We start from the raw sequence: 119,444 nt of genomic DNA, 5'->3' as shown, positions 1-119,444 counted from the left end.
ATAGTCAAAAACCATTGATTTCATTTTATTTGTAATTTTTTTTTTTTTTTTCTCCCCTAGAAGTTGGAGAAAAAAAACTTGTTTATGTTTTGAGTGCCAGAGAGTTAAAACAAACAAACAAGAGTTTGTGGAAAGTGATGAAGCACTGTGATCTCCTTGAACCTGTTCCATGTTTGTGTGACGGAGGATCAAAGTGCCGTGATTTTTATTTTATTTTATTTTTTCCCCCAGTAGGGCAATCCTTATACGAGGTATTCTGAATCATTTTGAGCCAAGAAAATGGTAAATGATTCATTGTTTACACTCGTTGTTTACAGTTATAAAAGTTAAAAAAAAAAAAATTGAAAATGCTTTGCTTCATTGGTGGAAGAGGAAGTAGACTTGTATTGTTTCCTTTTGTTTTCCTTGAAATAGATTTTCAGGATTTACATTGAAGCAAGCAAAACCAAAAAAGTTGAATGTCGTATGAGTGTGCGTGTGTGTGTGTGTGTGTGTGTGTGTGTGTGTGTGTGTGTGTGTGTGTGTGAGAAAGAGAGAGAGAGAGTGAGTGAGTTGATTGATGTGTGTGTCAGTCAGTGAGTTGATTGATCTGGGGGTGTGTGTGTGTGTGTGTGAGAGAGAGAGAGTGAGTGAGTTGATTGATGTGTGTGTCACAGTCAGCGAGTTGGTTGATCTGGGGTGTGTGTGTGCTTGTGTGTTTAAAGAGTGTGTGCAGTTGATAAGGAGTCATCGTGTTTACATGCAGCCTCGTCCGAACAGCTTTATCTCTGCAGATAAATCCAAAAGGTTCCGTTGATTTGGAGCCAAATTTGTTACTCATGCATGATTTTAAAAGAATCAAACTGACCTGTTTTTGTAGCTCGAGGCTGCGTGTACGCGAGCTTATCATGCAGACTGTTTTGTTGGTCAAGTAGATGTCTTAAGTATCGATGTGGGTGTTTACACTTGTCAGGGATGTGATTTTTTTTTTTTTTTTTTTTTTTTTTTTTTTGGTTCTTTGGGGTTTTTTTTTCATCTCCCGCTTGCTCCAGAAGTTGATGTTTGTGGACACAAAAAATAATTTCTAATGAATTTTCTTTTTGTTTTTTTTCTTTTTTTTTCCTTCAGTGGTTTGTGTTCCTGCTCACCTCCCTGACAGTCAGTCCATAAACTCCTCTGTGACACAGAAAATTAAATATTTAGCTGAACACCCGAGATCTTTGTGAAGTGGTTGGATTTTTACTTTAGGGATGAGATGAAATGAATCTGCCAGCTGTTTCTCAGCTATATATTTGCTGTTTGCGCTGTCAGTTGTAACATTCTTACATTCTAAAGTAACGAGCGCGGCCTCATTTCGACTCAGTGGGATGTTTTGAAATGGGGGAAGGAAAAAAAAGTTGTCGTAACCGATAGAAACTACAGCATTAAGTCCATGTTGTTGCTTTGTCGGGCTAAACCTGTCACAGAGGAAGTTATGCTGAATGTGGTCATGAATGTTGGTTTTTGTTGTTGTCAGAATGTCTTTGTATGTGAGTGTTTGCACTCTTTAAATGGAGTGCTGACAGTGGGCGGGAGGGATATTATCAGAAACGTATTCAAAGTTAAAATCAGAGAAAGGGTGAGGACTTGGATACTATATAATGAATTTTCTTTTTTCCCCTGCTGGTGTAAAACAAAAGTTAACATCTTAATGTGGACTATTAGTGTTAAAGGCTTAAATGCCGCTAATATTTCTACCGTGGATTTGCTGCACTAAAATAGACTCGACCACTGCTGCAGGAGGTTTCTGCAGATTTTAATGACACACTCAGCAGATTTGTTGGAAGCTGAGCAGCAGTCCCCCTGCAGCTTTGATGCAGAACAGCGGCGGTAAAATTAAAAGTAGATGAGGACAAAGTCGCATGAGTAGAAGTGGGTGCTTATGATCTAAATTGGCAGATAAATGTTGGTTTAAATTATCCTTTTGTTGAATTGTTCCCCTTCCTTGTACTTACTGGTACTTTTTTTTTTTTGGCCCTGTTTTCCCAAAACCATCACTGGATTGGACTTGAGTTGGTATAAAACTAGATTCCATGTTTCCTCCCTCTGTCCCATAATTTCCCCCATTTTTGTTTCACTGAAATGATTGGATGACATTTAAAAACATAGCGTTCTTCCATTGTTACTTTTTAAAAATGCTTTTGGGTTTCTTTGCCTTCAAAATGCATTAAAGAGGCACAATGTATATTCCAGCAACTCTGTCCTCAACTGTTGTAACATGGAAACGCATATTCAGGGCCTAATAAGAAATTCAATAAATTGACCTGAACTTTACTGGCTGCTGTTGTTGGCTGTTTATTTCTCCACCTTTTTGATTCCATACAACTTCACACATATTTTAGATGAACATCTGTAGTGACCTGATGGGACCAAGCTAAACATTTTGTGCTCTGAAGACCCCAAAAGAAGCAGAAAGATCTGAAATGTCAGTTTGTTGGATTGTTGGCAGTTCTGATTCCACAAATGTTTCTCCAGGATAATTTTGGGGCCTGTAACAATCTGAAAAGTCAGACACTGAATTTAAAAGTTTAGTTTTTATGATTACTGAGCTATCAAACCCTAGTGATATGCTGTACTTTGGGGAGAGAGGTGGGCAGATCAATACAAATATCGATAGTGTTGATACTAATGCTGGTACTCATATCTGATTCATATTAGCACAATGGGATCAAGACCTTGTTTCTATCCTCTAAGTTCAGTATATAACCCATCTTTATATACATGTGAATTGTGGTAAATAAAATATTTTTTGGAAATGGAAAAGCCACATCTCAAACATGCATTAAGAAAAATGTCTGAACCTTATTGTGTTGACTGTCACATCTATTTTTATTTATTTAGCTTAAGTAATTATTGCGGAAGGTATGAATCGTGATTTAGTGGTCACTCAAGCTACCTTTTATAGGTTAAACTGGTATCAGTCCCCCTCGCGTTATCAGCCCTGTATTTACTTGGTATGGGCGGGATACCAAAGTTTGCAGTATTGCTCTTCACTAGTGGAAGATGATAGTACATTTTTCTCTGTGTACTCTGGGTTTGTATGTGTACATCTTTCTCCACCTTGCTTCCTGTTCATCTACTGTTTTGGGCCTCCAGCTACAAAATATAAAGGTGCTGCTCGTTGTGTAGCCATAATGGGACAGAGGCCTGTTGTTTGAAAATAAAGCTTTTTGTTTGCTTGGAGATCCTCAGGCTGCCTTTTGACCTTGAAAGTATTTCTTCTTCACCTTTTACTACAACCGCCCTTAAAACTCCAACGAACCGCCCGGCTGGTGTCTCTTAATCGGCGTCAGCGCCCCGCCTCCTTACGGCTGACCGTTCCTTTTTTAGCCAATAGTACTTGAGAATGAGCATTACATCAACTCGAAGCCCGGCCTCAGATTCGTCAAGGACGCCTCATATGACCGATAGGTGACTTCGTCAATCATGTCCGCGGATAGATGCTCCTTCATCCAATCATCATTTTGCTTTGACGAAAAAGGCGGGGCTCCCACGTCTTCTTCGTTGGTGCCATTGGTTTCAACTTCCGGCTGTATCGTCCTCTGGAAATCACAACGTGAGTAGCATTTGAAAGCTCTGTATTTTATATAACGTGATGCTTCAGTGGAAACATGTCGGCGGTTTTGTTCGGCAACTTTTGTCTCACAGATCGGCCGCAGGTTTCCTCCATAAACAGCAGCGTTTTATCTCCAGACTGTCAGTTGCGGTTTGTAAAGCTAGCCAGCAAGCTAATCAGGTGCTAAAGGAGCTAGCACGGCTAACGTATTCATGCTTTCTTATACATGAGGCAGTTCCCATTCAGGGTGTTGGCTACAAAAAATTATGAGAGTATATAATAATTGCTGGTTTGTGGACATTTTCATTCATATCGCATCATTGTTATGTTGAATTTAACCGCCCTCTTTTACCTCTTACTGCAAATGAATGAGTGTGAGCTGTGTGGAAGGAAGGTTAAAGGGACACTACACCGATTCTGCACATGTTCATTCAGCAGCAACCTGAGACATCGCTGTTTCAATGCTTAAATAGCTCAAGCAAACGCTTCACAAACTCCGAAAGGATCAGTTTGATCTGTCACCGTGATATGCTTATATTAATTTACATAATTATAAGTTTATGACTTAATGTCAACATCAGAGAGGATCAGGATCCTCCTAGTGGCGCTTGACAGGTGGTGGGACATAGCAGCAGCACCCTATACCACTCTAAAGGTACAGTGATGTGAAAGAGTAATTACCCGTTATTGTTAAGCCAAACTATAAATAATCACATTTTTTGGAAAGTTGAATTGATTTTCAGTAGCCACACCCAAGCCTGATTAATGCAAGAGCTGATGAATTATCAGATCACTTAAATAGAACCTCTGACAAAGTGCAGTAGGTAGGTAGGTTAATAGATCTGCAATCATGCAACGATCTACAGAAAATCAAGAGCAGATGAGAAACTAAGTTGGTGACATCTATCAGTCTGGGAAGGGTTACAAAGCAATTTCTAAGCCTTTGGGACTTCAGTGAACCACAGTGAGAGCTAAGCTTATTATCTAGAAATAGAGAAAACTTGGAACAGTGATGAACCATCACTGCTCAGTTTACCAAACTTACTCCAAAAAAAGTTACAAAAGAGCCAAAAACAACATCTAAAGAACAGCCCTCACTCTAACCCTCACTCATGGTCAGAGTTCATGGTGAAAAAACACAATAAGAAAGACACTGGACAAAAATGGCATCCAAGATGTTTACCAAAACCAAAACTAACACAGCGTTTTATTTAAAGAAAAAACAAACAACATATCAACAGTCAAACATGGTGGTGGTAGTGTGATGGTCCAGGGCTGCTTTGTTGCTTGATTGCAGTTTTTGCTGCCAATGGTGGCACAGCTATATTAGGTATAGAGGGCAGGTTTTTTTTGTTTGTTTTTTTGTAGAGCCAGGTATGTTTGGATAACGTTATTCCTTAATAATTAGGGAAAAAAGAGAATAAACAAAGGGCAGGGGAAAAAATTCACAGCTCTGTAGGTTCATTTTGGAAACTATGCTGGCTTGGGTTTTTAGTGTGAAAACAAAGTGGTGGGCTTCGACACAGGTCTGATATAGCCAGACTGATTTTGTGTTTGCTGGTTCAACAAAACCAGAAACCCCAGTCAAAGATAACAGGTAGTGGTTATCATCTTTCCCAGCCCATGCTTTCTGCTCCAAGCTCTGTGTACTCACATAAAAGGCCGTGTCATTTGACTCCTCTGCACAAATGGATCACTTGAATGCAAGCTACTTCAGTCAGATGTTATCAGAGAATAGGTGATGCATATAAGATAAAGGCTAAAGGCATTCCTGGTGCTGCAGAAAATCATTTATTTTCTGAATTCATTCAAAAACTGCTATTTTCTACATAATTTCAGTGCTTGTGCGGCCTATTTTGTAATGGTTTGTATCACAGATTTGTTTTGGGGTGAGTGGAAATGTCTGGTCAGACATTATCTGATTTATATCACATTTAGAGTAAGTTGTTGGGAGGAGAATCGGTGATGGTTCCTCTCAGTTTTAAACCCAAATCTGAACATAATCTCCTCTGGACCAGCTCATGTCCTCAGCTGAAGTCACCACAGTGATCTTACCAGGTTAAGAGAGTCAGCATCATGACATGAAAACTCTGACTTTAACCCTCCAGTCTTGTTCAACAACATACCCTGCTCAAGTCACTCAGGATTATTTTAAGTGTGGAGTGGACCAATAACTCAGCTCATTAACTTTTTGCCGTCCTGGGAAACTAGAACCAGCTCAGGATGATTGTCTGGTTAGTCTCAATCATAAGACTCCAAGCTTATGAATCCCTTGTATTCATACTGAAGTGTTTTTCTGACAGTTGCTAAACAATAGCATCAGACTCTTTGTGGTGGGGCTCTGTTACTATGCTGGGTTCAGTTTTGATGCTCAAAGTTAGATGATAATATTGTAATTGATGTGGATAAAATATGACTAGTCTCTAGGTTTGCCTGTGTCAATATTGACATATTTATATTATACTAACAGTGCTGATCGTTTAAAAGGAACCTATTCTGCTCATATCAAGCTCCACATGTTTACTACAGAGGCTTTACAATGTTCTAGTTCAAAATAATCCTTATGCCTTTAATTCGGGGCGTTGATATAGTCTCAGTTCCTCCCCCATCTGTGACTTGCTGCTTAAGCTTCTTTTCCTGTAAGCCAACATTGTTCTGATTGGCTGACCCCCACAAACAGAATGTTAAAACAGTAAGTGGGTCACAGACAGAGTTTTTTGCCTGGGGATATTGGCTATTATTGACATTATACAGAGCAAAGAGTAGAAAAACTGCTGGAACCATGACTTAGGTGAGTGTAACAGTATATATACAGGATATGAGAGAAAATAAAGAAAACCATAACAAGTTTCCTTTAATGTTTCCTCAGCTTGTACCGGCAGTCTGTTATTGCGTTATAAATCAGTTACTCACTCAGTCCTTCCCTCTCTGTCTCTGTGTTTCTGTCAGAATGGGCAGTGTTTTGGCTGCCAGCTCCCCCAACCCACCACCACCAGCCTCGGGCGGCACTCCTGCCCCTGGCTTGACGGTGCCACCGGGCTTTGGGATGCCTCCGGTTTCCGCAGTTATACCCCAGACTGGGGAAGCCTCTGCTCAGCAGCAGGAGTCAGAAAATGCTTTGCCCAATCCGGGAGCGTTTGACGAGTGTCATCGGAAATGCAAAGGTAACAGGAGCAGATTTTTTTTTAAAAATGGTTATTGGGGAGGAATGTCTGTTTGACCTCAGTTTGTCTAACCTGTGTGTGTTTTTTCTCCTCAGAGGTTTTTCCTTTGCAGATGGAAGGCGTGAAGCTAGTTGTTAATAAAGGTCTTAGCAATCACTTCCAGGTCAGTTAAGCTCATTTAACCTTTTTATTAGCTTGGCTATTATAAAGCTTTATGCCTAAATGTTAAAGCATGGTGTGATGAACAGCTGAAAGATAGTTTGATTATATACATTTAAGATTTCCTTCTGTCTGTAGAATGAGAGGGGGAATAAATACTGGAAGCAAAATAAGGTTATGTCAAACTTTGGCATTGACGCGGGTTTTTACAGTCATTGCACGACTGCAGCGATTCTCCTTTATGTCGATTCATGAAGTCCAGCAACATATTTAAACCTCAGATTTTACTGTGTCGTTTTAGTCTAAAGTTTTAGTCTCTGGACTGTTTTCAGCGAACTGAAATAAATGTGTATAAAGTGCATTTTTAATCTGCGTGTTTGCAGGTGATTCATACTGTGCTGCTGAGCACCACTGGAGATTCCCTCTACAGGTTCGGTGCTACGTATGTTGGATCAAAGCAGACGGGTCCAGCAGAGGTACGCAGCCGTAACGTCAGCGTGAATCTCATCTTTAAGCTGTGTTTTAAACTGTTATACAAACACTCTCCTTTTGTTCAGTCTTTTCCAGTCATGGTGGGAGACATGGACAACAGCGGCAGCCTTAACGCCCAGATCATCCACCAGATCACCAACAGGATACGATCCAAAGTGGCCTTCCAGGTGAAAACTTACTGCTGTCTGGACTTTTTCCCTTTAATACAACCATCAAAATGTGTGGGTAGAGTGGGACTCCACAGTGACTCTTGTTAACAATTCATTGCGCAGTTTTTAGTAATTTCTTTAAAAATAAACATGTTTTACTCCATAGAAATAAAAGGGAGTAAAAAAAAGTCTAGGCAACTTTGGGTGTCTAGTGTACCGCCATGCTTTTTAATAGAAAGATCATTCAACAGTTTAAACAAGTTAAAGGCTTTGGACTTTATCAGACTGAGTCAGTGTTTTAATATAGTTTAAAGTCCTCACAAAATCACAGTTTACACTTTACGAATAATTGATTTTTGGGGGGGGTTTCCCACTAACTTCAGACTATAGTCGGCTGATGTCTGTAAAATGCTTGTTTAACTCTTTTCCTATATAAAGGCAACATTTGAAGACCTCCCCAGTACCCTAAATGCCCAGTTTTGACACTTAAGTATATATATATCAATTAAAATGTGTTTGATGACCATAAGAATAGTTTTAAGGTTTTTCTGAGGGTAGCTGTTTAGGCAGAGACCACTCTCTGTAACTTCTGGTGCAGACCCATTTAATTTGTTCTATAAGCAGGCCTGAAATATTACAGAAACCTCTCAGTTCAACAAACAGCCTCATGGATTACTCCTAGGCTACGTTCACACTGCAGGCGAAAGCGCATCAAATCCGATTTTTTTGACCCTATGCGACCCGTATCCGATCATGGTATGACAGTGTGAACGGCACGAATCCGATATTTTCAAATCCGATCTGGGTCACTTTAGTATGTGGTCCTGAATCCGATACATATCCGATGTTTTAGAAAGCGACTGCTGTTTGAACGGTCATGTCGCATTAAATCCGTCTTTTACGTCACTGACACAAGACAGACGCCAGTTATCAGCGCCGGAGAAGCGCCCGATAGGACATCGCGAACGATTTCTTGCCATCCGGTGAAACTGTTAGGAAGACCATGTTGGAGAAATGTGAACATTTTATTTTTACTGTATTTTCTGCAGATTCTGACAGAAATCTGCAACTATCCTTTGAAGCACCGCTCCTCTAAAACAGCAATAAGGATCATATTTGCATTATTATGTAAATAACAAAATAACTTAAAGCAAAAATCTGGAAACATAAAGTCCGAAGTCTTTATATTAAGGGCCATCAGTCAAACAATATTGTTTGCTCTGGGTCTAAACAGAGCGAGTTGTGTGTGACATCTTCTTTTGCGCATGCGGTCGCTTTGAGCGTTCACACTAGAGCGCGCTTTGATGTCGCATTTTATGTGTAGTGTGAACAAGCAGACAAAAAAATCGGATTTGATCAAAAAATCGGAATTGAGCATTAAGACCTGCAGTGTGAACGTAGCCCTAGTTGGCTTTCAGGGGGTAAAGAGTTAAAGAATGTGTCATGTTGGCATTTTCTGCCCTTTACATTTACAATTTATACATTTAAATGTGGGCATTTTTGTCCTCTTTCACTAAACATATCTCATGTTGAGTTACGACGTGCAGTTTTGACTTAATTCCTCTCAGAGCACTTTGTGTGCCAGCCACATTTCCACTTAAACCCACTTTCAGCCGATCCCTTATTCACCAGGGGTCACCACAGCAGGTACCTCTGCATGTTTGACAGATTTTTACACCAGACTCCCTGACACGAGCCTCTGGGATCGAACCGGGGATTCTTTTCTAGCCAATCGCATTTCCAGTTATCTTTGATTATTAAACACCAGATGTGCAGAGTGTCTTTCTCGAAAATGTCTTCTGAGATGTTTCTAGTTTGTGTGTTATTGTTCTTGCATGATTCTAACTGTTAAATATGTTGTATCCTCAGACACAGCAACACAAATTTGTGAACTGGCAGGGCGACGCTGAGTTCAGGGGAGAAGATTTTACTGCAACTGTCACACTCGGAAACCCAGACGTCCTTGTTGGCTCTGGTAGGTCATCAGTCACAGATGCTGTGCAGTTCACTGTTACTGTTGTCAATTCTTTTAAATTGGTGAAAAGCAGCAGTGTAGTTGGACAAAACCAAACTTGAGATCTGCACCTGAACACCTGTTGTCATGTTGCTGTCGTGCACCTGTCAGGTATCGTCGTCGCACACTACCTCCAGTCCATAACGCCGGCTCTGGCTCTGGGAGGGGAGCTGGTTTACCACCGCAGGCCTGGAGAGGAGGGCTCAGTAATGTCTTTAGTTGGCAGATACACAGGTGAGACACCGTTTAAAGATTAATACAAAGCTTGAACTATAACATCAGACACGTGTCCTAACTGATAGATTTACTTCTCTGTAGGCAACAACTACATCGCCACCTTAACACTCGGCTCAGCAGGAGCTCATGCATCTTACTACCATAAAGCCAACGATCAGGTAACCACATCCTCATGTATCCCTTTTGTAAGAAAGGACTCAGTATTTTTATAGTCGGCCTTCATGATGATCTGTCTCTTCTACAGTTACAGGTCGGTGTGGAGTTTGAGGCGAGTGCCCGCATGCAAGACACCAGTGTGTCGTTTGGCTACCAGCTAGATGTCCCTAAAGCAAATTTACAATTTAAAGGTAAATATGTGCACTTTGGTAAAATAATTTCAGGGGAGCAGTTTCATCTTCATCCATCGCTGCATTTTATTTGCAGCCAAATTTTTGTGACAGATTATAGAACATAATCAAAGTTATAAAAGGTCCCGGGTCATGAAAATGAGGTTTTATAGCGTTTTTATAAACTTTGTGTCAAATATGAGCTGTGAAGATCTGAAGTTGCTTGCATCAGAAATTTGCCCCCTAGCAGCAAAACTGTGTCTCAGCTTTGTAAGCCCCTCAGAATTTCCAAACTATTCTACATTTAAACATCACATTTAAAGGTTATTTATAGCATTCGAGCTTAAATCTGCCCCAGCGTCCCATCCTTAGATTGTTCACTTCTTCCAGGGTGAGTGTGAAGGGAAGAATGCTGCTAACACTACTACTGTAGGATGTATTTGATGTGCTTTGGCTCTCGAGCTGCTGTCTCACTGCTCTTGGTGATGACGAACTGACGAGGAACTCTCATCAAAGCCTCCAGACTGTGCTGACACCCCCCACACACAGCTGGTTAGGGCACCACTGCTTCATTGGGTTAGTTTTGTTTCAGTGAAGGTGGAGTTCTGGGATAGTGAATATATTGGAGAAAGGATGCTGAATATGGCGCTGCTGGAAAAGAGAAGATTCACGGATGTAGTGTGGCACAAGAGGATGCTGGGATAGGCTGAGCTGATGATCCACCTCCTGAAAGGAACATATGAAAGAAGATGAATTTGGAGTCAAACTAGCATCAGAGTAACCCGACAAACCCTCATGGTTTATGTTCTGTGAGATAAAATTTGTGTTTTTGTCAATGGGGTCTGGTAAGTTTACCGAATGGAAATATGACTGCTGCAGTAACAAAATAAGTCCTCGATAGTTTTTATGTCATCCGACCAAAGGCAGATGAGTTTGTGGTATGGTAAACTTGCACACAATGATGCTATGTTATGTGACCGCTTAAATTGTGCCAAAACTGGAAGCAAAGACATTGCTGGGTGTATTTCTTTTTTCTCAAAAAGTTTCATACCAGTGTAATGTTCCAAAATCATTGAAATAGAGATAAAAACTGACCCGATCATACCCAGCTGTGAAACACACCAGGTTACAAAAATCCAGAGGTGTACTAGAGGCTATAAGAAGCTGAGTAACCCGTCACCATTTTGAGACTTGCTGTGACCCTCTGCAGGCAGGTCTCCCCATCATGATGGTTCTTATGCTCATAAAGTGTTGAATTGTATGGAATAAATAATTGTTGATTGAGCATTTATACACCGAGTATTGTCCTTCCTTCAGCCCAAAGATTAAAGAACTGGGAGATTTTAACAATATACACAAAGGCTTTCTCAGTTTGAGAGTTTTTCTTACTCTAAATCTGCCGTTCTGCCTCTTTCAGGTTCAATTGACAGTAACTGGATAGTTGGGGCAACGTTGGAAAAGAAGTTGCTCCCACTGCCCCTCTCTCTGGCCCTCTCCGGCTTCCTCAACCACCGCAAAAACAAGTTCCAGTGCGGCTTTGGCGTCACCATCGGTTAGGCCGACGTAGAGCCGGCTCGCAGACGGCACACGCCCACCACTGACGTAGAGACTTTTCCACAAAAACTGCCGGTGACCTCTTTGGTAGATTTGACTATTAATTATAGTGCTGGTTTCCTCGAATCATTTTTCGCCATGTGTGGTGAATATAAGCAGCTAAAATAAATCAACATTTGACCCTAATCCTTAAAGATGAATCCCCTCAATGATCAGTAGTGTAATGAATAATGTGACCTGTCAGGAACAAGCAGACCCTCGTCATAAACAGACACATGGACAGCAGGCGGACGTAACATTAGAAGACAGATTTACAGAGCTCTGTGTTTGAGTTCAGTGCCTGTCATGTTTGTTTTTATTTTGCTCCTGATTTAAAAATTTCTCTTCTTTTATTTTTATTTTTTTTACCGTTAAGTCTGTCGTGGTGTGCAGTGAGTGAAATAGGTATCAGATGTTGGTTACAGACAAGTTACCAGCTGTTAGGAAGGAGTGTACTGTACTGTATGTCATGTTCACAATGCATCACTTGTTTTGTTGCCTTTTTTATGTTACATACATACTGAACAGTATATATGAGCTGTATATACCTCTTCAAAGCTGATCAATACAATTTCTTACAAAAACTGCACGTCGTACTCGTTTCTTTCTGTCAACGTCAACTTTTATTTTTTATTTTTTTAAGGAGCCTTTATTTGTAGATGCTGTGTGGCTTTATGTGGAGCTACACCACCTTTTTACCCCTTTCCTCCACGCATTCTGTCTGTGTGTTTGTTTCTTTGAGCGATCAAGCTTTGCACACATCTGCAGCCCCTGAAGGTTCTTATCTATATCAGATATTATGTTGTTGCCATGTTGCCTAGCAACACACTACCAATGGGATAAATGTTTTTTGGCTTTAGCCAGCTACAACACTTTATTAAAGTATTGTATCATTTTTTTATTTCACAACAGTAACATCTCATACCCACTTCTTAAATTATCTGTGATGTGTTGCCTGACATCCACCTAGCAACGGCACTAACATGACCATTTTTTAGCCTTTATACTCCTACAGCATATTAGGAAAGCATCATTCGCTCTTCTCAACAATATATTATTTATTTCACAGAGTTTGAATTACATCTGCCTGGCAACCATCAAGAATGACCCAGTTTTAGCAGATAATCAGCATCTGTTATCAATCTGCTTCAGGGGAGGAGACCTGGAGCCTGGGTGTTATAGGGCGAGAAGCAGGTAACACCTGATCACAGGTGTGTGAGGAGGAACTAAAGACATTCTCATCATCTGTGATGACAAAAAGAACTTCAATTTCACCCCTCAGAGCACGTAACTGGTTACTTCACGGCTATCTTATTAGATTAGTTTTGTTTGAGTGAAGCTAAATGAGTAGATTAAGGCACTAGAATCACCAATTAACCAAAAATGCATGATTTTGAACTGTGGGAGGAACCCACAGACTCAGGGAGAACATGGAAACTCCACACAGACATCCCACGCTGGATTCAAACCCAGGACTTTGTTGTTGTGAGGCAGCAGTGCTGATCACCGTGCCACGTATAAACAGAATCTACCACACCAAGTGTTTTTTTCTTTTGTCAGTGTAACTAAGCTTGCCAATCAGTACTGTATCAGAATCAGAATCAGAAAGACTTTATTTATCCCCAAGGGGCAATTAAGAAGTTTGGGTTTGTAACTGAGTCAGTATCCCACATTTTGTTTGATTCTAATTTCCAGATGTCCACAAATGCATCACAAGAAACATGTGGCTCAAAGAGATGTGCTGATCAATCGATTTATACTGTACAGCTGAAACTGTTTGTGGCTGTGCATTAATAGTTCCAGTAGAAAAAGAGGAATACACAAGTGCAATGAACATATCACAGAAGTTCAGAAAGAAAATTCAGCTTCCATTCATGTTTATAGTAAGTTGAGGAACTGTAATAAATTACAGCTTATTTGTCGTATTCAAATGGCAAATCTATAACATGCAGGTTTAATGTCAAAAGTTCAGGCTCAGCTCTGGTAACATGCCCCTCATTGACCCACACAAACTCTTTGCCTTAGATTTACTGTAGTTTTTGGCATCACGGCTCCTGGTCTGCATCATTAGGATCCAACGACAGCTTAACTTTAACTTTATATCATAAACTATTAGAAACTGAAAGTAAATATATACTACGGTGGAAAATAGATCAGAATGATCCCCTCTTAGTCTGCCTCACAATGTCCTAAAAAAGAAGACAAAACCCACAAATCAATAAGAGGCGGCATTATGGAGTCATTTAATTGGTTTCCAGTGCGGTGTGCTTCATCTGTGATCTTTGGCTATGACAGCAGGCAGACATTTAAATGTTCTGTTACATCTTTTTGGAAAAACTGATCATTAGAGTTAATCACTTGCTAACAAATAGAAAGTAAAACAGAACTTTTGAATTAAATCTTTCACATATATGATTTTGTGCTCGGAGTACAACAGAGTGAGCTGCTTGAATAACTCTGTTTCATTTGCTTCAATCTTTCTATGCGTCATTTGAAATGTTTATCAGTAGTTTGTCCTGAGATGGAGACTTTGCTCCTTTGTCTTATCAGGTTGTTGTGAGGGAACAGCCAAAGGACATTTCTCTGTTAAGATATTTTCTCCCGCATGTTGCATCCATAAACCAGAAGTACATCCCAGAGGCTGTTTGTCACAACAGCAATATTTTTAGATGTACTTAATAAAAGAAGTTGGAGACAGGTAGTAAACTAATGACAAAGTAAATAGAACGAGTGGAAGTATAAATAATAGATATAGATGCTTCCATTCGGGACATGAGAGATGCAGAATGGTTGAATGGGTATGAAAATAGTGGGTATTTTATGATGTGGCCTTCAGGATTATAGAACATCAAACATCATGAGGAAGAGCACTCCTCCAGTGACATTTAAAGCTTAACATGTATACCAGTACATATATGAGTGCCACTGAAGCTTGGTATTCACTTATGATGAATAGTTATTGACCTTGGGGCACCTATTTACTGCTACTACTAATCTGAAGTGGTCTGAAAATTCCAGAGAAGTATTTTTACTATTCACAGTACTCTAAATTTAAAGGTTGGTTGTCCTGTGTAAGATGAATGTGGAAACAAACAAGATCATAAAACTAAAGTGAGTTTGACCCCCCCTCATTCCCACCCTCTGACCGGTAAGATCAATGTTCAGCTTCTATTTACGAGTAAAGCTTTTCAGAAATTAAACACGCTCGTTGAAAAACTGACACACCTATAATGATAATTAAGACACCGAAAATGCAGAAATTCTGGATTTTTATTTCATAAAATAAACAGGAGTGAAGTTGAAATAAATATTTGGTTTGTGATACAGAGAAAGCGCTTAAGGCTTAAGACTGAGACGGAGTCCATTTACTGGGCGATCTTGGTGAAGGTTTTCCACAGGGCGTTCAGCTGAGTCTGCAGGTCCTGAGCGCTGGAGTCCAGCCGTTCCCTCAGCTCGTCTCCATAGGGAGCCAACCTCTGCTGGATCTCCTGGGTTTTCTGAGCCACCTGGGCCTCAAAGCTCTGGGTCAGGGGCATCATGTTCCTCTGAAACTCTTCCAGGCTCTGCTCCATCTTCTGTTTCATGTTCTCGGTGTAGGGAACCATCTGGGCCTGCAGCTGGCTCATGCTCTGCTCCAGCTGCTCCTTCAGCTCCTGGCTCTTCTGCTGCAGGACGGCCTTCATGGGCTCTGGGTCCATGGCCTGAGCGTAGGCTTCAGCTCCACTCTTCAGCTCATCCACCTTGGTCTGGATCTTTGCCACCATCTCCTCTGCGTTGGTGCCCATAGCAGCCAGGTCTTTCTCCAGGCGAGCCTTCAGCTGCTCGGCCTCCTGGGAGAACTGAGTCATGAAGTTCTGGGTCAAAGGAGCCACCTGAGTGTGCAGCGTAGCGACGTATTGATTCACGGTGTCAGCGCTCTGAGAGATCTTGGTGCTAATACAGAGAAACAGGAAGTTATTAAACTGAAAACATACATATGTGTGCATATTTTGTACTTCTTCAGACTCCTCATGCTGACTCTTACTTCACTTCCTGTCCCAGCTGGGACTCTCTGATCTGCTTCAGGGACTCCTCAGCAGTTTGTGTTGCCTTTGCAACATAATCCCAAAAGGCATCTTTCACCACTTCCAGGTTGGATTTGGGAGGCTCCGGCCACAGGATGTTGGCGTTACAAACTGTGGATGAAAGCAGACGGTTAATTTGACCAGCAGTGATTTAAAATGTGTCTAGCTTTTAATTTGAAGGGAAGATTTACTCACCGGAGAAAAGAGCGAGAACGATGAACGCCTTCATGATTGAAGTTGATGCTGTTGGATGAAGAGAACAGATGCTTAGTTGAAAGCCGGATTTAGCTGTTGATTTAAGAATATATAGTTTGAAGTAAGATCTTTTACCTTACAGATGCAGCTTGACTCTTCTTCACTGTCTGATGGTTTGTGCTGTGCAGACGACCGCTCGCGGGCTTTATAGCCACGCTGAAGGTTAAAGTCCTCCTCTGGTTGCCCCGCTGGACAGTTTCTTGTTACTGTTGTCACTCCACGTCACAATCTTAGTGTTTCCATATCTTATGATACAGGCTTACTGCAATCTGGCTCGGTGTTAGTAATTTTTCTTTTGGTTTAAACAACCTGAACAGAATCAGATGCAGCAGAAAACAACTTTTGAAAGATTTTATTTTGTAGGAGAAACACAGGAAAACCAGGTTGCCTCTCCTCTAATTTCCATTTGGGGCTGGCTAGAAATCCTCCATAGACCACCATGTTTAAATCTTTATTTGTACTGATGAAATAAAGACAAGACTGGTACACAAATTGTTTTGTGTCTCTTTGGTTGGTTTACACCTTTATAACAACTGTGTGGTCTTTCTTTTGTCTTTATTTAGTCATCCATTTGGATTTTGTTAAAGGCTTAAAGTTAAGGGGAGTGGCCGCTTTGACTGACAGGTGCGCCAACACAAGCAGCTATTGACCTCACCTCCACTGATATGAGTCACTGAACTGCACCTATTTACTGCTGTTGTTCTGGTCGTGGCTTCTGAGACTATTTTAATGGAAATTTTGGACAAATAACCCAACCTTAGACTTTTAAAGTTACATATGAAATAGAAACAAATTGACCTAAACCAAGTGAAAAGTCGATAAAAAAGGTTGGACGTTAACTGAACCCAAACTTTAACCCCTGATGGATTTTCAGAGGTTAAGAAGTCTTCTGTTGAGTGAAAGCCCAGTCTTTACTTTGCCCTAATTAGTAGCTGCCTACTACTATTTGTGCTGATCGGTGTGTTACAGCTTATAGGGGCTTTTTAACCAAGCTCTCCAAACTCTTCGCCCTTTCCTCCAGATATCTGCCCATCTGATCCCAGAAACCAACAAGGGAACTCTCTGAAACTTTGTTAAGGAATTTAAACCTAACTGAATGAATATAACACCATTATGACCTATTAATGGGGTTTTTCTTCCAGTTATTTTTGTACCATTTTCTGGACCTTTGTACCTGATCTTGTACACTAATGGTTTCTGTCTTTTATATACAGTCTATGGCTTTTAGATGGATCGACAGATACTTTATTGATCCCACAATTATTGTGCTACAGCAGCAGAACAAAGACTAAAACTAGGCACACAGTGAGGGCTTTATACTGTGAGATAAATTAAAGAAATATTTACATACACAGTATGTGAAAAAGATAAAATACAAATAAATAAAAATGAAGTTAGTGAAAGAAAAATGAAAGCAAGACTCATTGCCCACACAGCTATGCAACTACGAAGGTTTCCAGGATTTGTAACGTGACTGGACGGCACGTCTCAGAGAACATCACCCAGCCCTGACCCCGTACACGCTGCCTTCTTTCATAGTTCCACCCCACCCTTCCCGAATACGTAGCCTTACACTTAACATCTGTACAGCTACACAATTTTAATTCTGTAAATTATTAGAAACGGAATGAAAAATCTTTTCAGTCTACCAACTTCCACATGCTTGTTTCAGTTGCTTCAAGGTCTTTTATTTTACATATTTATGCACATTATTTGAAAACAGCGTGGTGTTTATCAGCAGTTTGTCCTGAGAGGAAGACTTTAGCTTCTCTTATCAGTTTGTTGAGAGGGAACAGCCAAAGGACGTTCTTTAGTGAAGATAATTTTCAGATCAGAGGGCACCAAGTCTGACTCACACTTTACTGACCTAAAAAAAACAACCTCTGATAGCCATGAAAGTTCATCTGATTAAAGTTAGAAACGTTTAAGCCAAAAAGAATAATGAATTTTTGTTCTGTGAATCTGAAGTTTCAGTGGCATAAATAATAAAAACAAAAAAAAGCCAACCTGGATGTCACAACAGTTTCAAATAGCGATAATCACATGATCTAATCAGCTGACATTTCTTACTCTGAGTGATGAGATTTCTTTGTGACACACGCTGTTTGCACTGCAGTAAAACAAATTACATCTGCTGTTTCTCACTTTCAAAATTAAAACACTGCTTAAAGTGTTTGTTTTTTTTCTTAAACCTTTATTGAGACTCTGTGATGAAGTGAATCTGTAAAACCAGATTACATATGTACAATCGAGAAATGGTAGAAACTCGACTGTGGAAAACTGATTATAATACTATTATACTGTTTAATGTTTACATGGACAACTTGATTATTAAAGTGTAACTCATGGAAATTATAGTTTTCTCTCACTAGATGGAGCTGCCAAACCTCAGAGAAGGTTTGTGGACGGATAGAGCAGCAAAAAGAAGAAGCAAAACAATTAAAATTAAGTTAAAATAACGATAGCATTAAGGCTTTTACAGTAATAATAATAATAATATGTTTTAAATGAAAATATTTAGGGAAGTATTATCCTGTTCTTTTAATCCACTACTGTAAATAAATTAATTTAAAAAATGAAAACCCTTTTTTTTTCTTAAAGTTGCCAGTACTTAGCTGAACATTTAGATCAGTGGTTCCCAAACTTTTTTTGCTGGGCCCCCCTTTGTTTTACAAGAAAAATGTTCGCCCCCGGGCGCGGGCGCCACCTCCAACCACACACACCCATATTTTGCTACATTGCGGTTTATTTCACACCTCAAACATTTAGTAAACACTTAAGCAAATACAAGTAATCTGCAATAAATTACAGGTAGCAATGAAATAAACTATTAACTCTTTCACGCTACGTCAGCACCTACACGGGTATTTTTGAAAACGCAGCTGTTTCGTCAACACGTAAACGGCGTTGCGATTCACCGAAAACGGAGATTTTTTAAAACTCCTTTTTTGCGTTTACGTGTGGACGAGGAATACAGAGTTCGTCACGCAAAGTCAAAGGTATGTGCCTCTTTTCACGTCACGCTGTGCGCCACGTTATTGTTTACATGAGATGAATTGCAGAATGGCAGATAGAGACAAAATACTGTTACTGTTAATCTGACTATCTTCAGGTTTTACACGCTTACATACACACGCAGTTACTGTCCCTGCATTTAGAAAGGCAGAGGCGTGATTATTACATGTAGTTGTTTTTTCCTGTGTAATAATGTTCAACATTGTTATCAATACATTTTTCAAAAAATGTCTCTCTGTGCAAAATGGGTTCAAAAACATAAACAGCTGTGGGATACTGTTTGTCCGTGATTTAGACAGGGGGAACAAATCGTGGCAGGATCAGCCTGATATTATTTGTATCCCACTGTAACTTTACTGTATAAAGAGCTAACATCTCCAAAATGTCAGGAGTAGTTAGTCATTACAAGAAGTGTATATGAACTAAAAATCAAGAATGTGGGATACTGTTTGCCCGTGATTTGGACAGCCCAGCGCTGCTCCCGACAAAGGGAAAAGCAATTATGCAGGGGAGACCTACCTTGGCACTTGTGCAGGTGAAACCAAAGGGAAGATATGCTTCACCATATTTTCCTGTCTTTGACTTGGAATGAAGTTGGTTTGGAAACATATTCAGCTATGCTTCATCTCCTGATTTGCGTTTGTGTAGGAGCCCCGTGTTAGCAGTGTCCAAGCATTTTGTTTTGTTTTCCCTTTTCATACCGCCCCCCCCCGCAATGGCTCTGCGCCCCCCCTAGGGGGCGGGCCCCACACTTTGGGAAGCTCTGCCTTAACATGACTGTCTTGAGTCAAAGTATGTAAACTGTACTTAGTTGTTTTTTGGGGGGGGGGTTGTTTTTTTTTAAGGAAACGAGTTTGCATAATTTTTTAAAGTAGGGGAAACTTGTTGATTTTTCGGTGCAGTAGAATAGCTGTTGCAGGACTGGAAACCACTGGGAGAAGAAGATGAAGACGATGGTGACGATGCTAGTTTGGCTTATAGAAATATGTTAAAAACCAACACAACATGTGGCTCCAACATCACCTCAGAGGATGAATTGAAAGAAACATTAATTTTAAATTGCCCACCTGTCAGAGTTTTTGTACTTCTGTGTTTTAATGCTTAGTTTTACTTTCTTTACTATCCTTCCTTCTTTGCTCTTATGTTCTGAAATGTTTCCCTTTTTCTTCTTCCCCCACTCTGCATCTCACTGTTGTCTCTGTGAGTTGTCTTTCATAATTTATTTATTATTTATTAATTTTTGAGGGTTTGCTCCTCATGGTCTCATCTATATTTTTACCTTCCTCCTTTGTTGTTTTCCTTTGTTCTAATTCTACCCAGTTACACTATAACACTGTTGTGTTGTATAAAACTGTATTTCTTCTCTCTTCGTTTTGTATGTTTTATTAGTGATTATGTAAGTATTAGTCTTTGTTGTTCACCCCCTGCCTGCCTTTCATTGTCAATTCTGTGTGTTAGGTCTTTTTTCTTTAAATTAAAGAATTGTGTGATGCTTGCTTTTATTGTCTAGTGATGGCCCCAGCAGGCGATCTGCAGCATTGCCTTTTGTAGAAGTGTTGTCCTCTCTCTTTTCAGCACCAGTGTTCCTTTGGTGTCTTCAAAGTTTTGATTTGGAGTTTTGTGTTTTGGTGATAATAGTGTCCCTGCTGTTTTTAGTTTGAGTAAATTAAAGATTTATTAAAAATCCTTTTGTGTACAAGGAAAAATGAGTTTCCATTCTGTGCCAACCCACAAATGTTCGCATGCAGAAAACAGAAAGCCTCACAGAGTTGATCAGATCAAAAAACATGATCTAAAATTAATTAAAGTTCTGAACATTTGTGAATTTGTAATTTAATTTCCAAAATAAACACCAACATGTCAGTCGTGTCAGGCAGTGAGAGACGTCAGACGCTGCTCTGAAAGATGTGTCCAGTGAGACCGTTAGCACTCCTGTGATGTGGAAGCAGCCGTGACAGCACAGCACTCAGCGCTGGACTTTACTCCTGATTCCTCCACATGACCGGCTGCGTATATATACTGAGTCCTGACAGCACACAGAGCATTCAGCAGCTGATAGACTGAACAGAAGGTGCACCAGGTAGGACAGCAGTGAGATGTGTTGCCTTCTGTGACAAAAATCACCACAAACTGTTAATTTTACTGAGTTTCTTTTCAGGTGCTGTGTCAGACATGAAGGTCCTCGTGGTTCTCGTCCTCGCCGTTTTCACTGGTGAGAGACTTCTCATCCATTATCTTTGATCAAGAAGTATTCTTGATATTCACAAACAACAGTGAATAAGAAATGCTTTTGCCTCATTTCTCTTAGCTGGTTGCAATGCCAACGTCACATGGCGCGACCAGCCCAGACAGAAGGCTGAAATGGTGAAAGATGCTTTCTGGGACTACGTTGCAAAGGTAACCGCGACCGCCGAGGAGTCCCTGAAGAAGATCAGAGAGTCCGAGCTGGGACAGGAAATGAAGTAAGAATTTTACAGTGCTTAAAATCTGAATTTTGTGTTTCGGGTTGTTTTAGTTTATATTGACAGAAAAAACTTGAAGATGAAGAAGTTTTAATTCAAAGTTCTGCTTATCTCTGCAGCACCTTCATTGCAACAAGCACTGATGCCATCAACACGGTCACCAACACCCTGCGCACTCAGGTGGCTCCTCTGGCCCAGGACTTCATGTCTAAGTTCTCCCAGGAGGCAGAGAAGCTGAAGACCCAAATGGAGAAGGATCTGGAAGCCGTGAGGGCCCGCCTGCAGCCCTACACTGAGGAGCTGGTGGCCAAGGTGGAGGAGCTGAAGAAAGACACAGCCTCCTACGCTGAGGACCCAGAGGCCCTGAAGGCTGCCCTGCAGCAGAAGAGCCAGGAGCTGAAGATGCAGTTGGAGCAGAAAGTGAACCGGCTGCAGGCTCAGATGGTGCCCTACACCGAGGAGATAAAGGAGAAGATGCAGGAGAGCCTGGAGGAGTTTCAGAGGAGCTTTGAGGCCCAGATGACCCAGATAAGCCAGAAGATCGGCGGACTGATCCACGGGCGTGCTTAAAGCTGACCCATTAAATGGACTAGAATAAAAACTAGGTGTCAGATTATTTTCTGCTGCCTTGTCATCAGTGATTGCTGCTAAGTCAGGGTGGATTTTAATGTCTACATCGAAAACATAATACCTCATGTTCCTGATTTATATCTGTGAAAGAGCCTCTCGGGGCTCTTGGCTTACATGTTACGTTTTACCTCTAAAAGTGTTATCTGACAAACAACAATAAACACATTCAAGGAAGTTTTGGTCTTTTCTTTGTGTTAGAAAGAGAAAATACATGTGATGTTTAAAAAATGTGCAAATAAAGTCAACATGTTTAAGCACGGTGACCTGTACATGTCTAAGAAAATCTCACAAACACAGACTGAGCAATACTGCAGAGAAAAAACAATCAAACGTTTAAATGATGAGCAGAAAAATCATCACCATCAGTTAACCAAATGCACTCAGCTGACTCTTTTTTTTAAATTTACTGCCTTACTTGATCTGGTAGACAGTGTTATCTGACTTTACATAGGTTTTGCTACTAGGTCAGACTGTTATCTCTGTGATAACTTTGATCTTCTGTTTGGCCCTTTCGGTGTGCACTCTGTCCAGGAAAGGTTAAGCAAGATACAGCTGTTAATTCTGCTCATAGCAGTTCAACAGAAACAAGAAAGCTGCCCTGTGTTTGTGGGTGAAGCATCAAAAAGAACAATATTGCAGCAAACATTACACATGTTTTTTTCTTTTTTAAAAATTGCAGATTCTCCATAAACTACCAGGTACTTTTAAGTAGAATCAGTATGCAGGGAACCAAAGGACGCAGGTGGGCAAAGTCAACCACAATGAAGAATGAGACACAAAGACAAAGAAAGACAACACAGTTTCTAAAAAAGCAACAAAGGAACCAAAAACTCAGTAAATACTGAACAAAACCATGGATCCCTCAACCCTCGCCCTGGGGCTGGTGATCATGCCGTTTTTTCAGTAGGATTTAAGAAGAGAGCGACTGTGGGATTTTTCAGTCAATGCATCGAGACGATATCTTTAACAGTACGGGAGCTCAGATTTGGTTGAACTCGTCACCTGGTCACCAGTGATGTCATCATTTACACGTTGTGTTTCTATCTTTGCCCTCATTCTTCTCTTTAACAAAATCCTCTAGTTCTCCACCTTTTTCCCATATCTGAAATATTTGTCCTCACTGTCATGCAAACCAAATACTTGCAGGGCCCAACCTCTGATTGGTAAGTAAACTTCTTTAAAAGTGTTTCCACATGCTGCCAAAATACTGTGGCATTAATTTAATTACAAAGCAGAGAGTTTATTTTATTGGTTTCAGAGATAATTAATTACACTTTGTCAGAATACAGCAGTTTCCGCTTTGGTTTCTTTGCTGTTTCACTAAAAATATATATCAAATAAATAATAAACTTCATAAAAAAATAATATTTAAATTATAAAAATTATTATTTAAACTGATAAATAAATAAATGCATCAGTTTTTATTTATGTTAAGTGCCTTGTAACTAATTAAAATAGAAGATTAAATAACTTTTAGTGTTGCTGTTTTTAATTTACTTTCAGAGGCCAAAATAGAAGAAAAAAAAATAAGACAAGCAAAACTGTTAAATTGATAAATTAAATAAATGAATAAAAACAATTTAGTGTGTAATAAATGCACTACTGAATATTATCTGTTTTAATTACACAATTTCAAACAGTAATGTTAACATGAAGTAATAAATTTAATAGTTTATTTGGCTGTTAAAAATAAATCAAACAAGTACACACAGTGTGCTTGGATTGCAATATTCCTTTATGCTGAAATACATAAATTTTACTGTACAGTGCTTTACAAATGTATTATTGTAAGGTTTATGGCACAGTATTAAACATGCTCGTAATTACCAAAACATTTTTTGCTTCTATATTTGTTTATCCACCAGTATGTGCAACATCTTTAACAAAATGATACATTTTTAATGCTAAAATATAATAATTTTTTTATCCATTATTTTTCACATTTACTATTTTAGAAAACAGCTGAAAAAAACAGTAAAACGTGTTATTATTTTTTGATTAAGATGCTAATTGTTATTTAATGCGATTCTTGAACAGAAAAAATAGTTTTAGTGATTGAAATACATATTTGATTAATTTCTGACTTCTTACAAATAAAAAATATAAAATAAAAATTGAAAGTTTTTTTGGTCTAAATATTTGTAAAGCACTGTATGTTAGTGCAAATGTCTTCATGACTTTTCAGATTTTTTTTGCATGTTTTTTTAAAAAATATTTTTTTAATAAGAAGCAGGCTACATGTAAGTTCCCACATCTGCAGACAATAAAGCGTTTAACTTTGCTCTGTTCTGTGTCAGACTTGCTAACTGGAAAGTTTCCCATCTTATATCAGTCCTAGAAATGAACACAGTGGCAATTAAAGAAGACTTTGCACCAGATCCAATGAACAATGATATCAAAAAACACGACCTTTAACCTTTTCAGTGTTGTGCTGTCAGCTGTCAGTGGTAGAAAAGGTCACGGTAAAAGAAAACCAAAAATCGTGTTTCTCTGATCATGTGATGGTGCTCGAGGCAGAGTGGCTGAAAGAATCACACTTTAGTTAACAAACTAAAACACACAGTTCAGCAGAAGATCCAGAGAGGAAGCCGTGAGTCCAGGTAATTAAAGTATTTACTATTTGTGACCTGTGTCTGCACGTCTCCTTTCTGTGTGCGACGTGGAGCCAAAACAACACGCTCAGCAATAAAGTTACAACAACGCAGTTTGAGTCAGGAACTTCGGCCACAGGTCAGAATTCCTCTTGACATCTATGTGATTACATCAACAGCACCCAAACTGTATAAATACTGGGAGACGAGCTCAGTCGTTCTCACAGACGTCACAGATCAGATCGCTGAGGTAAGATTACGGATCTGAAATCTTTAAAAGTTGGTTTCAGTCGTAGCAATTGAATTTCTTTATGTAGTTCAAATTATTTTAATACTTATTAGATTCATCAATCAAATCAAATGAGGGTTAGATGATTTAGACAACAAAAATATTATGTATTGGTCAACAAAAGGTCTCTTGGATAAGGTTTTTTAGCCTTTTGTAACTAAAATGTATTTGTACATCACATTCCAGGTGTCCTAATCTCTGGTCATCATGAAGGTGTTTGCAGTAATCCTTGCGCTGGCGGTCTTCTCAGGTGAGGTCATTGTCTATTTAGGGGCAAATAATAGAAAGAAAAGTGGATGCATAGTAGAATACAGGGGTGCGAAGAAAATGAGGAAAGATGCCCAAATTTTAAAGCTCCTGTTAAATTTGGGGGCTTTTATTTTGAAAAAATGCAGTTTACACCAACTCAACTTTTACTTACATACTGAATAAAACAAATTATGTATCCTGCAGCTGTTTTAGTCGTCAGAGTTATTCTATCATAGTCAAATGCTGCTATGTATCCCAGATTTGACAAATTAAAACATATTTAAAGCCTTTTACTACAATTTGCAACTTTTGATCAAAGATGGATAACTTCTTCCATTCAAAAGGGACCATTTGACATGTTTTCCTTTGTTCAAACCAGGCTGCCATGCACGAAGCGTGCTTCAGCAGGACTGGCAGAACAGCTGGGAAACCACAGTCGACAAGTTTAGGGATTACATCACGGACCTGAACTCGAAGGCTGATGCGGTGGTGAAGGACATCAAGAGCTCCCAGATCAGCAGAGAACTGGAGTGAGTTCGATCATTCCTATAATCATAGTCAAGCATACTGACTTTCATCAGTGCTGCTTGGCTGTCGGCTGCATTTAAATCACTAAAAATGTGATTAAAAATTGATTCCAGCTCATAGAATTTTATCCTTTATTAATATAAAACAGTAACCTGCATAAATTGTCGCAGTCAATGTCTCAGTTCAGCAGTCAACCATTAATTTCAATATTTTTGTTCAAGTTCAGAGAAATTTTCACTTCATAAATTAAATATAAGTTGCTTCTATCCAGTTACTAAAGTTTAACTCCACGACTTAGAAAAACTGAATCTACAACAGGAACGCTCTTAACAAAAAGGTGCTGGGCCTTTGCTTTGTTATATAACAGCAGAGTGTTAGAGTCTGATCAGCAGGTTGCAGTGAGGTGATACATGTTGAGAGCTGAACTTTGACCTGCACTTTGTGCGTCTACTGAGTTTTGCTTTTTCGTAGTTTACCAGATCTTTCTCAGTGTTTCAATTAAAATCTGCTGATATTTCTATTTATCTTAAATGATTCAGTGCATCCAGAGCTTATGTGATGCTTTCATACATTCTTGATTAGCCCTTACCCCATCTTTACCCCCTTTGGATGACGAATGCATCAAAACCACAGACAAAACCTCTAAACCGATCCATCTCCTCTCCCGTCCATGAACAGCACCCTGATCCAGGACAGCATGGCAGAGCTGGCCATGTACAAGGATGACCTGCAGACCAAGCTGGCTCCCTACACTCAAGAGGCCGCAGATCGTCTGGGCAAAGACCTGCAGCTCATGGCCGACAAACTCCGTGAACACATGACTGAGGCCCGAGAGCAGATGGACAAATACGTCCAGGAGCTTCAGACCATGATGGAGCAGAACACCGACGACGTCAGGAGCCGGATCTCCACCTACACCCGTAAAATGAAGAAGCGCCTCAGCAAGGACACACAGGAGATCAAGAAGTGAGTGGGACAACCTCACCAGAAAAATAACAATGTTTGGGTTATTTTAACAGTGTAGAAAAACAAAGGAAATGATAGTGAGTGGATTATTCAGGTGAAATAACATAAACTCAGCTCATATATTAGGATTTGATGCTTTTTAGCTGGTGAATTTAAAATGTAAAAACGTTTTGGTGTGAAAGGAGGAAAGAATTTGAACTTGGTGGGAACTTTTAGCACTTTTTAGTCTATTTTTCAGTTTGACTTAATGTCTTAATGATATATGAGAGTCGTATCTTAATGAAAAAGTATATTTAAACATATATTTTTTCAGACATGTCGCAGAGTATTTCGAGGAGCTTCAGTCCCGCACCTCTGAGAATGTGGAGGACCTGAAGACTAGACTGGACCCCTACTTTGCTCAGGTGCGAGACAACGCCCAGGCAAAGATCACCACCCTGAAGGACCTGCTGACGTCTCAGATGGAGAACATGAAGCTCAAGATTCAGAATACAGCTGAGGACATCAAAGATCGCCTTGAGGACACCGCTGACAACCTGCGATCCACCCTGAAGGAGAAGATGCAGGATGTGCGCGACTTTTTTCAGTCCTGCGTGTCCTATTTCAGTGGAAGCCAGTAAACCCTACAACTAGCCTGGACTGCTCATTTATCCATCGCTTCATAAGTTAAAACCCTAATTCAACAGTTTAAAGTCATCAAATGTGTTTGTTCGATCACTCCCTGTGACTTTAATAAAAACCAGCTGCTCACATTTGAGTTCTCTGTAATATCTTCAGACAGCTCATTTGCAGTAATTGCTCACATTCAAACACCTGATTTAAAAGAGTTACACTTTGATGAGATGAACATCCTGAAAACAAGACAAAGACTACTTCCTGCAGAGCATATGGAGACTGGAAAATAAACGACTTTGTGTTTGAAAGTTATTTTTGCCTTTGACTGCTACGCTTTGTTAAAAGCGACATATAAATTGCACAGAACATTTTCCTACACATCAAATGGTATGCCATCATAAGCATATTAAAGATTCTACAGTAGAAAATATACCTTTTTAAAAATCGCATTATTATGATAACTAAATCCTGAAATTTAAACTTGAATAATATCTTAGTTAACTGAAGTAAAAATAAAAACTGCACTTCTGAAAGAAAAACAGGATCTTGAATTGTTTTGTGTGCTCATAAAATAAACTAAAAGACAAAAAATATACAAATAATTCGTTTTAATTATCAACACAGCCTCCCTGATGAGCCTTTAGTGTATTTGCTTGCTGAGATTTCTGGACAGTGAGTCAGCTGTCTTCATAAAGTGTTTGTTTTAAATGTGTTCATCTGAAATTTTTGCTCCTGGCCATGTTTTTATAAAAAAAAAAAAAAAGAAACTACATCAAGCAAATTCATTCAGGAAACTCATTGAAACTAAACTTCATTAAAATAAATAAATAAAAAAATAAAACGTAGAAATAAAAACCTGGTTAGGAAATATAAATAACTGATCTGGCCACTGTCACTTTAAGTTCAGGGAGCCTGGATATTTGAATATTTATCTGGAAGGTTCTGCATCAGCTGTACACAAACACAAAGTAAACGTTTCTACAAACTAAAACCCGAAGTCAGAAGTGGCAGAGGAATATCTGAGGCTGGTGCACATATCATATGATTTTTCTAGATCCTCTACTTCTATCCTGTCCATCAAATCACTCTCAAAGCAAACATCACCCATATTTTTTTTTTTTTTTTTTTTTTTTTTTTTGTCTGTCCCATTTGGTTCTTAAGCCGTCAGAATTGTTGTCTGAAGACCAACAAGGATACCAAATGGATTTATTTTGCCAAATGGATCATCATGGCATTGCCGTATTGGTCCATTTGATCAAACTTTGTTGTTATTATTTATTTTATTTTCAGTTGTTACAGATGGGACAGACATGACTGGGGGATAGGAAAGGGAGAAAGAAAGAGAGGAAGGAAAAGAAAACAGAAGGAAAAGGGACAGTGAGAAAGGGCACTTATAAAGACAAAGAGAAAGAAAAAAAATCTCCTGGATCACCTGTTGAGAGAAAAGAAGAAGAAGACAAGCAAAAAAACCAAACAAAAACAAAGCAACATACTAAACACAACACCATCACGTTAATCTAGCTGAGTGTGAACAGCAGTAAATACTAAATATTGAAAGTTGTTGTGCAGCACGCAGGACAGACAGCGCACAATGTGCTTTGAAGTAGCAGCTAAGAAAGGTGTAGTTTATGTCTACGAACAGTGAACACCCGTGTGCACACCTGTGTGGATCAACGCGCTTGTATACAAAAGGTTTCCCCATGTAACGGTCTGCTAGAGGGTGTGGAGGCCCATAGCCCCGTCCCCCAGGGCATGAAGCAGGCATGGAGGAGATCCAGGCTCCAGACATCCAGAGGACCCAGAGTGCGAGAGCCCAAGGAGCACCACCGGAGGGGCATCCGTGCCACCTTCCTGGGAAGGGCTGAGGAGATCCCCAGACGAGGGGGTCACCCAGTAGCCACGGAGCAGAAGCCAGAGGGGGCTGCACTGGCGTGTCCGCCGGCTCTGCCGGCAGCCAGCTGTGCCAGAGTGAACCGAGTTGCAGGCCCCGAGGCCGGAGGCCCGAGGGCCCCCTTTGCCCCGGAAGAGGCCTGACCGAGCGACAGGCATCGGGCCCCGCCAAGTAGCCACCGGGAGTGAGCCGGTGCATACCTGAGCGCCCAGCCCCGGACACCAAGAACCACCAATGCACCAACCCCTGAGGGCATCAGCTACCAGCAGGGAGTGTGGTGAGGGGAGATAGGCCTCCACACTTGGAGGGCCTGGGAGTACCCAGGGAGGTGGAGTCTAAGACCCGACCTGACATATAGACACAGACAAACAGGCACACACAGACATAAACATGCTTTCCCACCCTCATGCACACATATACAAACACTCAGCACTCACCCAACGTAGGGATAGACATATATAGACATGTACACACAATCATACTCCCCAAACATACTCTATGCCCCGGGTCCAGGTACCCTCGCCCCCAGAGGGGGAAACGGCACCCAGACCCAAGAGATGTGACCCTTTCCCCCGGGGTGGAGGCAAGCAGACCGCCCCAGGCTCCGCAGCAGCAGGGAGACCATCACCTAAATTTTTAAACACATTTATTACTCATAACTCATATTATTGTGTTCACTATTGTGTTATTTTTTTAAAAAGCCTCAGATAAGTTTTAATATAAATATTTGTCACATACTCTTTGAGTGAAACCGTCTAATAAACAATCAAACACGCAGTACTGTAGAACTGGATAGTTGGACCACACGTGAATATAAGGCACAGTGAAACCAAACTATCATACTGACGTCGCTGGTCCATCCAATCACATTTCACCTTACTCTCCTGTCAGCCAATGGCCTGAAGCCGTCGCCGCTGCTAGCTCGTCTCCTCTCATTACCGTCACTTCTAAACATGCCCATCATGTTCGCAGTTGTGGACTTTATTTTGTGTCTCGCGTGTTAATTTCCGTTACGATGAGCAGCCTCTGCAGAGAGGTGATCACCCTCCAGCTCGGACATTACTCCAACTTTGCGGGAACTCACTGGTGGAATTTACAGGTGAGGAGTGCGCGTGCAAGGCTAACGCTAGGCTAGCTCGCTAACGTTAGCTGTGCATGTGTTGTCAAACTTGTGAGTTAGCTCTGGTTAGTCTGACGAACGGGGGCATGAAGTATGGTGAAACTGACCAGCATGGCATTGACCATAAACAGAGACATAACCGCCAAGATTTATTTGGCTAAAGCTGCTGAATTAGCAAACTGTTACGAGCTTCACATGAAGACAGGTACAGGAGAAAACGCTCAGAAATGTTACATGAACAGCTAGGTCCATAATTTGTTGGTCCAAGCTTTAAAGCAAACATTATTATATACAGTCTCCCCATTTTTAAAGGCTCTACCTCAATTAAAAACTTTTCGTATTTTAAAACATAAGGCTTCTTTTTAATAAATGGGTAAAGATCCAAAATTGGACCTTATCAAATCTGTTGTTCCTCCCCATCCCCTTCTAGGTGCTCTATATCAGGCTTTCCTGCAGCCACCTTCAGTTGCTGCTTGTTTGGTCATGGAGGAATACTTAATTTTCAGAAACTCTTGGGTTGCTTTTGCAGGATCATTTGGGGTCATTATTCTTTTACACTGTGAAATACTGTCTAATGAATTTTCCAGCTTTTGGCTCAGCTGAGCAGAAAGTAGAGGCCTGTACACATCAGCATCCATCCTGTTACTTTTGTCAAGTCACTTCATTAGCAAACACTCATGACCTGGTTCAACTGTCAGCCCTATGTGCCCATGCAACAACACTGCCTTTCCCATGTTTGACAGATACTGTGGTATTCTTGGGATGATGATCGGTGTCTCTCCTTCTCCTTACTTTTCTCTTCCAGTGTTCTGGTTCAAGTTGATCTAGGTTTCATCTGTGCAAAGATTTCTTTATTTTTTCCCAGATTTGTGCTCTTTTAAATGTTTTCTGGTAAAGTCTAATCTGGTCTTCTTGTTCGTCCATGTAATCAGTGGTTTGCACCTTACTGTCAGTCTGCTGTTTATCCATTCATGAAGGCGACTGTTGATTGTTGACAATGATGTGTTTACCTTGTGAATGTCTGTAAGCATTGTGTGATTGCTTTGACCGTGTTAGCAGATAAACAGAGGGGCTCCTCTCTTTGATTGCAGGATGCATCTTTATCGTACGATCCGGAGACACCGCCAGGTGAGATCCAGAGTGATGTCGTGTTTCGTGAAGGACAGACTCTGGGCGGCCACGTCACCTACACACCACGACTCATTGCCATGGATCTCAAAGGTAACTTGCTTTTAGAAATACTGAAACCTTTGTGTCTTTACTTTGTCCAGTTTACAGACTGACGGAAATATAATATGTTAGCATTAATTTAAAGCACTTGTTATAAAGTTTTTTTGGTTAATTCTGACCGTCTTTCTCTCCTTCTGTAACAGGAAGTCTTCGTACTCTGCGACAGGAGGGAAGTTTGTACGACGCAGGCAAGGACACGTCTGCTGTCACATGGTAAACGAGAGCCTCTCTATTTCTTTCTGCCTGGTATAACAAATTTTACTTGTGTTCATTTCTGGTTCAAAACTGTCACATGTTTTTTTTGTTTTTGTTTTGTTTACATATGGCCTATTTACTACATTTATTTATCTACATTTAAATCTATTTATGTTTAGGAGAAATCAAATCCTATAGCATATCCTTTTTTACCCTGCAGTGATAAAAGGAATGAGGTATTGTAGTCATCCTGCTGGGCAGGTGGTATGGACACTTTGTGAATGCGATGACATGAAAATGAGGCAACGTAGGATTTTGTAATTGATATCATAGGTGTATCTACGGGGTATCTAAGGGGTTGCACTGACAGTCGCCATTATTCTTAACTAATCCATTTATTACATCCATTGGTCCTAATGCTGTTCATAAAAGGCTGTTCATTTATAGTGTATATATTGAAAACTAAAAAATGTTTTTAATTCGTCAGGGATGGAAGTATCATGATGCACGAACAAAGTCCTCCTGCAAAGAACTCCTTCCTCGAAGACCTTGATAAGTTGGATGTGAGTATTTCAAGTAGAAATGAAAACTGACACAAAGAGATTTTCACAACAAACACACACACATTACAGTTATAGTCGGGTCAAAGTGTGTGGTGCCCTGAAAGCTTGAAGATGTAGTTGTGGGTGTTATTCAGCTGGACTCACATGCATGTAGTGCGATCACTGACTGCGACCAGGTTACAGATCACCATTGCTTTCTCTCTTTGTAAAAATCCCTATAAGTAAGTAATAAACAGGACACACTGCTGTGTGTCATAGCTTCCCAAATTAATCCACAGAATGCAATAAGTGATGAAACTGGCTGTGCGAGAGCAAATTTCCAGAAAAACATAGCTCAATAGAGACGTCTCCAAAGAGTTGAGCCCCTCATTCTGTTCTTTGTGTCTAGAAAGGGGAGATGCTCGCAGAGGCATATTTTCCCTCCAGCGCCCAGCCTCAGTGCTCAGGTATGAAAACCTCTGACCCAGACCTGCATGAAATGCAAGTTTCTGTACCAAAATCATCACATGAGCTTAAAAAAAACAATCTCTCCCAGCAGCAGGGTCACTGAGTGTGGATACGGTGAATAGCCACCTGGCTAGAGTACAGAAGAGCTACAGGCTGGAGGGCAGCGTGAAGGTGTGGTCTGACTTCCTCAGGATCCACCTGCACCCTCGGACCATCTCGGTCATCCACCAGTACAACCATGATGGGTAAGGCGGGTGCAACATTACCTGTTAGAGCCATAACTTCAACATAAAAACTGCAGGTGCAGAATTTCCTGTCACATCTGATAGAAACAACTTAAAATGTTTGGGAAATGTTCCCAATATTTTACATACCTCATTATGCAAACTGTTGTATGTTGTCACCAAAGAAGTTTCTCCAGATCGAGATTATTATGACACAGAAAACATTTTAAAAAGGAGTCTGTAACCCAAAACACGGTGCAGGATTTTGAGGAATATGTTAGTTTGTGCTCACATAAAATCATCTTATTTTAAGATGAACAAAACCTGACAAAACGTATGAAACACAAATTAACAGACAGAAACAAGAAATTCAGTTATGACAGCTTAACCATATAACCTCCCATATTAGACCACAAAATAAGAGTGGAAGGCTCTCACCTGCGTTTCACCACTAGATGTCAGCCTTCCCTCACAATCAGGATTAAAACTCACTGTTCTCTGTGGGTCAGTATGGAAGAGACAGCAGAAAATGTATAAACAAGTTTATTATACAACTTCACGTATCCAAGCTGTCATTTTTTTGTTTTATTAAAGTAATTAGACGAAACCTGAATCCTTTAGAATAAAATTAAAGAACAATCAGTTTTCTAAATTAATTTTATTCTTAAGTTAGTTGACAGAATGAAATAAAGCATTAAATTAAATCTAAAACATACCCACACCTGCTTCTCCACCACGCTTAAAAAGGCTTGTCATTGAGTCTTGCTGACTTACATTTATGAGGTATTTAAACTGAGTGCTAACACTGCTTTATATTTGCTTTCATGGGCGTTCAGAGAGGCTCACCGTCTGGAGGCTTTCGGCCAGGGCGAGTCTCTCCTCCAGGGGTCTGTGCTCGAGGAGCTGGAGGACAGGCTGCACTTCTTTGTGGAGGAGTGCGATTACCTTCAGGTAACTCTTCCATTTCACTCTCCTCTACAGTTAAAAATATTTATTTTTACTCTAAGACCTAATCAAAATTTACTTGTACACCATTTCATATATGCCAGCTTCTTGTATATTTCTTTGTGCTTCCTCAATCCTTTTTTCCTTTCAGGGCTTCCAGGTGCTGTGTGACTTGGCTGATGGCTTTGCAGGTCTGGGGTCGAAGGTGACTGAGCTGCTTCACGACTCTTACGGAGGGAGGGGCATCCTAACCTGGGGGATGTTACCTGTCAGTCACCCAGATTCAGTGAGTGTCTCTTTCTATAAAAGCAAATGTTTTGTAATGGGGCTTCTTTATTAATATTTGTTGTCTCTGTTTGAACAGACGCCAGTGAAGGATCTCTACCGCCTGCTAAACTGCACTTTAGGGATGGTACACATGGCGAGTCACAGTTCTTTGTTCTGCCCGTTGACCTTGCGAGGTGGTCTGGGGAGACGACCGTCCTCTCCCACGACGTTCACCCACCTCAATTATGATGTGAGACTGGCTATAGTACTATTATTGTGTCCTTGGTCAACAAGCAATTATTTTAAGACCTTGTACTGACTTATTTTATCTTCTATCCAAATGTAAGCACTCAAACTTTAAACTTTGGCACAGGTCTGATTAAAGAGATAATTAAACTCATAGAGACCCAGTTGACATGTGCATGTATGCAGGATTATATAAGCATGGGGTTTAATTTATATCTGTCTGTCTTCTGTGCCAGCCCTCACTGTGGTACCACTCCAGTTCTGTCCTGGCTTTGGCATTGGACACCCTTACTGCACCTTACAGGCTGAGAAACAACAGCGTCCCCATGTGGCAGTTGGCAGATGACCTGGCTGTATCAGGGAGGAAGGTATTTAACAATTCTTCTTTTTTTTTCTTCTCCCCCCTTCAGCATATATTCTTATTTTTATGTTTTTTAATCAAGTCATGCAAGGAACTAGCTCGAAGCTCTATAGGTATATAAAGGAGATGGAGCCTCACAAGCCCACGTGGACCATCTGGATGCTTCAGCTAGGTTATTTTTATCTGTGGAGATGCCTGAGATTATGGTAAACAATGTTTAAATTACAGGTTGTGGCTGCTTATGGTGCCGTCCCCTTTCCCATGATGCACGGCTCCTCTCTCCCTGACGCCCTGAGCACATACACCGACGTACTGCCGTGGAGGCCTCTGTCTGGGTGCGCTGAAGCAGGAGACGGCCGATGCTACGGCCAGTGGGCGACACTCAAAGGCTTCGAAGGCCAGAAACTCATCAGGTCAGAATGAAGTTATTGATTCAGATATATTCTACTCTGACTCTTTAAGTTTGCTTCTGCCCCAACAAAATTACCACTGACCTTCTTCATCTATGATAGCTGGTTGTTATAGACCCCAGCCTCAGAGCTTGTTCCTGTGCTGCCATGATTAGTGCCTTTGTCCACTTGGGTGGATATCTCCCCCTTGACCGTCGTCCTGGCTCCCCCTTGCCGTAGCATTCATATTTATCTCTCCCCCTCATGTCCAACTCTTCATACTGGAGGCTTATTTAGCATGAGGGGTCTAGCCTAGGACCCTTACTGGAAACAGACGCCTCAGCAGGGTACCTGATAACAGGCGTTGTCCAGCTCTCCATACTGGAAACCCTTTCTTGGGTGTCTGCCACTGTGATGGTTAATGCACCCTTTTCAGGGATGTTGCTGTGGTGTCTTTATGCTAATGACTTTGGGTTAAACTTCAGCTAAGGTGGTGAATGATATAGAAAAAGTCAGTTTGTCAGCATTTTTGAATAAACAGCTTGGAGCAACATGCTTTTTTTTTTCTCCCTTTAACTCTCTTTTTCATCAGCTCGCTGGCTGCAGGAACTAAACTGCCCACTCCTCTGCACAGTCTCCACAGCGGTGAGGACGTCCTGGCTTCCTACATCAGATCCTTCTATCCTTCAGCCCCTCTGTGAGTCTCTGCACTGACACATGACACTTGCTGTATTTTTTTTTTTTCTAACAAATTCTCATCTCTCACTCTTGCTCTCTCCATCATCTTGTCATCACTGTCTCAGGGCTCTGCAGCTGGTTTCTACTCCCAGTAAGCTGGCGCCACCTTTCCCACAGATATTCAGTCAATCCCTCGGTGCTCAGGGCTTCCTGGAGGGCCAGCCGCCCCCGCCTGGCAGTGAGTGTTTTTCTGTTTTTGTCTGTGTGTAACACAGAGCTGTTCTGTTATAGGTTTTGATGAATGATCTTTCTCTGCAGGTCCGCCCCGTGTCGTCTCCTCCGTACCCATCATGACTTCCCTCCAGTCGGGTCCTGCGCTTGATCCCTGGCTATCCGAGCTGCATCGCGGTGCGAGTGCTTTCGACATCCGCCGTGTTGCCCCCAGCTTCCTTTCTCAAGGGCCTGAAGTGACAGACTACCAGGAGGCCCTGGAGCAGCTGCGCCTGCTGGCCCGGTGTTACAGAGACGACAGCAGAGGCGTGATGCGCTCTTCCTCCGAGGAAGAGGACGATGACTGAAGTTGGCTAGCACAACTTGTATCTGCCTGCTTTGTTTGCCAGCCTGCTTGCTGTCAGCCTGATGCAGGGAGACGGAGAGGAGCTGTGCTCTGCTGTGTGAAAGGATGAGGACTGAAGTACTGGGTGACAGAGAAGATGACGTTCTGCCCGTGTAGTTTAGTTTTCAGTGAAGACTTTCGACTGTACTTCAATGACTGTTCATATGTAATTAAAAGTGTTTTATACAAAATGCACATCATAGGACTGTATTTACACAAAGACGTAGCTTTCACCACAGGTTGCACAGATTGTAGCATTCACAGCTCTCAGAGCAAAGAAAGGGATTCTTTGTTTGTTTGTTTTCTGCGGCCTCAAATGAACAGTAAACTGTTGAACATGCTTTGGGGTTTTTGTAATTTGTCCAAAGTGTAATCAACTAATTTAATGGGACATTTAGTATCCTCGGCCAAGTCTGCCTGTTTGTGCTGCAAACCTTTCATAGAACATCATAAAAAATTAAAAATCCCCCCTCAAAGGAAAACATAAGACTAAGGAAATAATGAATGCATTCACACTGGGCGCCTTAATCACATGACAGCAGATGTTAATGTGAGTCTGCTGTGTTAAAACCACAATTTGCTAAAGATGGGACTACAAAAAGCACATCTTAGACACTTGTTTCATGCAGATCATGACAAAAATATAAATTACCATGGTTGTAATAACATTTAAAAATGGAATAAAGAGCCTATAAAGTTAAACAAAAATATCTGTAATGCTTATCATCTGGTTCATGCTGGATCAATAATCCAGTGCAAGTCCTGCGTTTAATAAAGCTTTCTGTGATTTAGGTCAAACTAAAGTATTAAAAAATGTAAACGACTAATACGGACTGAATTGTGGTGAAACTTAAATTATTTAATAAAGTTTAATCTTTATAGAAATATTTTCTTCACACAAGAACTTGATAAGAAAGGTTTATTGTTGCTGTTGTGTGTTCTTGTTTTTTTCTAGGATAAACAGCTCTGGTCCAGTTCAAGTTAGACAGATTTAATGACTCAAGCAGTTCAAAGGATAATTCATGTACATGGATCTTCCTCCGGTTAGAAAACCAGTCAGCAGCAGTCTGCTGTAGCCAACTGCTGGGAGAGAGATGATCCTAACGTAGCGGTGCAGAGATTTATAAAGAGAATGTGCGTCTATCTGATTGGTCAAAACCTATTGAGAAGCGGCCATTGTTTAGACTTAGCCAAGCTCCGCTCTTCCTCTCCTCCCTCAGCTGCAGCTTCACATTGGGATGGACACATACATCTGCCTCCCTCCCTCTAACCTGTTATCTAGTTTCCTGCATCTGAGGCAACATCTATCTACCAGGGCTTTTGTTTCTTGACCTTGCTCTGGTTCACTCACTCACACAGCCTTCTGCCACACATGCACAAACAACTTGATCATGGGAATCTATAACTTTTGTTTAGAGTGCTCAGTAGTGCAAATAACTATTAAACGGATCTAAAATTAATTAGTCCCCATACCATTTGGCAGCACAGGTCTTGTAAACCAAACCTTTCTAGTTCTAACACTGCAACGTTGAGAATCTGCCACTGAATATATTCAAACCTTATGGCATAAAATGGAAAATATTCTCATGATCTGAGTCACCTCTGTTTTTCCTTCTATGAACTCTCATAATTCTCAAACATTGTCTCTTTCCTCTGTGCGAAGAGTATTTAGCCAGCTCTTGTTATGGCTCACATGCAGATACCCATAGGAAACCTAAGGAAAACTGACTTGACCAATTTCACCAGCAGCTATAGTTCAACTCAGCGATGTCAGCCAACGGGTCTGACAGACTGGATGGCTTTGTAAGATGTGAAACACACAAAGTATAAAAGTAAAAATTGGGGACTTTCTACTGCATTTTTTCTTCTTCTCACACTATGGATAAAATCAGAGTCCGAGGACTGAATTGTTGGTCTTCCAGCTATTTTACTGACAAAGAAATTACACAAGTTCTGCCTTCAAAGTCAGTCTTAGATAAACCATTAAATATTAGGTGTATGGTGAACCACGTGATCCAAGGAGTCATGGTAACAGGTTTCTATGATTTATCCCACTTAAATGTCTGTCATGTGGAAAACAGGTGGCTTGAATGAGTTTTATAAATTTAAATGTAATATTAAGCTTGGTGTGAATAAAAATGTGCCCATTAATTGTTTATTAGACAAAAACGTGTAATCAGCTGAGTTTGAGGGGAATTTACCAAGATATGAAACTGAAGCCTGCCAGCACCACTGCAGTCAAACTAGCCTTTTTACAAAACACATCTTTGGCTTTTTTAAAAACAAATAAAAACTACCTTGAGTTTTTCTAAGCCAATTAATCCTATGTTAACCCCTAACAAAACAAAACAAAACAAAACCCAAAAACATTTTCTAAAAATTGTTCAACTTCTTTTCTTCATCATGCAAAAATAAATAAAAATAAGAGCCGACCTGCTTCCCTCACACACCGAATTTATTACCAACACAAACATGACTCTAACAAGTCAAGAACAAGCATTTTTTTTTTTTTTTAAATGTGAAACAAAGATTACAAGGATTTCACAAAAGTGGGGAAGGTGTTCCCAACCAGCATATCGACAAAAACAGTATGCTTCTACATTTGATTAAAAAAGGCTAAGACAAATACCATACCTTCGTTTCAACTTATAAAACTGACATTGCACCCTGTTGTTATTTTTACAAACACCTCTAATGAAAACGTATGTTGGTAAAGGGCAAATGAAATGGAGTAGCATGTGCATAAGAGACATCGAGCATGAGCGCCTGGTATTCTACAGCTACTTATCAAAAAACAGGAGGTGAGGATAGTGTTGTCGGGTACGGGGAATGTAAATAGAGGGCAGGAGGGAGACACTGGGAGGAGGGCTTGTGACAAACAGTCCAAAATCTGAACTAGGAGCGAGAACGGGAACGAGAACGAGACTGGGAGCGGGATTTAGAGCGGGACTCCGATCGGGAGGCGGAGCGGGAACGGGAGCGGGCTTTGGCAGGTGAGGGGGAACGGGATTTGGACTTTGATTTAGACCTGGCTCTGGATTTGGACTCCTCAGGAGACTGAGAACGGGAACGAGAACGAGAGCGTGAGCCTCTCTCAGGCTCGCCGCCCTCGTCATCGCTCTTGGGCTCCTCGCGGCCCTTTGAGACAGATTTCCTTGACTGATCCTTAGCTCCAGATGCAGAACGAGATCTAGAACGAGACCTGGAGCGAGACCGAGAGCGAGACCTGGACCTGGACTCCCCCTTCTTGCCCTTTTTCCCCTCTTTCTTGCTCTTTTTACTCTTGGGGCTGCGGCTCCGGCTCCGGCTGCGATCCTTGTTCTTCTGAGCGCCGTTGCTGCGCTCCTCCTCCTCCTTCTTGCCCTTTCCCTTATTCTTCTTGCTACGAGATCGACTGCGGGAGCGAGAAGCAGCCCTGTGGACAAAAGACAAACCAAGTCTTATTGCAACAAACCATCCACCAAAATTCTTATTAACATAAAGCACTGAAAAGCTGGGTAAAATTACTAGAATTTTAGGTTTTCTAAGGTCTTTTTTCTCTTTTGTGATGTTCAGCAACACAAAAATGAAATGATTGTGAGCAGCTTTAAAAGCATCTGAGAGACATAATTTAAACAAATGTCTACATCCTGTCTAAAGACAATAAAGAGAAAGTACGTAGTCTTCATTCTTTTTAAAGGCCACCAAGAACGATACTCGTGTTTACAAAAAAAGACTTCTTGCCCTATAGAAGTCTACAGTAAGACAGCCCTCAGCGCTAACCTCAGTAAACACTTATGATTAATTTATGCGATCAGTCATATTTGGTAACCAAGTATCACAAAAGGAGGATTATCCAGCATCTGCTCATCCTTTGTTATTATTAATGACAGAGGATTAGCCAATCAGCATGCAGTCCTAATTTCAGTTGCAGTCCTGAAAACGCTCAGTTTGCAGCTTAGCGTCACTTTACAAACCAATGCCTGATGTCATCATTCTATGACAAAGACTGAAGGTTTGACCTGGAGATTTATTCACATTTATGTGCATGTATTATTAAACCCATTATGCATTTCCTTATTTTTACACACACACACACACACACACACACACACACACACACACACACACACACACACAGTAATGGATGGTCATATTTACACAAAGTCTGAATTAATTAGGTCACTATAGAAGTAAACGTAAACCCTTACTTTCAGCTAGCTTTCCTCTACAGTGAGAATGAGAGCTCTATCCTAATATGGCAATCTCAGTCTCACGGCTCTGGCTGTGAGCACAGAATCTATAACGGCTTCTTACAGACAAGATGACGTAATAAGTCACAACAAAGAGGATAAGAAAGATTTACCTTTGAATTGAATCATGCAAAGTAACTCTAATACAGTCTACGAATATGAAAGCTATAAATGAGCGTAACACGTTTCCTGTAACATACTCATAAAAACAAACTGAACTGGATACAAAGTCTCAAGGCAGCTAGTGAGAGGACAAAAACGATCTAACATCTATCAATTTCTGAACAAAACAGCAAAATAAAGTTTTTCTCACCTTGAGCGGGAGCGGCTGCGACTGCTGCTCTCACTGCGGCTGCGGCTCTTACGAGACCTGCGGCTCCTGGAGCGAGACCTGACAAAATATACCGTTTATAGGTCTTGGGTCCAACTGCAGCAGCATGCAACTCCTAATATAATACTACACAACAGTGTCGTTTTTACCTGGAACGGCTGCGGCTACGAGAATACGAGCGGCGGCGCCTGGCACCGGGACGGTCCTCAATGAGCCGGATCTTTCTGCCGTTCACCTCTGTGCCGTCGAGCTTCTCCAGGGCCCTCTTCATATCAGAGTAGAGCCTGAACTCGATCACCCCCTCATTTTTCCGGCCCTTGTGGGTGTCAGCGTAAGTCACCTCACCCGCCTGCCTCATGTAGTCCTACCAAGGAGAGGAAACAGATGAGATAATGAGAATGTGTCCACTGGACGTAAATATTTTACATAAAATCCATGAGAGCGTCTGAATCATGGATTCATATTACATGTTTCCTTATGGACAACCTGATCAGAATGGGTGTGTTGCAGTGATGCTTTATGAATGTTTATATAATTATGTGGCCACAATAAAAACAAAAATCAAATATGATGCAACGTTCTTAAAGTTGGGTAAAATTAGGCAATTTTTTTTTTTAAAAGAAAGAAAGAAAAAGAAGGGGAAAATCTCAGTCTAGCTATGGGGAAATGTTAAAATGCTGAACTAACTGTTCACTTTTTTTTTTTTTTTTTAAGAACTAGAAAGAAAGCATGTCAATTTTTATCAAGACTCTAAGCCTTACGTCCTTCACAATAAGTATTTAATATGAGAGAGGAGGGGGAATTAAGCAAAAACGTACCTTTAAGTCTTGCCAGCTACAGCGACTGGAAAGATTCTCAACAATAAGCCGATAATCTGTCCGTATAGGTGGACCATATCTGTCTCTTCCTCCCCAGCGTCCATATCCACCTTTCAGGGTAACAAGGAAACAGAAGGAACAATGAGGACTGGAAAGCAACCGGGATGGTGCAGTCATACTAAACTTCCAGCTACACACTATTAAAATATATCAATAATCTCTTGGGAAAGGAAACAAAATAGGGAAAAAGCAAAAAGGCTGAAAAAAAGAAAAGAAAAAGCTATTAATGCCTAAAAAGACCCTAATTATATCTTTCTATTAGTCTTTCTTTAAATTTTTAAGCCAACAAGAAAAAAAACCCTATGGATATTAAATTTTGGTTGATGTTCAACAGACCTATTTTAATAAGAAAAAAGAAAAGAAAAAAGGAATAAAATTCAAATTAATAACTGATGGAGGAAGTACTTACGGTGAACTAAATCAAGTGTCTAATCTATCCTATCTAAAAACATTTCACTGATACAAAACATGTTGTTTTTTTCAGGCACCTATAAGAGCTGAACCCACATCTGTTCCTAACCCCATGGCATCCTCACCACCCGGCCTGGGCCTAATGGGAAAAGCGGTCTTCATTCACAATGGCTCCCTTTTTTGGTCTGCCCAGGGGCCCAGAATGGTCAAACCACACTCTTGGAAAGGGGGGACACCATGGCCAGCAATAGGGGCAGGCAGTCAGCAAAGGACTCTTTCAATTAAAACATTGAGGTTCTTTGTTAAATCTTTACCTTTAAATTGACAATCACTTTAAATGAAATAAAAACGGAATAAGACATCAATAGATTACAAGATATTTGACAGTCAAATAGTTACTCTACAATGCTCAATCAATACATTTATACTGGTTTTAATTAGTAAGCCAATTCCCGCATCATCACACATTCACATGTATTGTTAGTTTCAAATCCATCACATGGAAACCCAAGATATTTGAAGAAGTCATTGGTGGCTCTGGTGCACACAGATTTAATCATGTTACGACACCTCCTCCCACACCTGCTGTTCTTTTCTGAGTAGGAGCTGTGAAGTGATGTATAGCAAAGCAATTCAAAACCAAATTACTGCTCTGTCCAGAAACTCAGACGCACTCGCAGGCTAAGAGACCACTAGAAACCTAGAAGGCTCATTGAAGCCAGAACAATAGTGAAATGTGGACGGGTGGGAGTGGCTCAACGACCAAAACAAAGAAAATGAGGTCAGCGGCTTAGCAGGAATAATTCCCCTTTGGTTCTCAAAGAATGATCTAGAGGTATCGGGGATACACCTACCAGACACAAGGATCAGATATTGGTCAAATCTTGATTCGAAAAGCGTAATCAGACTGTGATAACATGCCAAATGGTGGTTAAACTGTTAAATGTTCACTTTAGACGGCAGAGTGGTGGCATTTTCTTTCTTAGGTTCCACCTTGCTTGTTTCCAGCTTTCCATCAGAGAAAGAAAGATGCTGCCATCTGTCAGGGACTGTATCGCAGAAGCAACAGTTAAGTTGTACATGAGTAAGATTTCCCCAATTTAAAAAACACCACTAGAAACCAGGAATGCTCATTGAGATCGCAACAAAGGTGAACCGTGATGAAACTACTGTGGAGGTGTGACCCAGAAACTAAAATTGAATTAAGAGAGAACAAGTCAGCTTCACCTCACTCCACCCCACCCAATTCTAAGAACCAGCTACAGAAAAACCACCTCTGTCAGTTTCCACCATGAAACTATGATATAAACTGAATGCACATTAGCCACCAAGGACCAGTTCTGCCCCCCATGAAATTTAAGAATTCCCTGAAATAAATGAGATTTCTTATAAATTATTATTCACGTGAAATACGGGCAATACACCGCTGGACACTTACTCCGTCCTCCTCCTCCTCCTCCTCCTCCACCACCTCCACCACCACCACCACCACCATAGCCTCCATCACGACGCGGTCCCCTGGTGTGCTCCACAATGACCCTCTCTCCACACAGCTCTTTGCCGTTTAGGTCATATACTGCATCATCAGCATCACGGGGGTCATCGAATTCAACAAACCCATACCTGCAGATAAAAATAAAACATGTTTAAACAATGAAGAAGAAAGGACTTTAGAGCAGAGGTGCAGGAATGTAACAATGTTACTGATGGAAGCAGGTAACTGAGCGGGATAACTTATTATTGTTGTTTAAATTTAACCTTTTATGTGTTTTCCTGTTATCAGTGTTTTATGATATAATACTTTATGCAAATTTTACTTAAGTTTTGCTTCTGTTTAGTTATTTTTTGGCTGACAAGCTGTGTTTGTTTTAACTTGCATAATTTATTTTCTTTTCTTTTTATTTTACTAATATGCATTTTAACCTTTTTCCTATGGCTTTTCTGTATTTTTATTGAATTACTACAATTTATTAAGCTATTCGACTTGAACCAATTTTAATTATAGCTCTCATTTAATATTGTTGGCTGTTGTAATACAGAAATTTCTCAATACACCAGTTCCTCAAATGTGAACAAATACAATTTTATTTGCTTTGCATTTTTGTAAATTAGATATCTCAGCTATCAGTGGGTATTTTTCCATAGCTTTGTGACACACTACAGATCAAATAATCGAACTTTACAGACTATTCATCCATATTATAGAGACAATAAACACCATCCGGTTGGAGCCTTAGATTTTAGCGGCACTACACGTTAATTTGTTCAGATTAGCGCCAGTATGACCGCAGATAGATATTTTACGTAAAGGAAAGCTATGCATACAGTTGAAAATATTCCGACTACCATTTTCATATTGAGTTTAAAATATGACGGTGGGTGAAGTTACAGCTGCAGCAGACCGTTTGCGTGTAATGCACACAGCCGCCTTTGACTTTGCCACGTCCATCATTAGCTCGCTAGCGGTTTGGCGCTAACGCAAACAATAGGCAACAATAAAGACGGAAAAAATTAGCTTGACCTTTACATCGATAAAACAAGCACTCATGCAAAACTGAGACGACCGTGTGGGAAAAACACACACATAATAACGGGAAAACCGAAATTTGGTGTAAAGTAGCTATATTAGCATTAGCAAGTCTGACCCGCTTTGGATTCAACAAGGCCGTACGCGGCCCTGCACGCAGCAATTTCAATATTAAACACGACTAATTCACAGCATCGTTACCCGTTTTTCAAGTCGACTTCGAGTATCTTCCCATAGCCTTTAAAGAACCTCTCTACGTCCTTCTCTCTGGCTCTGTAGCTCAATCTTCCGATATACACCCGCGACATGCTGCTGGCTCCTTCGCGCGTGCTGCCGAAACGAGAAACCCGACAACAACTAAGCGGCTACAGCGCAGGCGTGAAACTGCCGCCATACGTAAAGCCCTCCTTTGATATGATAGGCCGCGACTAAAGGGGGGGTGTCTTAAACTTAATACCGTTCCCGGAAGTATGTCTCCCTCTCAGAATGTGTGTAAGCTAAACATATATATATCTATATATATCTATATATATATATACACATATATATATCTATATATATATCTATATATATAGACATATAGATATATATATAGATATATATAGATATATCTATATATATATATATACATATCTATATCTATCTATCTATCTATCTATCTATCTATCTATCTATCTATATCTATCTATCTATATATATCTATATATCTATATCTATCTATCTATCTATCTATATATCTATATATATCTATATCTATATCTATATATATATATATGTGTGTGTGTGTGTGTGTGTGTGTGTGTGTGTGTGTGTGTGTGTGTGTGTGTGTGTTAGATTAAAAGTCTAATAATATTTCTGGAACATTTCAATTTGCAGATTAGGCATGTTTCTTAAACATTTTAAATTAGTAATTTAGGACATTAACTTCATACAACATGGTTCACCTTTAAAGGTGAACCATGTTGTAACCAGGTTTTGCTTTTTCCCTAAAGTAAATCACCAAGACTTGGATTAAAAATGTATATCTTAATCACCCTAATTCATCACAAATTAATTTTCTGTAATTTAATTAAATGAACTGCTAAGTGACTCATCTTTTCAGCAATCAAAGCCAAAAATATTGTACAGAAGAACAAAAAGAAAACTGCTAGAGGCTGAAGATTGAATTGATATTGAAGATTTAGCTTCACATTGAAATAGGCTGGAACCAACTATTAAATTGACACATATGTTCTCTTTCTGGTGTAAACTAACAATTTATTCACCCAGTTCTTGAAAATGTTTTGTTTATATAATGCCAATGTGATGAAATCCTGAAAATATGAAATAATTAATTTTAATTAAATGTTACTTTTATTAATGAGAAAAAAACCCAAAATCAACAAACAAGTGTATCTGACAAGCATGTTTTTTGAAACTTTATTTATTTTGCTAGTTAGAAAAAATATCGTGCGATTAGGATATTTTAAGAATTAATGAAAATAACTTTGATTGGATCAGGGTTGGAATTTACAGTTAGACCAGAGCCACAGTTGGATAAGAGTTTCCATTCCTAGTTATCACAGAAATTGTGGGGTTATTATTGAACCAAAACTATTTGTGCGAATGTGAATCTCAGTTCTGTGTGCATATTAAAATCTGTGTGTGTCTATTCAAATCAGTGTACGTAATCGGATTTCTAAATATGCAAATAAATCTGTAAGCATCCATAGCTATGAAAAGTCTCAAAGCTTTGTTTAAAACATTGAAAATACAGAGAAACTATCGGGTGCAATTCACGCAAAGGTATAACAGTGGGAGATTGGTCCGTGAAGGATTTGCGACAAGACTCACTCCCTGATGGCACCGGATTACAAACAACAAATAGACGTTAAAAGCGTAGTTAAACAACTACAGAAACTTTGTGTGTGTGTATAAGAAACAACTATTTGTGGTGGCCTAAGAGTACTATAATCACGAGGCCGTTGCTGGAAAGTCTCCGCAACTGCTGGCTTCATGCCTGAAATCAAAATGGCGAATGTCGGAAAGCGGTTCGCGGTGCTGTGACTGTGATGCTTTTAAAACCTGCATGAGCCGCGGTGGGCGGGGCTAAGAATAACACAAACACACCCGCTGTTCTCTTTGGACGTCATCTTTAGTTTTTAACGTAATTTATTTATCTTGGGGCTTAACATTAATTTTCTGGAGCTCAAAATGTCAAAGCCTCGGCAACTTCTCTTCATCGTGGTGAAGAAGACTGTGGAGCCACTTTGGGAGGAAAATAACGGTACACGACGTTAGCTAAATGTTAGCTTCTCAGAAACGGGTACCTCGAGTGGACAGCTAGCTGAGAGAGGGAGGCTCAACCATGGAGCGCGGAACTTTTTCAAAGTACTCCTGGACCGACTTCGTCTTCTCCGTGATCGGAGTGTGCACTTTCCTCGCAGACTGGGGCTCCGATGTTTGGGTGGCCACTGAGTTTTACTGCCGAGGTGACTTCTTCTGGTTCGGAGTGCTGGTTGGCCTCATGGTCCTGTCGTCCGTCGTGGTCCAGATGTTCAGCTGGTTCTGGTTCAAGTACGACCGAGAGCTGCCGGGCTTCAGCGCACAGACCGGGGCGAAAAGCGTGCTCTTCGGGGACCGAGTGAAGTTATCTTGCCTGCTGCATGTCCTGCAACTGGGCTTCCTCTTTAGGTAAACCCGTAGGTGCTTTAACGCAGGGTTCCCAACTCTCAGCTGTCACCCAGCGCCACGTAAGGAGAAGACTAAAAGGCAGGATTTTATGGAAGTGTGGCAGGCTTAAAGCAATTTTATTTTAGCTCTAACACTGGGTTTTTCATGTTTGAACAGCAACAGTGCACAGTCCACAGTCCACAAATTCAAACTGAAATTTTTTTTGCTAAACATCGGGGTAATACAGCTGCTTGATTGTTCGGGTGCGCATCTTCGCCTTTTGAGTTTAAGACTCGTCTTAAAACATATTTATTTGCTGAAGCTTCAGGCACTTTTTGAGAGGTTGGCTCTATTTTTCTATTTTCTCTAATCTCTGTTTTTTAAAACGTTTGATTTTATTTTCTGTTTATGCTATTTTATATGTACAGCACTTTGTGAACCCTGAAGTGCTTTATGAATAAAGGTGTTACGGTATAGTAGTACCTGTTTTAAACATTTTAAAGTTTGGTATTGATAAATAAACTCAATGTGCTAATAATTTAAAACAGTAAAACATCCCAGGTTTTAGTTTAAGGAACTAAGTAAATGTAAAACACAGCTGTTAAATGTTAGTAAGCCCATTTCATGTAATCACTCCCAATTCATCACTGAATCTGTTTCTCAATAAGTGTTTCAACAGCAGCTAAAGTCTCTGAATGTGTGTTGCAAAAGTTTCCTCAGCGTAGCTTTTTCACTTTCTTTATTTTGTAATCAAAAATAAAACCATATATGTTCCGTTAAAACACCTCAAGGCAGATACAAATGTCAGTGTCAGGTGTGGTGAGTTGTAAATCCAGTAAGTCTGAGCACAACTGACTGCATAAAAATGATTTAATGAGGTATGAAAAGCTCAGAGTCACTCTGTTTTTGACCTCTCCTAATGAATCATACCTGATTATTTCCACGAGTTTGTTTTGTTCATTGCTGTGTCATTTTCTCACGCTGCTCTCCCATCCGCACTCAGGCACATCTCCGCCATACGTCAGGGCTTTAGAGTCTGGTGGAGGAAAGAGGAAGGGTCAGAGTATGTAGTTTACCTGATACATGACCTGAGCATGCTCCGTCTTATCGAGACCTTCTGTGAGAGCGCCCCTCAGCTCACCCTGATGATCTACGTCATACTTCGCACCAACAAGGCCAGGACCGTTCAGTGTGAGTTCTCTCTCTGTGAACAGCAAGCAAACATCACAGTTGTGCACTTGTTTACTTCCTCTTGGTTTGACTTCTGTTTTTCAGTTGTAAGTATTGCTGCTTCAGCCACCTCCATAGCCTGGATGGTGGTGGATTACCACCGCTGCCTGCGAGCCTTCCTCGTAGACAAAGCCAAGCAGGGATGGGGGTCCTCCTTAATCTATTTCCTGTGGAATCTGCTGCTAATCGCCCCACGGGTGGCGGCGCTCGCCCTGTTCTCCTCTGTCCTTCCTGGATTCATCGCCGCCCATTTTCTGATGCTGTGGTTCGTCTTCCTGCTGTGGGCGTGGCAACAGAGGACAAACTTCATGGACAGTGTGGGTGGGGAGTGGCTGTACCGGTCCACTGTGGGGCTTATCTGGTACTTCAGTTGGTTTAACGTGGCTGAGGGTCGGACCCGTGGGAGGAGCCTAATCTACCATTCCTTCATGACCATAGATGGGGCGATCCTGCTGGTGACCTGGTGGTGCTACAGAGACCTGGTCCAGACCGATGTGTACGTCCTCCCACTTCTCATCTCTCTACCTCTCACTTACCTCCTGGGGCTGCTTTTTAAAACCCTGTACTACTGCTGTTTCCACCCTAAACTGTGGAGACCCCTGGGGAGGGAGCCTGGACTGCCCAGTGATCTGCCTGATGCAGAAGTGTCCTTTAGAGACTTTTCCATCCAGGACAGCACCCCGTCCTCTACACTTGTCAACAAACGCATGGCCTGCCATGCCAATAATTTTTACACAGATCAAAGAGTCCTCCGAAACCCTCACGGCACAAACGGTACCGAGCCCCCTCATCTGTGATGTCTGAGTTTTTATTGAATGAAGCATCTGTTTCTGTTTCTCAGATTTGTGCTGCAGTTTTATTCTGCAGGCTTAGTGCACTAAAATAGTTTTCCAATGTGCACTAAAACTCTGAAATTTTCCCAGCCAAAGTGCACTTAAGAACATAAATGATTGACAAATTAAGATCAGACATTAGTTGGTCTCCAACTTGTAGCTTCATAGTCCAATGTGCACGTAGGACAATATCACCTCTGCCAATTCTGCCAATGCGAATATTCCCACTAGTGCAAACATGTCTGAAGTGAACCATTCCCTTCTGTGGCTTCAAAGTACAGATTCTAAAATCGTACATGAAACAAGAAACTTGCAATAACAAACTTGTATTTACACTAAGTGTACTTTTACATTCAAGCATAAATATACAGACAGTGTTTATATTGTGATAAAGGGGATTTCTGGATACATTTTTAACTGAAATGTCAAATGAATAACCTGACGAGCACTCGGCTCAGTCCGGCGTTTACACAAAGATGCTCCCACAGTGGCTTCTTACAACCACAAGTACTGTACCGTAACTATACAAACACTAGTCAGCCACAACATTAACACCACCTGCCTAATTATGTGTACGTCCTCTCATGCTGTCAAAGCCTCTCAGACCTGCTGGGTTACCAACACAGGAGCTGTGAGGGCGTTTGGTGGTTGGTAGGTTTATGTGTGTTCTCAGCGAATACATATTCTGCTAAAGGTTTTAGTGTTGTGGCTAATGTATAAATTACATTAGAAAAAAAATTGCATACAGCTTTAATTTTTCATTCTGTTTGAAGCAGGAATAGTTTAATAAGCTAAACCAAATCTGTTTGTGTGCTTTTTAATTGTGTTTTATTACTCCAGCCTGTTAGTAGCCTAAATATTACTGTTAAATGTGAGCAGAAAGACAGTTTTTCTATATAGGTTTTATAGTTCAGTTCACTTTAGGATTTCTAGAAATAGAATGAGAATAGAATTTGAAAAAGCTAAACTTTTCTTTTATATGTAGTTATAAAAACTAAGCTATAAGTGGTTTAATACAGAGACTTGGTTAAAGAGTACAATAAAAACAGCAATCTTACATTTGTACAATGTTTCTAGTGGGTTTTCTTTTTTATTAAAAGTCTGGGAGATCTGGATTTTCCCTCTAAATTGAAATTCATTTTTGAAACACTGCAAAAATTGTTTCTGAGGTTTTAAATTACCTTTGTTGTTGTGTGTGTGTTTTATTTTATCTTGTTAGAGTTGCTGCTGGAACCTTTTTGAATGTAAATTTCACTGTAAGTTCTTCGTTCATAGTTTCTTTTCAAAAGCTGGTCAAGTGTTTTAAATCCATTAGCTTTGTTTCTCCTTTTTTCTTTTGTGTTGTAAAGCGAGTTCAGCTAACCTGCTGATTTGTCACAGACATGAATGTTTTAGATATTTCTCTGCATTTAGCTGCCAAATCTGTTTAGCTTGTTCAAATATGTCATGTGCCAAAATACTTTTACTTTAGTATCCATGCAGAGCTGAAAGCACATCCTTCTCTCAGCTTTTTGAGTAAACCTGCCTCCACATCATCATTTACAATATGTTGAAACTCTGTTCTGTAAACAAAGAGTTGTTAGTGTTTGGAGCCACTTTTTGGCATGCTGTCAGCTGGTATGAAAAGTTAAGGGGATTACTTCCTGTTAAACATTTACCTCATCTGTCCTGTGCAATTATTAAAGTAGTTCCTAAGTTAAGTCACTTCTTTTTGTTTTTGTGTCTTTCTGCAAACCCAGATTGCGAGCATCCGCAGATCTTTTTACTGTAAAAGACCTGAGCTTCCTCTTTAGGTAAGCCAACAGGTGCTTTAATGCAGGGCTCCCACCTCACAGCTGTCAACCTGTGCCAGGTAAGGAGAAGACTAAAGGGCAGGATTTCTGGATGATGCTTAAAATATCCAGAAATGAATTTCAGTTTCAGTCTTTCTGAAAGTCACCCAAAGACAACGTTTACTGTTATCGGGATATTCGTCAGCAGGAGGTGTGTATGTGTGTGAATTAACACAATGTGCCTTTAAGATAAGCTTCAGGACACGGGCTGGTTGGTAGGAGGGGTTTTGAAACTCTCAAATCTTGAGCTTACTTTCGTTATCTGTCAATAAAAGTTGCCTTTCAGCTCATACATCACATGCAGCTGTGTTAGAGGCACGCAGAGAGACGGGTGAACATGTCAGGCACTCAGGCTAACTTTAAATACTCCGGCTGGGACTTCCTCTTCACTTGTGTGGGCCTGCCGCTGTACCTGGTTGACATAGGGCTGGATATATGGACCGCTGTGTCCTTCTATAAGGAAAAGGCCTACGCGTGCCTTGCTGTCCTGCTGGTTTTGCTCCTGGGCTCGTCACTGCTCACTCAGGCTTACAGCTGGCTTTGGTATAGCTATGACAAGTTTGAGAGGAAGTCGAAGGTTGAGCGCTGGCCTACCGAGAGGCTGCTGAAACTGCTGCATGTTTTCCAGCTGGGAATCTACTTCAGGTAGTATTAAATTAATAAAGTGTGTTTAAAGTGCCTGTAGTAATAGTGCAAGAACTCTATCAGGTTCGTGTATTAAACCACAAGAGTACAGATTTCATCATCTGTAGTGCTGTGGTTCTGCCAGTTTCATTTTATTTTTGAACTTTTATGTGAAAATCAGCATTCATAACTTCCCGAATTCCCGAATCATGTTTTAATTTTCTCTGTTTCACAAGATGAGCTACATTTTGTTTTCTTTCCTTCACTGTGTGTCGGGCAAACTGATTTTATTTGCTCACCTGCTTCCATAACAAGAATGCTTTCAGGAAAATTCAACTGGGCGTGTTTGACGTTTGGTTTTGCTTTACCTGGTTGTGACTCATGTTTATTATATTTTGGCTCTCAGGCACGCAGGAGTCCTGGAAAAGGCTGTAGAGAACTTCATGACAAAGCTCCCTGACGCAGAGGGTGTAGCTGTGTTTCTGAGCCATGATCTGAGCATGTTACGAATCGTAGAGACGTTTTCAGAGAGCGCCCCACAGCTCACGCTCATGCTCACCATCATTCTGCAGCAGGGCCATCTGGATCCTGTTACAGGTACAGTTTATTACTCGAGTTAAAGTCATGTGTGTTTTGGGCAGAAATGATAGTGACACCGTAAAATAAATTGTTAATGAAAAACTAAGTGGGGAGGCTCATTGCTACTTTAAAGTAAGATTAAAGTCTTCAGATTATTAAAGATCAGTTCACCCATATTCACTTCAACTAAGCCGAAGTATTTTTATGCTAGCAGTGTACTTTCTTAGACATAGAGTATGCACTTTTTGTACACAGTACTTGCAAAAGTATTGAGCCACAGATCTTTGATCTCAGTGCCACAGGTGTACAAAATAATTAAGGTAGCTAGCCACGCAGTCAAAAACAATTCTAAAAGAATGCTTTGTTCGAAAGAGCTCACTCAGTTCAAGTGTGTTGCTGTAACATGAAGCCATAGTTGAATAACCATTCAGTTTTGAAATGTCTCCCCTCCCAGATATTCCTTTATGAACTGTAAGTGAAACTACTCCAACCTCAAAGTGTTTAGGAACCTCAGCAACCTAGACAGGAAGTGGCAGACCACATAAAGTTACACAGCAGGGTCACCACGCGCTGAAACAGTTGCCGGCGCTTGGCTAAAAGATTTAAAAACAAAGCCATGTTTATTGTACTTACATGTTATTGTTTAAATTATTATTAATGATTAATTTCTGCCACATGCACAAACAACTGATAAGAGTGAGAGACCAAAACATCTGTTTGGCCTAGAATGATTAGCCAAATACAAACAAACAAATACAGAGACATGTTCACTGTAAAAAAAAAAATTGTTGCGAAAACGTAAAAACTCAAGGCAACCCACTGCATTTACGTTTTTAGGTTCTGATGGATAACTTATAATTTCAAGTTTAGGAGAAAAGTTGGTTCAAGTAATGTTTTTGTGTTTACAAGACTAATAACTGTGCTTTTTCTCAACTCATATTTTATTGTTCCACCAATGTAATTCCTAAAGTTTACACAACATATATTTTTTTTTTTGCCAATCAATTTCCTAAAGTCTAGAAAAGTATCCTTTATAGTTTTCATGAGGTGCTCCCTGTTGTATTAATGAATGTTTACACAATGTTGATTTTCAAATAACTTTATTGTGTTCAAACACAACTGCACCACTGACAATGTTTTGAGATCAGCCATTTTTAACATACTGACAACATTCAGCCACAAATAAAGTCCTTTTCCAAAAACAAAATGAAAGTTAAATTTGTGTAATAAATGTTACTCATCCAATTTTAAAGGTGTGGTATTGTCAGACAGAATATCAAACATATCTTGATTGATAGTCACTAACAAATAGATCAAACCATCAGATGGCAGGATGTGAACTCTTCTATCTGGTTTCCATATATGGAAACCAGATCGAAAAGGAAAGGAAAAGGACTTTATTTGTGGCTGAATGTTGTCAGTATGTTAAAAATGGCTGATCTCAAAACATTGTCAGTGGTGCAGTTGTGTTTGAACACAATAAAGTTATTTGAAAATCAACATTGTGTAAACATTCATTAATACAACAGGGAGCACCTCATGAAAACTATAAAGGATACTTTTTCTAGACTTTAGGAAATTGATTGGCAAAACAAAAAAATATATGTTGTGTAAACTTTAGGAATTACATTGGTGGAACAATAAAATATGAGTTGAGAAAAAGCACAGTTATTAGTCTTGTAAACACAAAAACATTACTTGAAGCAACTTTTCTCCTAAACTTGAAATTATAAGTTATCCATCAGAACCTAAAAACATAAATGCAGTGGGTTGCCTTGAGTTTTTACGTTTTCGCAACAATTTTTTTTTTTACAGTGTTCTTCTGTGCCACAAAATGCAGTTTTTTAAAACAAACTTTTAAAAAAAGTAATGTAATTTGTGTCCTTTGTAACTCCAGCTGCCGATCACATGCATATCTAAAAATGTCCTGTGCAGGAAAATCCCTAACCATTAAAAGGAACAATGCTTGAAGAGAAACCCAAGACAGGTCACTGCCTTCCACATGACCCTCACGGAATCAGCTGATTTCCTTGTATAAGAACTCTGGTATATTTGTTGAAGTCATGCAGAACTTGACCTTCATACCATAACAACTACGAATACTTGAGTTACAGGCTGGTGAAGTACATGTGAGTGGTTTTAAATTTGATATTGTTGATCTCTGACAACTCTTTAAATACAGGCGATATCCACATGAATTATTCAGCGCTGAAAAACATGTTTAAGCTCCAATCAATTTTACACCCACTTTAAGTGTCACAAACTGAAAGCAGAGGGTTTTTTTTTATACCCATCAGTCTAATGGCATAAACCAGTGTTTCAATCACAAACCTGGACCAGTTTAATATCTGGGATTCATGGGATCCTTGTTCTTTTTCCTGATCATTCAGTTGGGAAAACTTAACAAAGTGCTTTTTAGGTTATTTTTATGTGAGTGATGGTGCCTGATGCAAACAGTTGTACCATATCAAAGGTCTGATTTTTATCTGCATTTTGAAGCCAACATGTTCAAATGTGTTTTTTCAGGCCTAAAATTTTCATATGTGACTCTGTTGAAAACTGAGGCCTATGCTAGACTTTTGCACTTTTGCACAACATGAACCTAACATTTCTCTAAATATACCAAAGTAATGATACATTAAAAGTCTGCTGAGTCTGGCACCAGGTTTGCTTGTCTTTATGTGGAGTGGCACACTTCACAACATCTCTTTGCTTGTTCTGACGCTGCCTCTCGTTCTCCCTCAGTTCTAAAAGCCGTCGGCTCGGCCTCGGCTATCGCCTTCACTGTGACGACCTACCATCGCTCAATGCGCTCCTTCCTGCCTGCCAAAAAAACCCAGAACATAATCTCATCAGTCATCTGCTTCATCTGGAACTTGGTTCTCATCTCTTCTCGTCTCACTGCCCTCGCTCTTTTTGCCTCCGTGCTGCCCTGCTTCATCTTCGCCCACTTCATCTGCTCTTGGCTGGTTTTATTCTTCTTCGCTTGGAGATCCAAGACGGACTTCATGGAAAGTCCTGGTGGAGAATGGCTTTATCGAGCTACTGTTGGCCTCATTTGGTATTTTAATTGGTTTAATGTGGCTGAGGGGACGACGCGGTACAGGACTGCGCTCTATCACGGGTATATACTGACTGATATTTGCATCCTCTGTGCTGTGTGGTGCTGGAAGATGAGCACAGATCCTCCTGATTTTGTGATAGAGCCCATGCACGCTTTAATCACAGCTGCCTGTGTTATTGCAGTTTACGTCCTCGGTCTAATACTTAAAGTTATTTATTATAAAGTCTTCCATCCAAACCTTGACAAAGATGAGCTGAAAGGTGCCAGCACAGAGCAGCAACCTGAAGATGAGGTGGGATTTCGCGTGTTTGCAGCTGCAGCAAACATGGCAGACCACCCTCCATCCTCCCCATCAGCACACTGCAATAAAAGAATGAGGAAGCTGGCCGAGAACTTCTACTCCTGATGTGCACTTGACATCCACAGGACGACTAGACAGAGACCGAGTCATGCAGAATGTTTTAATCGAGATCACGTGGCTGTGTTTTGTAGCACTCTGACCTTTTGTCTGATTAGCCACAGATATAATGTCTCAAGGCATTACTCGTCTTAATGTGGAGATGAATTTGAATATGCACTTTCTGCTGTGCATTAAATCATTTCACTGTGTATCAAACCATTACAACATATCAGTCATTAAATTAAAGGGGAAATGAGAGGCTTTAATCTTCAAATCTGTATTAAATAATTGTTGTTTACACGTGAAGAGATCCTTTTTCACTGGATCATCTTTTCTAAAGAATGTAACAGGTTAAAATTATTGTCAGCAGTGACTGAGTCTGCCATCCCTCCTACCAGACAAGGTTTCTATGAATGTCCACGTAATCAGTCTCACTGTGCTTAGCACTGGATTAAGTTATTGCTACCATAAACTGAGCATGCGTGTCAACAAAAAATAGACATTTATAGCAATTTTTCCTCTTCACACAGTTAGCTGGTAGATGGCAGGTGTTTGACTGTGGGGTAACCTGCTGTATATGTCTTGTTGCCACATCAACGTGTGGCCATGCAATAAAAACAGTCCTTACCCATATGAGTAAAGGGGCTCTGTAGCTACATGATTAGTTTACCTTTGTTCCGGTTTTTCTTACTTCACTTTGATTTGTGTTTGTGGACATATAACATGTGCAGGGGAGGCTGACTCACTGCTGTGTGTGTGTGTGTGTGTGTGTACACTGAAAAGCTCTGGCCGAGGGTTGGAAGAGACAAAATCTGAATAAAAAGTGTGAACTGTGAGGTCCGTCATTCGTTGTCACCATGTGCAATGTACACTTTCCATGAATCTCACAGTGGAAAATTCCTGGACATTGAAGCCAAATGTTTATCACTTGAAGAATCAGACTCCTTTTAAACATTATATTTATACTAAATGTGTATGTAAATATGGTGTCTGTATATTTATGGCCTATATTTGTGACTGTGTTTCTTTTGTAGTTTATTCCTGTATGAATATTAAAAACTTGACTCAAAGTATTAAAAATGTATTTACATTGCTTTACAGAAACAGGGAAAAATCATAGGACTGTGGGGGAAAGATTGATTACCTCAGTTAAATAACCAGTGTTGATTATATTAGGTTCAGCTTTAAGGACCTCTGCATGTCTCCAAATAGCTTTGAATGTCTTTGAAATGAGAATAATACAAATAGAAAAAAAAAAAGTGGACAAATGCTTTAAAGACGGGGCATTTGAACATTTCCACTAAACTTTACATTTGTGAAAATGACATTGGTTGTATTTATGAGGTTTCTACACAACACTAAAGATTTAAATAATGTGCATTATGTTTTTGTTGTTGTTATTGTTTTGAACCATTTGAATGTAAATCTGACTGTAAACTCTGACATGAATCTTTTCTTCTTTTTACAAAAGATGTTAGTTGTGAGTTCAGCTCACATGTTGATTAAGTTTTAAATAACTTCTTTTTCTTCTATGATGTTTTGTGTCTTTATTTCCACATAAACTGATGAAGCAGTAGTGATGGACTCCCTCATAGATGAGGCCAGCAGGAGTCCCTGTGAACTGTGATGTTTGCAGATGACACTGTGATATGTAGTGAGAGTAGGGAGCAGGTGAGGTGGAGGCGTGCTCTGGAGAGAAGATACAGCTTCTCTCCAACTGTGACAACTTTGACATGAAGTCAGAGGTTCAGGACCAAACCACAGTAACTCCAGCAGTCTCGAGTCTGCTGCAATAAACCATCTACAGATTACATCATCGGTTTCATGTCTCCTTGTTGTAAAATATGCCTGTGTGTAGACTCATTTAAGAACTGGGAAAAAGTTGATGCATGAGTCATATCTCACTGACTTACAATAACAAAAGTTTTCTTTCATTTGTTGTAACTGAATTTATTTGCTTATTCTTGTGTGTAACAGAAATGCTGTTTTCCAGAGAAGCTGGTTATGTTTCGTAATCATTTGAGAGACTGATAACGTTGTAAAGAAAAATCCCTCGCTGAAACACGTTCCATGCAGTTTTCCCACACTTCTTACTACTTTCAGTATTACTTTGTCATTCATGTTTGTATGACAGAGGTCACACACACTGTGTGTAAAACAGCCACACGCCTGATGTTGCAACACAGACTTCAGAGCAGCTGACTGCTGTTTCTTATGGGCTCATCAGGACACACTGGATGTGGTACAGCTGTGACAACTTTGACATGAAGCCGGAGGTGAATTTATAGTGTTCAATAAATTCATTGCCTCCACCTGACACCTCAAAATCAACTTATTTTCTTTTGTAACATTAGCTATCAGGGACCTGTATGTAATGTGTGTCCAGTAGAGAAGTTAAGCCAGTATCACTGAGTCAGATCAAAAATGATCACAAGTGAATTATCCCCCCTGTTTCTGAAACATAGTTTTAATTCAGATGTGTCCCTCTGAGGGTGAACACAATCTCCAGCAGCTCTGAGCTAAGGAAACAACGTACATTAACATAATTATTATGTAACGATGTCATGTTATATTGAGCAGGCAGCTGACCACACTAAACTGTGACTGTCACCAGGTAACCTGGGAGTGTTTCCTCAACAGCAGTAAATGTGAAACAACTGATGGAGTGAACAGGATGTATGCAGGTTAACTCCAGATTGAGCTGAGCTGATCGGAGTCGTGGGGAAAGTGTCGGCTTGTGGCCCATGTTACAGAAAGACAGAGGTGTAAAACCAGGCAGAAGGCTTTTTATTAAAAGTTAAAATAATCAATAGTTGTCTGAAAATAATATTGCTATTAAGGCTATATACATTTCCAGGAGCTTGAGTGGGGAACTTTATTTTTCTTTGCCAAAGTCTTTAATCTTGAAAACTGCTTGACACACTGGAGGGCAGAAAAGACCATTCGGTGAAAATATCAATTCTGGGGATCTGAAATACGGAAAGTAGAATATCTAAACAACACATACAGAAAGACATTACTATGACATCCCCTTCAAATTGGTCTGCAGGGTGATTCTATGATATATTATATTCAGACACACTATTCTAATCTAATATAACATTCTTAGCACATTTATAGCAAATGAAACGAAACACAAAATCAAAGGTTTATTTTATTTTATTTTATTTTATTTTAGATTTTATTTAGTGGTTTGGTGCTGTTTCTTACATTAAAATGTCCTGTTGTAATTGGACATTTTCAGCTAAGAAACAGCACCAAACTCCAACAACACTTCCCTTATGGTGCTTTATATTGTAAGGTCAAGACCCTACAATAATGCACAAAAACTCCAACGCCCTAGAGCAAGCACTTTGGCGACAGTGGGAAGGAAAAACTCACTTTGAAAAGAAAGAAACCTTCGGCAGACCCAGGCTCTGGGATGGGGTGGCCATCTGCCTCGGCCAGTTGGTGATGAGGGAAGGAAGTTGGGAGAACAAGAGGGGTTATTTTGGGCACTCAAAAACAAACCCCTGGGGAGGGAGCCCGGACTGCCCAGTGATCTGCCTGATGCAGAAGTGTCCTTTAGAGACTTTTCCATCCAGGACAGCACCCCGTCCTCTACACTTGTCAACAAACGCATGGCCTGCCACGACACTAATTTTTACAAAGAGTCAATGTACAATGTTTCTAGTGGGTTTTCTTTTCTTTTTTTTTAAAGTCTGGGAGATCTGGATTTTCCCTCTAAATTGAAATTCGTTTTTGAAACGATGCAAAAATTGTTTCTGAGGTTTTAAATTACCTTTGTTGTTGTGTGTGTGTTTTATTTTATCTTGTTAGAGTTGCTGCTGGAACCTTTTTGAATGTAAATTTCACTGTAAGTTCTTCGTTCATAGTTTCTTTTCAAAAGCTGGTCAAGTGTTTTAAATCCATTAGCTTTGTTTCTCCTTTTTTCTTTTGTGTTGTAAAGCGAGTTCAGCTAACCTGCTGATTTGTCACAGACATGAATGTTTTAGATATTTCTCTGCATTTAGCTGCCAAATCTGTTTAGCTTGTTCAAATATGTCATGTGCCAAAATACTTTTACTTTAGCATCCATGCAGAGCTGAAAGCACATCCTTCTCTCAGCTTTTTGAGTAAACCTGCCTCCACATCATTTACATCATTTACAATATGTTGAAACTCTGTTCTGTAAACAAAGAGTTGTTAGTGTTTGGAGCCACTTTTTGGCATGCTGTCAGCTGGTATGAAAAGTTAAGGGGATTACTTCCTGTTAAACATTTACCTCATCTGTCCTGTGCAATTATTAAAGTAGTTCCTAAGTTAAGTCACTACTTTTTGTTTTTGTGTCTTTCTGCAAACCCAGATTGCGAGCATCCGCAGATCTTTTTACTGTAAGTCATTGGCTTACAGTAAAAAGATCTGGGTTTTCTCTTTTGGTAAACCAGTGGGTGCTTTAATGCAGGCTTCCCACCTCACAGCTGTCAACCTGTGCCAGGTAAGGAGAAGACTAAAGGGCAGGATTTCTGGATGATGCTTAAAATATCCAGAAAAGAATTTCAGTTTCAGTCTTTCTGAAAGTCACCCAAAGACAACGTTTACTGTTATCGGGATATTCGCCAGCAGGAGTTGTGTATGTGTGTGAATTAACACAATGTGCCTTTAAGATAAGCTTCAGGACACGGGCTGGTTGGTAGGAAGGGTTTTGAAACTCTCAAATCTTGAGCTTACTTTCGTTATCTGTCAATAAAAGTTGCCTTTCAGCTCATGCATCACATGCAGCTGTGTTAGAGGCACGCAGAGAGACGGGTGAACATGTCAGGCACTCAGGCTAACTTTAAATACTCCGGCTGGGACTTCCTCTTCACTTGTGTGGGCCTGCCGCTGTACCTGGTTGACATAGGGCTGGATATATGGACCGCTGTTTCCTTCTACAAGGAAAAGGCCTACGTGTGCCTTGCTGTCCTGCTGGTTTTGCTCCTGGGCTCGTCACTGCTCACTCAGGCTTACAGCTGGCTTTGGTATAGCTATGAGAAGTTTAGGATGAAGACAAAGGTCGAGGGCTGGCCTACCAAGAGGCTGCTCAAACTGCTGCATGTTTTCCAGCTGGGAATCTACTTCAGGTAGTATTAAATTAATAAAGTGTGTTTAAAGTGCCTGTAGTAATAATGCGAGAACTCTATCAGGTTCATGCATTAAACCACAAGAGTACAGATTTCATCATCTGTAGTGCTGTGGTTCTGCCAGTTTCATTTTATCTTATTTTTGAACTTTTATGTGTAAATCAGCATTTATAACTTCCCGAATTCCCGAGTCATGTTTTAATTTTCTGTTTCACAAGATGAGCTACATTTTGTTTTCTTTCCTTCACTGTGTGTCGGGCAAACTGATTTTATCTGCTCACCTGCTTCCATAACAAGAATGCTTTCAGGAAAATTCAACTGGGCGTGTTTGACATTTGGATTTGCTTTACCTGCTTGTGACTCATTTATTATATTTTGGCTCCCAGGCACGCAGGAGTCCTGGAAAAGGCTGTAGAGAGCTTCCACACAAAGCTCCGTGACCCTGAGGGTGTAGCTGTGTTTCTGAGCCACGATCTGAGCATGCTACGAATCGTAGAGACGTTTTCAGAGAGCGCCCCGCAGCTCACGCTCATGCTCACCATCATTCTGCAGCAGGGCCATCTGGATCCTGTTACAGGTACAGTTTATTACTCGAGTTAAAGTCATGTGTGTTTTGGGCAGAAATGATAGTGACACCGTAAAATAAATTGTTAATGAAAAACTAAGTGGGGAGGCTCATTGCTACTTTAAAGTAAGATTAAAGTCTTCAGATTATTAAAGATCAGTTCACCCATATTCACTTCAACTAAGCTGAAGTATTTTTATGCTAGCAGTGTACTTTCTTAGACATAGAGTATGCACTTTTTGTACACAGTACTTGCAAAAGTATTCAGCCACAGATCTTTGATCTCAGTGCCACAGGTGTACAAAATAATTAAGGTAGCTAGCCACGCAGTCAAAAACATTTTTAAAAGAAGGCTTTGTTCTAAAGAGCTCACTCAGTTAAAGTGTGTTGCTGTAATATGAAGCCATACTTCAGTAACCATTCAGTTTGTGAAATGTCTCCCCTCCTAGATATTCCTTTATCAGCTGTAAGTGAAATTACTCCAACCTCAGTGTTTATGAACCTCAGCAACTTGGCCAGGAAGTGGCAGACCACATAAAGTTACACAGCAGGGTCACCACGCGCTGAAACATTTGCCGGCGCTTGGCTAAAAGATTAAAAGACAAAGCCATGTTTATTGTTTAAAGTATTATTCCTGATTAATTTCTGCCACATGCACAAACAACTGATAAGAGTGAGAGACCAAAACATCTGTTTGGCCTAGAACGATTAGCCAAATACAAACAAATACAGACACATGTTATTCTTTGGCACAGTTAAAAAAAAAAAAAAAACTTTAAAAAAAAATAATGTAATTTGTGTCCTTTAACTCCAGCTACCGATCACATGCATATCAAAAAATTTCTTGTGCAGGAAAATCCCTAACCATTAAAAGGAACAATGCTTGAAGAGGAACCTAAGACAGGTCACTGCCTTCCACATGACCCTCATGGAATCAGCTGATTTCCTTGTATAAGAACTCTGGTATATTTGTTGAAGTCATGCAAAACTTTACCTTCATACTACGAATGCTTTGAGTTACAGGCTGGTGAAGTACATGGGAGTGGTTTTAAATGTGCTGTTGTTGATCTTCGATAACTCCTTGAATACAGGCGATATCCACATGAATTATTCAGCGCTGAAAAACATGTTTGAGCTCAAATCAATTTTACACCCACTTCTAATGTTACAAATTGAAAGCAGATTTTTTTTTTTTTTTTAATAACCACTAGTCTAATGACATAAACCAGTGTTTCAATCACAAACCTGGACCAGTTTAATATCTGGGATTCATGGGATCCTTGTTCTTTTTCCTGATCTTTCAGTTGGGAAAACTTAACAAAGTGCTTTTTAGGTTATTTTTATGTGAGTGATGGTGCCTGATGCAAACAGTTGTACCATATCAAAGGTCTGATTTTTATCTGCATTTTGAAGCCAACATGTTCAAATGTGTTTTTTCAGGCCTAAAATTTTCATATGTGACTCTGTTGAAAACTGAGGCCTATGCTAGACTTTTGCACTTTTGCACAACCTGAACCTAAAATTTCACTAAATATACCAAAGTTATGATACATTAAAAGTCTGCTGAGTCTGGGACCAGATTTGCTTGTCTTTATGTGGAGTGGCACACTTCACAACATCTCTTTGCTTGTTCTGACGCTGCCTCTCGTTCTCCCTCAGTTCTAAAAGCCGTCGGCTCGGCCTCGGCTATCGCCTTCACTGTGACGACCTACCATCGCTCGCTGCGCTCCTTCCTGCCTGCCAAAGAAAACCAGAAGATATCCTCATCAGTCATCTACTTGATCTGGAACTTGGTTCTCATCTCTTCTCGTCTCACTGCCCTCGCTCTTTTTGCCTCCGTGCTGCCCTGCTTCATCTTCACCCACTTCATCTGCTCTTGGCTGGTTTTATTCTTCTTCGCTTGGCGATCCAAGACGGACTTCATGGATAGTTCTTGTGGAGAATGGCTTTATCGAGCCACTGTTGGCCTCATTTGGTATTTTAACTGGTTTAGTGTGGCCAAGGGGACGACGCGGTACAGGACTGCGCTCTATCACGGGTACATACTGACTGATATTTGCATCCTCTGTGCTGTGTGGTGCTGGAAGATGAGCACAGATCCTCCTGATTTTGTGATAGAGCCCATGCACGCTTTAATCACAGCTGCCTGTGTTATTGCAGTTTACGTCCTCGGTCTAATACTTAAAGTTATTTATTATAAAGTCTTCCATCCAAACCCTGACAAAGATGAGCTGAAAGGTGCCAGCACAGAGCAGCAACCTGAAGGTGAAGTGGGACTTTATATGTTTGCAGCCGCAGCAAACATGGCAGCTCATCATCCGCCCGCGCCATCAGCACACTGCAATAAAAGAATGAGGAAGCTGGCCGAGAACTTCTACTCCTGATGTGCACTTGACATCCACAGGACGACTAGAAAGAGACCGAGTCATGCAGAATGTTTTATAGAGATCACGTGGCTGTGTTTTCTAGGACTCTGAGCTTTTGTCTGATTTAGCCACAGATATGTTTGAAGGCATTACTCGTCTTAATGTGGAGATGAATTTGAATATGCACTTTCTGCTGTGCATTAAATCATCTCACTGTGTATCAAACCATTACAACATATCAGTCCTTAAATTAAAGGGGAAATGAGAGGCTTTAATTATCAAATCTGTATTAAATAATTGTTGTTTACATGTGAAGAGATCCTTTTTCAAAGCCTATTTCACTGGATTATCTTTTCTAAAGAATGTAACAGGTTAAAATGATTGTCAGCAGTGACTGAGTCTGCCATCCCTCCTACCAGACAAGGTTTCTATGAATGTCCACGTAATCAGTCTCACTGTGCTTAGCACTGGATTAAGTTGCTGCTACCATAAACTGAGCATGCGTGCCAACAAAAAACAAAACAAAACAGACATTTATAGCAATTTTTCCTCTTCACACAGTTAGCTGGTAGATGGCAGGTGTTTGACTGTGGGGTAACCTGCTGTATATGTCTTGTTGTCACATCAACATGTGGACATGCAATGAAAATATCCCCATATGAGTAAAGGGGCTCTGTAGGTTCATGATTGGTGTGTTTGCTCTGGTTTTTCTTACTTCTTACAGGGGAGGCTGACACAGCGGAGCTCAATCAGTTCATCACGCCTCCACTGCTGTGTGTGTGTGTGTGTGTGTGTACACTGAAAAGCTCTGTCCGAGGGTTGGAACAGACAAAAACTGAATATAAAGTGTAGTAAAGTGTGAACTGTGAGGTCCGTCATTCGTTGTCACCATGTGCAATGTACACTTTCCATGAATCTCACAGTGGAAAATTCCTGGACATTGAAGCCAAATGTTTATCACTTGAAGAATCAGACTCCTTTTAAACATTATGTTTATACTAAATGTGTATGTAAATATGGTGTCTGTATATTTATGGCCTATATTTGTGACTGTGTTTCTTTTGTAGTTTATTCCTGTATGAATATTTAAAAACTTGACTCAAAGTATTAAAAATGTATTTACATTGCTTTACAGAAAAAGAGAAAAATCATAGGACTGTGGGGGAAAGCTTGATTACCTCAGTTAAATAACCAGTGTTGATTATATTAGGTTCAGCTTTAAGGACCTCTGCATGTCTCCAAATAGCTTTGAATGTGTTTGAAATGAGAATAATACAAATAGGGGAAAAAAAGTGGATAAATGCTTTTAAGTCGCAGCATTTGAACATTTCCACTAAACTTTACATTTGTGAAAATGACATTGGTTGTATTTATGAGGTTTCTACACAACACTTAAGCTTTAAATAATGTGCATTATGTTTTTTGTTGTTGTTATTGTTTTGAACCATTCAAATGCAAATCTAAACTCTAACATGAATCTTTTCTCCTTTTTACAAAAGATGTTAGTTGTGAGTTCAGCTCACATGTTGATTAATCACAGAAATGAATATTTTAGACATCAAATCTCTGTTTGTTGAAAACTTTTTCATCTCTTCTGTGTAATTATTGAAGTATTAAATCACTTTTTCTTCTATGATGTTTTGTGTCTTTATTTCCACATAAACTGATGAAGTAGTAGTGATGGACTGCCTCATAGATGAGGCCAGCAGGAGTCCCTGTGAACTGTGATGTTTGCAGATGACACTGTGATATGTAGTGAGAGTAGGGAGCAGGTGAGGTGGAGGCGTGCTCTGGAGAGAAGATACAGCTTCTCTCCAACTATGAAAACTTTGACATGAAGTCAGAGGTTCAGGACCAAACCACAGTAACTCCAGCAGTCTCGAGTCTGCTGCAATAAACCATCTACAGATTACATCATCGGTTTCATGTCTCCTTGTTGTAAAATATGCCTGTGTGTAGACTCATTTAAGAACTGGGAAAATGTTGATGCATGAGTCATATCTCACTGACTTACAATAACAAAGGTTTTCTTTCATTTGTTGTAACTGAATTTATTTGCTTCTTCTTGTGTGTAACAGAAATGCTGTTTTCCAGAGAAGCTGGTTATGTTTCGTAATCGTTTGGCTCTCAGGTGTATCCAGATTCTAGATTCCTGAACCATGATCTCAGCATGTTATGGATGTTTGTGGCTTCTTCAGAGTGCTCCATGGCTTATGCTCATGTGCATGCTCACCATTTTTCCTCAGCTGGATCCTGTGACAAGAGTTTATTACTCAAGCTAGGTCATGCATGTGATGAAATCTTGGATGCAGTACTACTACTACTATGACTCTAATAACAATAATAATAATAATCATAATCATAATAATAACTTGGGTTTAGAGCCCTCATAAATATAAATATAAATACTGAATTAGAGGAGATGAGCATGTGAATTTATACTCCATCAGTATCAGAACAGAGAAACAACCAGAAGATGAGGTGGACTTCTGCATGTCTGAATGTACAATATACGTTGTACACTACATCTGCACTGTCTGCTTTGGAGAAACATGACTGTATGAAATTGATATTTAAGGGCTGTGAGGAAAGCCTTCTTTAAAAAATATTTTAATGGATCTCTACCATGTTAAATGTTAATGAGAATTGGATTAGAAAAAGGCCAGGAGACCAGGAGAAAGCCTCTTCTCTCTATCTCTATGTATTTGCACAGCAGCATGTCTACAACAGAATGGCTGAAAAAGAAAAGAATCATGGTGTTTTAAGGGGTGTAGAAGAGTGGGTCAAAGTTCCTTCACAATGATGTGAGAGACTGATAACATTGTAAAGAAAAATCCATGTAGTTTTCCCACACTTATTACTACTTTCAGTATTGCTTTGTCATTCATGTTTGTGTCACAGAGGTCACACACACTGTGTGTAAAACAGCCACACGCCTGACGTTGCAACACAGACTTCAGAGCAGCTGACTGCTGTTTCTTATGGGCTCATCACGACTCACTCAGGTTAACAGCTGGATGTGGTACAGCTGTGACAACTTTGATATGAAACCGGAGGTGAATTTACAGTGGTTAATAAATTCATTGCCTCCACCTGACACCTCAAAATCAACTTATTTCTTTTTGGAACATTAGCTATGTCTGTATCTTCAAACTATATATATGAGAATTCCCATCTCACCTCTTAGCTGTTCCTAGGACCGTGCTCTTCTAGGCTGAGATCTCTGATGTTGTTCCTGGGATCTGCTGGAGCCACTTATGAAGCTTGGGGGTCACTGCACCCAGCACTCCGATTACCACTGGGACCACTCCTACCTTCACCCTCCAGATCCTCTCCAGCTCTTCTCTGAGCCCTTGGTACTTCTCCAACTTCTGTTCCTTCTTCCTGCTGTTGCTGTCATTCAGTATCGCTACATCTATCACTTTGACCATCTTTCTCTGCTTGTCTGTGACTCCTGTTGGTTAGCCATGACCATTTTGTTGGTACTCCCTGGCCCTTAGCCATACCTCAGCACAGATGTTTCTGTATACTATACCGTATTGCCTGTTGTATTGTGTGCTAGAGGTTAGGGCTGGGCTATTTGAGGAAAATCTCATGTCAGAACATTTTTTTTGTGATTTGCGATTGTTAAATAACCTAAAAAAACCCTCCAAGTGTTATTTTCAACTATATAGTGGCTAAAACCATCGAGTATATTCAACGTATCACCCACCCCTACTAGAAATACTTGAAAATATCTTCAAATACAGGAAGCTATAATATATTCAGAGAGAGAACAACCTGTTAGATCTTACTTGTTGTCTTCTTCATCGCTTACTTGGTGCTCCCTGGCTCTACTTTCTCCTCCTCTTCCTCACACACTGCTGAGTTTATCCTGGTGCGTCAGAGGTGGGAAGCCTGAAGAATGAACAATAAATAGATCTTTGATAAGGATAAAAGGTTTTGTTGTTGTTATTGTTGTTAGGTTATTTGAATTTTGTGGGGTGGTGGTAAAAACAGCTCTGGTCCTTTAATTAAGAAGTGTTAGCAAACATAGGTGTGATGGACGGAGCAGTAAAGCACAGTCAGGCACAGGTCAAAGTCCAAAAACGGGTTTATTTCACCCAAAAAACGAAGTTAAATTATACAAAAATGAAAATCTTTAGCCCATATAAGAGGTCAAAGTAACAGAACTCTACTCAAAACTGGCAACAAAACAACACTAACTGAAACAAAGTGACCAAAATGAGACAAAGGGGAAACATAAAAAGTTGCTGACCAGCCAACAAAGACACAAAAAAGGGCAGAACACACAAAAACTAACATTAACACAGCAAATGATCCAGAGTTATGTTATGACCTAGTTTGCAGGTCTCCATATATTCTCACTCCACCTCTTTTCAACCTCATCAACCAAGGGACTGGAAGAATTGCCACCGAGGTAACTCAGAAAACAAAGAAAGACTAAATGAGGATGGGAAGAACATACACAGAAACCACATCCTCAAGTAGGAACAATAAATTGACCTCCCCATAGGGAGGTCTATTCTATTCTATTCTATTCTATTCTATTCTATTCTATTCTATTCTATTCTATTCTACATCAGGGACCTGTATGTAATGTGTGTCCAGTAGAGAAGTTAAGCCAGTATCACTGAGTCAGATCAAAAATGATCACAAGTGAATTATCCCCCCTGTTCCTGAAACTTAGTTTTAATTCAGATGTGTCCCTCTGAGGGTGAACACAATCTCCAGCAGCTCTGAGCTAAGGAAACAACGTACATTAACATAATTATTATGTAACGATGTCATGTTATATTGAGCAGGCAGCTGACCACACTAAACTGTGACTGTCACCAGGTAACCTGGGAGTGTTTCCTCAACAGCAGTAAATGTGAAACAACTGATGGAGTGAACAGGATGTATGCAGGTTAACTCCAGATTGAGCTGAGCTGATCGGAGTCGTGGGGAAAGTGTCGGCTTGTGGCCCATGTTACAGAAAGACAGAGGTGTAAAACCAGGCAGAAGGCTTTTTATTAAAAGTTAAAATAATCAATAGTTGTCTGAAAATAATATTGCTATTAAGGCTATATACATTTCCAGGAGCTTGAGTGGGGAACTTTTTTTTTCTTTGCCAAGGTGTTTAATCTTGAAAACTGCTTGACACACTGGAGGGCAGAAAAAACCATTCGGTGAAAATATCAATTCTGGGGATCTGAAATACGGAAAGTAGAATATCTAAACAAATGTAACCAGCTAACCTCAAACACCGGTTATACTTTATGTATCTCTGGTGTTTTTCACCACTGGTTTGTACACACATACAGAAAGACATTACTATGACATCCACTTCAAATTGGTCTGCAGTGTGATTCTATGATATATTATATTCAGACACACTATTCTAATCTAATATAACATTGTTAGCACATTTATAGCAAATGAAACGAAACACAAAATCAAAGGTTTATTTTATTTCTGATTTTATTTAGTGCTTTGGTGCTGTTTCTTACATTAAAATGTCCTGTTGTAATTGGACATTTTGATTTAAGAAACAGCACCAAACTCCAACAACACTTCCCTCATGGTGCTTTATATTGTAAGGTCAAGACCCTACAATAATGCACAAAAACTCCAACGCCCTAGAGCAAGCACTTTGGCGACAGTGGGAAGGAAAAACTCTCTTTTAAAAGAGAGAAACCTTCGGCAGACCCAGGCTCTGGGATGGGGTGGCCATCTGCCTCGGCCAGTTGGTGATGAGGGAAGGAAGTTGGGAGAGGGGTTATTTTGGGCACTCAAAAACAAAAAAATTCCCTTTCCAGAAGCCAGAGGGGGCTGCAGTGGCGTGCCCGTGGGCTCTGCCGGCAGCCAGCTGTGCCACAGTGAACCGAGCCGCAGGCCCAGATGCCGGAGGCCTGAGGGCCCCCCACACCCCGGAAGAGGCCCGACCGAGCCGCAGCCCCAGAGGCCGGAGGCACAGACAAACAGTCACACACAGACACAAATGTGCATTACCACCCTCATGCACACTTTTACAAATACACAGCACTCACCCAATGTAAATACAGATAGAAATGGACATTGTACACAAAATCACACTCCCCAAACATACTCTATACCCCAGGTCCAGGTACTCTTGCCCCCAGAGGGGGAAATCGCACCTAGACCCAGGAGATGTTACCCCGGGGTGGAGACAAACAGACCTGACCTGCATCCCAGACCCTAACTGGACGGCCAACACCTCCTCCTGGCCCCTCCGCACCAATCCAGTCCGTCCAGATCGTATGGGAAAGCCTCTGTATAATAAAATCTGATGTTTCTGGATGCCATGTTGTCGTCTCATTTTCTTGGCTCATAGCGTGCATTACCAGATCTTTAGTGACATTTTTCACCACTTCCTTGCACTCTTACCTAAAGTAAAATCAAAAGTAAAATTAAATGGTCTGTATTTGGGGTCCTTAGGGACTAGAAAAGCGCTTTACACAACCAGTCATTCACCCATTCATTCACACACTGGTGATGTCAAGCTACATTGTAGCCACAGCCACCCTGGGGCGCACTGACAGAGGCGAGGCTGCCAGACACTGGCGCCACCGGGCCCTCTGACCACCACCAGTAGGCAACGGGTGAAGTGTCTTGCCCAAGGACTCAACGACCGAGACTGTCCAAGCCGGGGCTCAAACCGGCAACCTTGTGATTACAAGGCGAGCTCCCAACTCTTGAGCCACGATCACCCGACAATTTATCTGTTAAATTATTTTTAACAAAGAGTTTTGTCACACAATTGCACATGCATGTTTCAGTTAAAGCATGCACATGCACATGAGAAAGCCCTATAGATGAAATTTTGTCTCTTCAATTTGGCATGTTTTTTGAAAGTTTTGACAATTATTTCATCAGTCACTGGGCTGCTCAACCTCATTGAGAATATTGGAGAAGGCCACTTTTTGTTAAGTTCGTTGTATACTGTTAGGGCGAGTTGTTCAATGTTCTCTAAGGACATTTTGTAGTTTTTGGACAAAATTTTGTTCCAGATAATATGGGAAAGCCTCTGTATAATAAACTCAGCTGTATCTGGATGCCATGTCGCCGCCTCATTTATTCCAGCCATAGCACGCATTACCACATCTTTAGTGACATTTTTCACCACGTCCTTGTACTCTTCCCTGTTTTTAGAGACACTGAGGACTCTTCTTGGTAATGACAGCAGCTTTTTGGTGAAGGTTGGGACAGTAATATCATCATACTGTTCCCTCAGATTAAAAATCAAATATTTGTCCTTGCAGCTGTGTGCTTTGCATAGATCCTTGAGAATGGCCTTGTCTAGATTTTTCAGCCGTTTTGGGGACAAATCCAAATGTTTCTTCTTAATTTCAGGCCAGATTTTCTCAATCAGGCGATCGCTGATGGAGTCAGGAGTGAGGTACTTTGTGAAGAACTTGTGTTTAGAGGAGACTTTTTCTCTGGCCTGTGAAACCACCAAGTGAACAAATTTTTTGGCACACAACTTTTCCCTAATCAGAAAATGATCCCCAATGACCAGACTGATGTCAGAAGGACTTAAATCTGAGCCAGAGTCTGCTGGCTTCACAGGCATTTCCAGGGGACAAGGTTCTATTTTATCAAAGTCTTGTTTGTCAGCTGTGAAGATTTTCTTCTGTGTTGTCCCAGATGCTTCCTGATGATCCTGTGTAGAAGTTTCTCTGTTTTCACTGTCATCTGTTGGTGGTGTTTTGAGATCGCTCTTCTCTGCGCTCTGATGCACCTCAAGGTTTTCTGATGAGGACAACTCTGGGGTTACCGTCTCCTCTGTCTCTGTCGTAGCATCCACTAATTCTTTTCTCTGCTCGTCCAGTTTTGTTTGCATTTCTGGTAATTGTGTCTCTGTCTGACTTTCTTTGTCCTTCTTAGAGTCCTTACTCATGGCCTCCTCCAGTTCTTTCTGTTCTTTTTTAAATGCTTTGTTTGCTTCCTTAAATTTTGACATGGCCTTTTTAAGTTTTTCTTTTGTGTCGTTCACCACTTTCTGCTCTTCCAGGAGTTTCTTATTTTCTTCTTCCAGGACTTTTTTCTCCCGCTCCAGACTCTCTCTCTGTGTTTGTTCTTTCCACAGAGCATTCCACATAGTTTCTTTCAGATTTGCTTCATGTTTCTGAAGCTGCGTGAGCTCAGCAGACAGACTGTCCTTCTCCTGTTTCAGGATCAGGATTTCACTGTCCCTCTGCTGAAGCTGCTCTTTAAGACGGTTCATCTCAAGGTCAAAGTTTATGGTCTTTTCCTGATCTGAACAAGTCTGATCCCCTTTTTCTTTGGCGGCGCTGCTCATTTGAACTTTGCGTGAAGCTGATTGATCAGTGAGTTTTCCAGCTCGGATCTCATTTTGGTCCGGCTTGGTGCTTATCATTGAAATTTCGGCATTCAGCTGTTTGAGTGTCTCAGACATAGTGTTTTGGAAGTCTTTCCTAGCCTGAATAAGTTTGTCAAGTTTACTCTGTGGGAGAATGTACATAAATTCTGGTTTTCCTTTCTGGTTGTTCATTTGTGATATTTAACTGTGAAACAAATCTACCGTGGTACAATCAATCAGATATTCAGATATGAATCAGAGTTTGAAGTTGTCCGTAGCAGAACTAAAGTTCGCCTAGAGTCTTGCTCGTGACTGGAGGTAAGAAATGTGCTTGCCCAGTGTGCAGGTTCACCTGGCTATTTATGGACTTGTGTTGACTGTGACGTCAGGCCCGATTCTCTTTCCTTTGATGTTTCAGACGGGCCCCGCCCACAACAACGTTCGCTATTGGCTCATTGAAAATAGGCCCCGCCCACACAGACCGCTCTAAAAATTCATACATTAATTAGAAATATGTTTGTTTTAAAATTTATTTTGATTTATCTCTCTTCTACATTTACCCTAAAACCATTTTCACCACTGACACAGAAGCTCTTCTCTGTGGTAGAAAACCTTTATTTTCCACGCTCTCTTCACTTCCATCAGCCTCTCTCACATCTTTTTTCCCACTATTTGCTACACAGACCCTCTGCAGGATCGATGCTCTGCAGGACTTTATCACCTTTTTCAACTTCTGCCCACAGAGAAGAAATTCAGGTCAGTTCAAACACACACTAACAGAATCCAAAGCTGTACACAGACCCTCATTAAACACTCGATCACGCTATACACACAGCTATGGGTCAATATGAACGTATCACGTACACTGTAAAATGTAATATTGTGTTTAATTAAAAATATTAAATAGGCTGAACTCAATTTTTATCAATTTGTTATTAGAACTCAATTTAAATAAGTTACCAGTACTTTTTATGAAAAAACGCTGATAAACTCAATTAATTTGAGTTGTCTTAACTTAGAAAAACTAAGTAAGCTGGAAGGTTTGCTTCTCAGTGCGGAAGGATGAAAGATGTGTTTTGAAAATGCCACGTCACTACCGTCCTCCTCCCTCGCGGATCAGTCCGCATGTTCACGGTACATTTTTTATGGAATATGTTGAGCAAACCTGGAGAAGCGTCAGCTCAAGAGATTATTGTTGTCATTGCTGTGGATTTTTACCTGATAAACTGACTTGGTGAGTAAATGTTTACTCTTATTCAAACTGATTTGTGGCTTCTCTTAGTTTAGCACCAGGTTTAAAATCTTGCTAGCTAGTTAGTGTTAGCCTAGCGTTGCTGCTGCCGCTGGGCTCATTTAACTTAAAAATTAACACCACAGCCTTAAAAACCTAATATAAAACTATGTCTGTGAAATTTTCTGTTGATCGTTTGAAATAAATAAGTGAGATAAGAGCCCAGACAAAATTCTTTGGGAGGTGCAACCGTTAGGGGTGGGGGTGGATAACAGAGCTCTCCGAAAACGTGGAAGCACTTTTGCAAATGTGTGATATTTTGATAAATTAAGTAGATATTTGAGCATTACATAGCTACATTTTCGCCTGAAAATATCTTAAAAGGTTATTTTGTTACCCAGAAAGGGTAGTCTGGGGAAAAGGAGGATCGCATTTGTTGGCCACGGTTGTCGGAGCCTGTGCGTACTTGTAAGCGCGGCAATGGCGGAGGAGCGCCGCTGAAAAACTTATTACTTTTTCTGGGTCACAAAATAAACTTTTAAGATATTTTCAGGCGAGAATGTAGCTGTGTAAATTTCAAATATCTGCTCGATTTATCAAGACATCACATATTTGCAAAAATGCTCCGACGTTTTCGGAGACGTCCATTTTTTTCATGCTTTGTGGCAGCTTTTGAACATCTGTGGCATCTATTTATGTCAAATCTAGCCTTTATTTAACAACATAAGCAAACTCTATGTTACAATGGTTGCACAGCCATTAAGGATCAAATCAGTTTCTGAAAAATGTTCTGTTTTTTCTCCCTCTGCTTGCTTCTTACTGTCTTTGAGGCTCGGGACCAGCACTCCTGTTGTTGGACAGAAAGACATCAACTCAGTGGTAAGTACTTTGGTTTTCCAATATATTAGCAACTGTCAGTGACATTTATATTAATCAGGCTGAACTTTAATCATACTTTAGATCAGCCTGTTTTACTTATTGTTTTATTTGTGCTTTGGTTTGGGGAAGTTGTTTCTTTACTGATCTTTTCCTGTCTTCTGTTATTAGACTTGAGATATGACTGCACTATGCTGTTGCTGGTGACTCCAGTTAATTCTACAAGACTGTGTAAGTAAACAAACAACAACAGTTTGGTCTGCATTTCTTGAAAGATCACATCCCCCAAACGTAGTTTAGAGGGTCTACACTGTATATAGTGAAGTCTGCCAAGTTTTCTAACAGCAAAATTTGTTTTGCTGTTTTGATTTAAATATTTATTTCCCATAATAAGTTCAACAGGGCAGATATACTTAAAGAACATGAGACTTCAGTTTCAGATAAATAAAGGCAAATATTGCAAACTACACAAAAGGCAGCCGCTAAAGCGTTTAAGTTTCAAAATAGAACAAACAAAACAGACCACTAAATTGTCAATTCCACTTAGAAACAAAATATTAATTCTAAAAATAAATCTTAGTTTGTTTTACAGAAGAACAGACAAAATTGACTAACTTTTGTCAATATCAAATAAACTGAGAACTAAAAGGAAATTCTCAATCTCTCCTTGTTGCATAGCTTAGCTATTACCTCAATTAGCTGCTTGAATCCTTCATTTTCGACCGTGTTTATTGGTAGCATGTCTTTAGCAAGACGGTAGGCTATGGCATTCGTTATGTCGCTATGTCTCTTAGCTTTTTTGTCATATGGTAAGACGCTGGAGAAAGCCGACTCAATTGACTGTTGTTGCTTCGCAGGCATTCTCCTGGTTGTTTTCGATGACGAATTAGCGCTTTTAGTCTACGGAACTTCTCTGGCCCTTCCTTTCGACAATCTCTCCAGCATTGGAACCGTCATCTGTGTTCTCTTCGGTAACCTGGTCACCCAAGCTCTCGGTTGATTTTTCTCTAGCGGGCAAACTCATTTTCTCCATTAACCGGCCGGCACGGCGGCTGGCTGCTTCCCAAACAAATACACATGTGCGGCTTGGCACTTGTGCTGTACATAACAAGTCACGTGACGTGACGCTGCGGCTGTGATTGGTTCGGCTATGCGCTACTTAATTTGGATTGGAGGTCTATCGCAATAGTTTCATTTTTCTATCGAGAAAAAGTTATTTCGCAATACATATCGTTATCGTTCTATCGCCCAGCTCTACTTAAAACTAACCACACCCATTTAATAACGTTTAATTACCACTGTATGAGCTCATCTTCTGTTACATCCTTAAGAGAGAGACCTGCTGCTGCCACCTTCATTTGGGTCCTTCGGTGTACGTCTCACGTAAAACGCATGAGAGAGATGCTGGTTCATGACAGCCATAAATAAAAAAAAAAATAAAATAAAATAAAAAAAGATATTTCACTGTGTTCAGGTCATCCATTGTTTGTTTAGCTTGTTCAGATGTTTCAGGTGCCTAAAAAACAATAAAAAAAACTTATTTAATTTAGTCTTAGTTCAAAGTTCAGTACGTGTACTGGACTGCAGTAAACATTCAGCATTATTTGTAATATATGAGGCATTTTAATAGAAAGGCTGTGTTTGGATCCACGTCTTTTCATGTTGTCTGCGAATATGAAAAGTGAGGCTCAGTGTTTGTTGTTAAACTTTAACCTTGCGTATTCCCTGCAATAAAAATACAGAATTGTTAAAGTTCTATTTGTTATTTGTTTGTTTTTACTAGATTTACTGTAGTTTTTACTGTAAGTCATTAATTCCTGTGTGGAGATACCGTCGGTTATTCTTACAGGAGCGGCTGTCAATAACAGGTGCTTACATGTGCGCACAACATGCGCGATCTGATATCCTCGTGTTGGTGTTGTTCCCACGTTGCTCCAGGTTCAACAAGTGACCGGGCGCCTGTTTAGCTCACTAGGATGAGCAGGTAACCGTGTGTCACTCTCTCTCACTCTGCTTTTTTGTCACTCTTCTCTGCTCTGTCCAATACATCTGAAAAAACCAACATTGCAAGTGATCAATCCGATTGTTATGACGTCATAGTTGCGACTTTGAAAATGAGAAAAATCTACTTCAATTGCAAGTTCTCTACCCTTAAAAAGATCGCGCATTTCAGGATACTTTAATAAACGGTAAGCGTTATTCATGTTTTCTTTGGAACATTAAAATGTCATACATAACTTCATCGTTTGGCTTGCTGTTTGTTTGCTAGTGATAGGCTGCTGGACGATAGCATTAGCTAACCAGTGTTCTCTATACAGAGAATTGAATGTCAGTGTACAGTCCCGATCAAAGTCCACCTGAAAAATGGCAAAAAAAAAATCATATTTTGCATGGTTGTATCTTAACAAGGTTCCAAGTAGAGCTTCAACGTGCCATACGTGCCAAAGAAAACCAGAAGATAACCTCATCAGTCATCTACTTCATCTGGAAACTGGTTCTCATCTCACTGCCCTCGCTCTTTTCACGTCCGTGTTGCCCTGCTTTATCTTCATACACTTTATCTGCTCTTGGTTGGTTTTATTCTTCTTCGCTTGGTGAAGAAGAATAAATGATGTTTATGATGTTTTGTGTCTTTATTTTCACATAAACTGATTTAGCAGTAGTGATGGACTGCCTGACAGATGAGGCCAGCAGGAGTCCCTGTGAACTGTGATGTTTGCAGATGACACTGTGATATGTAGTGAGAGTAGGGAGCAGGTGAGGTGGAGGTATGCTCTGGAGAGAAGATACAGCTTCTCTCCAACTGTGGCAACTTTGACATGAAGTCAGAGGTTCAGGACCAAACCACAGTAACTCCAGCAGTCTCGAGTCTGCTGCAATAAACCATCTACAGATTACATCATCGGTTTCATGTCTCCTTGTTGTAAAATATGCCTGTGTGTAGACTCATTTAAGAACTGGGAAAATGTTGATGCATGAGTCATATCTCACTGACTTACAATAACAAAAGTTTTCTTTCATTTGTTGTAACTGAATTTATTTGCTTCTTCTTGTGTGTAACAGAAATGCTGTTTTCCAGAGAAGCTGGTTATGTTTCATAATCATTTGGGTCTCAGTCACAGAGGATTCATGGAAAACAAGAGAAACACACAGAGCTTCTACACAAAGTCTGTAAGAGTGTATCCAGATTCCTGAACCATGATGTCAGCATGTTATGGATGGTCGTGGCTTTTTCAGTGCTCCATGGCTTATGCTCATGTGCATGCTCACCATTTTTCCTTCAGCTGGATCCTGTGACAAGAGTTTATTACTCAAGCTAGGTCATGCACATTTAGGCAAAAATTATGAGTGACCACATGTGATGAAATCTTGGATGCAGTACTACTACTACTACTACTACGACTCTAATAATAATAATCATTATAATAATTTGGGTTTAGAGCCCTCATAAATATAAATACTGAAGTACAGGAGATGACCATGTGAATTTATACTCCGTCAGTATCAGAACAGAGCAACCAGAAGTTAACTTTGACTTCTGCACGTCAGAACATACAACATACGTTATGCACTACAATGAGGAAGCTGGTTTAGAGCTGTTACTCCTGATCTGCATCATCAACAGGAGTCATGCTATACCACAAATTTTAAATTTTGATCACAGGGTTGTGTAGGATTAAGGACTTGGACTTGCGTCCTGATTAACCACAGTTCCAGTCTCATATTACTCAGCCTAATGTGGACATAAAGTCTCATCTGCACTGTCTGCTCTGGAGAAACATGATTGTATGAAATTGATATTTGAGGACTGAGAGGAAAGACTTCTCTGAAAGATATTTTAATGGATCTCTAAATAAAATAACAGTGTGAAATTGGTGTAAAAAGCATGTTGACGAATATATTTAAAAGTGTTATTGTTTAAGATGAAAGACAAAAAGAGGAAAAACCTGTATTATTGGTAAACCTGTTCAAAGAATATTGCACTGTTACTAGGCTGTACTTTATTGAAGTGTAATACATTCACTAAATAAAGGTTAAACGAGCTGAAAGGATACCAAGCTTCCCTTGTTTTTTCAAATGTATGTGAGCTCTGTTCATTATCTCTGTTTGACTTTTGTAAATTTTCCTTAGAAGAGACTAATAGAGAAAACAAATATTCTTTTTACCCCAGGACTGATATACTGATGAAGAGCTGAGCATCAGCGTAGAGCACTCAGGTGTGTGTTAACAGAATCTTACCCCTCTCAGGACAAAATTCATACTAAAGCCAGATTGTGCAATGCTCAGAAAAACTGCAAATCCCCCAATAGCTACACCTCAAACTCCACAGGCATCAGTTAGCATGTTAAATATTAATGACAGTTCAATTAGAAAAGGGCTGAACAATTATTTTTTTCAATGGTTACCAGGAGAACACCATTGTTCTCTTTCTCTATGTATTTGCACAGCAGCAGATCTACAACAGAATGGCTGAAAAACAATTGAACGTTTGAATGGGCCAGCCATGAAGTCCAGATTCGATTTAATTTAAATGCTGTGGCAGAACCGTGAGAGAGCTGTACACAAGAGAAACTTAGGATAACTTGATGAACCAAAGCAACATTGTGTGGTGTAAAAGAGTGGGTCAAAATTCCTTCGCAATGTGAGAGACTGATAACGTCATATAGAAAACTTCTTCACTGAAACACCTTCCGTGCAGTTTTCCCACACTTCTTACTACTTTCAGTATTGTTTTGTCATTCATGTTTGTATGACAGAGGTCACACACACTGTGTGTAAAACAGCCACACGCCTGATGTTGCAACACAGACTTCAGAGCAGCTGACTGCTGTTTCTTATGGGCTCATCATGATTCACTCAGGTTAACAGCTGGATGTGGTACAGCTGTGACAACTGAAGCCATCCACGTGACCCACCTCCCACGTGATCTTATTTCGGTCATTCCTGATCACCTTAGTTGGCGTCACCCATTTTGACATTGGGGCTTTCAAGCCATACATCAGCACAAATGTTTCTTTATACTATAGCGTATTGCCTGTTGTATTGTGTGCAAATAATTAGGGCTGGGCAATGTGAGGAAAATCTCAAATCAGAATATTTCTTTTTTGCCGTTTCACGATATATCTAAATAACCTAAAAAAACCCCCAAGTGTTATTTTCAACCATATAGTGGCTAAAATCATTGAGTATATTCAATGTATCGCCCACCCCTACTAGAAATACTTGTAAATATCTTCAAATACAGGAAGCTATCTGGGCAAAGCGATCTGGAACACGTAAAGTAGAATATCTAAACAAATGTAACCAGCTAACGTCAAACACAGGTTATACTTTATTTATCTTCTGTGTTTTCTCACACCGGTGTGTACGGTTTGTACACACATACAGAAAGACAATACTATGACATCCACTTCAAATTAGGAAATGATGCTATGATACATGATATTGAGACACAATATTCTAATCTAAATTTACAGCAAATAAAACGAAGCACAAATTCAAAGGTTTATTTTATTTTGTTTTATTTTTTTAATTTGTGATTTGGTGCTATTTCTGAACTCAAAATGTCCTGTTGTAATTGGACATTTTGAGCTAAGAAACAGCACCAAACTCCAACAACACTTCCCTCATGGTGCTTTATATTGTAAGGTCAAGACCCTACAATAATGCACAAAAACTCCAACCCCCTAGAGCAAGCACTTTGGCGACAGTGGGAAGGAAAAACTCTCTTTTAAAAGAGAGAAACCTTCGACAGACCCAGGCTCTGGGATGGGGTGGCCATCTGCCTCGGCCAGTTGGTGATATAGGAAGGAAGTTGGGAGAAGAAGAGTGGTTCTCTTTAACCACTCTGGTTTGAAAATTAAATTTAGATGCCAAATTTAAATGAATATTTTAAGCCACTTTAAGAGTTTTGTCACATAATCGCATGCGCGTTTCAGTTAAATTTTAGCGTGCACATGAGAAAGCCCTAAAAATGAAGTTTTGGCTCCTCAGTTTGGCATGTTTTTTGAAGCTGCTGACAATTTCTTTGTCAACCGCTGGGTTGCTCAACTTCATTGAGAATACTGGAGAAGGCCACTTTTTGTTAAGTTCGTTGTATACTGTCAGGGCGAGTTGTTCAATGTTCTCCAAGGACATTGTGTAGTTTTTGGACAAAATTTTGTTCCAGATCTTATGGGAAAGCTTCTGTATAATAAACTCAGATGTTCCTGGATCCGTTGTATCATTTTCTTGGCTCATAGCGTGCATTACCAGATCTTTAGTGACATTTTTCACCACATCCTTGTACTCTTCCCTGTTTTTAGAGACACTGAGGACTCTTCTTGGTAATGACAGCAGCTTTTTGGTGAAGGCTGGGACAGTAATATTATCAAGCTGTTCCCTCAGATTAAAAATCAAATATTTGTCCTTGCAGCTGTGTGCTTTGCATAGATCCTTGAGAATGGCCTTGTCTAGATTTTTCAGCCGTTTTGGGGACAAATCCAAATGTTTCTTCTTAATTTCAGGCCAGATTTTCTGAATCAGGCGATCGCTGATGCAGTCAGGAGTGAGGCGCTCTGTGAAGAACTTGTGTTTAGAGGAGACTTTTTCTATGGCCTGAAAAACCACCAACTGGATCACTCTGTTGACACACAACTTTTCCCCAATCAGACAATAATCCCTAATGACCAGACTGATGTCAGAAGGACTTAAATCTGAGCGAGAGTCTGCTGGCTTCACAGGCATTTCCAGGGGACAAGGTTCTATTTTATCAAAGTCTTGTTTGTCAGCTGTGAAGATTTTCTTCTGTGTTGTCCCAGATGCTTCCTGGTGATCCTGTGTAGAAGTTTCTCTCTTTTCACTCTGTGGGTGCAGAGCTTTCATGGCCTCCTCCAGTTCTTTCTGTTCTTTTTTAAATGCTTTGTTTGCTTCCTTAAATTTTGACATGGCCTTTTTAAGTTTTTCTTTTGTGTCGTTCACCACTTTCTGCTCTTCCAGGAGTTTCTTTTTTTCTTCTTCCAGGACTTTTTTCTCCCGCTCCAGACTCTCTCTCTGTGTTTGTTCTTTCCACAGAGCATTCCACAGAGTTTCTTTCAGATTTCCTTCATGTTTCTGAAGCTGCGTGAGCTCAGCAGACAGACTGTCCTTCTCCTGTTTCAGGATCAGGATTTCACTGTCCCTCTGCTGAAGCTGCTCTTTAAGACGGTTCATCTCAAGGTCAAAGTTTATGGTCTTTTCCTGATCTGAACAAGTCTGATCCCCTTTTTCTTTGGCGGCGCTGCTCATTTGAACTTTGCGTGAAGCTGATTGATCAGTGAGTTTTCCAGCTCGGATCTCATTTTGGTCCGGCTTGGTGCTTAACATTAAAATTTGGGCATTCAGCTGTTTGAGTGTCTCAGACATAGTGTTTTCGAAGGCTTTCCTAGCCCGAATAAAGTTGTCGAGTTTACTCTGTGGGAGAATGTACACAAATTTTGGTTTTCCTTTCTGGTAGCTCATTTGTGATATTTAACTGTGAAACAAATCTACCGTGGTACAATGAGTCAGATATTCAGATATGAATCAGGGTTTGAAGTTGTCTGTAGCAGAACTAAAGTTCGTTTAGAGACTTGCTCGTGACTGGAGGTAAGAAACGTGCTTGTCCTGTGTGCGGTTTCATCTGTCTATATATGGACTTGTGTTGACTGTGACGTCAGGCCTGATTCTCTTTCCTTTTATGTCTTAGACAAGCCCCGCCCACTGGCTCGTTGAAAATAAGTCCCGCCCACAACGAACAGGCTCTCAGAATTTTACAATTAAATTCATACATCAATGAGAAATGTGTTTTTTGTTTTTAATTTTGATTCATCCTTCTTCTACATTTACCCTAAAACCATTTTCACCACTGACACAGAGGCTCTTCTCTGTGGCATTTTCCACGCTCTCTTCACTTGCATCAGCCTCTCTCACATCTTTTTTCCCACTATTTGCTACACAGACCCTCTGCAGGATCGATGCTCTGCAGGACTTTATCACCGTTTTCAACTTCTGCCCACAGAGAGGAAATTCAGGTCAGTTCAAACACACACTAACAGAATCCAAAGCTGTACAGACCCTCATTAAACACTCACGCTTTACACACAGCTGTGGGTCAATATGAACGTGTCACGCAGGTGTACGAGGTCGGACTCCGAGATTTTTGCGACCTTCTGCTGCCACCTTCCTTTGCCTCGGTGGGTGTCTTTATCTGAGCATCCCTTTAGCCCCCACTATGACGCCCCTGGTAGCAACATTTAACTTTCCGGGATGTTTACAATCAGACAAAAAAGCCTCAGTTTTGAGCGTAATCAGCTCTTATTCTGACCTCACCACAGCACCATCTGTTCAACACGACGTCTGTGTGCAGACTCATGACGTCATGTCACACGTATTAAAACACATGAGAGAGATGCTGGTTCATCACAGCCATAAATATGTTAAAAATGAAGATATTTTACTGTGTTCAGGTATCAGATTTAGTGTTAATTTTATTCACTCATCCAGTGTTTGTTTAGCTTTTTCAAATGTTTCAGGTGCCAAAAAAAAAAACAAGCAAACAAACAAAACAAAAATCTTTGTTTACTTTAGTCTTAGTTCAAAGTTCAGTACGTGTACTGGCCTCGTACAGTAAACATTCAGTATTATTTGTAATATATGAGGCATTTTAATAGGAAAGGCTGTGTTTGGATCCACGTGTTTTCATGTTGTCTGCGAATATGAAAAGTGAGGCTCAGTGTTTGTTGTTAAACTTTAACCTTGCGTATTCCCTGCAATAAAACTAGACATTTGTTAAAAACTTCTTTTTGTTATTTGTTTCTTTTTACTCTATTTACTTTAGGTTTTATTGTAAGTCATCAAGTTTTCAGTGGAAATACCGCCAGTTATTGCTAAAGGGGCGGCTGACAACAGCAGGTGTGTACGCGTGTGTAAAATACCACAATGTGCCTTTAAGACAGCCCTCATGGGAGGATCAGACTACGAGGGTTTTTTTTAAACGCTGAACTTTGGCCGTTGGTTTCGTTTGTGTCAGAACTGCTGCTTGATTCATAATCAGCTGTCAGTGTTAACATGTAGCTGTGTCAGAGGCACGCAGAGACACGGGTGAACATGTCAGGTACTCGGACCAAGTTTAAGTACAACTGCTGGGACTTCTTCTTCACTTGTGTGGGCCTGCCGCTGTTCATGCTTGACGTTGTTTTGGATGTACTGGCTGCTGTGTCCTTTTATAAGGAAAGGGCCTACGTGTACCTCGGTGTGCTGGTGCTGTTTCTCCTGGGCTCGTCACTGCTCACTCAGGCTTACAGCTGGCTTTGGTACAGCTATGACGAGTTTGAGAGGAAGACAAAGGTCGAGAAGCTGCCGTCCCCGAGGCAGCTCAAGCTGCTCCACGTATTTCAACTGGGAATCTACTTCAGGTAGTTTTAAAAAAAATAATAATAATAATAACTAAAGTGCAAAGTGTCTGCTTTTGTTTTTGAAGTAGGTGTAAGCAGGGGATATTTAAAAAGTTCAGCTTATCTAAGGGTGCCACCCTGATCGTCTCATGTTAAGTTTACAGGAAATGCAGACTCGCAACCTGCAGTTACTACACTACAGTGGTGCACATGTTATGCACTGTGACTGGAGCACTCATGAGTCTGCTGCAATAAACTATCCACCAGTTACATCATTGGTTTCATTTTGCCCTGCTTTAAAATATGTCTGTGTGTAAACTCATAGTTGAAACCTGGGAAATAACTGAAACATGAGTCATGTCTGTTTCCTGGTTTACATTTGCTGAGCTGATGAGATGATGCAGCTCATTCCTTTCTCCACTCTGAGTGGGTGTGTGCTTTCTTAGAAATTTCATTCAGTGTATCTGATGGGAGGAGTGAGTTTTCAGTTGTGTTTCATATTTTTCTTTTTCGCAGGCATGCTGGAGTCCTGGAAATGGCCACGCAAAGCTTATACAAAAAGATCCCCGACCCTGAGAACGGTGCCAGCACACATTTGGGTTCCGCTGCAGATGAACAGGAGCCTGACTTCGAGAGCATAGCTGTGTCCTTGAACCACGATCTGAGCATGTTACGGATCATAGAGACCTTTTCAGAGAGTGCCCCGCAGCTCACTCTCATGCTCACCATCTTTCTGCAGAGTGGTCATCTGGATCTTGTGACAGGTGTAGTTCTTAATGGACATTGTTTCTTCTTCTTCTTTTTTTTGTTTATATTATTTAATTTATAACTTTATAGTTTGTGTAAACTGAACACAAACTGAAGGCGAAGTCTCCTTTTTGTCAAGTACATTTTTTTTACAACCATGTGTGTATGTGTGTATGTATGTATGTGACAGAGATATCCTGGCCTCAGTAAATACACAAAAATGTTATCTTATATAAAAAATTTGGTGATTCTGAGGCAATCAGGTAGGAATACTTTCCAGATTTGTTTGTTTTCAGACTCAGTTTTACAGAATCACCGGCTTAACAAGATTTCTCAGTCATGTTTGGACTTGTTCTAACACTGCCTCTCGTTTCCCCTCAGTGTTGAAGGCCGTCGGCTCGGCCTCTGCTATCGCCTTCACTGTGACGACCTACCATCGCTCAATGCGCTCCTACCTGCCTGACAAGGAGAAGCAGCAAATAACCTCATCAGTCATCTACTTCATCTGGAACCTGGTTCTCATCTCTTCTCGTCTCACTGCCCTCGCTCTTTTTGCCTCCGTGCTGCCCTGCTTCATCTTTGCCCACTTCATCTGCTCTTGGCTGGTTTTATTCTTCTTCGCTTGGCGATCCAAGACGGACTTCATGGAAAGTCCTTGTGGAGAATGGCTTTATCGAGCCACTGTTGGCCTCATTTGGTATTTCGACTGGTTTAATGTGGCTGAGGGGAAGACACGGTACAGGACTGCGCTCTATCACGGGTACATACTGACTGATATTTGCATCCTCTGTGCTGTGTGGTGCTGGAAGATGAGCACAGATCCTCCTGATTTTCTGATAGAGCCCATGCACGCTTTAATCACAGCTGCCTGTGTTGTTGCAGTTTACATCCTCGGTCTAATACTTAAAGTTATTTATTATAAGTTCTTCCACCCAAACCTTGACAGAGATGAGCTGAGCGGGGTCAGCACAGAGCAGCAATCTGTAGATGAGGTGGACTTCCGCATGATGAGATCTACAACAGAAGTCTCAGCACACTACAATAAAAGAATGAGGAAGCTGGCCAAGAATTTCTACTCATGACCTGCATCATTTGACATTCACAGGATGTGGAGGCTACAAAGAGACTGAGTCGTGCAGATGTCATGAAACCAGCTACTTTTTAAAGCTACATCATAAAGGCTGTGTGACATTGTGGATCACCTGCTTCCTAATCTACCACTGGTACATTCTCACAAGGTATTACTCAACTTAGTTTGGAGACGGATTCTTAAAAGCACTTTCTGCTCTTCATTAAGTGGTGCTACCGTCTAACAAAGCATTTCTAGAAAAGCAGTCATTTGTTTTCCTTTAAAAGGACAGGCTTTCAAGTCAATAACACGCATGTTTGAAACAGTTAAAGAGATCGTTTTGAAATGTTATTGCACTGCATTATCTTTTCTGAAGAAGATAACAGTGTTTAAAAAATTAATTAAAAGAAATCTTAATTATAACAATGCAATATTCTAACAATGTTGCACTATTGTAAACTGTACTTTACTCAAGTCTAAAGTACAAATGTTCTGTTTTACAGAATGAATGAGTTGCCTTAAAATCCCAAGAGAGCCTCTATGGACCTGAAATCTTGATTTCTTGAGCAATAGAGCACCTCTCTCTCCTAATACAGATTTACTCTGGTTTAGGTTTGAAACATGCGATAAGACTGACATTTTTGAGTAATATAGATGGTTCAGTGTCAGAGTGTTTTTCTACAGCGTTTGTCCAAGATCACTTGGACTGATGTGGATATAACACGATGCATCTAAAATACATTAAGGCTGCTATGTGGTGAAAAGATGCCAATACCTCCTGTTTTAATCCCAGTGTTGATGACCTTTAACATCAAAAATGTAATTGTTTTATTTTTTATGTTAAGCAAACTTAGACTTAAAAAGGTGTATGAAGCTACAAAACATATTTATGTCACATAGTGCCTACTTAAGTTTGTGTGATGTGTTTAGTTTAATTTATTCATCTATTGTAACAAAATTCCCAAGTTTGGGATAAAGTATATTTTGTCTTAATGACTCTAACACCGTCTAGGAACAAATATTATTATTATTATCATTATTAGTTTTAATGGAAATAAATCCTTTTATGACATGGCTATTCTGCAGTGGGTTATTTATGAATATGTGGTGAATTATTTATTTTTTTTAAATGGCTGAAAAACATGAAATATTAGGTTTAGGCCTACATGAAACAATAGTTTAAAGCTTTGTCAGCCACTTTCAGTTCTGTGTGCAAATGAGTCCAATCAAAAGGCGACAAATTTTATTATAAATAAAACACTTTCACAGAAAAGAAACAAATTCTATTGTAACTTATTTTACATAATGAATGCATTTTGGTGTATGTTGGAACAAACAACACTTCTTTATCTTAAATTGTAATTTAATTATTTTAGTTGTACAAAATACAATTGAGTTGTACTCTTATCTTACAAAATATAATAACACAAGTTATTGCCCTTCTTTTCTATTTCTTATTTGTACATTTAAAACAATCGGGGCCTTAGAAAGCAAGTGTGTTATTGTAGCACATTAACTGAGCAGGGAGGGGGTGCTGTTAAGTCATCTCAACCGAAGGGGATGATGTGTTGCACTCTGACCTTGACAGTGGTAGTAGCGCACTACACTGACGGACGAGTACAAATGCACCATCACTGACTTTGGCAGGTTGAATTTTTTTCAGCTGGTACAGGAAGTACATCGTCTGTGCCTTCCTGATGAAGTAGCTGATGTTTAGCTCCCACTTTTAGGACCTGGGAGATTATGGTTTCAAGGAAGTGGGAGGACATCACTGTCTCCACTGGGCAGGCCTGCAGGGTCTGTATTATGATCTACTTAAAACTCCAAATATGCAGCTAGAGTCCTTTTGCAAAAACAAAAAGCAAACAAAAGATTAGTAAAAATTTATGTTATGCAAAAAAAGTAAACTTGGTAACAGACTAAAGGAATATTTCATTCAAAAAATGTATGCAACAAGTAACGCATGTTTGAGCAGGATCTTATCAGCTGCTGCTCTTTATCACATGTTGCACACACATGGAAGAGTCTGCTTTAGGTGTGCTCTCAATACCGGTTTAAGTTAAGGAGCTGCATGGACAGAGGGTTTAGTGCAAAGGATGCTCACCTGTCTGCTGACATTCCTTCACCTGTAGAAACATTGTGTTTGCAAGAAAATGAAATGAAAGCACTGATTCGTTTGGCAGCTGCACTGTATGGATGGATGGAAATTGTTTTGTTTAGGCCATAGTGTCTTGTTTTTATGCACGAATACCTGCTGTCATAAGCATGCTTACAGAGAAACTCAACTCAGCATATTTGGCAAGTAGTTAAAGTGGAACTGGTTATGTTTCATATTGTTCTGGTTTTCAAAGATGCAGGAATACAAAATCCTCACCACAGAGTTTCTTGACCTGGGTGCCACACTGACTGTCACTATCATTCTGCAGATAGATGCAGATTTTGTGAGAGGGCCAGTTTCTTTTTCAATTTTAGGCCATTTTCATTTAGAGAAGATTCCTGATTCCAGCTTGTCACAGTGTCTTGGGATGTAGCAGTAAGAATAATAATACTGTTTCATGAGAAAATGTGATTTTATTTGCAATTTTGGTCAACTTCCTTTAAAAAAGGGGCCAATACTTGCAGGCTTTTACAATTAAAGTACAAGTACAGCACTTTCAAATCTAAACATTTATTTTGCATTTAAATGCACTTCTATGAAATGTGAACATAATAATATTTATAATAGATGAGGTGTGTTAAAACTCTCAGACTGTGATCAATTGCAGATCTTTTTTTTTTTTTTTTTTTTTTTTTACACTAAGTTCTACTGATTTTTCAATGGAAATATCACAGCATTGTTAAAGGGAAACCTGTCATTAGGAGGAGTCTACATGCATGGAATGCGCCGATACATCTTTAAGACGCTACTGAAAAAAATGGGTGGATCAGTTTCTAGGAGGTTTTTTTTTAAAACCAAAGTTTGGTTCTCACTGTCAGTCATTCACAGGTTATATGTGAGTTGTAATCAGCTGTCAGATTTTAAGATGCAGCTGTGTTAGAAGCAGGCAGCGAGACAGGGAACATGTCAGACACTCAGGGTGAGTCTAAATACTCCTGCTGGGATTTTCTCATCACTTGTGTGGGCCTGCCCTTGTTTCTGACTGACATAGGGCTGGATATATGGGCCGCTGTTATCTTCTACCAAGAAAAGGCATATGCCTGCCTCGGTGTTCTGCTGCTGCTACTTGTGGGGTCAACACTGCTGGCTCAAGCTTACAGCTGGCTTTGGTACAGCTATGACAATTTTGAGATGAAGACAAAGGTTGAAGGCCTGCCTACCCAGAGGGAGCTCACAGTTCTGCACGTTTGTCAGCTCGGAGTTTACGTCAGGTAGTATTAAAACAATAATAATGTGTATAAAGGCTGAGGCTTGTGTGGGAAGCTTAAATTTATTTGCCTGTTTCTAGACGGGTGCAGTTTTTTGTAGAGTAGTTCATTGGAAACACAAGCTAATTTGTTGTGCAGCTAAACTGTAATTCCACTACAGTGGTGCACGTAGTATACACAGTAACTTCAGCAAGCCTCAGTCTGCTGCATTAAGTAATCTACACATTATATCATCTATTTCATTCCCTATTTTTTTTGCAATATTTCTGTGTTCAAATCAACTGTTGTGAACATGAGAATATTAGAAACACAAGCTGTTTCCTTGGTTTCAGAAGATGAACTGAGGACACATTTTATTTCCTTCATCATTAGTGGGTAAACTGGTTTCATTTGCTCCTTTTCACACAATGAATACCTGCTGGCTCACAAGAATGGTTCCAGAGAAATTCATCTCAGTGTAGCTAGAAGGAGGATTCGGTCTGACTGGTTATGCTTCATATTTTTCTGTTTCTCAGGCATGCAGGAGTCCTGGAAATGGCAGTACGAAGCATGTACAATAGGCTCCCTGACCCTGAAAAAGGTGCCAGTACACCAGAAGAACAGAAACCTAAGACTGAGGACATTACCGTGTCCTTGACCCACGATCTGAGCATGTTACGGATCATAGAGACATTTTCAGAGAGCGCCCCTCAGCTCACGCTCATGCTCACCATCATTCTGCAGACGGGCCACCTGGATCCTGTCACAGGTGCAGTTTTACATTTTTACACAAAAATGTATTTTTGAAATCTGTCAAAAAAAAAAAAAGACATCTAGAATGGACTGAATTCACTGAACTGAACCCATGTTTTTAAACATGGTGGGTGCAGGACATTGTTTTATTCATTTGTAAGTCTGGTATGTTTTAGAAAGCAATGAGAGTCACTGTGTTCTTAATGATTTAAGTGAGTGCTGAAGTCTTGAAGTAGAAACACCTATAGGAATGTCAGTTAAGGTATTTAAGGGTAAATTCTGTGGTGTCTGAGGTGGATAAGGGGAGGAGGTGGATTGCATGAAAGAGAGTCTGAAAGGGAGAGTGACGCAGAGCACAGATTTAAACCGTGCAAAGCGGAAGCTGATTGGCTCAAAGAAGGGGGGCGAGAAAACGATTGGACTAGAGTAATGATGTTAGTGTGTCCCATGTGATGACATGATTATAAAATCAATAGCCAACCTGAGATTTCAGCACATTGTGCTAAGTTGAACAGGTCAATCCTTTCAATAACACTTCTACAGATTTTATTTCATGTCATCGCTTATGTGAACATTCAAGTTCCCCAGTAGGACAAGAGAGTTCCCGGCCAGGGTCCTTTCAGCAACCAGCCCAGAGACTCCAAGATTGTCAGGTACACTGAACTGTTATTTGGCACATGGACGCAGGCAACAGTCAGCACCTCTTCCCTGAACTGAAGGCACAGGGAAGCAACCCTTTCATCCACTTTGGAAAACCGCAATGGAAAGTCACCAAGCCAGAGGAGATACAAATATATCCACCCCTGAGCGCCGGCTGTCACTGTGAGCAACTCCAGATAAGAACATAGTAAAATGGTAAATGGCCTGTATTTGTATAGCGCCTTACTAGTCCCTAAGGACCCCAAAGCGCTTTACGCATCCAGTCATCCACCCATTCACACACATATTCACACACTGGTGATGGCAAGCTACATTGTAGCCACAACCACCCTGGGGCGCACTGACAGTCTATCCCCTCTCCAGACCCCATTATATCATCCACCTGACACCACCCATATCCAAACCTAAACAAAAGTGGTAATGAATATCACAGTTACTGATCAGGAATAAGTATCAAAAAGTATAAATCAATCAAATAATTTTGCCTTCACTCTAAAACACATTCAAGGCTCCTACATTATTCTGACACTGTCTCTTGTTCCCTTCAGTGTTGAAGGCTATCGGTTCAGCTTCAGCTATCGCTTTTAGCGTGACGGCCTACCATCGCTCAGTGCGCTCTTTCCTGCCTGACAAGGAGAAGCAGCAAATAACCTCATCAGTCATCTACTTCATCTGGAACCTGGTTCTCATCTCTTCTCGTCTCACTGCCCTCGCTCTTTTCGCCTCCGTGCTGCCCTGCTTCATCTTCACCCACTTCATCTGCTCTTGGCTGGTTTTATTCTTCTTCGCTTGGCGATCCAAGACGGACTTCATGGATAGTTCTTGTGGAGAATGGCTTTATCGAGCCACTGTTGGCCTCATTTGGTATTTTAACTGGTTTAGTGTGGCCAAGGGGAAGACGCGGAACAGGACTGCGCTCTATCACGGGTACATACTGACTGATATTTGCATCCTCTGTGCTGTGTGGTGCTGGAAGATGAGCACAGATCCTCCTGATTTTGTGATAGAGCCCATGCACGCTTTAATCACAGCTGCCTGTGTTGTTGCAGTTTACATCCTCGGTCTAATACTTAAAGCTATTTATTATAAACTTTTCCATCCAAACCTTGACAAAAATAAGATTAAAGGGACCAGCACAGAGCAGCAACCTGTAAATGTGCCAAAAGTACTAGGTGATGAAGTGGACGCAGCCCCCTCCCCACCACCACAACCATGTTGTAATAAAAGAATGAGGAAGCTGGCTGAGAGCTTCTACTGCTAACCTGTTTCACTTTCACAGGAGGCTGTAAAGAGACCGAGTCATCACAGGGCTGTGTGTGATTAAGGACTCTAACCTTCTGCATGATTAACCACATATACAGTCTACTCCAGTTTATGATTTCTGCTCGCTATTAACTGGTTCTACTGTCTAACAAAGCATTTAAAGATGCCATTCAATATCTGTTTTCCCTAGCTTTAGGCTACGTCCACACGTACCCGGGAATTTTTGAAAACGGAGATTTTTCTATGCGTTTGCACCTTTCGTCCACACGTAAACGGCGTTTTCAGTTACTGAAAACGGAGATTTCTAAAAACGCCTGCCAGGGTGGATATTTTCGAAAACTCCGTTTTTTGCATTTACGTGTGGAGGAGGAAAACGGAGAAAACGCAGCGTCAAAGGTGTGCGCCTTTTTTGACGTCACACTGTGCGCCACGTTATTGTTTCGGTGAAATGAATTTCTACAATACTGTTACTGTTAATTGTACTCTCTGCAGTGTTTAAATGCTTACATATACACACACAGTTACTGTCCCTCCACACATACGACTCGGTTCTGCTTCTATGCCCCATCTTTGTTTACTATTTCCCACCGAGGCGTCTAGACTTCTGATTGGCCAACATTTCCACACGGTTAGCAATATATCGCCACCTGTTGCTTTGGCATGTTCCTAGCAGCGTTTTCCTTCATTTCTGCCTTTACGTGTGGACGGGATTATTTTTTAAAACGAAAACGGAAAATCTCCGTTTTCAAAAATACCTGCGTACGTGTGGACGTAGCCTTAATCTTCAGGTGTGTAATGTGCTTGTATGAAGTAGTTATTCTTTGGCTATGAAGACATGCCCTTTCCATGAGTTTCCAGTGGCTGTTCAGTCTTAAAGAATATAGTGGTGATTTTTAATTAAAATCATTTACGATAATTTAAAATACACAAAACATTTCATAAATAATATTTCAGCTTCCAGAAAAGGAAGCAACGATATTTCCTGTTTTTAAAAAGTATATATGTATATAATTTGTTTTTTCTGTCTGCATGTCATTGTGTAAATTACTAATTTAAATTGAAATATAACTCAATTTTTAAGATGTCTTTAATTCTGAAAAACAGCAGATTTTTTTTTAATTTTTATGGAAATTTTACTCTATTGAGACTTCTTAGTACCAAGATTTGTTTGATATATAACCCTCAAGATGTTTTGTTTACATTGATATGTTTTTGTTAAACTCTGATGTGAGCCTTCCAATTTCACCTGCTTTGGATGTTTTCAGCTCTTTCAATGTGCTCAATCAGCAGTGATCAGCCTCATCTCAGTCTTCTATCAACATGCTATCAGGGTTTAAAGCCACATTTTAATGAATAATTTGTTTAAGGCATAGTCAGAAACACATCATATGAAGGTTCTTTGTTATAAATGTTTATATTTGATATTTTATTTGTAATAGTTGGTTACACTTGCCTCCTGGCTAATTTCATGCTTGTTTAAAATTCAGGTGCTGTTTACATATAATCAGTTTTGTGTTCTTAGTATCAGCCTGAGTGTGTGCAGAGAGGCTGCTGGTGTTAGATGCAGGCTTCTTTCTTTATTAGCATTTTATTCTGGGTTTTCTGTCCTGACACAAACCTCACATGAACTTGTGTCTACTTCTTGTGTCAAAGCAAAATCATTCCTGTTATAACCACAACACAAAATTCTACATAATTTTACATCATCTCATGGTGGGTAAAAGTCCTTTGAAACACTCCTGATGACTCCAAATGTTTATCATTTCTATGTTTGGACCAAGCCCCACTTCTGATAAATTGGTCAGCAAATCTTACCACAAGGTTTTGATGGGAAATGGGCAAACTGAACAAATCAGTGAGGCAACAATCTCCTTTGTGACTATGAAAGTACTTCCCTCTCTTATCACCCTGACACATTTTCACATCGAAAGCTCCCAAGCTTCAAAAATTAGTTAAATCAACCAAGTTTCTTATTTGTTACAAATAAAGAAAGAAAATATATCACACATGAAATTTTATGACAGAAAATAGACTTATTACCTTAAAAACTTTAGGAAATGATCTGTGTGGTTTGTCTGAATACAACTGAGATGTTTTTCATATGGATTAATCTTGCATTAGAAACTAAAACTTGTTCTTTCTATACTGCAACAATTCTTATGAAGAACTCCAATGAGAATCTTTTGAAAGTTGTAAGTTGTATTTATACTAAATATGTTGTGAATATTTTCTGTGGTTTAAATTTGTAATTCAGTTTCTTCTCAAACAGTTTTTCCATATGAAATAAAAAATACAAACTGAGTCTGAAATTTTAAAACATGTATTTACATTAAATAATTAGCAATAATTATTATGATAGTGTTTAATTTTCAGGGTCTCTATTTGACTCCAAATGGCCTCACATGTCTTTGAAAATTAGAGGAAATATATAAAATAAACAGAATTCTTTTGTACATTAGCATGTTTACCATGGAAAAAAGGAACAAATAAATTCCACTAAATATTACATGATCAGTATTAACTATTATGTATTATTTAGAGCTATGGTATATATTTCAATAGACACTGAACATGCTGAATGGACGCAAAGGTCTCTTAGTTTTCTACATTTTTGCTTATTTTTACTTGGATTCACACTTTGTTAAAGCTGCTTTTCATATTCTGATCTACAATAAAAACACCACAAATCAGGGATTGTGATTGTTTAATTGATCCTAACTGTTTTACAGGAAAGGAAAAAAGAAACTCTTCTTCAAAAGCAGAAACACATCAGACTGTTGAGAAGAATATGAACATATGTTCACTCCAAACATTCATCTCGATCCCTCGACAGAAGCAAATTTCTTTAAACTCTGAGCCGCTGTGTATGTAGAGTGTTCATGGAGACCTTACAGATGCAGTGCAGACAGAACAATGAAGTAAAAAAGTTGACCACTCTAAGATAACACTTAATGACAATGCAGATGATTTTCCAGTTAAGCATATGGACAATGGTTAAAAACAGAATATAAATATGCACACAGTGACACGTGACACAAATAAAGCTACACAGAAAAATATTTAAACTACAAGCAGAAAAGTATTGCACTGTCATATTTCTTTGTTTTGTGTGCACAAGTGTGGACTGTCATATGGATTAGTGATGATCACTTAAAGTAACTGCGAAGTTTTAGTGATCTCTTAATTCTCATATATTTCAGTTTTGACTGTAGATTTCTGTAAATGTAACAACTTTCATACATTAAAAAAAAAAAAAAAAAACCCAATATCCTGATCCTGATCCCAACCAAGCATTTATCATTTGATAAATGGTTTGATAAACAATTATTGGTTATTTAATAAACCAAATAATTTATGTAATAATTTAGTTGAAAGAATTGGGAACTTATCTACCACTGTCTTCACAGCACACCACTGGGATTTAGACAACAGTCGGCTTTATTCATCACTTGTGGGGATGTGTTTGGTTTAAGTGAAGGAGCCTAAAGAAGACAGGGCAAAGGGCGCCCCCTGGCTAGCGCCAGTGGAAGGTGCAAGCATAGGACATAAGATATGATTTAACCACATTTTGTCACAATATACAGTACTTTTAAAAAATACTGTATCATGATTTCTTATTTTTCAGCTTATCCCACGGCTGCAGTAATAGGAATACCAATCACAATGGCTGTACAAAGGTCTAGTATTATTGTGGATGGCCATATTGAAAAAATAAGACCATGCGTAAGAGTTAAAAAAAAATAATAAAAAAATGCTCATCATCAAATCACCAACCTGAACTGATCAGTAGGCGACCTGCTCTAAACACATTTCTGTGTGTTTAGATAACAAAAGCTAGTGTTTATCTCACTCACTCATTCCATGTTTGTTTACTTTGTTATCAGAGCTGACACTAAAGTAAAATCTTTGTTTACTTTAGTTTTAATTCAGACTTGACCTGATCTGATATCAGACAATTTAAAGTTAAAACACTTGCACATCAGCAATAGTTGACAGAAAGTGTTCAGATAAACTTTTTTGATGTTTATCAGATATTTGGATCTGTGACAGTGATTTGATGCATTAATTGTGTTGAAAATTTGGAAGTATACAAACATCTACTACTTGATTATTTGAAAAGGTTTTTTTCAAACAGCACAACGAGTTTGTGTTGTATTCTGTTTATTCTGTTTATGGGGCATAAGCTCGAAGGACACGTGTTGGGAGTGAAAAATAGCTTTATTAACTTTATTAACTTAACACTGGTATGAGAAGATCTGAAATATAAATGGTTTAATGCATTCGTAACAATCTCTGCTGATATCAAAAGTCCAGATCGTTGCTTATTTTTCATTTTTCTCTCATCAATCTTAATGTGTTGATGTTGATTTTTTCTTATTCTTTTATTTTTGTTTTTACAGTTTTAAATTGTTTTAAGTTGTATTCATGTCTTGATGGACATACTACAGTTGATTATATGTATGCATGTGTGTAAAATGGTACAATATGTCTTTAAGATGGGTGGATATCAGCTCATATCATGGGTAGATCAGTTTCTAGGAGGTGTTTTTTAAACACTGGCCCTTTCAGTTTCAGTTCATGAGCTGTCTTAAACCTTAACATATAGCTGCTTCAGAAGCAGGCCATCGAGGCAGCATGCCGGGCTCTGAGGATGAGTTTAAATGCTGCACTCGGGACTTTCTCTTCACTTGTGTGAACTTGTTGTCTTTCCTGCTTGATATAGGGTTGGATATATGGGCTGCTGTGTCCCTCTACAAGCAGGAGGCCTACGTGTACTTTAGCCTCCTGCTGCTGTTTCTCTTGGGCTCGTCCATGTTGGTTCAGGTGTACAGCTGGCTGTGGTACCGCTACGATGATTTTAAGATGAAGACAAAGATTGAGAAGAAGCCGAGCCAGTGCCAGCTCAAGCTGCTGCATGTTTTCCAGCTGGGGATCTTCTTCAGGTTGTTTCATGGTGATATTTGTGTGTTTATAGTGCCCCAGGCACCATCCTTACATTTCCTCACCTGTTCCTAGAAATATTTGATTTATAGGAAATAAATTTACATGAACTTGTTTGTTTGGCAGCTGCACTACAGAAGTACACACGTGTAGTAACATTAAATCATCTACAAATTATTCTGTTTAATTTCCTCTTGACTTTAGGTTTCTGTTTATAGACCCATGAATCATACATCCAATTTCTTTTCAGTATATAAGCTAATCACATCAATCGCTGACTTACTTGTTTACTGCTTATGTTCTGTGGATCTTTCTTTTCTTTATTATAATTGGGTAAAGCCTGTTTTGTTCGGACGTTTGTTGCTCCTTTTCTGCTTCGAGATATTTTGAGCTCAGCGTGTCTGGCGGGAGGATTTGATGTAACTGGTTCTTCTGGTTCTCAGGTATGCAGGAGTCATGGAGAAGTCTGTGCAAAGCTTATACAGAAAGCGCGCTGACGCTGAGAGTGTGGCCAAGTTTCTGAGACAGGATCTCCGCATTTTGCGCTTCATAGAGACGTTTTCAGAGAGCGCCCCGCAGCTTGCTCTCATGCTCACCATCATTCTGCACGAAGGTCGGCTGGATCCTGTTACAGGTACAGTTTGTTACTCAGCTTTTGATCACGTGTACTTGGATCACTCAGGTGTAGCTTTTTGTTGAAAGTAGATTTCAGAATAAAACCTCATTCAAAGGTTTCTCATCTATTTATAACCTGAATTCCAAAAGGGTTGGGATGCTGTATAAATTGTAAATAAAAACAAATTCCAATGATCTGCAAATTAATTAACACTTATTTTATTTACAACAGAACATAGGAAATATATCAGTCTATCATCAAGCTTATTTTGAGTTTGATGGCAGCAGAATGTGTCAATAAAGTTGGAACAGGATCAAATTTCCCACTGTGTAGTTTGCCCTCTTCTTTTAACGACAGACTGTAAATGTGTGGGAACTGAGGAGACCAGCTGCTGGACATTTGGGAGAGGAACACTGTCCCATTCTTGCCTGATGTAGGATTCTAGCTGATCAACAGTTCTGAGTCGTATTTTTTGTTTCATGATGCTCCGAATGTTTTCAGTTGGTGAGAGATTGTGACTGAAGGCAGACCAGGTCACCCAGACTCTGTCATGAAGCCTTTATAATACACGGACTATTCAATAGTGGACATTTGTTGCACACAATTGTTTTTCTTTGGCAGAAACTTAAACAACTTAGTTAAATCAACACAACTTATTCATATTCAATAAGCCTGCTCATTTTGTGTTGATAAAATGTGATGAAACATGTTTAGATGAAGTAAGTTGAGCCTTGTAATCTGGAACTATTCAATAACTTTTACCCCAATACTACTTGGTCACTACATATTACATAATGTTCAACAAAGTCTAGAGTCCGGTTTACATAAAAATTAAATGGACTTACAACAACTACCATTCTCCTATCCTTATCCGGGTTCTGGGGGGGCTGGGGCATAACCCCAAAGTGATAGGTTAAGAGGCAGGGTACACCCTGGACAGCTCACCAGTCTATCACAGAGAGACAAACAACCATTTACACTCACATTCAGGAGCAATTTGGAATCACCAATTAACCTAACTCTAATTGTGTTGCTGTTAACTGTGGGAGGAAACCAGAACACCCAGTGGATTGTGGATTTGAACCACAAAGCGATGGCATACACGTGGTGTGTGTGTAGCTGTCTGCCTCTTATAACTCCAGTGGTTTTCCTGCTGTTTTTCAAATCTCATGTGATCTTGTTAATTTTATGAGTCCAGAAACTAACCACTCTTACTAGATTGTAACAGGTCATCTCAACAGGAACAAATTAAGTTGCCTTGTGGGATTTTGAACAGCTGTAGCCGCTTCTTGTTCTTCGATAAGCTACGTTCGAGCCAGCTCGGATCAGCCAGAACTCTGTTATCGTGTTTCCTAATTGGTAGATGTCGTTCAATGTCCTCCATCGAGTGTGTCACCAGACACGGCAGCAAACATCTCCACAGGACAATCGGGCTCTCCCAAGCCCAGGTTGATTGAAATTGCCACCCAGGGTGTCAATTGGCTTCCCGTTAAGTATCGCATTCAATTCAAAATCCTGCTGCTTACCTTCCGAATTATTAACAATATAGCGCCAAGCTACCTCATTGAGCTACTTAGATTATACACCCTTACTAGAGCACTAAGATCATCTTCCCAGTCACTCTTGGTACTGCCGAGATCCCAGCTGAAGACTAGAGGTGACCGCGCGTTTGCCTTGGCTGCACCCGATTTATGGAATAACCTCCCCGTCGCTATCCGCGAGTCTGATTCCATCCATTCCTTCAAATCACGGTTAAAATCCCACTTATTTAGCCTCGCCTTTTCTACCAGTTAACGCTTGCTTGTTAGTTAGCTTAATGCTTATTCTTATCTTCGGCTTATTCTTAATTACTTTTAATCATTTTTAATTTTTTGACTGTTTTATCCTTTACACTTAGATTTCTTTTATGCTCTTATATGCAAATCTTTTGCTTTTGTGTTTTGATGCCATTCAACCTGCTAGCATGGTTTGGTACCTTGCCATAGCCCTCATCCTTCCCTGTTACTTCATCTTACTCTCTTGCATGTTAAGCACTTTGGTACACCACTGGCTTTTAAATGTGCTATATAAATAAAGTTTGTTTGTTGTTGTTGATGTGAAAATGTTAAATGCCAAATGATCGCTGTTTCTGCGAAAACAAACATCATACAGTCTAAATAATAAAATACTGAATGACAAAAAATGTTTGAAAATATTTGGGGTTGCTTTTTGAACTCATAAATTACTTGGATCTTCTAACAAAGAATCAGCGTTTGTTCTGACTCTGCCCCTCGCTCTCTCCTCAGTGTTGAAGGCCATCGGCTCGACTTTGTCCATCGCCTCCTTTTTGACCACCTACGATCACTCAATGCGCGCCTTCCTGCCAGAGAAGGAAAGACACCACATGATCTCATTAGTTTTCTACTTCATCTGGAACCTGGTTCTCATCTCTTCTCGCATCGCTGCTCTCGCTCTTTTTGCCTCCGTGCTGCCCTGCTTCATCTTCGCCCACTTCATCTGCTCTTGGCTGGTTTTATTCTTCTTCGCTTGGCGATCCAAGACCAACTTCATGGATGACCCTCGTGGAGAATGGCTTTACAGAACCACTGTTGGCCTCATTTGGTATTTCAACTGGTTTAGTGTGGCCAAGGGGATGAGGATCAGGTCCATGCTCTATCACGCGTATATCCTTATTGATATTTGCATCCTCTGTGGTTTGTGGTGCTGGAAGATGAGCACAGATCCTCCTGATTTTGTGACACACCCTTTAACCACGGCTGCCTGTGTTGTTGCTGTTTACATCCTTGGTCTGTTATTTAAATTTATTTATTATACGTTCTTCCATCCAAACCTTGATAAAGATAAGCTGAGAGGGGCCACTGTCACAGAGGAGCAACCTGAAGATGAAGAGCGATCTCATTCAGTTCCTACACGTCCCCTTAAGGCCACTGACAATAAAAGAATGAGGAAGCTGGCCGAGAACTTCTTCTGCTGACCTGCATCATTTGACATCCACAGGACATGAGATTAGAAAGAGACTGAGTCATGTAGGTCACAAGGCTGTGTGGGACTGAGGACTGAGCTGCTGCCTGATTACAGATACAATATCGAATTATTTTACTCAGGTTGATGTGGGGATGAATGTACAGAAACTCTTTATGCTCTGTATTAACTGGTGCTTCCCTCTAATGAAGCATTTAAAATGCCTCACTTGTTACATGCTTGTATGAAATAGTGATGGGTTGACAATAAGATGAGTTTGCTAATGCTAATGAATGGGTCTGCCTCCCTAAAATATATGACAGTATTAAACCAGTATAAAAATCATGTTTAAAGGATTTTAATTGGCCATTTTAAAAGAACGTGGAATGGCATTTCTATATTTGTGTGTGTGTGTGTGTGTGTGTGTGTGTGTGTGTGTGTGTGTGTGTGTGTGTGTGTGCGTGCGTGTGTGTGCTTTTTAAATTCCCATTTTAAATTCCCTTGTGTGGATGTGTCCATTTTCTTACACAGTAGCGTTGATGTAGGAGATGTGAAATAGGTATAAAGGTATTAATGAGGTACTGACATAGAAGCAGCAAAAATACAGAAAGTGAAAGAAATAAAATATAGAAAGAATAATAAAACCATTCTGGTTGTAGGTGTTAACATGCAATTTAACACCTACTATGTAATTGAGGGGTGAAGTTGTCCATGTGTGAATGTGTACACGTGCATGTGTGTGCAAATGCATAAATATACAAAGAACTCAGAAAATCTCAGATCTTTGTGTTGCTTAGTGTGGAAAAAGTAAGGAAACAACTAACTTCCATATGCTGGTCTCAGGTGTTCTTTTTTTCTTTTAATTCTCTTACTTCACTTAATTTTCCTCCTTTTTGTGGTCAGTGTGTTTACATATATTAATGTGTCAGTACTGCGTTCCTGTAAAAGAAGCAAAATGTGCACAGGTTTTAGATTGTGGATGTTTGGGATCAGGGCAGAAGTTTCAAAGGGTCAAGATGAGAAGGTCACAGAGGAATCACCGACCTTCCAGTGACCTGCCTCTAGCATATTAAAGGGTCCAGCCTGTGCTGTGCAGGCTGCTCCTGGGATTTGTACACAGTTAAACTGCTTATTCACGTTTCACAATGTGATGTAACAAAGCAAGTACTTTGACATTTTTACTGCAACCATATTTCAATATTTTCCAGCCGGCCATTTGTGCTGTTGCAGCTGTATGATGAGCCAGAGCTGTGCAAGCTCAAAGTGATTTTGAATACATTGTGTTAAGGTTAAACAGTGAGTTTAAAGCACATCTCTCTGGCTTCTAGTTAGAGATCAGATCCTGTGAGACACTCACAGAGGGAGATTTTTAGTTAACTGTTTCAGTTAATGCAGCTCCAATATGAGCTACTTGTGACAACCACTAAAAACCCCCATTAACACAAACTTACAGCAAGCACATGATAAATCCATAGTAGTCTGTAAAAAATAAGCCGGCCTTGTACCAGCACAACCACTGCTACCAATTTCACACTTAAATTGCCGAGTACTACGCCATCTAGTGGTAAGTACTACAGCCTGAGAGAATGCCTGAGTCTGTGAGCCTGAGCTCAGACCTAATGCATTGACTTAACTTATTTACAAACAACTCTGATCCGCCATGGCAGAAGTGTAGCAAAAGTTACACATGAAAAGAAAGTAACTGAAACTTATTTGCAAATTTACAAATCTGATCACACAAACAGCCAGTTGACTTAGTTTAGCAGAGAGCTGTCAGGTTTGTTTCATCTGTTTTTTATCAGTTGTTGATGAATTTGTGGCTGCTCCATGTCAGTGCAATTTATGAAATATAAGGTTAGCAGATTTTGACAATTAGATGGACTATTCTGCATTCAATGTTGTACACAATGAAAAAACAAGCAAGCAATTCAAATGAGATGAAGCATAAACTATTTTATTATTTAAGACATAGAAAGCAAAAAGTTGTTCAAACTGTTGACAGTTGTCTTTTTTCACTTGATTAAATATGCTAAACATTTGCAAATGGTAACAAAGAATAAAAAAATCATTCCAGTGCTGAGACAAAAAAAGAGATGAGATGAAATAAAAGTCGAGTTAAACAAAATTCATTGTGGATATGCTAATTTCATCTAAACCTGTTATAAGACAGTCAAACAGATCTCAAATCATATATCTGTGAGAATAAACTTTAACTTAAACATTGAATCTAAAGCTGAAAATTTCACCACTAAATTACAAAAGACGATGTTTTTGTTGTGGTTTCAGATGCAATGTTTGAAATTAATGATCAAAGAGTGTTAACGATTGTTTGACAGCAGTTTTTAGATTTAGTTTCCTTACATTTTTTGACTATTTGATAAACAAAAAAATCTTTGTTATAAACAGGTAAATGATATGTTAATTAACAAAATTATGTTAAAAATGTATTCATCTGGAAAACACTCTGAAAGCCTAGATGGACGCAACATTGAGAATGTGACCTTTGTATTTCATTTTGTATTTTTTGTGAATTAACTTATAGTCACTCATAACATCATTTTCATGTTAATAATTAATAGAATTTCCTTTTCTCACTCAAACAAAATCAGACCGTCACAGCTGGATTCACGAGTTATTAGTTGAAAACAAGTATCATCATTTTCAGCAGATTTGCAGTTTCTTTGGCTCATTAAAACATTTCATCCAGACTTTTAATGGCTTCATTTTTAGTTATTTTTTTCCATTGATCTGGAATCGCTCCTCTGCCCTCAAACTTTAACCCATAGTGCTCTTCCAGTTGTGTTTGAAATTGACATACAAACCATTTCCAATATGCCAGTTTAGACCCATCAGGAGTGATTCTCCAGGTATCATACGGTGGACGAGCAGTTTTGTACTGTTTGTAGGGAATGTATTTCTCTGAATCACCCTTAAGGCAAAAACTGCGATCACTTGAAACATTTGTTGTGCAGAAGTTGACACTGAACTCTACTGTGTCTCTACGGTGCCATCCCTTTATCCCATCAGGTCAATGAAAAGGAGTGCTGTGGCCATCAGGACTGTGATCTTTCATGGTGTTGGTACAAACAGCTGCACAGAATGGACACTTTACCCAGCAGCAGTTACACAGCTGATCTATGAGGATTTCTTCAGACTTCTGCCTGGATTCATTCAGCTTATCCAGGGAGAGGCTGCTCATCTGCTCAGTGATGGACGTAAATCCTTTCTCTATCTCTTCCTTGAGAAAGTGAAAATCTTTTATGTCACTGAAGTTTTCAGAACAAATCTTGTCAAATGTCAGCTCATCCTTTAGGGCATTAGAAAATTCCTTCAGCCACATGTCTGTGTCTCCTCTCTGATTTTGGACCTTTCGTGTTGCACTAAATAAAGCCTGACTTACAGTTGTTTTGATGTCATCAGCATTTTTCTTGAGTATTTCCACAGCTTCATCTTTCTGATCTCTGAAGATGTACTTCTCAACTTCTGCTTTAATGAAAGCTTCCGTTTGTCTCCTTGGATTTATGATATATGTGATGAAATCATCAAAGTTTTCTTCTTTTTTAGCAAGTGACTTCAACACATGTTTCTCCAAGTCCTGCCTGGTCCCATTGAATGCTGGGAAATTACACCTCATCTTTCCAGCGAGATCAATGGCAGTCTTGTTACAGACAGCCTCAAGAGTGGAAACTTTCAGCCTTTCACAGATCAGTTCTCCAAGCACAACAGCAGATGAATTTTCTTTACAAAAGCTTCTAAAAACTGTGTAAAACTGTGTTTTCTTGCTTTCTAAATAAGTGATTGGATCATTGTTCAGCTTAAATTTTTTGTGTGACTCTTGAATCCAACTTTCTGCCCTGTAGAACACATAGAGCAAGAGATCAACTTTAAACTCCTTGTTTAAAGTGTATTTCCTCTCTGACAGAAATTTCTGCACTTTTTCTGTCACATGATTGGCCATTTCATGCAAATATGTTTGCGTGTAGCCTCTTGCAGCTACATGTTTGTTTTTGATTCCACCACGTGACTCTTTTTCAGTTTGGTCAATGAGCGATCTGATCTGTTCTTGTTCTTCATGGGAAAAAGCACCTCTTGCTTTATATTTGTTGTAACTGTCAACCAACAGATTACCACCTGTCTTCATATAACCTGAATAATCACCAACCTCTGATATTTTCTTGTATCTGCCACTTCTTTTACTTTCATCTATGAGAGCTGGCTCAAAACCAAGTTGTTGAAGGATCGTTAACTGATCTTGTTCCAAGTTGATGTCTTCAACAGGTTTTATATCTGCTGTTAATTCAGTAACCCAGCCGCTCCAAACAGAGTTGAACTGTCTTTGAAGCTCTTTTTCATCTTTGGCCTTATCCTTCAGTTTCTGAGCGAGCTCTTTGCTCTTCTGCAGAAGTTTGTTCTCAAACTCTGATTTATTCTCATCCAGCTTTTTACAAGCTTTCTTCTGCTGGATGACTCTATCCAGTTTTCTTTTGACTCTGTTCACTTGTTCATCATGAAATTCTTTAATTTTGATTTCAAATCGTCCTCTCCACTGAGCCAAGATCTCTCTGTCTTTGTCATTCTCAAAGTACTTTGTCATTTCTTTTCTGACTTCTTCATATTTTTTGCTTGTTTCTCTGAAAAGATAAGATTGTTCAACCTCATCAACTTTTCCATTTTCAATTCTGTTATGAAGTTGATTTTCAATGGTCAACATGTTGCTCCTCAGGCTCCAGGTCCAGATCCCATACTGGACTTCCAGTTTTCTGTACACTGCAATTTCAAGTGTGTTTTTAAAACTGAAAACAAAACTTTCAGTCAGCAGTGCAGTCCACAGGTCCTGGATGTTTGATTTGAACTGTGAGAGAGTGATCCCAGCAGACTTTGAAGCTTTAGAGAGGATGGTGTTCTTCACTTCCTGGATGCTCTCACTGTAACCTGGATTTGGAGGAGCCATGGGTGGACTGCCCTCCCACAGCTGGGCACAGTATTTCACATCTTTCTGAACATCAAAATCAATGACATCACTGAAGCGCTCTGCATTAAAAACTTCCTCTTTGGCTGCTAGTTTGGCCATCTGGTCCAGTTTTTCCTGCAGGCGTCTCTTTCCTTCCATGTTTTTCTCTGATGCTGCAACATCTGTGACATTCTGGTGAACAAACACACAACTGGGAGAAAGTTTCACTTCCTTCATCTTCATGAAAGCCTGAACAACAATCTGCAGAATGTCTTGCATCTCAGACAGATTCTCTCCAAAGATGGTGATCAATGTCAGGTTTCCCAGACCAACAACAAGTGTTGCCAGTTCATTGTCATGATGAAGATTGTTACCTTCTAACTCAAGAGCACGCAGTCCTTCAGTGTCCACCACTAGAACATAGTCAAACTTCAAGTCTTTCTTCATCTCCTCTGATACTTTGAGCAGCTGCATGAAGGCACCTTTGGTGCACCTGCCAGCACTCACTGCAAACTGCAGCCCAAACATGGTGTTCAGCATTGTTGATTTTCCACTGCTTTGTAGGCCCAAAACTGACAACACAAACACTCTCTGGTCCCCCAGTTTCTTGATGACTTCTTCTAAAAGACTGGAGATCCATGTTAAAGGCACATGACCTGCATCACCATCCATCAGCTCCATCGGGTGTCCTGAAATCATCAGCTGTGCAGCCAGCTCAGGGTATTTAGACCAGTCAGTGTGTCTGCTCTCTCTTTGTGTTGTTTTATGGGCTTCATAGATCTGTCCCATTTCTCTGAAGATGTGCTCCAAACCAAAAGTTACAGACTGAAGTTTCTTCGATATGTCTTTAAGTTCAGTTTGTGTTTTTAATAACAGATCTGCTTTGTCCCATTTGTTCTTCAAAGCCAAGACCTCAGACCACTTTTTATCATAACTTTGAAGAACTGAAGAAAGATCATCTGTGGAAAGGACATCTACAAAGATCTGAGTCCATTTTAGGAAATACTCTCTGTCTGTTTGTTTTTGTCTCATTAATGAGAGACTTCCAGTAAACAACTTCATCAGTTCACTGCAGGAAGCAGCACATTGTTTCTGACGTATTTTCATCAGATTTTGTTCCTTTCTGCTTTTCTCCATTTCAATGTTTCCTCTGAGATGAAACAGTTCTCTGTGTATTTTGCTCCACTGATGCCACAGTTTGCCTTGACACGGGAGAAATTCATCTTTGATCTTTGAGACATCCATGTTATCCTTTTTAAGCAGATTGATTATTTCCATAGCAGCAGATTTCCCTCTTTGACAGGCTGGGTCAGTTTCATCCACTCTGATTCCAGAGAGCTCAGCCATGGTTTCAAGCTGGAAGGATGGTTTCAAGATGGGACCATCAAGAGAAGACAAAACTTCTCTGATGATCCTTTTCAGGTCTTCACATACATCTGAGTGGTTTTTGTCTTTGAGGCCCATTATGTAATTTCCATTTTTTATCTTAACAGCATCACGACTGTCATTAACAGTGAGACAAATGAGAGGCTTATCAGACTGAAAAAGAGATGATATAAATGATCGACTTCCTTCATTGCTTTGCAGAGATGCCAAAAGAAAAACATTGATTGAAGATTTTTCAATCAGTATATCACATTGTTTTTTATGTGATAGAGCATCACCATGGAGATTACAAAAGGCAATGCAGTCATTGAAGGCATCATTGGGTTTTCCAGCAGGGCAGTACCAGGTAATCTCTGCCACACCATCCATCAAATAGCGAGACTTGGTGCTTCCTGAGGAGTTTCTGTGGAAGAAGGTGTCGTGACGGTTGTTGATCAAAGTGTTCATCAGCTGAGATTTAGACACTGACAAAGAACCCAGGCGGAAAAATGACACCAAGGGTGTTTCAGCTTTGTAGACTGGAACACTCTTCGTGGTGACGATCTTAGGGTCATCTTTGATTTGAGTTACCTTCCAGGTTTTTGTTATTTCTCTGAAAGTCCACAGAGGACACTCGATCTCCTTTGTAACTGGGTCAGGAACAAGCAAAGGTAAGGCATACTGACACTGAGAGAGCTTTGTAATCATCATCTGTTTCAGGAAGCTGTCTGAGCAGTGAAATACTGCCATCTGAACATCCATTGGATGCACACGAGCCTTCTCTTTCTCATTTGTGTCTGCAGTGGTTTTCAAGAAATCCTCCAGATCACTGTAATCTATCTCAGTGTTGTCAGACTCTGTGGTCACCTCAGGACTGTCTGGTCTTACAGAAATATATCTGGCCCTGTAGTCCAACATTATCAGCCTATGGAGAAAAGTGTGAGCTACATCTTTTTCAGATGTTACATGATCCATCTGTTTCCCAGGTGGACGTATTTGAAGAAAATCTGCAGGAGACAACTTCTGCTGAAATTTATCTTGAAGTTGAAGTTTGTCAAGCAGTATCTCAGTTTCTGTCTGACTTGGCTTCTACAAACAACAAATAAAGAGGTACCATATGTAACTAAATTACATACATCATTTGGCAGAACAGAGTAAATACTCATTTTGATCTTTTGAATAAACATATATATTCTCCTACCTTCTTGTTTCCACTCGTGTAACCATCTGTTGTTTCTGCAGGACAGCATGAACCAGATATGCATTATATTAGTGCGTGTTCCTGCAAATCCTTTCAAAGTTATGAACATAGCTGTTGATATATTTTTTGCTTTTTGTGTTATTGCATAATGAAAAATGTTACCGTTGTCATCAGTTTTGGCTGATTCATAAAATTTATCTCCTGGTTTTCTCTCCTTGTCATCATTGCGTTCACCCACTGGGCCACTCTGCGAAGTAAAAAAATGACCCTGAAATTTAGCTTATCAGGTTAATACCATTGACATATATGACAACAGAATGAAAAGGTCTTGCTTTGTATTTTATTGAGAAGACAGTAAACTATTTTAAAATGGATTTGACTGACATTTATATACTATAATACATTTCTAGTCTTATTGACTGCTCAAAGCAGCTCATGAACTGCATCAAGACCTGTGCTGATTTTCCAATAATAAGCTGATGTAACATATGTGATTGCAAACCTAAAATACTTTTTGCTGTTAAGGGACAGAGGAAACCCTTCGCTTATTTAAGCTGTTATTATAACCTGATCTGAGGCATTACTAAACTTCTGCATTCCTACTCCTTATTGTCAGACTTCATAAAAGTCAGAGTGTGTAACTGAAATCTTTTTTACCCTTACATGCAGTTCATATTTGAACCATAACTGACCTGATCCATCACAGGGTGGTTTTCGTCAATTTTGATCCAGACTAAGAATCCCCTCATCATACATGTGTATACTGAATTTTGAACTACAGACTTATTTAGAGTGCATAAGCAGACAATCTGACATTCATAAATGGATGATTAATCCTTGATAGCATTTCAAGAAGCAACACTTGAGTAATGCTTGTTTTTAGAGAAACAAACATGTTATTAAACAATATCATGTTTTATCTCAGACAAACAGCCATAATAATTTTTATATATTTTCTTGAGGAACATCCTGGAACTGTTACAAACTGTTAAACTCTGTCCTCACTACTATTTTATAAAAAACAAACAAACTTATAATTTACATTTATAGTTATCAATATTGAGTCAACATTAGTTACGCTTCGAAAACACTTAGAACATAAAACACAAAGAATAAATCCTTAAGGCAAAGTAAACAGAGTAAACGGATTTGTTTGTTATTTTATTATTTATTATTATTTATGCATCTGTAACATTGAAGGTGCAAATATAATTGCATTTATGTAGCGCTGTGAACTCATTATTCATGTAATTGCAATTTAGAATAACCTATTAACCTACTATAATGAATGAGTTTGGATTGTGGGAGGAACATGTAGCTTTAGTAATGCAAGGCAAAATAATATTTTAATGTTCTCATAAGGAAAAAAAAAAGCTTGTATTAGAAAAAGAACAAAAAATTATATCATTAGAAGCTTTCTATGCTGCCTCACCACAAGAACATATATTAAAAAATCTGAGAAATCTAAAAGTAGAATTAAATGAAAGGATTAACAAGAGAAAACAATTTCTGATCAAAAGGCTGCATTTGAAGACCTCTGAACACGGTAATAAATCTGGAAAACTCCTTGCTGACCAGTTAAAGGTAAATAAAGAAAAAACAACTCTTCTATGAAGGATTTGACTGGAAACATTACTCATGATCCACAACAAATAATTAAATATTTTAAAGACCTTTATGAAGATTTTTATTCAACATGGATTAATCCATCTGATGCTGCCATTGAAGAATTTCTTAACTATATAAATCTTCCCAAACTAAATGACGAACCGATTGTGGCTTTGGATTCACCTATTTCAGTGTCTGAATTCCATGGAGCCCTACAGCATCTCCAAAACAATAAAGCTTCAGGTCCAGATGGTTTTCCAGCAGAGTTTTATAAACAGTTTTGGTCGAGCGCCCCATTTTTTTCAGAATGGTCACTTAAATTCAGAACGATCAGATTTGATCTCCATTCATCTTGGAGTTTTTGACCAGGATATGTCCTTCAATGCACATATTGAACACATATGTCGGACTGTTTTCTGTCATTTATGCAGTATCTCTAAAATTAGAATCATTTAGTCTCAGAGTGATTATACTAAACTAATTCCTGCATTTATTACTTCTAGGCTGTTAGTTTGTTTCATTGACTATGCAAATATTAAATAAATATGTTGAAAAAGGAAAAGAACTGCTCTCAGACAGTGAAAAAAAGAGCGAAAAGTACTTTGTGAACTGGGTGAATAACTTAGATATTGCACAGTTAACCAGTCTGATGTACATAATGTAGTGATTTTTTGTTATCTTTTTTATATGGGCATTTTTTTCCTATGCTTGTCATTTTCTCTGCATAGGATGTATTTTGTGGGTATAGGGTGCCGTGAGTATAATTGGAGGAGCAGTTTGCCTTTCGGCTTTTGTTAGTTTGTTTCATTGACTATGAAAAAATTTAATAAATATGTTAAAAAAAGAAAGGTGCAATTGCCTCTAGAATATCATCAACTGAAATCCATCATACAGGAAACATTTAATTCCAATCAACTAAATCAACAAAAAAAAAAATCTACTTGGTAACAGAATTTTTACACATCTTTACCCCCAAATAGTTATCAAAAATGTATAATTTATTTTATAGTTAAAATGGATTCCTACCACTGCCCGCTGGACACTCCTGCCCCTCCCTGGGATGCGGGTACTTTTTGGCTCTGAGGTGCATGGCCGGATGTTCTGGTGTGGTCGTTGACCTGCTCTATTGGGGGTGGTGGTCCGGGATGGCTTGGACTTGTTCAATGGGTGGTGTTGGGTGGTTTTTAGGGATCTTGGGCCCGGGGGCCCGGTTCTCAGCTCGTGATAGGCTAACTGACCTCTGGCAGAGATGAGTGCCCGTTGTCTCTGGTTCTCAGCAACTCTCATACTTTGGCTCTGGGTGCGCCGTTTGGGGCCTCCCCACTTCTCCTGCTGTGATTGATGCACAGTTGTATATACTTATACATATACATATGTCAACATTTCATAATGACATAGTTAATAATAACTAATAATAATAACAAAAATCACAGCTAATATTAGGAGAAAATAATATTTGCTGCTCCTGCTTTCAGTTACAACAGTCCAACATCTTTATTTATTAGCACACATTTTACTATAAAAGTAAAAAGCTCACAAACCTCTCTTTTCACACTTTTAGGTGAGTTCTCATTCATATCAAACTACTCCATCAGCTGAAGTAAATCAACAGTTTTGCCTCTGACTTGTAATTTTCAGAACCTCCACCATCCTTTATGGTTGGGCAACATCAGATATCTAGGTATGAATTTTTCTGCAAAGCTCTCAGACCTGGTATGGTTGAGTCATATTCTATTGCTAAAGCCAGTAGAGGATGACCTTGGATTAAACTAAGGTTATTAGACAGACCTTGGCTGGACCTAGAACAAGAACTCTGTGGAAAAGTAAAACTCCCTCATCTGCCTTTCGTAAGGTCCAGTATAAAGCATCATGACTGCTTTAAAAGCCATAGCATAAACACCTCTCTGACAGCCTGATGGGAATTTTGAACAATAACTAAGTCTTTACTGATCCAGTGTAAACTAACAGCCATTTGAAACAATCTGGATATTTGTCAGAAAAAGGAAATACAAAATTTTTAATCATGGCATGAGAAAGGGATAAAGAGCATGTTACGCAAAATGGAAACTTTATTTTGTTTCAAGAACTAGAATCAGCCACAGTAAATTTCTTGGATATCAGAAACTGAAATCCATCATACAAGATCCAATCATCTGAATCTACAGATATCTACTTGGTAACAAACTTTTACATATCTGTACCACCAAATTGTTATCAAAAATGTATAAGTTATAATTTAAAATTGATTCCTACCGCTGCCCGCTTGACACTGCTGCTCCTCCCTGGGATGCGGGTACTTTTTGGCTCTGAGGTGCATGGCTGGATGTTCTGGTGTGGTTGTTGACAAATTCTTGGGGTGGTGGTCCGGGATGGCTTGGACCTGTTCAGGGGGGCCTTTGCCTGGTGCTGGGTGGTTTTTAGGGACCTGGGGCCCGGGGGTCCAGTTCTCAGCTCGTGACAGGCTGACTGGCCTCTGGTGGAGATGAGTGCCCGTTGCCCCTGGTTCTCAGCAAAACTCACACTTTGGCCGTGGGCGCCCTGTGTGGGACCTCCCCAGTTCTCCTGCAGGGATGGAGGCGCAGTTGTTGTCAGGTTTATATTGTTGATTGTCATTTATGCTTAGAAATATATAACCATATATGGTTAGAGGTGTATAATCAATTGTGTAGTAAATGGCCTGCATTTGTGTAGCGCTTTACTAGTCCCTAAGGACCCCAAAGCGCTTTACACAACCAGTCATCCACCCATTCACGCACTGGTGATGGCAAGCTACATTGTAGCCACAGCCACCCTGGGGCGCACTGACAGAGGCGAGGCTGCCGGACACTGGCGCCACCGGGCCCTCTGACCACCACCAGTAGGCAACGGGTGAAGCGTCTTGCCCAAGGACACAACGACCGAGACTGTCCTTAGTAGTCTGCAAAGACTTTGTGTGCATTCCAGAGTGTTCTGGCATACACACTCACATCCTAGGGTCATGAGAAGAGGTCGTATCTTCTCTTGCTGATATATGGTATAGCAAACACATCTATATCTGTTTTAGTCTAAGTGCCTTTTGTTTAGATGAACTGCCGGACTTCCAGACCAGCAGGTTTAGGGAAGTCGTTTATGGGGTCACATTCTGACACCACACACACACGCACACACACACACACACACACACACACACACACACACACAGACAAGGTATTCTTTGTCCACATGTGTACCTATGTTAATGAGCCTATGCATATTCATGTAACCTCAATAAAAGAGCAGTGTTACGAGGGAACAGATGAGAGCAACTTGGGTCAAGCGAAGGAACGGCGCTCGTCCAGTTGGGTCTCCCTCGTGCACGAGAAACACAAAGAGCTCTGCTTGGTTTTCAATGGTTTTTGCTGTTGTAGTTGAATTGTCTTGTTCAAGCGGCGGGTTTGTGCTAGACAGACCCATCATTAATTGGTCCTTCGACGCCGGATCCCTGGAGTCGACATTCACCGAGGGGAGAAGAGACACGCTGAAAGACTGACGTCAGCCAGGACTTATAGAAGTTCCTGCAGTAAAGTCCCGAGACGTGAGAATTTGTCATTTTGCTGCACGCAAAAAGCAAACAAGAAAAAAAAAAACAATAACACCAAGTAAGTTGCAAGTCTTTGCCACTGAGTGCGGCAAAGCAAGCAGCCACTGGATGAGACTGCGTTGAGACAATAGGCCTATTTTGTGTTTGTGTGAATAAGTGCGGAGCAGGCGTGGTCTGTGGCACCAGTTGTGCTATTATCATGGTTTCCCGAGCAAGTAAGACTGCCTCACAGGAAAATGACACATTCATCCAAGAATTCACTGCCGGCAGCGCGAGGTATTTATATTCTCATGAAAACTGTGATTTTGAGGGTAAGCTAGTTATTGGAAAATGTCAAATGTTAGAAGTTTTCAGAAAATACAGCAGCCTTTGAGAGCGTGCGGAGAAGGCCAGCCCACATCAGCAGCAGTTAAGATGTGCTCTGATGAATGGCTTTCACCAACCCATTGCTGTTTTTATTAGGAAAAAAAATGTTAATCATAACTCTGACGGGTCCGCCGAATGCATTAACCGGACCGGAAGAAGTCACAAAGCTCTGCAGTCACCACTTCCTTAGCAGATGAGATCTTTTTCCAGGGACAGGCTGGAATAGGGCAAAATAGGGGCAGGAGTAAAAGAGGCGAAGGCCCGCGGAGACGTGACAGAAGAAATGACAAATGCTATGCATGTAGAGAAAGGGGTCACTATGCTAGAGAGTGCCCTAATTGCAAGCTTGAGTAACCCCAACTGTAATAAATGACTAGTTCCCGTCAACACTGCCAATACAACATCAACAGCAGCCTGTGCTCCAGACCATAGATTTCACTGAGGTGGATAATTGTTAAAAGTAATCTGCATTAAGCTTAGGGTTGCTCAAATTCAGTACAATGACATATGAGATTATGTCAAATATTTAAACTAATGAAGTGCATAGAGGCACTTGACCTGTTTGAAAACCTGTCATCCTATTATGAGCCATTGTTATATATAGAGCACACCTATAAAAACAACTAATATGCTGAACCCTGTATAAAGCAGCTAAAACTACATGATGGAGAAGCTGAATTAAATATGGAAGTCTTTATCACTGTGCAAGTCTTTGCCACTGTGTGCGGCAAAGCACGCACCCACTGTGTGAGGTTGCGTTGCGGTCTCTTCTGAGCTGATGAGCAAGCTACACATTATCAGAGCAGGAGCTGGCTGAGAAAGCATCGGGGGGGGACAGAGCTATGATAACTGGAGCATGCAGCTATCCTGAGTTCAGTTTCTTCCTCAGATGCGCAGCAGTTTTCCTGCATCTTGACTCGTGTGTAAAGTGTTCATAGCATCAGCATCATGTTTTTGCTTGTTTGTTTTGTTGGGTTGAAAAATAACTAAATAAACTTGTGATCATAGTTATGGATCCCCATGGCACATACCATTGGCCATATGATTTATTTATGCAGATGAAAAAAATGAGTGTGAATGTGCCTGACGTCGCAGAGTGTGTGTGCACTGTGTAAAAGTAATTGTCTCCAACTGTGAGAGTGGTGATTCTGGAGGTCACCAGCTATCATAGTGGAAAAAAGAACAAAAAAGAAACAAAATTTACATTGTAGATGAAAAATAATAATAGGAAAAAGGTTTTGTGTTTTTCAGCCAAGAACAACTACAATCTCATTTTCTGCTTTTAAGAAAGGAGAGTTCAAAAAACAGAGAGAGATGTGTGTTGTTTAAGCAGTGATGATAATAATGAAAATGTCTTAGTTGTCACTTTCAGGTGAAAAGCAGACCTGAATAAATTTTCCACATGCAGCAGTCGGAAGAAAGTTATAGTTTAACATCATTGGAATCGTTCTGGCCAAGTTTCTGGCTGAATTATTTACAGCGCCATGTGTCCCTCAACCTCACAAGCGAGCTCTCACTCCTCTCTGAAGACAAGGAATGGAGTTCCAAAGAGCAATAACATGGCAGATAAAGAGACAGCAGCAAAGTCCTGAGCAAAGAGTCCCAGCAAGCAGCAGCAGTGTGCACAAAGGAGCATCAGAGAAGAAGAGCAAACCCATCATCCTGATTGATTGGATGAATGGCATCGTGTTTCCAACAAGCTGCAACTTCACTGTGTCTGTGAAGAGGACTTTTGAGGAGACTGTTGGAGTTTGAAATTTGCCACTTTTGGAGTAAAATGGCAACAAGAGACAGTGAAGAACACAGGACAAAGCTGAAAGAGAACTGACTGCTACTGGACAGTTGAAGTGGGAGAAGACAATGGAGTGAGAGGAGTGGGTGAGAACACAGAGGAATGCTGTTATTTAATGTGGGAAATCATAATTTGGGTTAGCAAACCTGGGAAAAAGAAAACTGACTGCTTAAGTGGGAAAATTGTGAAGGAGTCTGAAACACTGCAAAGAGAAACATAAAAAAAATCACACACACAAACAGAAAATGTATTACCCCTACTATCACTTACAAATACAAGAGGTCTCATGAAGATTAGACAGCATCTTGAGCATGTGATTCTGTTTATCATCTTGTCCAAGTCACTTAGTGAGATGAAAAGTGATGCAAAGACCAGTGGACTAATAGCAAATTAGTTAAAAAATGATCAAATAATAGCAAAGAAATGTAAAGGAAAGGCAGCTTTAAGAACATGCTCTGCTGGAGATGCAGCTCCACAGACATCGATTAAACCTGCCTAATAACACAAACAGACATGCAATGAAGATCAGCTTGTTATCTCTCATCAGTGTTAAAATTGTGTAAATTTAACAGACACTTGTTATCGAATGCTGAATTTATCCAATGCTGAAAATTAACTCTCTAGGTTACAGGACAACAGTTTAACTTTTGTGGGGAAAAAAAGATTCTTGTATGACCAACCAGTGATCAGACAATAAATTTAGTTGTTAATATAGTAAATTGGGAGATGCTTTCTGCTTGATTGATGCGGCACAAGTAATTTACTGTATGAAGGAAATTCTATTGTTGTGATAATATTTTGAACATGCATTTCTGTTGTCCTGTCAACTTGGGTTGTCAACGTGGGTTACGAGCCAATATATAAATTAGTGATCGTTATTAGATTAAGGAAAGGTGATTGAATTCTAACATAAGTGAATGGGATGTGTTGGAGTTTGTTAGAGTGGAGACTCTAAAACACTGAGTTTCCTGGTTTTGATGTGCGGGTGAATCCTGCATCCAGATACACATCTTTGAATACGTCAGAACAAACTTGTTTTGTGAAGTCCATGACAACATGTCACATGTTTTATGATGAAAAAAAGGAAAACCAAATAAAACGGGTCTGTGACCTAACTGAGTGAAAAGCACAGACCTGGGGGTTAAACTCATATCTAATAAGACATTAGGGTTATGTTGTGTGTTGTGTGGCTGATGGATGGATGTTTTGGAATTAATCTAGCTGATGGTTTTTTCTTTTGTTGCAAAGTTGGGCCTACAAATTAGGTTTGGTATGATTTACCCTCCTGAGATGAGGAGCATGTGTCATGACTTAACAAGGCCTTTTTATTTTGATACTTTCACCGTGCACCGAAAGTTTTGTTTGATAATCTCTGTTGTTTGAGCAGATCTGCACGATTAGAACAAAAGCGCTACACAACACGTCGGGAAAACGGTTGCAAAGTGAGTTTCTCCAAAATTAAAATGGGCTCAGGAGAAAGCCACTTTCTGAAAGGATTCAGCGAGGTAATCTAGTCTAAATTCTTCTTTTTCTTTTTGAAATGACGTCATTTTGCTGAGGGTGGAAACGAAATGCGACGATAGGTTCCACTATCAGCAAAGAAAGAATGAATGAATGAATAATGAGTGAAATAAAAGTGGGGAACTGACTGGACTGCTGAAAGCTGACAAGAGTTGACTGACTTGACTGATTTGACACCAGTATGTGAGGTTGCACCTCCACCTGGACGTGACGACAGGGTGGATGTATCTATGTGTGTTTCTGTTTTTACAGGAGTAGACAGCAACATCCTGGGTTGCGTGCTGATTTAAGCTTTTAAATGCCACTTTCTGTGTCTGTGAATTTACCAGCGGTGTGTTGTTCATGGGCTTGTGTTGCTCACAGAGGTCACTGTGAGAAAGTGTGTATACACCTGCGCAGCGCTAACATTTCCATTTTCTTTTCTACAGCAGAGGGCTAATCATGTGTTTGATCATGTGATTTATAACAGGACACAACTGGTTAATGTTTTCCTACCACAGGATTCCTGGGCTTATGTGTGAAGGAAACTGTGTTTACAGGTTATATGTTGGTGATGCTATTACACTATGTTGTTGGGAAAATGTTGAAGATTACCTCGACAATGAGAATAACATGTGAGACATTTACTGTGTTGAAACCAGTGTCACTTCTTTTCACAGCTATGGATGGTTAACTTTATGGTCTTTTTATAGCACCTCTGGAACCTGTCGACTTGCGCCTGACCACCAGGATGGTCCATGTGTTTTTCTAATGTTTGTTTTTTCTAAGAGTGCATGTGGAGGATTCAGCAGAGACAGACAAGTGACACGAGAAAACAAATAAGAGATGCAGTGTTTATGGAATAGTTTAATATGGGGCTCATTAGCTGGCCACTATTGAGCTCATAGTGATAAATGAGTGGAGTGACTTTGCTTAAGGAAAGTCACCGATTACAGTAATGTTGACTAACCACATGGGATGATCCATGTCTGGGGTGAATTATGGCAATAATTATGGTTTACTGATTTGAGAAAACCTGCAAATGATACTTGTCTTTGATGCTGAATACTTTATTACTCTTATGATACAATTGTTTACAAGTGTGAAGTTTGATTTCACTCCCAGATCTTGTTTTCCAGCCTATGATGGTGTGTATGCAGGCTCCTGGCGGAGCCAGGTGTTAAGCAACCTTAATATGCAAAAAACACTAACATCTTTTATTGCAGGGTTATAAGTCCGGAGTGGTGCTTCTCCAGAGGGGGAGACGCCCTGATGTTGCCTGGGAAATGATCTCACTAACCTTTTTCTTTAAGACAGGAATCTAGTTTTGATGAGTTGACTCATGGGAGTGTCCATGCGTCAAGAGGAAGGGTCCAGGAGTAATATGAAACTGTTTTCTATGTCTTATATGATTTTTGTGGGATTTGTGGGATTAGCAGTTTATTTACGGGTATTAAACCTATGCAAGTGGTGCATCCATGTTCAGATGAGGCTCTGATGGCCTATAAGTGAAGTCCACTGAACTAAAGGGAAATGTGGTTTTATGATGGCTTTCCAAATAGAAGTTTTTCCTCCTAGCAAGGAAATACAGGTGCAGCAGCCAGAGTATTACTGGGAGAAATCATCCCAAAGGTTGGAATCTCCTGAGAAACCTTCAGAGGCCCAGTGAGAAACAAGAACCATTCCAGGCATAGCTGACAGCCCAGGCAGTGGTTGAGGTCAAAGGTCGTTTGGGGCTCTACTGGTCATCGTGAGAAGATTCCAGAGCCACAGCAATAACCATGAAGCTGCGTTGGAATGAGAGCTGTGCCATGGGGCTTTCCAGAGACCAACAGAGGAGACTGTGGACAACAGACGGGCATCTGAAGGATGAGGGGAGCGTGCCAAGCTCCAATCGACAGCGCAGAGGGAGTTCAAGGATGGCATCATGATTCTGTGAAAAGCACAGGAACCAGAAGCTACGGTGTTGACGGCAGCAATCTTGTATGAACATCACCTAGTGCTGTGTCACTGTGCTAGGCATACAATGACACTCTGAACAGGGTTTTCCTTTGTGTCATTGTTGTTGTCATTTGCACCATGATCACTTCTACAAGACTGCTGAGGTGACTCAATGGGTGGGATCATAACAGCAGTAAGACAACTGGACCCAGCACCCTTTCCACAGAGGGTTTTTCTGCAGAGAGGAATGGACAATAGAGGAGTCATAAGTATCCCCCACAGGATAAAGACCTGAAGTGAGGTGATGGGGGTTGATAGAGGCCATAAAACAAGAGTGCTGACGAGGCCTGCAGCTTTGAAGATAGCTGAAAGCCATGTTGACAAGCAACAAAACCACCTGGTATGTTTGAATTCCTATTCTACATACATTTGGACTCTTGTCCTATGGACACTGATGGAAACAACTGGAAGAGACATTTATGACGCCCTGCCGAACTCAAACCACTCTGCAGAGAGGATGTGTGATCGCCAGTAAATTTCTTGAATATCAGAAACTGAAATCCATCATACAAGATCCAATCATCTGAATCTACAGATATCTACTTGGTAACAAATTTTTACATATCTGTACCACCAAATTGTTATCAAAAATGTATAAGTTATTATTTAATATTGATTCCTACCGCTGCCCGCTGGACACTGCTGCCCCTCCCTGCGATTTGGGTACTTTTTGGCTCTGAGGTGCATGGCTGGATGTTCTGGTGTGGTCGTTGACCAACTCTATTTGGGGTGGTGGTCCGGGATGGCTTGG

At 40.0% G+C, this 119,444-nt stretch overlaps 13 protein-coding genes across 18 annotated transcripts; 10 read left to right on the top strand and 3 right to left on the bottom strand.

Annotated features, from left to right (window-relative positions):
• The first annotated feature begins 3,482 nt into the window (after positions 1 to 3,482).
• Positions 3,483 to 12,297, top strand: tomm40l (translocase of outer mitochondrial membrane 40 homolog, like). Its single transcript, XM_031738052.2, has 10 exons — positions 3,483 to 3,574; positions 6,524 to 6,738; positions 6,834 to 6,901; positions 7,281 to 7,373; positions 7,455 to 7,556; positions 9,408 to 9,513; positions 9,664 to 9,786; positions 9,871 to 9,947; positions 10,034 to 10,136; positions 11,533 to 12,297. Exons 2-10 carry the CDS (start codon positions 6,525 to 6,527, stop codon positions 11,670 to 11,672), a joined length of 1,026 nt encoding a protein of 341 aa, XP_031593912.1. The 5' UTR covers positions 3,483 to 3,574; position 6,524; the 3' UTR covers positions 11,673 to 12,297.
• A 2,663-nt stretch (positions 12,298 to 14,960) lies between these two features.
• LOC116318890 (apolipoprotein A-IV-like) lies at positions 14,961 to 16,279 on the bottom strand. Its single transcript, XM_031738050.2, has 4 exons — positions 16,103 to 16,279; positions 15,968 to 16,015; positions 15,733 to 15,883; positions 14,961 to 15,641 (listed from the first exon to the last, which is right to left on the bottom strand). Exons 2-4 carry the CDS (start codon positions 15,999 to 16,001, stop codon positions 15,074 to 15,076), a joined length of 753 nt encoding a protein of 250 aa, XP_031593910.1. The 5' UTR covers positions 16,002 to 16,015; positions 16,103 to 16,279; the 3' UTR covers positions 14,961 to 15,073.
• Positions 16,280 to 21,019: 4,740 nt separating this feature from the next.
• On the top strand, positions 21,020 to 22,308 carry LOC116318876 (apolipoprotein A-IV-like). The gene is made up of 4 exons (XM_031738033.2): positions 21,020 to 21,122; positions 21,201 to 21,254; positions 21,351 to 21,504; positions 21,624 to 22,308. Exons 2-4 carry the CDS (start codon positions 21,215 to 21,217, stop codon positions 22,072 to 22,074), a joined length of 645 nt encoding a protein of 214 aa, XP_031593893.2. The 5' UTR covers positions 21,020 to 21,122; positions 21,201 to 21,214; the 3' UTR covers positions 22,075 to 22,308.
• Positions 22,309 to 24,904: 2,596 nt separating this feature from the next.
• Positions 24,905 to 27,684, top strand: apoea (apolipoprotein Ea). The gene is made up of 5 exons (XM_031738041.2): positions 24,905 to 24,975; positions 25,201 to 25,264; positions 25,643 to 25,793; positions 26,470 to 26,757; positions 27,071 to 27,684. The coding sequence occupies exons 2-5, from the start codon at positions 25,222 to 25,224 to the stop codon at positions 27,375 to 27,377; spliced, it is 789 nt and encodes a 262-aa protein (XP_031593901.1). The 5' UTR covers positions 24,905 to 24,975; positions 25,201 to 25,221; the 3' UTR covers positions 27,378 to 27,684.
• A 2,468-nt stretch (positions 27,685 to 30,152) lies between these two features.
• msto1 (misato mitochondrial distribution and morphology regulator 1) lies at positions 30,153 to 36,885 on the top strand. 2 transcript variants are annotated; one of them, XM_031738049.2, is made up of 14 exons: positions 30,153 to 30,362; positions 31,475 to 31,604; positions 31,757 to 31,826; positions 32,296 to 32,371; positions 32,760 to 32,817; positions 32,910 to 33,063; positions 33,879 to 33,993; positions 34,139 to 34,273; positions 34,352 to 34,504; positions 34,737 to 34,868; positions 35,090 to 35,274; positions 35,843 to 35,947; positions 36,054 to 36,166; positions 36,247 to 36,885. In XM_031738049.2, exons 1-14 carry the CDS (start codon positions 30,279 to 30,281, stop codon positions 36,504 to 36,506), a joined length of 1,770 nt encoding a protein of 589 aa, XP_031593909.1. In that variant the 5' UTR covers positions 30,153 to 30,278; the 3' UTR covers positions 36,507 to 36,885. The 2 variants fall into 2 exon arrangements, with proteins under 2 accessions (XP_031593909.1, XP_039461403.1); XM_039605469.1 differs by having other exon boundaries at positions 32,907 to 33,063.
• A 2,093-nt stretch (positions 36,886 to 38,978) lies between these two features.
• Positions 38,979 to 45,294, bottom strand: srsf4 (serine and arginine rich splicing factor 4). Of its 2 annotated transcripts, XM_039605470.1 has the most exons (6): positions 45,125 to 45,294; positions 43,835 to 44,019; positions 41,926 to 42,035; positions 41,257 to 41,471; positions 41,090 to 41,167; positions 38,979 to 39,959 (listed from the first exon to the last, which is right to left on the bottom strand). In XM_039605470.1, exons 1-6 carry the CDS (start codon positions 45,229 to 45,231, stop codon positions 39,440 to 39,442), a joined length of 1,215 nt encoding a protein of 404 aa, XP_039461404.1. In that variant the 5' UTR covers positions 45,232 to 45,294; the 3' UTR covers positions 38,979 to 39,439. The 2 variants fall into 2 exon arrangements, with proteins under 2 accessions (XP_039461404.1, XP_031593888.1); XM_031738028.2 differs by lacking the exons at positions 43,835 to 44,019; positions 45,125 to 45,294 and adding an exon at positions 42,474 to 43,828.
• A 1,710-nt stretch (positions 45,295 to 47,004) lies between these two features.
• xkr8.3 (XK, Kell blood group complex subunit-related family, member 8, tandem duplicate 3) lies at positions 47,005 to 51,342 on the top strand. The gene is made up of 3 exons (XM_031738038.2): positions 47,005 to 47,596; positions 48,579 to 48,766; positions 48,851 to 51,342. The coding sequence occupies exons 1-3, from the start codon at positions 47,271 to 47,273 to the stop codon at positions 49,600 to 49,602; spliced, it is 1,266 nt and encodes a 421-aa protein (XP_031593898.1). The 5' UTR covers positions 47,005 to 47,270; the 3' UTR covers positions 49,603 to 51,342.
• A 109-nt stretch (positions 51,343 to 51,451) lies between these two features.
• On the top strand, positions 51,452 to 65,452 carry LOC116318875 (XK-related protein 8-like). Of its 2 annotated transcripts, XR_005609856.1 has the most exons (4): positions 51,452 to 52,115; positions 52,501 to 52,691; positions 55,419 to 56,974; positions 65,041 to 65,452. XR_005609856.1 is itself a non-coding variant. In XM_031738032.2 (3 exons), exons 1-3 carry the CDS (start codon positions 51,808 to 51,810, stop codon positions 56,141 to 56,143), a joined length of 1,224 nt encoding a protein of 407 aa, XP_031593892.2. In that variant the 5' UTR covers positions 51,452 to 51,807; the 3' UTR covers positions 56,144 to 58,007. The 2 variants fall into 2 exon arrangements, 1 of the variants encoding a protein (XP_031593892.2); XM_031738032.2 differs by lacking the exon at positions 65,041 to 65,452 and having other exon boundaries at positions 55,419 to 58,007.
• Positions 60,932 to 65,033, top strand: LOC116318874 (XK-related protein 8-like). The gene is made up of 3 exons (XM_031738031.2): positions 60,932 to 61,239; positions 61,626 to 61,816; positions 63,464 to 65,033. Exons 1-3 carry the CDS (start codon positions 60,932 to 60,934, stop codon positions 64,186 to 64,188), a joined length of 1,224 nt encoding a protein of 407 aa, XP_031593891.2. The 3' UTR covers positions 64,189 to 65,033.
• A 16,876-nt stretch (positions 65,453 to 82,328) lies between the features above and the next one.
• Positions 82,329 to 86,887, top strand: LOC116318880 (XK-related protein 8-like). Of its 2 annotated transcripts, none has more exons than XM_039605997.1 (3): positions 82,329 to 82,633; positions 84,512 to 84,759; positions 85,124 to 86,887. In XM_039605997.1, exons 1-3 carry the CDS (start codon positions 82,395 to 82,397, stop codon positions 85,822 to 85,824), a joined length of 1,188 nt encoding a protein of 395 aa, XP_039461931.1. In that variant the 5' UTR covers positions 82,329 to 82,394; the 3' UTR covers positions 85,825 to 86,887. The 2 variants fall into 2 exon arrangements, with proteins under 2 accessions (XP_039461931.1, XP_031593899.2); XM_031738039.2 differs by lacking the exon at positions 82,329 to 82,633 and adding an exon at positions 82,658 to 84,016.
• Positions 86,888 to 88,735: 1,848 nt separating this feature from the next.
• LOC116318881 (XK-related protein 8-like) lies at positions 88,736 to 92,075 on the top strand. 2 transcript variants are annotated; one of them, XM_031738040.2, is made up of 3 exons: positions 88,736 to 89,180; positions 89,693 to 89,925; positions 91,118 to 92,075. In XM_031738040.2, the coding sequence occupies exons 1-3, from the start codon at positions 88,873 to 88,875 to the stop codon at positions 91,828 to 91,830; spliced, it is 1,254 nt and encodes a 417-aa protein (XP_031593900.2). In that variant the 5' UTR covers positions 88,736 to 88,872; the 3' UTR covers positions 91,831 to 92,075. The 2 variants fall into 2 exon arrangements, with proteins under 2 accessions (XP_031593900.2, XP_039461868.1); XM_039605934.1 differs by lacking the exon at positions 88,736 to 89,180 and adding an exon at positions 89,218 to 89,552.
• A 4,351-nt stretch (positions 92,076 to 96,426) lies between these two features.
• On the top strand, positions 96,427 to 101,293 carry LOC116318873 (XK-related protein 8-like). The gene is made up of 3 exons (XM_031738030.2): positions 96,427 to 96,775; positions 97,217 to 97,407; positions 99,675 to 101,293. The coding sequence occupies exons 1-3, from the start codon at positions 96,468 to 96,470 to the stop codon at positions 100,361 to 100,363; spliced, it is 1,188 nt and encodes a 395-aa protein (XP_031593890.2). The 5' UTR covers positions 96,427 to 96,467; the 3' UTR covers positions 100,364 to 101,293.
• A 1,614-nt stretch (positions 101,294 to 102,907) lies between these two features.
• LOC120435535 (interferon-induced very large GTPase 1-like) lies at positions 102,908 to 107,584 on the bottom strand. Its single transcript, XM_039605313.1, is given in 2 exon segments — positions 102,908 to 106,260; positions 106,978 to 107,584. Coding segments are annotated over 2 exon segments (3,828 nt in total). The 3' UTR covers positions 102,908 to 103,039.
• Between the last annotated feature and the right edge of the window lie 11,860 nt (positions 107,585 to 119,444).

Source organism: Oreochromis aureus, linkage group 22, assembly GCF_013358895.1.
Source record: "Oreochromis aureus strain Israel breed Guangdong linkage group 22, ZZ_aureus, whole genome shotgun sequence".
In the NCBI taxonomy this organism is placed as follows: Eukaryota; Metazoa; Chordata; class Actinopteri; order Cichliformes; family Cichlidae; genus Oreochromis; species Oreochromis aureus.
The sequence above is the reverse complement of the archived record's forward strand: the minus strand, read 5'-3'. Positions and strand labels throughout refer to the sequence as shown.

Excerpts from the sequence above, each read along its gene's own strand:
- tomm40l (XM_031738052.2), top strand. The coding sequence starts at position 6,525 with ATGGGCAGTGTTTTGGCTGCCAGCTCCCCCAACCCACCACCACCAGCC. Across the intron at positions 9,948-10,033 it reads ACCATAAAGCCAACGATCAG|TTACAGGTCGGTGTGGAGTT; the intron begins GTAACCACATCC and ends TCTCTTCTACAG. Across the intron at positions 10,137-11,532 it reads AGCAAATTTACAATTTAAAG|GTTCAATTGACAGTAACTGG; the intron begins GTAAATATGTGC and ends TGCCTCTTTCAG.
- LOC116318890 (XM_031738050.2), bottom strand. The coding sequence starts at position 16,001 with ATGAAGGCGTTCATCGTTCTCGCTCTTTTCTCCG. Across the intron at positions 15,884-15,967 it reads CGTTCTCGCTCTTTTCTCCG|TTTGTAACGCCAACATCCTG; the intron begins GTGAGTAAATCT and ends TTTCATCCACAG. Across the intron at positions 15,642-15,732 it reads CAGCTGGGACAGGAAGTGAA|CACCAAGATCTCTCAGAGCG; the intron begins GTAAGAGTCAGC and ends TCTCTGTATTAG.
- LOC116318876 (XM_031738033.2), top strand. The coding sequence starts at position 21,215 with ATGAAGGTCCTCGTGGTTCTCGTCCTCGCCGTTTTCACTG. Across the intron at positions 21,255-21,350 it reads CGTCCTCGCCGTTTTCACTG|CTGGTTGCAATGCCAACGTC; the intron begins GTGAGAGACTTC and ends CATTTCTCTTAG. Across the intron at positions 21,505-21,623 it reads GAGCTGGGACAGGAAATGAA|CACCTTCATTGCAACAAGCA; the intron begins GTAAGAATTTTA and ends TTATCTCTGCAG.
- apoea (XM_031738041.2), top strand. The coding sequence starts at position 25,222 with ATGAAGGTGTTTGCAGTAATCCTTGCGCTGGCGGTCTTCTCAG. Across the intron at positions 25,265-25,642 it reads TGCGCTGGCGGTCTTCTCAG|GCTGCCATGCACGAAGCGTG; the intron begins GTGAGGTCATTG and ends TGTTCAAACCAG. Across the intron at positions 25,794-26,469 it reads CAGATCAGCAGAGAACTGGA|CACCCTGATCCAGGACAGCA; the intron begins GTGAGTTCGATC and ends GTCCATGAACAG.
- msto1 (XM_039605469.1), top strand. The coding sequence starts at position 30,279 with ATGAGCAGCCTCTGCAGAGAGGTGATCACCCTCCAGCTCGGACATTAC. Across the intron at positions 34,505-34,736 it reads TCACCCACCTCAATTATGAT|CCCTCACTGTGGTACCACTC; the intron begins GTGAGACTGGCT and ends CTTCTGTGCCAG. Across the intron at positions 36,167-36,246 it reads CCAGCCGCCCCCGCCTGGCA|GTCCGCCCCGTGTCGTCTCC; the intron begins GTGAGTGTTTTT and ends CTTTCTCTGCAG.
- srsf4 (XM_039605470.1), bottom strand. The coding sequence starts at position 45,231 with ATGTCGCGGGTGTATATCGGAAGATTGAGCTACAGAGCCAGAGAGAAG. Across the intron at positions 44,020-45,124 it reads GAAGTCGACTTGAAAAACGG|GTATGGGTTTGTTGAATTCG; the intron begins GTAACGATGCTG and ends TTTTATCTGCAG. Across the intron at positions 41,168-41,256 it reads CGTAGCCGCAGCCGTTCCAG|GTCTCGCTCCAGGAGCCGCA; the intron begins GTAAAAACGACA and ends ATATTTTGTCAG.
- xkr8.3 (XM_031738038.2), top strand. The coding sequence starts at position 47,271 with ATGGAGCGCGGAACTTTTTCAAAGTACTCCTGGACCGACTTCGTCTTC. Across the intron at positions 47,597-48,578 it reads CAACTGGGCTTCCTCTTTAG|GCACATCTCCGCCATACGTC; the intron begins GTAAACCCGTAG and ends ATCCGCACTCAG. Across the intron at positions 48,767-48,850 it reads CAAGGCCAGGACCGTTCAGT|TTGTAAGTATTGCTGCTTCA; the intron begins GTGAGTTCTCTC and ends TCTGTTTTTCAG.
- LOC116318875 (XM_031738032.2), top strand. The coding sequence starts at position 51,808 with ATGTCAGGCACTCAGGCTAACTTTAAATACTCCGGCTGGGACTTCCTC. Across the intron at positions 52,116-52,500 it reads CAGCTGGGAATCTACTTCAG|GCACGCAGGAGTCCTGGAAA; the intron begins GTAGTATTAAAT and ends TTTGGCTCTCAG. Across the intron at positions 52,692-55,418 it reads CCATCTGGATCCTGTTACAG|TTCTAAAAGCCGTCGGCTCG; the intron begins GTACAGTTTATT and ends GTTCTCCCTCAG.
- LOC116318874 (XM_031738031.2), top strand. The coding sequence starts at position 60,932 with ATGTCAGGCACTCAGGCTAACTTTAAATACTCCGGCTGGGACTTCCTC. Across the intron at positions 61,240-61,625 it reads CAGCTGGGAATCTACTTCAG|GCACGCAGGAGTCCTGGAAA; the intron begins GTAGTATTAAAT and ends TTTGGCTCCCAG. Across the intron at positions 61,817-63,463 it reads CCATCTGGATCCTGTTACAG|TTCTAAAAGCCGTCGGCTCG; the intron begins GTACAGTTTATT and ends GTTCTCCCTCAG.
- LOC116318880 (XM_031738039.2), top strand. The coding sequence starts at position 83,709 with ATGTCAGGTACTCGGACCAAGTTTAAGTACAACTGCTGGGACTTCTTC. Across the intron at positions 84,017-84,511 it reads CAACTGGGAATCTACTTCAG|GCATGCTGGAGTCCTGGAAA; the intron begins GTAGTTTTAAAA and ends TCTTTTTCGCAG. Across the intron at positions 84,760-85,123 it reads TCATCTGGATCTTGTGACAG|TGTTGAAGGCCGTCGGCTCG; the intron begins GTGTAGTTCTTA and ends GTTTCCCCTCAG.
- LOC116318881 (XM_031738040.2), top strand. The coding sequence starts at position 88,873 with ATGTCAGACACTCAGGGTGAGTCTAAATACTCCTGCTGGGATTTTCTC. Across the intron at positions 89,181-89,692 it reads CAGCTCGGAGTTTACGTCAG|GCATGCAGGAGTCCTGGAAA; the intron begins GTAGTATTAAAA and ends TCTGTTTCTCAG. Across the intron at positions 89,926-91,117 it reads CCACCTGGATCCTGTCACAG|TGTTGAAGGCTATCGGTTCA; the intron begins GTGCAGTTTTAC and ends TGTTCCCTTCAG.
- LOC116318873 (XM_031738030.2), top strand. The coding sequence starts at position 96,468 with ATGCCGGGCTCTGAGGATGAGTTTAAATGCTGCACTCGGGACTTTCTC. Across the intron at positions 96,776-97,216 it reads CAGCTGGGGATCTTCTTCAG|GTATGCAGGAGTCATGGAGA; the intron begins GTTGTTTCATGG and ends TCTGGTTCTCAG. Across the intron at positions 97,408-99,674 it reads TCGGCTGGATCCTGTTACAG|TGTTGAAGGCCATCGGCTCG; the intron begins GTACAGTTTGTT and ends CTCTCTCCTCAG.